Source organism: Furipterus horrens, unplaced genomic scaffold (assembly GCF_987537825.1).
Source record: "Furipterus horrens unplaced genomic scaffold, mFurHor1.1.pri manual_scaffold_3, whole genome shotgun sequence".
NCBI classification, from domain to species: domain Eukaryota; kingdom Metazoa; phylum Chordata; class Mammalia; order Chiroptera; family Furipteridae; genus Furipterus; species Furipterus horrens.
The window spans coordinates 42490855-42635033 of record NW_028327173.1 but is presented as its reverse complement, the minus strand read 5'-3'; the positions used below and the strand labels follow the sequence as shown (position 1 = coordinate 42635033).

The window sequence follows — 144179 nt, the reverse complement described above, 5'->3', positions numbered from 1 at the left end:
TCTTGGTCCTCTTTGGGAATAGCCTTTCTGCTTTAGAATATTTTAAGAAAGAAATGGGAACTATTCAATGCCTTGAGTCTTTCATACTCTGCCTCCTAGGTCTAATGGACCTTTAACAAGTGCCCAATCTGAGAGAGAATCAGAGTTACTAAGACACTTGCAAATTACTGAACTCAGTAATTAGTGCTTCTCAATCTTTTATTATTCTCACTATGGCTGACTGAATGGGAATCTTTCACATATACAATTACCCAATGGTTTTTCTTTCTTCCCACAGTCCCTAATATATAAAACATAGACATGAAGGGGTCCCTCAGGAAGTTTAACTCTTCCTATACTGGTGGAAAATGCTTCAGTGTTGGTGAAAAACCAACTTCTAGAGCCCTTTAAAACATTGCTTGAAGGAGAGAACTTATGTGATATCAGATGCTATAAACTCTCACCTCATGCCTACAACAGAATATGCTTTCATTTTCTCTTGCTATTATTATTAGTAGTAGTATAATTCTCAGAAACACTATTAATACTAGAGGATTGGTATTCTACTTGTTGTAACTTTTCCCCAGACAGCATCCTCACCAAAATTCTAAGGCTCGAACTGAAAACAAATGATGTGTTAGATATCACCTGTTTCTCCTCCAGATCTGTTTCACTCCTCTGCACCATGTGATCTGTATTAATATATAAGTGGATTACACTGTTCTGATTCAATTCGGTCAATGGGGAATGCCAACAGGACATCAGAGGGTGAGGGCAAAGTAAGGTTGAGTATGTATTGCCCCACTCCCTCCCACCGTGATTGGTCAGTTGACATCAACAAAGGGTCTCACCTCCTATCAGGCACTTCTCTTAACCCAGCTATCTCTGGCTTCAGGTTAGTAACCACTGCTTCCCCTTGCCCACCAAGCTAGTGCTTTCCTGTTACTAACCAGAAAATACTACATGACTTGTGGTTTACTTGTCCCCGACCATATCTTAACAAATAGTCTATTTACTAGATTTTCTTCAGATTATCCAGTTTAAGTATGGCATGCTTTTCCTGGCAGGACCCTGCCAATATACATGGTCTCTAGAATCTTAGGTCTGTGAGGAGAGGGATCTCTGTTTTGAATTGTTCAATGCTGTCTCCTCAGCCCCTGGTACAGTGACTGGCCTGTATTAGACACTCAAGAAATATTTGTTCAATGAATGACTGTTTTCTACATAGGGAGTTGACACAGGTTGTGAAGACAAAGACTTTTGCAATTTTGGAGGCTCTCTTTAAGAAAATGAATGTACAAATACCTCAGTGTTGCAAAAACATGGGACCTTATTGCTAAGGCCCCTCCCAAGAACTTGAATGGGTTCCATGCAAAGGTAAGGCCCTGAAATATAAGCTTCTCTAGATTCAACCTGTCACTTCTTGAATCTCAATTCAGAGTTTCAAGGAATCTGCCAGTTGCCTTCACAGAAATGTGAAGAAAGTAGCATTGGTGTAATGTAAAATGCATAGAATTGTGAAGCAGATACAGATGGGTGGGGGTTCCAACTCCTCTGCTTATTGGTTATAAACTTGGATAGATGATTTAAGCTCCAGGAGACTTGGTCTACTTCATCTATAACAGAGACAATTACCTGAAATATCTATGTAAAGGTCCTGGCATAAAACAGGTGCTTCGTGATTGCTTAGTTTTGCCTTGGCAGCCTCCCTGCAAGCATCCCCCAGGCCTGCTTCCTACCTGTTATGATCAAATTGGATGTTCACCTGAGTCCTCTGAGAGGCCATCCAAGCAGATGCTCCTTCAGGATGAGACCATGGCCCTGTTCACACCAAGTTCTGCAGTCAGTATTTGCACAATGAATAGTTCAGCATGTAGCACAATTTGCCTACAGTCAAAGATCCAACCCTGTTTGCCAGGGATTCCTTTATGTCACCAGCCATAACTCAGCCAGATCTCTGAGGAACCATTTAGAGGCTCTAAGCAATTTTTTTCACTGCTTTCTCAGAGAAAGAAATTCTCCCCATATTTCATTTTCTAAGTGATCCTCAAAGGTATGTCAGTTGCCTTCTACATAAACATTTTATTATAGGGTTGAGGAAGCCACATTTAGAGCTTTGGTTGTAGCTTTTTTAATCCTATGTACCCTCTTATTAATATTTTCCTCTTCCAGTTAAATATGAATTATATCTAAGTCCTTGTATAAACAATGTAAAATTCATGAAGACAGGAATGATATGTGCTTTTTTACATCATTGTACTCTCAGAATAGAACATATAGCCTGGCATGTAATAAATACTCAATAAATATGTTTGAATGAACAAAGAAATGGTTATCCTAAGAAATATGAGTTATAAGGATAAATTAAGAAATCAAATATTGGCAATAATTTTTTCATTATATATATATATATGTTAAATATCATGTGAGGAACAGAGTTCTTCATGACTAGAGGTACTAAAGTAGAAACTGATGAACATCTGTCAAGAATTCTATAGGAAAAAATATTGCATCAAATTGGAGGTAGTAATTTATTGACTCTAATTTAATTTGAACTCCTAGAATATTTCATTTCATAAATTCATACTGCCTCATTGTCATGTGGTGGTTTGCAGCAATTTGGGAACCAAATTGACCTCGGAGCTAATTCCAGTTCCAATACATGAGCTTTGGTACTCTGACTAATTTAGCTTCTCTTGGCCTAATTTTCTGCATCTGTAAATTGAGCATAATACGGACTTCCCAGGACTATTGTGGATTAAATGAGATGTTTACTATAAGAGCCCTCAAGAGCCACTCTAAGTATCTATTAACTATTTAACAAATAGTAGATTTCCTTGTCTATCCCACCCCTCAAGTATTTGTTCTTAATAAAGGCAGAATGGTTAAGTAATTCCTCATGAATATAATGTAAGAAAGGACGGTAATGCAATTCAGAAGACCCGGTATCCCATTTTGTCACAAGCCCTAACCACCTCTGTGACTTTATAACATGAGGACCCTAGATTAACTACCTCCTTAGATTCTCTCAAGTTCTGAAGAAAAGGTATTTCTGCACCTACATTTTGGAACTAAGAACAATGTTAGATAGACAACTCTGCACTCACTTATTGATGGTCTGACCATTTGAGGTAGGATCCTAGCATGCAGCTGGATCTGACTTGGTTTCATGAGCATACTATTATTGTGCATTTTGGGCTTTGTGAAATACAATAAGCCACAATCAGCTATCATGACTAAGATGCAGGTGTCCTCTCAGAAGCAGGCCTCTTCCACAATAACTTCATTTCTTCCTGGAATGAGACTGAAGAATTAATACACCGCAGCTATTAGGATAATATTTCAAATTTTCTAAAGGGAATGTTCTTAACATAGGCCTGGTATCCTTCCTGCTGTTACATAGTGGGATCCTCCAGCTCTTTCTATGAGCCCTCCCTACAAAGCCCAGAAAACTTATTCTCTGCTAAATGTGCACTTCCATAACCGTAGAGAAAAACAGATCATTTAAGCATCCTGCCCAAAAACCTGAAAAGGCACTGGTGTGCCTTCCTAAAATCTGATTAGTTCTTCACGTGAGAAGTCTGATACCTTTTCATTATATTCTTCCTCATCCGGAGATAATTTTCCAAAAGTTAATATGAATAATAAAGCATGATATTAATGTGGGGTGAGCTACTCAGTGGATATTAAGAGCTAGGGATCTAAAAAAAGACTCTTCTGCCTTTAACTGGGAAACTAAACTGTCCTCTCAGATCTTGTTATAAAGGGAAGTAAAAGATCTTACTCAACTGCAAGGGCAAAAGATTCAATTGATAGAGTTGTTATTTTTGGTTACCTCTATAATGACTTAGTTTGGATAAGTTGATTTTGAGAAAAATCTATTTCAAAATATGCTTCTACCTCGGTATTTAAGTCTCAACCACCCTTCCTCCACTCCCATAGCACTCTCTCATAGCACTTTCATCATTAATGGGTAGCATCCAGGTTCCACATGATTTCAGGCCCCGATTGCAGATGCACTGGCAGATCCTGGCTGTAAGCTTTGAAATGTTCTGATCCAGAGCTTTCAACGACAACCACATGTTTCTGCCACTTGCTCTAATTCCAGGAATTCATAAGGTCTGCTTTACTGAGGCTTTTCAGGAACTCTCTCTAGTCCCAAGTAGCCCCAACTCAAAAGATCCATTTGGATACAACTGGATCTTGAGTCCACAAGGCACAGGGATACTGTGGACTAAAAGAAGGAGAAGAGAGGGCCATACTATAAACACCATCCTCCAATGAAGGCTGCCAGAAAACACCTCCAATGTAGAAATCAGAGTGCTTGAGTTTCTGAATCCACCAATACTGACTAAAGCATCCATTGTCAGCTGAGGCTGTTCACATTACTTCAACATAAAATCTGTATTTTAAGGCTGTTACTGTTAACTTTATTTTATAACAAGGGCACTGAAGCTCATAAAGGTTATGTGACTTTCTGAAGGCCACAAACTTGCTCCAAAGTTGAAATTTGAACTCATATCTCCTAATTCACATTCTGTTCTTTCCATCAGACTACAGAGGCTCCTTGATAAGGTTGGAATCCTGCTGCTGCTATTTGGTAGCTGTCCCTCTCCTTCTTTTAGTCCACAGTATCCCTGTGCCTTATGGACTCAAGATCCAGTTGTATCAAAATGGATCTTTTGAGTTGGGGCAACTTGGGTCTAGAGAGAGTTCCTGAAAAGTCTCAGTAAAGCAGACCTTGTGAATTCCTGGAATTAGAGCAAGTGGCCACTTACTCTCTCTGAGCATTTTCTTTTCTATAAAAGTTTTGAGGATGGACTAGAGTACCGTTCTAGTCCCATAATGCATCAAAGAGGAAGAATTCTCTGCCTATTTGGCATGAAAAGAATTACTGATTGCCTCTCAAAACCAAAGAAACAAAATTAAAACTTTCTCTGACCAAGGTTAAAATCACTAATTAAGAGTCTTGTAATCACTAAAATCCCATTTTCCAACGATTATGGCTGCCCATAGCTTTCAGGATAAAGTTCAAAGTTTGTACTTAAATCCACAAAGCCCTTCCCTCATCACCTTTCTTACTCTCTTTAATCCACAGAAGCAGGTCTCCACCCCAGCCAGTAATTGGAATTTCCCAGCCTGCATGCCACACTTCCACCTACAGTGCTTTCTTCCCTTTGTTCATCCAGATACTCAAACATTTCTTTAAAAATAAACTCCATGGTGTCCCCTTTTGGCAAGCCTACTCAGACTCCAGCTTAATTTGGATGCCTCTCCTCTGTGTCCCTCCATGCACCATGGGGTACTTAGAGCAAATCTCCGTAATAGGCAACTGACTTGCTTGTCTCCTTTACCTCATTCAAACTCCCTAAGGACAGGGCTAGGTTGAATTTATTTTTGTATCCTTAGCATCTATCACAACAACTGAGGCATGAGGTGATTAATAAATGATTTTGAATGAGTAAATGGTTAAAACAAAATCAATCAAAAAATGACTAAAAAGACAAATGGAAAATAATCTCTATTGATGAGAAGCCAAATTCTTACAGCCAGAGTAGGGTTTTACCTACCTGTACAACTTTACCTATCACTCCCTGATGCCCCCTTTAGCCTTCTTCTATTTTATTCTAGAATGGCTGTTTTCTAAACCCATTCATGATTTAACATGTTAAACTTTAGCATATGTTCTCAACTTTTACTGACAATTACTATAAAAACTCATCCTAAAAACTCATTAATGCTTCTTATGAATTTCTACATTGGAAAGTTTTTATAGAGTTTAGCCCTAGGGAAGCTTAATATTCCCTTAATGAATTGGTATCGTTGCTCCTCTTTGACAATATTAGCGATATAATGAAGTATAATTTCATTTTCACTTTAGCTTCTAGGAACTTCAGAGTCAAATTACTTATCCAATCATAGCAACTATATAAACTCTCTAGTTTGCATATTTATATTTTTATTGTATTTCCTAGTCTCTAGCAACATTTATGGAGAGCTCACTGTATATAGAATCTGTTCTGGAAGCTTGGTGTATATCAATTAACAACATAGAATTAAAATTCTATCCTCATGAAACTTACCCCATTTAGAGGTATCTAACTTTCATGTACATTATACAAATCAATTTAAAATTAATGCTGCACATGTGATATAAAGTTGATACTTATATTCATTGAATACCTGGGTGCTTCTTTTATAATGCATTTATTTAAATATACCTCTCATCTAAATTCTGTAAATGCTGACATTCAGAGATTTGAAACCTATAAGAAAAACATAAAATGCTGATGGAATTAGCATCGACTCATTTCAGACATTCTTAAGTAATGGTAATAGCAAGTTTACAGGCAGCCTCAGTAATCCCTAATCAGCATTTTCTAACACATTAGCAGTTGGTGTCTGGAGTCTGACATTTGCTGTGAATGAGTCCCTGACAGCTTTTGTTGTAAGTTTGGGCTTCTTTTGCCTAGTAATTTACTCCCTGCTGTCTGGGGGGAGGAAACTTTACTTTCCAAGATGCCCTACAAAGTGTCAATGTCAATCTCCCAACCCACCCCAAGAGCTTAGCACTCCCCAGGAACACCAACTGTCCTGACCTGAAGGTTTCCTAGCCATGGCTCAGATATGATTTGTCTTGTGATTGTGAGGGCTTCTGAGATGCACTGGCCTGTCTTCAGAGGGTTTTTTGCTTTATTTTATTTTGTTTGTTTGTTCAACTCAGGACCTTATAAAGACAGCTGAAGAATCAGTTGAGAGCTGAACCTACTTCATGGACTAAGCATAATACAGTGTAATATGGTTAACAAAAGCATAATTTCCATTCTTTTGCACATACAATACAATGGGAATCTGATACTTAAGTCCTATTCAACTTCCCTAAATGGTCAGAAAAAAATCTTTAGAGTGAAATGGTTAAGTCTATGAGATGTACTGTATCTCCTTTCTCCCCGTCATTGTTCAAACTTTTCTTATGGGACTCATGCTGCTCTTGTCCCACACTATCCACTCTATTAGAGCATCTGACTAATGGAGTCCTGAGCTGAAAATGTATCTCTCACAGGGGAGAGAAACAGAAATCCAGTCACTAAGTCTGACCACACCTACCCTCTCTATATTTAACTATTTCACTCTTCATACCATATAGATTACATACAAAGCAAAGCTAGCTAATCTGCCTTAATTCACAAAACAATAAATTAGTGACTTACTACTGGGTATGCAAAATAGGCAGACAGTGACTAGAGAATATGAATAGCAATAATGACAAGGACTTGCACCTGGTACATGGTTGCTCCTGATTCTGTGATATAAGGATACTGTCACCTGTTGACACAAAGAGTTTCACAGTTTTTGTTTTCTGCATATTGAAAAAATGTGACTTTTGTACTACAGCAAAGCACATAATAAGCTCTCCTCTTCATCACCTATCTATTTGGTTCCATTTTCTTTTGATATATATACCACATTCTCAACTGGTTTTTTTTTTTCTTTCCTTTTAGAAAGTTTAAAGGAAACTGTGCTCTCAAGCTATTGATATATGAAACATCAACAAATCTTAAATTTATTTTACTAGAAGAAGCTCTTCCCAAAAGACTACGTGAATCTGTGCATACAGTATTGAGAAAAAGGCAAAACCATAAGGATTGAGAACAAATCAGCGGTTGCCACGGTTGGGAGGGTGCGTTGGGCTTGCCTAGAAAGAAATTACATAAAGGAATGTTGGCAGGAAGAGAGATATTGAATCTATGTGATGATTTTAGGAGTATTTACATGACCCTATGTGTTTATCAAAACCCACAGATTTGTACAGTCAGGAATTAATTTTATTTTATGTAAAATAACAAATATATGTTAAAGTGTATGTATTTTGTTTGCATGATGTAATAAGAACTCAGCTCTGCATTTAATAATTATAGATTTGCTATGCTACTGAAGATATATGTTTATATCATCATTAGTTATTAGCCTTTAGATTTATGATGTCCAAAGCAACATTAGAATTTCAATAACTTATAATTAAAGAAATAAAGGCTCTAAAGTTTGTAAAGGATCTTGAATATAATTCATCATTAGATGAAAAGATTAACAAGAAAAAACATAATTATTTCAATAGATTCAGAAAAATTATTTGACAATATCTGACATCCAATCCCAATGAAGAAAAAAAAAGCCTTTCAGTACACAAGACATAGAAGGGAACCTCCTCAATCTGATAAACTACATTTACAAACAACAACAACAATACCCTAAAACTAAAATTCTACTTAATAGTAAATGATTGAATGTCTTCCCCTAAATGAGGAACAGTCAAGGGACGGACCACTTTGGACCAACTTCTCTGCAACTTTTTGCTGGATGTTCTACCCAGGGTCATGAGGAAACTGAAGGGAGTTATGGAATGACAGATATCTTATTTTCTTGATTGTAGTAATCCTTTCACAGATATTTACCAAATATACACTTCAGGTATATGTGGGTTTTTGTGTATCAGCTCTATCTCAATAACGCTTTTAAAAAGTATGCAATTTAAACACAGTGACTTTATCCACTAGTAACAAAAGCCTAATCAAGATCTTGGACTCTCCACAATCAGTCTGACAGTATCTCATCTTAGAAATGAACAGGAAGTCAGAAAGTCATCGCGTAGAGACAGGCCTGGCATTTGAGAAATGGCTAAATATTTTCTTCTGACAAAATAGAGTTCAAAAAATCAGACTTCCAGAAAGCCTAGTCACTGGGAGCACTAACTGTGAATTCCTATATATCACTGAGAAGTAGGAAAGAATAGTATACATGACTATGGTTTTGAAATCATACAGATTTTGGATCAAATTCTGAATTCACCAATTCTTGATTGTGTGATTTTGATCACTTATTATATTTCCTAAGCTTCAGTTCCTGTTCTGTCAAATGAAAACAATAATACTTTTTTTAAATTTTTCTGAAGGTTCCTATGAGGGACACTTAAATTCATCTTTTTTAAAAAAAAAGATTTTATCTACTTATTTTTCAAAAGAAGGGGAGGGAGGGAGAAAGAGAGGGAAGAAACATTACTGTGTGGTTGCCTCTTGCACACCTCCATCTGGGGACCTGGCCCACAACCCAGACATGTATGCTGACTGGAAATCAAACTAGCAACCCTTTGGTTCACAGGCTGGCACTCAATCCACCAAACCACATCAGCCAGGGCTTAAATTATTCTGTTAGGTGATAGATATATTAGACATTTAATAAACATTGTTTAAATTCCCCTTCTTTTCTTGAAAGTCTTTTAAGCCTTCTCTGCTTTAATTTTTTCCCAAAGATTAGAAGTTTATTATTTATTCAGCTCTTTATTAACTACTTTCTCTAAATCATAGACAAACAAGCATGACATTTATCTAGAAAGAACTCACAGTACGGTAGGGAAGAAGACCAATGTATAAAGAAATGCTATATGGCCATCACAACCAAAGTAATCACTACAAAGAGTAGAACCACAAGTAATTTTGCTTAACAGGCTCAGGCAAGATTTTTCAGGAAAGGAATAAACCAGTAGGCCTCAAAAGATGGATGAGAGTTAACAGGGTTTTTATAGTTTTAAATGTGAAGGGAACACATTTCAAACTAAAATAACAAAAAGTTCTACATTATATTTGCAAGCATTACTAACAAAGTGTTTTTTGTAGCTCATGCTTCTTAATACAGTTCTTCATCCACACACTTTAAAAACTGCCTAGACCTCTATAGCAAGAGTTGTTACCACATAGCAGTCTGCTCAGAATCTCCATGACCCACTCAATAGGGCCTGACCATTCTACATGATCTTCATGTCCTTGATCTTTCCCAGGCTCTGGGAAAGTAATTACAAGAGGACCAGACCCTCAGTAATCTAATCTTGGAGAAAGAGGTTGTTCCCTCTAGAGAGAAGTTTCATACCAAGTTTGTGTTTATCACAAGATTAACGTCACTTATAGGCCTCTCCCATCTTTGGCTACAAGAAGCAGAGAAATTATAAGCCCTATGTGCATGTCAGATATGAAGATGAATATTGAACATCATTTTTTCTGAACTATTTTCAGAGGAAATGAAACAAGTTATTTGCCTCTAAGGAAACTGCTGAGCACCTTAGAGAAAAGTACCAAATGTGCATAATCATACCACAACCAGCAAATCCGAAACATCTAGAATCAGATATTTTGAAATACACATCAGGAGCTATGCATTGAATAGATCAATGAAGTATCCTTCTCCTAAGCTAGATAAGTTAATTTGATTTAGAGTCACAGACAGCAAACTGTTCTATTTCTATTGCATTTCCTTTCATGGAAAGCCAATGTTCTAATGTACTCACTTGATTTGAAGTCAGCTGGATAGGAGAGGCAGTCATGAAAATCTGCAAGTACCAAATTCTTTATTTCAAGACGTGTGCTCATTTTACTGCAATATAATGCTTTTGAAAGAATGAGTATGCCTTTTAGAAGGACCTTGAGTAAACAAAATCCAGGATTGTTACATTTTGGTGGGAAAAAAAAAAAAAGGTGGGAGTAGGAACATGAGTCCAAGGCTATTCAAGGATGGAAGGCCCTACAAAGAAGACACTATAACTAGAAAGAGCTAAGAAGAAGCAAAGAAAAGAAAACTGTGGGCTTGTTACTGTGCTAAGTGCTTAAACAAAGCCAATGATAGCCATTGACATCTCTATTATAAAGATAAACTGAGACTTCAGGTAGTGAAGTGTCTGGTTAAAGAATACTATTAATAAAGGGAAGGTAGGGATTGAAATTAAAATAAATCTGATTCCAAAGCAAATGCTCTTGACCACTCTTCTATTCTAAAAAGAATGCAGGTAACCAAGTTATTTATATAGCACACTTCACAGAACATACAGTGTGTGCCACACGCTACACAGAGACTAGTCAAGACTGAGCAAGTTATTCTAACTTGCTCCTCTAACCACTTGGACACCATCTTGAATGAGGAGTGGAGGAGGCATTTGGAACAACTGAGCATTTAAACTAGGAGTTGCTATATATGGCCAGATACTTCACACTGGCAGCAACTAATACATTATGATTAATCAATTAAAGTTGAGTATTCCTGCTAAGCCCCCAGGGTTGCCACTTCTTGGATGGATCAGATCTATTGTAGAAAATGAAGTAACTACATTATCTCTGATATGAACGTACTATGAGGACACTTTTCCCCTCATAAGCTACAAATGTCACTGTAATAAATACAGTGAAGTACACACATATGGAGTCATATAATCCATGACAGAGAAACCTCAACTAACCGTGGTGGTGATATTTGAGCTGAAATCAGAAGAAGAAAGAATTAACTAGGTAGCAGAGTTAAAGAAATATCCTAAATAAAATGCCAACCTATAGAAGATCCACCAGTGGTAGAATGAAGCAAAGGAAAATGCTTGAACAAGACCCCATCACTATATTACAGCCACCTATCACAGCCAAAAGGGCTCTCTACAAACGTGTTGCATAAAAAGAAAAAGAAAACAGAATTGTCTCAACTTTTGGTCAGCCAGTTGGTTAAAAGCATTCTGCCCAGTGTTCTCTGCACAGTCTTACAAAGTGACCTGATTTCTCTTTCCAACACTAGCTCGTTGTCCAGCAAAATCTGCTTGGCTGACTTTCCATAAGACCCTCATTCTGGTTATTTTAATGTCTCAACATAGTTGGAAGTTACAAAGTTTCATTCGAGTCCTGTCACTATGTCCCCCATTACTACTGACATAAAAAGGCCATTTGGTGGGGATACTGCATACTGAAAAGGCCATGGTGCTATAGGAGAAGATTATTAAGACATGTGAGTAATTAAAATCCTACAAAAGCATTTATAAAGAATTTAACCTGTTCACTCTCCCTTTGTGGGGTGCAGTCTTTGTATCTCCCTTGAAAGACCGTTTCAAGATTTTCATAAAGCCATCAGCCTTTTACAATCATCATAAAAAACTTTATTTAAATAGCACTTGGTAGTTTACAATATGTTATCAATCCATTCTTCTATTTGCCCCTCCCACTTCCATCTATATGAAGACAACAAGAGAGAATACTCTGAATGTTATTTTCTACATGATCAAACTGGGGCACAGGGCTTTAACTACTCTAAGTTCTTACTGAAAAACCCCACTACCAAAGCATAACACAAAAACAATTTTATCACAGCAGGTAAGTATCTGAGCAGAGCTCAGCTGAATACATTTTTTCTTCCCACACAGCATTGAGATCTCTCAGTGGACTTCACCTGAATGCCACTGGCTTGGAATATCAAAATGGCTTCCCTCATGTGTCTTGTGCTTTGGCAGAGATAGCCGAAGGGCTGAACTCAGCTGGGAATACTTTTTAATTTTACTAAAGAGTAATTGACAACTAAAAATTATGTATATTTAAAGTGTACACTGTGATGATTTGATATACATAAGCATTGTGGAATGACTACTGAGATCAAGAAGGCTTTTGGCCATAGTGTCTTATACATATCCTCTCTAGCATGATGGCCCCAGGCTAGTTCCGGAAGAGAGTGATCCAGTGAACAAGGTTGAAACTACATGACATTTATAACCCTACTTTGAAAGTTGCATAGTTACTTCTAGATTCTATTGGCCAGAGCAATCAAAAGCTCACATAAATTCAAGGGGAAAAAGTAAAAATTCCATCTCCAATTAGGAGGAAATGTCAAAGGACCTGTGGTGATGTTTCAAGACTGACAGAGGCTCACAGATAATATTGAAACTGTAATTTAAATCCATGGCTTTGACTCCAAACCCCACTCCCCTAATTCACTAACAAGCTACCAGCACCTCGCAATCCTGCAGAGCTGAGCAGGTGCATGAGGAAAGAGGCTGGCAGGGAACTGTGGTAAACCAGAAAGCATGGACTCAGGCTAGACCAAGAAGCCAACTTTGTCAATCTAGCATGAAAATCTAGACATGTTTATGTGAAATATTCCAATTTTTAATTATTAGTAAATGATTCAAAATTTTCATACACATTCTACAACCTCCACCTTATATCATACAATTTAAATGTTTCTGTTTTATTTTTGTGTTTTGAGCTAATTACTTGTTTCCTTCAAAGCAAGAAGTCTAGGTTGCAAATTCAGGTTAGGCATCAGACAGCCTCAGGTTCCAATCCCAGCTTTGCCACTTATTAACTCTGTGCCTGATGCTAAATCACTTTGACTCTGAGAGCCTGTCCTTTTCTGTAATATGAGAATAATAAGAGTAGTTAACTCATAGGATTGCTGGGAGAAAAATAAAATCCGACAATGTACAAAAGAAGCCTAGAATAGTTTATGACACAGAGTAGGTACTCAGTCAATATTACTTACCCTTATGGAGGAAAAATATCCTACCACACTTTGATAGGAAAGCTTGTGAGGAACTTTTACCAGGAGTCAAAAGACCTGAGTTTTATTCTGGGCTCCATTTCTGGAATAGAAATATCAGCCCTACCTACCTCAGAGTGCTGGAAGGAATCAACACATCTATGATAAACTGCTCCCAATATTTAAGGCACAATCACAAATACCACATTGGACATCTGATATTTTGGCCTTCAATTAGTTGTCAGAATAAGAAAATCAAAAGGCGCATTAGTTAGGAGTGAATCCAGGCTGTGGGTCAGCAATCAGGTAAGCTAGATTGAAAGAGACACCTACAAATCTGAGGTCTATTTCCGGCTGTGAATCAGAGTCCATGAAAACAGCCACAGTCTATACAGAAGCGGAAGAACAAGCAAGTAGCATGGTGAGCACTGGACTTAAAGAGTTCAGGCCATTACTTAAATGATTGTGCAGATAGAAGTAGGTAAATGGGATCAGGTAACTAGTAAGAGAAGATGCACTCTGCAATGGAAGAGGAGATGGGGGAAAATAGAGGCCGCCAGAAAACATAACAAAAATGGATCGTGCGTCACTCTGTGCGTGGGTTTATGTGTGTTTCAGAGCATGGAGGGAAAATCTTAGATGGCACATTTGGCTTTCATGCAGATTGGTGATCGTCTTCTTGTTTGTGCAATCCACAGAAAGGTTAATTGTGCTAGTGACTGTGGTTGGGAAACAATTCTTGGAAAATGCTTTGGTAACAATAGGTTGGCAGTATATGGAAACCATCTGCTTCCCACAAATGTTAAGGTAAACTTTCAAACTTGTGGGGTTAGCAATTACAGATTGTATAGTAGTTTAGTGGAGGGAAAATACATGCTGCGTTGCTGTAGATTTTCTGGATCTTCTTGACACCCATCCTAAAAGGAACACCATGTTATAAGAAGGATGGTCTTTGGGCATATCAAAACTTTGAATAAGTCATCTTTGTTTGCACGTATTAAGGCTAACGGAACAAGAACATCACACAAGGGAATATAGTATTTATACTGAATGTCTCCTAAGTAAATTAAGCCTCTCTGGTTTGCTCTTGCCTTGACCCACTAATGGGAACAGGATCATAGATGGAAGATTTGTTTCTTATAAAAATATTCAGTTTATTCTACAAAGGAACATAAAATGCTGCTCCTCTGACCCCGTGGTGTGAGGTACTCTCAAGGGCTGCAATTGTGGTTGTTCCAGCTGCTTTGTCATGAAGTGGTCTATTCCCCAATTCTTCTGACAGCAGAGCTTCTTGGCTCCCCACCTCCACTCTGGAGGAGAGAAATGGAAATGGCTAATGTGCTCCCAACTTAGCAAACACCGTCAGGGCTGTTAATCCATCACTCTAAGAGTACTTCCCAAAGAGACAGATTCTTGTGAAAATCATTCAGCTGAAGCTGAGAGAGAACATTTTAAGTAGAGTGGAATTCAAAATTATGAATGGCACTGGGGAGTGGACACAAATCATATTTGCTAATGGAAGTGAAAAATTTAATTGTCCCCTAGTGGTTTCAGCTTGAATAGCAACACCTTATAATACTTAGGCCCTAGGTGGCTTATGTCCATTTCTTATTGAGGAATGGCCACATAAATATATGAATTAAAGTTTGAGGCTATCAAAGCTCTATAGGTGATTAACACTCTTCATACAGCATTCTCATCCTGATTGACCATTTGTGATGTTTCTGCTAAGGTCCAGAAAAATAGTGTTATCTACCTCAGTTTGTACATGTGAACATCTTGCAGAAATAGTTACAAAAATGGAAACATAAAATCCAATCAGAGGATTTCAGGGCATTTAAAAGGGCACAGAATTTGGAATTAGCACATGTTTGTTTGAATAGAGACTCTGCCACTAAATAATTAACTTTGTGCTGGGGATTGTGCTGGGGATTTAAAGTCTCTGAATCACAGAATTCTCATTATTAAAACTAGATGGATAACAACAGTATGCCTCTCATAGGATTGCTGGACATGACAGACAGTCGCCTCTTCATGTGACCGATTATCTATTATTCCCTTCTTCCTTGTTAATCAGGTCTCAGTTTTGCTTAAGCATTCATATACTTGCTGGCTATATGCTCAGAGAAAAGACCCTTCTCCAGGCCAAGTGGTTTATCTTTCAAACATGGCCATTCCATGCCTTTGATAAAATCTTGTTTAGGCTTAGGCATGTGACCAAATTCTGGCCAAAGAGACATGTGAGAGGAAGAAGGCCTCTAGAAAATAACTTACGTACTTTTACATGGAACCCAATCCCATGAAGACAAACTTCACTTTCCTACCTCAGGATAGTGTTAGCTACATGTGACACTTGCAACTGCAGCAGCCATATAAGGACCATGAGAACAAAGCCAAGAGAATTTCAGAGAAGACCAATGACAGAACAAGTTCATGAATTAACAGCCAAAGAGCCATCTTATCTCTGGGGTTCTTGTTATGTAAGATGATAAACTTACTGTGTTTCAGCTACTATTTTTATTTGCAGCAGCCAAAGAAATCCTACCTAATGCAAAGAGGAATCAAATAAGTAATGCCTCTGGAGAATTACACTCAAGATAGGAATGAACCAGAAGCAAGCTTCAAGTCACCTCAGTCTCACTCACAGTATTAACTTGATCCATCCTTTACCATCTTAAGCATGAGCTCACTCTCAAGGAAAATGACATTACTGAGAGCTTCTGTAAGTTCATACATACAATGCCTGGCATTCAATTCAACATCCCAGTCATATAAGAAAGCAGGACTAAGAGAAAAACACAGAGGTGACCTGGCTTGGAGCGTCATCAGGCATGATCTTTAAAATAACTGTTAGTAACATGTTTAGAAAAATAGATGACAAGATAGAGAATGTAATCAGAGAATTGGAACCTATAAAAAGTAGATTAAAATTCTGGAACTAAAAAATATAATGATCCAAATTAAGAATTTAACATGGGTATAACAATGATCCAGAAGTAAGCTATTTAAGCTAATGCAAGGAGAGCAAAAGTAGATGAAAACTTTGGAAAATATCATGAGAGATATACCAGAAATGATCCAAAGGTCTATTATAGATATATATTTGGAATCACAGAAAAAGGAAACACAGAGGAATAATCTAAGGCAACACAGGTTTCCCTCACTATTTGAAAGTAGAGCATTTCTATGAAACCTTTTGTAAGCTGCAATTGTATAAATTGAAAAAGCAGTTATAATTAATTTATAAGGGAAAAATGTTGAGTATTTCCAGACCCAAAAGCAATCTACTAAATCATAACAAATGCCACATAAAACCTGAAATAACACTAACATACTGTAAAATCAGGAAAGCACAAAATAAAGCAAGTTAAAACATAGATGCTCACAGATATGACGGCTTGATGTTGAGATGCTTACTGTTGTTCCCTGGGAAAAAGCTTGGCGGGGCCATGCTCACTGCTCAGGAGATGTGCTGCCTCTTTAATAGCTCACTGCAAAACAAAACACTTGAATGCTATTTTCACTTTTTGCCTTTTTTTGTAAGAGTGAAAATCTTCAGATTTCCCTTGGTTAGTGGAAACAGGCACTAATGTAGGTCTTTCATGAAAGTGAAGGGGTGTAACTAAATATTTCAGAAAGTTGGGGGATACTTGTATTTGAGAGCTAACAGCTGAAAATGATCACAAATTGACAAGAGACACAAAGTTCACAGATTAAAGCAGGAAATATGCCAAGAAAATCACACCATATCATAATAAAACTACAAAAAATAAATAAATAAAACCACTTAAAAAGCCAGAGGAAACATTTACCTTCAAAAGAGCAACAATAGGACTTAATGGCTGGTTTTTCAGTAGAAATTTTAAAAGCTATAAAACTATAAAAACTCTATTTGAAGTGCTTAAAAAAATAATTATCAACCCCCAAAACTAAAAACCAATCAAAAATATACCAAGCAGAAATAAGTGTTTATGTTACAAAAGGAAAATATGTATAATTATACTTATCACAGCTTTGCTATTAATAGTTAAAAATGAAAAACAACCCAAGTGTTTATCAATAATGGAATGAATAAATAAATTATGGCATATTCATATAATGAGATACTACATGGTAGTAAAGAAAGCGAATTACTGCACATAAAAGATGGGTGATTTCACAGATCTAACATTGATTGAAAGAAGCAGAAAAAATATATATATTGTGATTCCATTTATATGAAGACAAGACTAACTTGTAGTTAGAGAACACAGAATTGTGGGAAGGAATACAAGAGTTTTCTGGAATGTTCTATGTGCTCAAAACCTTGATTTGGATTGTGTGCATAGAAAATTTCATCAAGCTGCACACTTCAAATTTGTGCTTTTGAATGTATGTAAGTTATCCCTCAATAAAAAATGTTATATAAAAAGAAAAAAAGCAAAGTTTAAATAAAAATATATCTACAGAAGCTAGCAAACAAAAAACCCTGTCAATAGAATCACACTAAAAGAAATGTTAAATGTAGGTCTTCAGACAGTAAGAAAATTATCCTAGACAACAAAATCAAAATGCAGGAAAGAATTAAGGGCAATTAGTAAAGGTTCATAAGTAGAGAAACATAAATGAAGACTGCCTATACAAAATAATAATAATGTCCTGTGAACATTACAACGTATATAATACTTTTATTGACATCAATAACACAAAATCAGGAAGAGAATTAAGAGAGTAGAAATATTCTAAATCCTAGCAATGTCTGGGAAGTTGTAAAAGAGCTAGTTTATATTAAATTGTAATTAGTTAAGAATGGTTATTGTAATTTCTAGGGTACCCATTAAAATTATGATAAAATAATATGTAACTGACAAGCTAATTGATGGGGAAATAATAAAATGATCGACACGGTAGAGAAAATAGAATCCCAAAATTACCAGTAAATACATTAAGTGTGAATGGACTGAATAAAACAAAACACAGCAATGTGCTCCTTATAATAGATATTATTTAAATATAAAGACATCGACAAGTTATAAATAAAAGGATAGCTTTTTAGGCTGGATTTCCACAAATGCAAACCCTGACACAAGAATTTGAGTGCAAGTAGTTTGGTATGAGGTAATGCCAGGATTATATGTAGGGGAGTAAAAAATAAGATAGGAAAAGAAAAGAATACTGCATTAATGAACAGTTTAATTCTTGGGGCAACTATAACTGAATCCTGCTATGCATTGCTGAGAGATGGTATGGAATGTATATATAATACTTGCCTCAAATGAGGGGTGAGGAGGCTGAGGGATTGATCCCTAAGCTCCCATACTTTGTTGGTGAAAAGCTGAGCCTGGAGGACGACCCATTCTGCCTCCCTTACAAGTAAATTAAAATAAAATGCTCAGGCAGAGAATAGAAGGTGCCTTCAAAAGGATTCAGCAGTATGCTTAGGCATGTCTGAGAACAGTAAATGCTGAGGAGATGTGAGCAAGACATCAATAGCCTTGCCACAAATGGAAGAATATACTAAGAAATTCTTAATTAAAAAAACAAGTATAGCCATACAAACATCAGAAAATGTAGGCTTTACGGCAAGACACATTAGTATAAATTTTAAAAAGAATATTTTATAAGCTAAAAGGAAGATATAGTACTTATCAAATAATATGAAAACAATTGCATAGTATCACAATATATAAAATATAAATTAACATAAGTAAAAGGCAAAATAAACCTATATCATGGCAGGAAATATTAACACGTCTTTCTCAAGAACTGATATATACACTAACAAAGATACCAGTAAGAAAAGAGATATAAAAAACAAAATGACACTCTAGAATGAATTAATGATATAGAAAACAGCAAGTGAAAGCAATAGTAACAGAACACATAATTATTTTCAAGTGTACATAGAACATTTATCAAAATTGACCATAGGCTAGGCCATAAAGTAAGTCTCAACAACTTGCAAAAAATTGAAGTCATATGGAATATACCCATGAACACAATGCTTTACAGCTATAAATTAATAATGGAAAGCTAAATAGGAGATCCCTAAAACTAAAGATTATGCAAATTATTTCTAAGTGGCCCTTAAATAAAAGAATAAATCACAATGCATATTGGAAATATTTTTAATAAATTATAATAAAAGTGGAACATATCAAAACCTCCAGAATTCTGCTGACAAGATAATGTGTAGCCTTAAATGCATATACTAGAAAATAAATTTTTAAAGACCAAAATCCAATGTTTTAAATAACACTGGGGAACACAATTTTTGTTGAGTTAGATCTGACACTTGTTTTGACTAATTTTTGGCATCTGAATCCAAAAATAACGTCAGTTTTTCTCTATCACGTCAACTCTTAAAGGTACAGGAATACCCTCTCTTTATCCCAAAAATCATATAAAACGTACATACAAAGGAAAATAAAGAAAAAATTACCTGAATGTACTGTTTATTTGGCCCTGGCTGGTTTAGCTCAGTGGATTGAGCGTCGGCCTGCGAGCTAAGTGTCGCTGGTTCGATCTTCCAGTCAGGGTACATCAGAGAAGGAAAACTCTGACTCCAAAAAACCTCCGCTGCCTTGCGGCATACCTCTTCAGGGGAAAGGCTAAGGGAGTAAACCCTGACAGAAAATCCGGAGCCGGAGTCCCTAAGGCGGTTTGACGTTGTAGTCAACACCGGCAACTCCTGCGGCGCACCTGAAGCCAAGCTGTATTGACTCCGTCTTTCCCTTGGACCCTTCAGCTGTGAAGAGAGGCGGGGTCTGCTGCATGGGCAACAGCAGACCCTCCATATCACCCTGCCCAGGCTCTGTAGCTTCAGCGTCATCGCAAGATGTCGATTCAACACGGGAGGAGACAGATACGATGTCACTCCCGAGTCGGACTGCACAGCCATTCTCGGCAGTGCAGATAGACTCTTAAGAAGCTACACCATCGTCTCTCGAGACGGACGGCTGCCGACGACGACTGTTTATTTAAAGTTATATTATTCATATAAGGGCTATATTGTTAATGTAAGTCAAATTGTGTACAAGTAGTATAGTTCTTCTACCAAACATACATATTAAGGTATTTTATCTTTTCAAAATACAGGCTAGGAAATGCCAAAATGAGATACTTGAAACAGTCTCCTTTAGTTGGCAAAGCTTTAACAAATTGCTTCATGAGACCCAGTTTTATGTGAAGAGGTGGGAATATAATATTCTTTCTGTCAACAAGTGGCTCATGTAGAATGTTTGAGTCACCAGGTTTGAGGTCAGATCTTGGAGGCCAATTCGACTCCACCCAATGCTTCTCATGAGCTCTGCTGTCCCACATACACAGAAAACAGGGATACTTGGTGTATCCGTGTTGCTGACCAAGAAGAAAGCAAACCATTTTAAGGTCAACACAGATGATCCAATTGTGCTTGTGATATTGCAACAGATCAATGACTCTCTTTATGCTTCATATTCTTCATGAAAACAAACTGAATGGTCAGTTGGAACTGCACCAAATAAATTGCCATTGTGAAGGAGGACACACCTCAAGCTCCACTTTGAACTATGGATGAACAGTCACCATTCAGTTGCGTTCTAGATTGGAATTCCCAATTCCCCCATTAAACCACGTATATTATGGCAATACACAAAGCCACCATCACCTCGAAAGTACTTCGGAAATGCACTTTTTCTTTATCAAAAGTAGGATGCCTTTGCTCCTTTTTCAAGCAAGTTTTTCTCATGCACTCTTCATGCTAGGAGTTCTGAAGCCTTTTTGGATAGTCCTAAATCTCATGCCAAGTCATTCAACTCATGCTGATCAAATCCCGTATGAACTGAGTCCTCTTCAATTCAAAATCTTTATCGTTGCTGTCACTTAGTTCTTCACCATACTCCTGTTTTTCGAAAGAGGGTAGTTCAATGAAAACTGGCACTGGGATTTCAGCTGTATGAGGCACTGGGTGTATTGCTGATGGTTGAGTAGGACACTCTATTTTACATTTTATTTTCTTGTTATATCCTGACATTTTCACTATACAAAAGTAACAGTCACTTAAATGATCTCTGGGCTCTCGCCAAACCATAGGTATAACAAATGATAATTTATCACGTGTTTCCATCGTCCACGTCCATAAACTCTCAACACGTTGCTTTCATACCTTATGAGGGGTGCAAGACTTATTTTGATCACCAAGTTTTACTTTAAAATATGCAAAATAGGCTTGCCTGACAAATGGGCTGATGTTTGTCCTTTGACTGGGAATGGTGAAACTGGCACAGATCAGGGTTGTCTAGGCCCTTGCGATGAGAAATATCAGAGGCAGACATGACTTGAAGGAAAGTAAATAAGTACATATGTAAATAATAAAATAAATTCTGCTAGCTCCTTGTATGCAGACAAGAACTCGGACTACACTTTGGAATACGATTCACTATATAGAGTGGCACACAATCTCTCACCACACTGTCTCATGAATAACTGAGTAGTCTAGACAAGTATGAACCTGTTGCTGGTCTCCAAGGTCATCCCCAACCCTTCCCCACTCAAGGGAGGTTTGCTCTCAGCCAATAGGAGAGCCCTAGTTCTTCCCTTGATCCAGGCTCGATCCAGCCTAGAGTGGTTGCATTAAGATAAGCTGTAGAGAAAAACTTGATGTGATAGAAGAAAACTAACTACAGTTTTGAAATCAGCATGCCTATTTAAGTCTAAAACAGCTGAAAAATAAAACTCAACAGGAATTATGTTAAAAATTGTTCCCCTGTGTAATCTACTCAAAAGGTGGAAAGAAGAAAATTAAAGAGCAGAAAATAATAAAATTAAAATAATATAATAGAGAACATAAATGAATAAAAGCAATTATTTAGATAACAAAATGAACAAATGCCTAGCAAGACTGAGTAAGGTGAAGGAAGAAGAGAGGAAGAAAGAAGGGGAGGTAGGAAGAGAGAGAGAGAGAGAGAGAGAGAGAGAGAGAGAGAGAGAGAGAGAGAGAGAGAGAGAGAGAGAGAGAAGGGAGAGGAGGGGAGGAGGGAGAGGTAAAAATTGTTATTGTAAAAAGTGTTATAAAAAAAGGATATCACCACATAGTCTACATATTATTTTAAACAGAGAATAATGAGATGATATTATAAATAACTTTGTAGCCATAAATTTTAAATTTTAAAATAAAATTGCCAAATCGCTTTAAAAGATAATAAAAGTTATCTAAATTGACACAAAATAAATAGAAAACCTGACTGATCTACTGCTATTCAAAAGATAAGTGTCCAATTAAAAAACATTACACCAAATGTAGAACTCTCCTTTAAGCTCAGACAGCCTCACCTGTTAATTCTTAAATATATTTAAGAAGGAAATATCACCAATCTTACACAAATTTTTCCAGATAATAGAAAAGTAAAGACATCTTTATGAGACCAGCATAACATTGATTCAACAACCTGGAAAGGATTTTACAAAATAGGAAAATGTCATAGAAATCTTTCTCAAGAAGCTATAAAAATCCTAAATAAAATATTAATACGTGCAATCAAGTATTATGTAAAAATGATAGTTCCCAAGGCCAATTAACGTTTTTTTTTTTTAACTCCTGCTTGATTTGGCTCTCAAAATTCAACCTCTGTAACTCAGCACAAATGGAATAAAGAACAAAGTAATATAATAACTTCAGTAGATTAAAAAATTTAATAAAATCTAACACCCTTTACTCTAAAATCCCTAGTAAACTTGAAATAGAGTAAACTTCTTAACTGGATAAATACTATCTATTAAAAACTTATATCAAGTATCATACTGACTGAAATATTGAATACTTTCTCCCTGAAATTAGGAATAAGAAAATAATGTCTGCTACTACTATTTCTATTCAACATTGTATTGAGTACTTGGCTGGTACAACAAAGAAAGAAAGAAGTTAAAAGTAAAATAACTGGAATGGAAGAAATTAAAATGCCTTTATTCAATGATGATACGATTGTATGCAATCAGCAATTTAAAACATATACAATTAGAATAAATAAGTGAAATTAGAAAGGTTAACATAAAAATTATATTTTTATATAGTAACAATATGGATAATAATATGGGACATTACTAAAAAAAATGAAAGAAAATGAAAATAAATGAATGGAGGCTAAATGAGGGGCATATACCATGCTTACGTACTAGAAAACTCATACTGTAAAAATATCAATTTTCTTTAAAATGATTCAGTGGGATCATTTTGATTCAATAGTATTCCAGTCAACATCTCCAGCAGGATCAGTTAGTATTGTTTTTGTGAAAAATGATCAGCTGTTCCTAAAAATCATGTAAATGAAATATAAAAAGCAAAGAATAGCAAAAAAAAAAAAATCTTGAAAAATATTACTGAAAAATTTAATCCCCAATGAAATATAGATGGAAATGTGAAAAGTAGATGATTAAGGCTCATAGATGAAAACAAAGAAAATATCTCTATGACCTTAGGGTAAGCAAAGATTTATTAAACAGAATACAAAAATCACCAATATAAAAGAAAAAATATAAATCAGACCATATAAAAATTAAGAACTTTTATATGCCAAGACAGCATTTAGAGAGTAAAAAGTCAAACCACAGACTAGGAGAATATATTGCCATACATATATATAGCAAAGAATTTATAGGCAGAATTTTTTTTTTAAAGCCTATAAATCAAGAAGGAAAAGAAATACTTAACAGGCATTTCACATTAGAACATATCCAAATGGCCAGTAAGCATATAAAAAGGTACTCAACTTTATTAGGCATTAGACAAATGTCAATTAAAATAAAAAATAATATCACTAAATACCCAACAGGATGGATTAATCAACAAAAGTTCACTGACATCAATCCAATTCTAACAGAAGTCCCCAACACAAATGCAGTAAAAGCAGGGCTTATGCTAGTGAACAGTTTGCAAACTGAGAAAAGCAGCCTCCAGAAGAAACCAGAAGTGTACTCCCCCAAGACAAAGGAGAGGCCTGCTTATAAAGAGAAAGTGTCTGCTCTTGTCCCTGATTGGTCCATTTCTATACAAATGAGGAAACCAAATTTGCACAGTTTAATTGGTCCACATAGCACTGTCATGATTGGTTGGAACCACGTGTCCTGATTAGTCATTATGGAGGTACTCTGCCTGGGTAAGATGTAAATGTGGATATAGTTGCATGGTTCCAATTGGACAGAAATGGTCTCAGCTCATGGATTGAAATACAAATTTAGGAACTCCTTTATAAGGTTTAGCTCAGAAGGCAGGAATGCAGTGCGAGAGGCTTGACAGCACAGTCTGTAGCTTTTCCTTGAAATGCAGAGTAGTGAAAGGCCTCTGTAAACAGTGACTGCTAGACTGATTATAAATTTGAGCCTAGTTAACCATAATGAGTCCTTTTAGACAGGTATATTCCTTCCCAGGGACAACAATATAAATAAAATTTCTGACAATACCTATTGTTGGTGAGTATGTAAAGCTACCAGAATGCTCATTCTCTGATGGTGAAAGAATAATTGACTGGATTAGAGGGAGGTCCAAGATGGTGGAGGAGTAAGTGGAAGCTACACTAACCTCCTCCCACGACAAATCTGAAATTACAACTAAATTGTGGAGAAATCATCTGAGATAACCAACTGAAAACTAACTGGAGAGAAACCTTATAGCCATGGGCAGATAGGAAAGGAAGTGCAGAGATGTGAGAAGGCTGGCTGGGCTCCCACAGGTGGCAACTAAAGGGATGGAGGAACATCTCAGCAGCCAGGGATTCCCCTTGGGAAAGGTGGAGTCTAAACCTCCAGCTGGGCTCCCCAGCCTATAGCAACAGAGCTGAGAGTAAAATAGCATCCGGCTGTGAAAAGTGAAAAGTTGTGGATTTTTTTGCCAACCTGAGAGAGATGGCTGGAAACACAAAGAGTTCTTAAAGGGACCACGTATGAAAATACATTGGTACCCACTTACCCTGAGCTCCAGCAGAGGGAGGGCAGAGTGGACTAGAGACACTTAAGGAGATTTTGGGTAGTGGCTTTGAGGAGAGAACTGAGGGAGCAGCTGACAGGGTCCCAGTGCTGATTTATCTCCCATACTGCAGGCAGACCACTCCCCTCCAAGTGGTGTCAGCCTGAAGGGAAGCAATAGTCTCACCTGCAGGAATTAATCTGCCTCATTCACAGTGCTTAAACCTGATGGCTGATCACAGATTGAATAAATTAACAACTAAAAGAGACAGACAAAGACAGTATATCTCTGGTAGTCTCAAACAGGCTGCCATGGTCCAGACTGGGACATGATCTGACATCACCAGGGGTGGATCCAGAAAGTAAAGAAAGTGCACCTCTACAACAGTATACAAGTCATGGTCAGAGGACTGACTCTCAGTCAGCTAGCCAGAGGGAAGGACCCCACCAAAGAGCAACACAACAACAACCAAAACCCAAGTACAACCAGACAGCCCACACAAATGGCACAAAGGACAACCCAAGAGCATCAAGCTCAAGAGATCAAAGAGACTGCACCACTGAATCCCACAGGTCTCTTACCACAGAAGGTCACAACATGAAGATAAGAAGTCAAAGGAGATTAATCTAAGAAGCAGAAAGAAACAAGAAGGGTCACAAAAATGGTGAGACAAAGAAACAACACCCCATTGAAAAGAAAGGAGGAATCCCCAGAAAGAGTGCTAAGTGAAATAGAGGCAAGCAAACTATCAGACATGGAATTCAAAATAATTATTATAGGGAAGCTCAATGAGCTCAGCTAGGTCAAAGAAAACTACAAAGAACTCCAGGGGAACTATGAATAACTACAGGGAAGCTACAAAGAACTTACTGAGAACTACACAAGCATTAAAAAGGACATAGAAACTATCAATAAGAGCCAGGAGGAAATGAAGAATATAATTTCTGAACTGAAGAATACAGTAAAAGGAATCAAATGCAGGCTAGATGAAGCAGATGACTGAATCAGTGAGCTGGAGGACAATGTAGAAATAAATTCCCAGACAGTGCAACAAAACAGGAAAAGACTGAAAAAGAATGAAGAGGTTTTAAGAGTGATGCAGGACAACACAAAATGTAATTAAATCCATAACATAGGGATACCAGAAGGAGATGAAGAATAGAAAGCCTGTTTGAAAAAGTAATGACAAAAAATCTTCCCTAAGTTGATGAGAGAAACAGTCACACAAGTCCAGGAAGCACAGAGGGTGCCAATGAAAATGAACCCAAACAGGCCCAACCAAAACACATCATAATTAAAATAGCAAAATTCAAAGAGAGAATCCTAAAAGCAGTAAGAGAGAAACAACTAATAACATACAAGGGAGTTCCAATAAGGCTATCATCTGATCTGTCAACAGAAACACTACAAGCCAGAAGAGAATGGCAAAAATATCCCAAGCAATGAAAAACAAAGGCCTACAACCAAGACTACTCTACCCAGCAAGGCTTTCATTCAAAATGAAAGGTGAAATAAGGAGTTTCCCAGACAAAAGAAGGCTAAAAGAATTCATCTTCATCAAACCAGCATTGAAAGAGTTGCTAAAGGGTCTGCTTTAAGAAGATGAAGAAACAGAGGGAAACAGAGAGGAACACAGGTACAAAGGGGGAAAATGACAATGAATAAGTACCTATCGATAATAACGTTAAATGTAAATGGATTAAATGCATCAATTAAAAGACACAGGGTAGCTGAATGGATAAGAAAACATGACCCACATATATGTTGTCTACAGGAGATCCACCTCAGAACAAAAGATCTATACAGAGTGAAAGTGAAGGGGTGAAAAAAAATATTTTAATGGACATTTTAAAAAAACAAGCTGGGGTAGCAATACTTATATTATACAAAATAGATTTCATAACAAAGGCCATAAAAAGAGACAAAGAAGGACATTTCATGATACTTAAGGGGACAATCCATCAAGAAGATATAACCCTTGTAAACGTATATGCACCCAACATAGGAGCACCCAAATATATAAGGAAAATCTTGGAGGACTTCAAGAAGGATATCAAGAGCAACACACTTATAGTATGGGATTTTAACACCCTTTAGTCAACAATGGACAGATCTTCCAAGCAGAGAAACAACAAGGAAATTGTGGCACTGAACAACACTCTAGGTCAAGTGGACTTAACTGATATATACAGAAACTTTTAGCCCAAAGAAGAAAAATACACATTTTTTTCAAATGCACATGGAACATTTTCAAGGTATACCACATGGTAGGACACAAAACAAGCCTCAACAAATTCAAGAAAATTGAAATTACATCAAGCATCTTTTCAGATCACATCAGCTTGAAAATATAAACCAACCACAAGGAAAAAGCCCCAAATCATTCAAATTAATGGAGACTGAATAATGTGATATTAAACAATGAATGGGTTAACAATAAGATCAAGAAAGAAATCAAAATGTTTCTGGAAACAAATGAAAATAAACATGCAACAGCCCAAAACCCACAGTATACAGCAAAGGCTGTCCTGAGAGGGAAGTTAATAGGAAGACAGGCCTACCTAAAAAGGATAAAAAAATTTTATATAAACAAGCTAACCCTACATCTACAAGAACTAGAGAAACAACAATAAACAAAGCCCAGATTGAATAGAAGGAAGGAAATAATCAAGATCAGAGCAGAATTAAATGACATAGAGACTAAAATAATAATTCAAAGGCCCAATAAATCCAGGAGCTGGTTCGTTGAAAAAAGTAAACAAAATTGACAAGCCTTTAACCAGATTTATCAAGAAAAAAAGAGAGGACCCACATAAATAAAATCAGAAATGAAAGAGGAGAAATCACAACCAATATCATAAAAATACAAAGAATTGTAAGAAATTACTATAACAGCTATATGACAAGAAATTAGACAACCTGGATGAAAAGCACACATTTATGAAAACACATATTCTTCCAAAAGTGAATCAAAAAGAATCAGAAAACCTGAACAGACTGATAACAACTAGAGAAATTGAAGCAGTGGTTAAAACACTCCCGGCACAAAAAAGCCCAGATCACAGTGCTTCACAGGTGATTTTACCAAAACATTTAGGGAAGAACAAACTCCTATACTTCTCAAACTATTCCAAAATAGCCAAGAAGAGGAAAGACTCCCAAACTCTTTTTATGAAGCCAGTATTATTCTAATTTCACAACCAGGTCAAAACACAACAAAGAAAGAAAACTATAGACCAGTATCGCTGATGAACATAGATGCTAAAATTCTCAACAAAGTATTGCAAACTGGATCCAGCAATACATTGAAATGATCATACACCATGATCAAGTGGGATTCACCCTAGGTATGCAAGGATGGTATAAAATATTCACAAGTCAATAAATGTGAATTAAATGACATAAGCAAAATGAAAGAAAAAAATCAAATGACCATATCAATAAACACTGAAAAGCATTTGATAAAGTACAGTACCTATTTATGATAAAAAAAACACTCAGCAAAGTGGCAATAGAGGGAGCATACCTCAATATAATAAAGGCTACATACAAGAAGCTGCAGCTGACATCATACTCAATGGGCAAAAACTGAAAATTATCCCCCTAAGATCAGGAATAAAACAAGGATGTCTACTCTCTCCACTTCTATTCAACATAGCATTGGAACTTCTAGCCACAGCAATCAGGCAAGAAAAAGAAATAAAAGGCATCCAAATTGGAAAAGAAGAAGTAAAATTGTCATTATTTGCAAACGACATGATAGTGTGCATAGAAAACCCTATAGGATCCACAAAAAACTGCTCAATCTAATAACTGAAATTGGGAAAATAGTGGGATACAAAGTCAATACTCAGAAGTTGAAGGCATTTTTGTACACCAACAATAAAATATCAGAGATAGAAACTAGGAAAAAAATTCCCATCTACTATAGCAAAAAGAAAAATGAAGTACTTAGGAATAAATTTAATCAAGGAGGTAAAAGACCTGTACTCAGAGAACTACAGAACACTGAAGAAAGAAATTAAGGAAGATACAAATAAATGGAAGCATATACCATGTTCATGGATGGGAAGAATTAACATCATTAAAATGACCATACTCCCAAAGCAATTTAGAGATTCAACACAGTTTCTATTAAAATACCAATGACATATTTCACAGAGCTAGAACAAATGCTTCAAAAATTTAGATGGAGCCAAAAATGACCCCAAATATCCTCAGAAATCTTGAGAAAGAAGAACACAGTAGAAGGAATCACAATACTTGATATCAGACTATACTACAAGCCACTGTAATCAAAACAGTCTGGTACTAGCTTAAGAACAGACAAACAGGCCCTGGCTGCTGTGGCTCAGTGGATTGAGCATCGGCCTGCGAACCAAGTGTCACTGGTTTGATTCCCAGTCAGGGAACATGACTAGGTTGCACGTAAGGTCCCCAGTTGGGGGCGTGAGTGAGAGGCAACCACACAGTGAAATTTCTCTCTCTCTCTTTCTCCTTTCCCCTCTCTCTAAGAATAAAAATAAATAGACAAACAAATAAATAACTTTTAAAAATATTAAAAAAAAAAAAAAAGACCTAGGACATGGCATTAAAAAAAAAAGAACAGACAAACAGATCAGTGGAACAGAATAGAGAGCCCAGAAATAAACCCAGGTCTCTATGGTCAACTAACATTTAACAAATGGGGAAGGAACATAAAATGGAGTAAAAATAGCCTCTTTAATAAATGGTATTAGGAGAACTGGACAGGGACATGGAAAAAAATGAAACTAGACCACCAACTTACACCACACACCAGAATAAACTCAACATGGGTAAAAGACTTAAATGTAAGCTGTGACACCATATAAGTCCTAGAGAAAAACATTGTCAGGAAAATTTCAGATACCCCATACAGCAATATTTTCACTGATATGACTCTTAGGGGAAGGAAAATAAAGGAAAGAATAAACAAATAAAAAGAATTAAACTAAAAAGTTTCTGCTCTGCTAAAGAAAACATCAGCAAAATGAAAAGGGAGTCAACTATATGGGAAAACATATTTGCCAATGATACCTCATTGGGTTTGATCTCCAAAATACATGAAGAACTTATATAATTCAACACCAGGAAGACAGACAATCCAATTAAAAAATTGGCAAAGGATCTGAACAGACACTTCTTCAAGGAGGATATACAGAGGGCACATAGGTGTATGAAAGGATGCTCAACATCACTAGCCGTCAAAGAGATGCAAATTAAAACCACAATGAGATACCACCTCACACTGGTCAGAATGCCCATCATCAACAAATCAACAAACAACAAGTGCTGGTGAGGATGCAGAGAAAAGGGAATGCTAAATGCACTGCTGGGGGGTATACAAACTAGTGCAGCCACTGAGGAAAACAATACGGAATTTCCTCAAAAAACTGAAAATGGAACTACCTTTGGATTCAGTGATTCCACTGCTGGGGATTATACCCTAAGAATCCTGAAACCCCAATTCAAAAGAATTTATGCACCCCTATGCTCACAACAGCATTGTTTACAATAGCCAAGTGCTGAAAACAGCCTAAGAGCCCATCAGTGGATGAGTGGATCAAAAAGCTGTGGTATATTTACACAGTGGATTATTATGCAGCAGAAAGAAAGAAGGAACTCCGACCTTTCACAACAACATGGATGGAACTGGAGAGTATTATCCTAAGTGAAATAAGCCAGTGGCAAAAGTACCATATAATATCACCTAGTGAACAAAACAAACAAATGAGCAAAATAGAACCAAAGGCATGGAAACACCGGACAGACTGATGGTGACCAGATGGGAGGAGTAGGGGCTAGTCAAAAAACTAGTATAAATCCCCAAGGACATGTACAACAGGGCAGGGATTGACTGTGGGAGAAGGGAGGGTGCACGGGACAGGGGAGAGCAACAGGGGGAAAAATGGGACAACTGCAATAGAACAACAATTTTAAAAATTAATTAATTAATTAATTTAAAAAAAAGAAACATTAAGAAAAACTGACTGAACTATTGTAAAAAACCTGCAGTCAGTATCTAATAAAGCTAAAGATTCATACCCTACGACCTAGCAATTCAGTTCCCAGGTATATAGGCAACAGAAATATGTTTCTGTTTTACCTATGTATCAAAAGACAAACACAAGTATTCATAGCATCTCCAAACTGGAAACAAGTCAAATATCCATTAATAGCAGAATGAATCAAAACAAATACTATATACAGCAAACAAAAAAGAATAAATTATTGCTACATTCAACATGGATGAATCTCACACACATAATTGAAAGAAATAACCCCTACATAAAAGAGAATATATGATTCTATTTAATAAAGTTCAGAAACAGGCAAAACTAATCTAGATATTGGAAATCAGAGCAGTGGTTACCTTTGATTAGGAAGACGCACTAGGGGACTTTGGAGGTACAAGAAATGTTCTTTTCCTTGATCTCAGTTCTGGCTACACAGGAGCATGTACTTGATAAAAATCAATTGATCACTTGTGATTTGTGCATATTAGGTAAATAAAATGTATTGAACTAAAACACATGCATATTAATACACTTTGTAAAAGGAAAATTATGTAAAAGCAAAATGAATATACATGAAAATTCTCTGCAGATGAGTTCTGATTACTAAGTTGTAGAAACATGGTAAATGATCGAGAGATGTTTGGTAAAGACCAATAAGAAGTAAGAAAGAAATGTACAAGCTAGACAAAGACTCGTAGAAAGGAAAAGAGAGAGGGAGGGAGAGGCCGCCACTGCAATAGACAGAAAAGTTACACCTTGGGTGACCCCTGTCCTGCTAGATATCTGATTCACTGACATAACCTGTACTTGCACAAAAACTTCCCAATTGCAGTATCCAATTTACTCCTAAGTACCAAGCTCTGAGTTTTTCTTCGAGTATGCCAACCAGATATTTTATTCCCACAATATAGCTGAGTGTAATGAGACTTCAGAGAGGTTCGACAACTATCCAAAGTCATAAAACTAATAAAGACAGTAGCAAACATTTGAATCCCTAAGTGACTTCCAGACCATATTCATAACTGCCACTGTGTCCCACTAACACAGTAGTCAGTAGTTGCCTATTTAGATATATGTCTGAAAGCCTAACTAAATCACAAGGCCTAAGGATCTCCCATTTCCCACAGTCTTCTTAATACTTATTTTCCTTTATCTTTGACAAACGGTGAAGATGTTACTCAGGAAAGGAAAGGTGATGAGACATAGCAACAACTTGATTTCTACAAAGCTGTCTGAAATTGAGTCGCCTGAAGTGTTTGCGTGGTTTGCACTGGCAGATGAAGACAGTGAGGCTCTAAAGCAGTGTTACACATGTGCACTGACTTCATGAATCATGAAAAAAAATATTCCTTTGCTCTGGAAGTGAACTGTATTCCTTCCATCCTGCAGAATGACTTCCTTACTCTCAACCTGGCCTTGGCCTCAGATTGATCTGACACCTATAGTGTCAAGACCATACTGAAAACCCTTCTGTGTGACATCTTTGTCTCTTCTGCACCTCTCTCATGGAGGGAGATGCTCCAGTTTTCACTGGCCTTGTTTAACACTTGGTCATTTTGTTTCCTACTCTTCTGAAAATCTCATTAAAATCATGTTTGTTGTTCACCTACTGGGTGATTTTAAGGCCTCATCTCAATTAATCCTCACCACACACACCTTTGGGGTAGTTTATTGCATTCCCACTTAGCAGAGCAGGAGAGTGAAGGTCAGAGCTGTGAAGGGGTGTATGCAAGGTCACACAAATATTAAGGGACAAAGCCAGGATCTATCAGATACGAGAGACCTATCTTCTTTTTCTACACACTGCCTCTATAAGGCCCACAGTTATAGGCTGGTACAAACAGTAAAAAACCTTGAAAAAGAGGAAGGAATATGAAAAGACCAAAAAGCAGACAGAAACACAAGACAGTTAGTGATCTGGGACTAAGTGAAGGGCTAATCCTGTGTATTTCAGTAACCTCTAAAACAGTAATGGAATTGCATTATAATTACTCAGGTTCATTTTACAATTATTTAGCTATACTCTTACATGCATTTGTTAGTCAGACGTTTAGATAACATTAGATGCCAGGTACTGGGCTAAAAACTGGACACTCGGATGGAATTATTATTATGACATCATGCTACCTACCCTCATTGACCTTACCATCTAACTGAAAAGATTAACAATTAAATTAGCAACATGATAAAGGCTGTTGTCTGTTATGACAGGGGAAACTATGACCAAGATCATCAAGCAGAAAGCAAAATCATGATGCTAAGAAGGCATGAAATAAAGTATAAAATATAGAAATCTTATATTTAAATCAAGATATTGTTAAATTAAGCTTGGGCTTTTCATAGGTAGGTGCCTTGATAACTAGAAAAATTAAACTTTTGGATGACACAAAATAAATAAAAGATTGTTTTAACATGATTGATTATCATCTTTGTTCTACAGTAAAATCAAAGCTCATTAGCATGTCTAGTTCCACCTTCTGTATCTAGCATGGTGTTTTGGAAACAGAAAAGTCTTTAAAGGCACAAACACTGAGTATAAATATCAAATGTGTCATTAGTTTTCCTAGTTTTTTATTTTGTTTCTATTAGAAAAAGCCACTCAAGAATAGTGGGCACAAGGTTGTAAGAACTGGGAAAGACAACAGATGTATATCAAGGTACTTTGTTATTCATTCTATTAATCAGAACTTTTTGGTGGCAAGTGCCAAAAATCTAATTGAAATTAGCTTTAAAATTGTATTTATTGAAAACTATGTCCATACAAAACCTGCACACAGTTATTCTAGCAGTTTTATTCTTAATTGCCAAAGCTAGAAGCAACCAGGGTATCCTTCAGTAGGTGAATGAATTAGTAAACTGTAGTATAAGCAGGCAATAAAATATTATTCATCTCTAAAAAGAAATAAGCTACTAAGAAATTAAAAACATGGAGGAAACTTAAATGCATATTGCTAAGTGAAAGAAGCCAATCTAAAAAGGCTACATACTATATGATTCTAACTATATGACATTCTGGAAAAAGCAAAACTATGAAAACAGTAAAAGATCAGTGGTTGCCATAAGTTGGGGGAGAGAGGCAGGTATATAGGTGGGACACAGAGGACTTTTAGGGCTGTGAATACTCTGTATCATGCTGTAATGGTGGAAGCATGTCATTATAAATTTGTCCAAACCCATAGAATGTACAGCACTGAGAGTGAACTGTAATGTGAACTATGGACTTTGGGTCATTATGATATGTCAATGTAGATTTCATCAATTGTAACCAATGTACCACTCTGGTGGGGGATATCAGGGGAGGCAGTGTGTGTGTGGGAATAGGAGGATATGAGAAATTTCTGTACTTTCCACTGAAATGTTTTTGAATTTAAAACTGCTTAAAAAAAAAAAAAATGCTGCCCTGACTGGTGTGGCTCAGAGGACTGAGCGCTGGGCTACAAACCAAGGGGTCGCTGGTTTGATTCTCCATCAGGGCACATGACTGGGTTGAGAGCTAGGTCTTGTGAGAGGCAAACAGTTGATATTTCTCTCTTTTCCCTTCTTTCTCCCTTCCCCTCTCTCTGAAAATTAATAAAACATTTAAACAATTTTTTGAATGTCTATTTTATGATATTTACCAACTCCAATGACTAGAGTGGATGGGGTGAATCTCACCTCATGCACTGCTGGATCTAGGGGCTTAAATGATACAATCTGCTCTCCATCTCTTGCCTGTGACACTCTGCTGGCTTCATTATTTTTTACTGTAAAACAGTCTTCTTAAGTCTTCTTAAGTCTTCTTACCTTAATCTTACTGACAACTCTACAAGAGAAAAATCTCCCTGTCCACTTTTATATATATAAATTCCAGGGATTCTGACTTACAAGGCTTTCATCCTGTACCAACCCCCTGAGTCAATTAATAGGCCTAGAGTGAGAGGATTATTGGATTAACTAGACCTGATCACACTTCTAAATTGTGGTGACATGGAAGGGTACATGAAATTAGCAGCCCTATGAGATGTACATGGAAGGGTACCCAGAATACATTTTGGTGAGGGACAATTCTCAGAGGAAAGCACACTGGAGAATCAAGTCTACACAATCCACTACACACAGTACACTTATGATTTGTAGCTTTCTACAGACACCTATAGATCTAAGCCTAGATACTTCATTTTTTAATTTTCCACATCTATAAAATAAGGCACTAGATAGGGCTGTTTGTAAGCAGTAAATGAAATAATAAACTCAAGATGTTTTGTTCCCTGAATATAGAATTGCTTTGTAGATGGTAGCCATTAGTAATAACATTAATCCTCGTCTCAAAGACATGGGAACAAAGGCCCAGAAAGGTTGTGACTTGCCCTTGGCCACATCCATTGAACACTGATGAGGAGATCACAAGGAGAGGAGTCTGGAGCCCTGCAAATATCCTTTGTGCTCTGGGAATTATACAAATGATTTATCAATGATGACATCTGGCCCCAAGGGAGAAAAGGCCCACTTTTAGCTGTGCTTAAGGCCAATCGTATAATAATCATAATGTCTTGTGCTGCATGATGCTTTTATTTTTCAAAGTGTTTCCCATCAATTACATCATTTTACTTTTAAATATTCCTATGAGTCAGGGAAGACATTATCACCATTAGCTGTTGTTCTTATTATTGATTTTTTTTAATGCTCTGCTTGTTATAGACCAAATACAGCCATTCCCATTTTTAAACTGTTTGTAATATATTTTTTCATGATCTCTGACTTAATTGTTGTCTTCAAATTGAAAACGGAAAATTTCCTTGACAAACAGCAAGATGGCTTAGGAAGAGAATGACTAAGGAGGGAGAGAGCTGGAAAAAGCATTTTTACTATACACAAATGAATTACAAAATCTGCGTTTCCCAATCCTGAATTTTGCAGAAGTTCAAGCCAGGAAAACCGAAGAATCTGTGAACTAGCTAACACCACAAGTTAGCAGCTGTTCACAGGAGTCCCAGGCAGTTGCCAAATGAATGCATTTCTCAATTTAAACAGAACCAATGGAAAGTCTGGGCCTCATAAAATCTTGAAATCTTCCAAATTACTCCAGCCACATGAAAATGAGTTATCTTCTTTTTTCATTATACACAGCAGAGCGTTTAACACAGAAAGGAGAGTTCTTATCTAGGTAAAGGTCAGGAGTCCCAGATTCTAACCTTAGTTCTGCCATTGACTAGCTGTCTGATGTTAGAGAAGTGACAAAGGGTTGTTCCTCCTGGGGAGAGTACCTAGGGAGACTACCTAGAGGGCACCTCAAAGGGTCACCATACTAATCCTCAACAGAATTTAGCCTGGTGAAATCTGAGGCAGAAGATTCTATAGAGAGCAAAAGGCATGCATGTATTAGCTTTGAGGAAGATGCTAAAAGACTTTCCTTAAGGCAGAATCTGTGGGAACTGATTGGCCAAAAACAATATCCTTATTTTAATAATATAAGATAAGCAGTTACCATATAATGAAGATGGATCTTTCTAGGGAATTTCACTCTTTTTCATAAAACCACCAGTGTGCACATCTACAAAAACAAAGCAGAAAGAGGCTCAGCTACTCAACTTGCTTTGGTAGCCAAATATTCTTGAGTGGGTCTCTCAAGGTAAACAGTTATGCAGCCCATCCAACGTCTTACAGAAAATATGATTTCACAGTCTGGCCAAATCACTTCTAGTCATATGTCTTTGAGCAAATCATTTAACACTTAGGCTTCAGTTTCCCCAGTGTTAAATGTTGACAGCCACAAACCAGTTCACTCTTCTTTTCCACATACCACATGAAACCAACACTTCAATGAAAGGAGAGTTTTGATCTCACCTCTTGCCCTACGATTTTATGCTTTTATCATAATGCTTGATTTTATCATCAGCCAGTTACCACTTATTAAAAAATGGAAACATCCCTACATAATAAGATTGTTGTGGGAATGGTAAGGGACTTGGGACCCACTTATAAAAATCAAGTAGCAAAATGATTTAGTCATTGGTTCAGTACGGCCCGGGCTGTGCTTTGCGTGAGAAATTAGCTCATCTCTGAATGTAGTGGACTCTGCTTGTTTGGATAGTGCTTCTAATTGAGGCACATATATTTTCCCTCAATCACAGGAAAACAAATTGTCAATGACATATTGCTTTGATATTTCAACCATTTGTTGAATTTCCAGCTCTCCAAAATGTCTTAAACAGAAACATGAAGCATGAATAGGCCAAACTAAAGAACCTAGTATTTATGAGCCTATTTGAAGCTTGTAAAGATTTGATCAGCAAATATGCCAATTGATACATCATAATGTTTTACAACTGCAGTTGTCTTGGTCTATAAAACCTATTATAATTCTGAAGGAATTTCTGCTTTCCTTGCAGACATTTCTGTTGTACTGCCACCTAGTGGTATATATTAGAACTGGCAGTTTTGCTGCCGGAGTTCCAGGAGGCAGATTTTTTTTAAGTGTAAGACACGAATGATTCTGACAGACATCTTTCTCCCCTACCTCACTCATCTCACTTTTCCCACCCAAATAACCCCATACACACACACACACACACACACACACACACACACACACACTATTCCATCCAGAATCTGTAAGGACCTAGTATGGATTATGCCCTATGAGGTACAATAGGTCCCAAATCTTTTCATGCCAAAGAGCACTGATTTTTAATATCTACCAGAACGTTAACAATGCTAATACTTATACCCCCACTTTTTTCCCTCTTTCCAAAATCTCTGTCAATTGGAATGCAATCAGAGAAGCTTCTAGTCTCCTAACAATAGAGATACAGAGTTGGTGATATTGAAATGCCAGGATTGGTTCCTCAAGGAGAATAGTTGGCCAGGTAACTCAGTTGGTTGAAGTGTTGTTCTGCTACATCAAGGTTGTGGGTTCAATCCTGGACCAAGACACTTGCATGAATCAACCAGTGAATGCGTGGTTAAGTGGAATAACAAATTGATCTCTCTCTCTCTCTCTCTCTCTCTCTCTCATCATTTTCTTAAAAAGCTTTTTAAAAAGCAAGAAAAAGCCCCAGTTACAATGTACTGAGCATATGAAGAAGAAAGTTTTCACTCTACAGACACTATGGGTCCCCACAGAATTATTGGTTCTAAAGCTGCACAGTAATTTTGAATCCCATTAGATCAATGATTTTCAATCTCAGGAAGTAGCATCCCCACAATGAGCATTTGCAGTAGAGGTGGGATATATGAGGTCTGTCTGGAAAAAGTCCAGTCATTGTTAATATAATGAGAATGCTTTGTGTGACATCAGTGTAACCTGGCAACCAAGGAGAGTGGACTGGAATGTACATGTGTGAACAAAGACAACTTCACTGTACTGGTCAGTGGGGGGGGGGTACATGTCGTTGAGTGAGCATGTGTACTGAGTGACCATGACAAGGCCATAGCTATGGGCACCTGGTGATTGGCAGCTTCATCAAAACAATACACCCACTGATGCATCATGTCTTATGCAGAGATTTTTGGCAAAACATCAAATCACCCAGGTGACTCAGCCCCCATATAGCCCAGATTTGGCACCCTGCAACTTCTGGCTTTTCCCAAAATTAAAATCACCTTTGAAATGGAAGAGATTTCAGATTTCACACTATCAATGAGATTCAGGAAAATATGATGGGGCAACTGATGGAGATTGGAAAAACTATGTGAAGTCCCAAGGTGCCTACTTGGAAGAGGACTGAGGCACTGTTGGCCTATGTAGAATGTTTCTTGTATCTTCTTCAATAAATGTCTCTGTTTTTCATAGTACATGGCAGGATACTTTCTGGACAGACCTTGCATATTTTGAGTGCCACAATAAATGGAGTAGACGCCTGGAATCTAGTGCTAAGGGGTTAGGGTTGCTAAATGTCCTTCAATCATCTGGACAGTCCTACACAATGAAGCATGTTCCATCCAGAATGCCAATAGTGTCCCCACAGAGAAATTTAACTTTCACTTAAGGATTGGATAATTCTTATTCCTTCCTTAATCCTTAATTCTTATTCTTTCCTTTATCCTTAATAGAGAATTTTCATGTCAGACCTTGGATTAGAATCTAGGAATCTGATAATAAAGACACAGCCTCCCATTAATTTCAAAGGATCCCAGTGGGTATTCTGTGTACCCTGACCAACATACCAACACTGTTCTTTTGTTGATTTTCCTTATTTTTTTCCCCTTGAGGATATGATAACTGGCCAGGAAGACACTTAAATATAACACAGTCTTGCCACAGTTGCAGATGAGGGCACCCTCCAGGAGGATGTTGATTGCCAACCAAGGATGCTGTGGTACAGAACACTCAAAGCGTCATGCCCTCAAGAGACTCTAGCAGTGTGGCATTCTGATTCTCGTGGTGTTCAGCTCAAGCAGGGGGCAATAAAATACCCTCTGTTTTCTCTTTTGGGTTACACTCTGCCACCTGTTCACCAAACAAGTGCTGCTCATGTCTCTGTGTCTCAGAGTCTCCCCCACATCATCTCCTTTCTAATCTACTTCTGGTTGCGTACATGTTACAGAAACAGGGGAGTCCAAAAACAAACCCCAGAGTTTGCTGCTGGGAGATAGGGAAAAGGAAGCAGCTTTCAGGATGCCTTTGAGTGCCTGGGGCTAGTGGCTGGAAACATTGTTGCACAAAGATCCTCTTTGAAACTTCCAAGGCTCAGGAAGATGGGAGGGGCCTTGGACTCTGGGATAATACAGAAGGAGCCTACAGAGCCTGCATAGGGTTCTGTGAATGGTCAGAACTGCTTGCAACACCCACTGCGTCAGAGGAGGCAGTCAGGGATATATAAGCAACTGCGGACATTTTAGCTCTCTCTCTCGCTTTCATGTGCTCCCTCCATGTGGCTTGGAGAAGGGGTCTCCAGGCTGCTTTAAGAGGCTCTCGCCATGCAGTTTTGAGAAGGAGAGGAGATCCATGTGGTTTGCAGGAAGAAGGCAGTTTACAAGGAGGCTGAGATTTCAGGCGGTTCTGCATTGAGAGCTGAAGGGCACCACAGCACAGAAAGGGCCTCCCCAATCAGAACTTAGTGATTGGCAGCTGCTGGTAAAGCTGAACTGTGTTTGGAAAGTAGGGAAACGGTGTTTTCTGACCTTCCTAAGACTGGCCAGGTTTGGTAGGGGGGAGGCAAGGAGATGTGTTTATAGGTGTTTTAAAGAACATAAGACTTAACAGCAGAAATCCGCAAATAATCTAAATCTATATAACTGTTAAATAAACAATTCTTTTTCTTTTCACTAAACTCTGGTATCGAGAGTTATAATTCTGGTGGCGGGCAATCAGGCCCCTAACTAAAGAGCCCGTGGGTTCTGTTTCAATTGGAGCAGCCCAGGGGTTCTGTTACATACAGACTTGGGTAATGGGTGGGATACCTAAATTTCTGACAAACGCTATAATGTCCATTTTATTTCAGGCTCAGTCCCAGACATCAACATGAAACCATTTTATTATTTTCCTTCAGCAACCCTTCTCCACCCCTGGAAAACCCTCATATAATCCCACTACTGAGGTCTTACTCACCAGTTCAGTTCATCAGATACTTCTAAATACCAGTTTAGACTCAATTTGTTAACACCCCTTCCACTACATATAAACTGAATTAGTGTTCTCACATATGTTGACTAGAGATATACAAATATGATAGATAGATGATAGATAGATATGATAGAATATCACATATAAAATATTTGACACACATCAGGCTCTCAATTAATTTTAGCTATTATCATGAATACATTTTTGACAACTCTGTTGTTATCAATGTCATTTTAAAAGTGAAGAAACTGAGTCTTAAAAGTCACAGAGCAATTAATTCATACAGTCAGGAACTTATTTCTTTCTGATTTCAAAGATCAGGCACTCTATTTGATTAAATCATACTAGCTCTACATTACACTCTCTGTAAAAGAGATTTTGACACCAGCTAACATGTTAATATCACATATAGGTGACTCTGTATAAATACACTATGAAGGTGTTCTACATTCCTTAGGCACAGGTTTCTCTGTCATCACATCCTGACCAGAAGGTGTGTCTTCTGGAAGCTGTGGTTTATAATGGTTAGACTGCAGCTTGTAACTGAAGTCAAATGAGGTGTCAGCTGTGTGTCAGCAAAGCCTATGTCACATGTAATGTACACCCACTTAAGCTCCTCTGGAGATAACAAGAGGCAGATTACGGAAATAAGTGCATGTATTTCTTTCATTATGTGCTGTGGTGGATAAGCCATAAACATTTCCTTCATTTGAAAGTAGTAAATGCAACAGATTGGAAATTTTCTATTAATAGTATATTAGAAATCTTACATATCTCTATTTTGTTTGTAAATACAATCTTGTTCTAAATCACAGTGCTTTTTCTACAAATGTGGGTGTGGTAGCTATTACTACAGCTCATCAGTATCTACTCTTCCTCTCTTCCCAGGCTCACAAAGACCATACTTCTCAGCCCCCTTTTGCATTAAGTAGAGCCATGTTACTTATCTGGCCAATGGGCTATTAGCAGAAACTGTTCATGTGTGGCTTCTAGAACAAAATACCAAGTTCAAGGTGGATAATCTTCCAGAACTCTCTTCTCTTGCCATAGTCATCATGGAGGAATGTGTTGAAATGGAGGTGCCATAGGATCCACAGAGACCAGATAGCTGAGGCAACACATAGAAGATAATCATCCAGGAGAATCACCCAATTCCACAGCAGAATTTGCATGAATGAAAATAAACTTTTGTTTTCTTGAACCACTGAGATTTAGGTGTTGCCTATTACCATACTATAACTTGGACTCTCCTCATTGACACTGTGAGTAAGGTAATTTCATTCATACTGTAAAACAGCATACACAACTCTCTCAAAAATAATACATTTAATATGAATAATATTAATAATAGAATAAATAAAATAATAAAATAATAATAATAATAATATGAATAATGCATTTAATATGAAACTCAAGGTCTTCTATTATCTGGCCCAAAACTACCTTCTCAATGTTGTCTTCTACCACTCTCCAAATGGAACTAGACACTATTCCTTGACCACATCTCACAATTTCTTGCTGCTTTTTTTTTTTACCTCCATTTATGTTATTCCCTCTGAATAATATATTATCTCTTCCCTTTTCACATGTCAAATTACTACATATTTTTAAAGGCCAAATTTATATGCTAACTCTTCCATGAAATCTTCTCCAATCCCACTTATTTGAAATAATATTTTTTCTTCAAATTTTTATGTTTACTTCTTGTTAATCCTTTTTACTTTATATCTTGTATCATGGTTATTTATGAGCATGTTTTATCTCTCCTATTGGTAATCTTGAGAAGGACATTTAAATCTGACTCATCATTTTATCCTCAGCAAGTCAACCCAGTACCTCAAAATTATGCTCAATAATATTCAATAGGGATATATCAGATATATAGTAAGTTTTATCATAAAATCAGTTTAGACCCTTGAGGATGCTATCAAGAAGCATACCTTTTCTCAGACACTTTCTTTTGCTCTCCCCACCCCCACCCCCAAAGAGAGAGCATTACCCTAACCAGATCATTTGTAGTAGTGGGGGCGGCAGATATTGGACATTGAAAAGTCCTACATCTGCAATTCATGAAGTCCCTCTTCTAGGCCATGAAGCTCTGTTAGGAAGTGGCACTGGCTTTCTTCTTTTCCCAGAAGCACTCAGGAACTAAGGGGCTTATGGCACCTGGGCTTATTAGCTGGTAGTGAGAAGATTGGAACTGGGAGGAGAGCGTAGCAGCATTGATATATATTGAGAACATAGGGTGTACCAGGGCCTGTGCTAAGTGCTTTATGTATGTTTATTACTTGTTCTTCCCAAGAACAGCAGGGAGAGTGTATATAACACAGCGACTGCTGCATAAGCTCTGTAACCACACTACATTGCATGCGTTTAAATTGCAGCCTTACCACTAACTGTGCAATCTAAGACAAGGATTTAACTTCCCTCTGCCTCAGTTTCCTTAATTGAGAATAATACGCCCTATCTCATAGAAGCGTGATGATGACTAATGTGTTAAGTAAGTATAAAACACTTAGGTCCCACATATGGTAAGTGCATAATAGATATTGCTTTGAAAAAAAAAGGGTGATATAGTTATTATGACCCTCCCTTTACAAATTAGGATACTAAGAACAAAGGATATTAAAGTAATAAATGATGCAGTTGAGTTTTATACCCAGGCCTCTGGCCTCAGAATCAGTGTTCTTAATCCTACTACCCTGCAGCCTCTTTGGGACCCTCAGAATCGCTGAGCAAGAATGTTACAAAGAAAATCCATTCTCCATCTGGCTGGGTAGAGGAATGGTTAGACAAGAAAACTTGTGAGGCTCCTCTCAACGTTGAAATTTTGTGATTTATAGATGTTAAAACTTAAAAGCAAGTAAGGTGCCTAACACTCCATGGATCCAGGGCAGAGGTGACCAGCATGGTCTTTTTTTGCTTTAGAACTTCTACTCTGAAGGGGCTCTCTAGAACCTTTCATTGTAACTACATTTTTTTCAGGCCTCTTTTACTACAAAGGTTAAAATCATACTCCAAGGAAAAAATGCTATGCTTTAGAGTCAGACGGATGTGTGAACTTGAATCATTGCTCCATTCATTTGCTGCAAGACCTTAGGCAAGTTATTCAACCTCTTATCAAATAAACCTCTACCAGGTTCCGCACCTTATAATTTTCTGGGTTCTGTCCTTCCCCATAGCTTAAGGGAATTTGTAAAAATCAAATTTGTACATGATTCTGCTGTTATCTCCTTTTCCTCAGTGCAACAATTCATTGTTTCAGATTTTTCCTAACCAAAACTAGGCCAAACATAATTTTTTCTCCTAGTGAATGAGATTAATACAGCCTGGGTTTAGTAGTCTCTTAAATGAAATGATACTAAATCATGAATTGTGATGGGTGGCTTTCTTTCCCATGGTCTGGAGAATCAGAAAACACAAATATGTATCAAAGAAAAGAAAACAAAAAGGGGACCGATTCACAAAGAGCAGCAGAGACAAGGGTTAGTCAAAGAAAATTTTCCATATCCCAGAGAGTTCCAGAGGCCTGGGTTCATTTTTAACCTTGGGTTCCATGAGAAATGTCCTTTTTGCTAGAGTTGGCTTTAGAGGATTTTATGCTATTTACCACCAAGAGTTCTGTCTAATCCAACACTCTGAGGCCAGATTTCTCAACAGTAAGACAAAGAAAATAACATACTTCTACAGAATCATTACTGAAATTAAATAAAACACTACACCAAGGAACTGGTACATAGTAAGCCTTAAATAAATAGTAGATGCTATCCTTCGCTAAATTGTGCTTATCATAATTACTATTATTATATTATTACAAATTATCCAACATATGTTTGTTTTTTTTTCATGTACTGAACATGTATTGGTGCTCTATACTATGTGCCAGAACTGTGCTTAGAATTGGCTATATGAGAAATAAGACACAGTATTTACTATCAATGGGACCAACTGAGCAAAGGGGAGAAATATATTAAATTAGTAATTACAATTGAGAGTAGTGGGTGTTAAGACTGCTGGTTTAATGAAGAGAGAAGACCATCTGTTAAGGCACTCTGAAAACAGGTAGCTTTGTGGAGTTGGTCACACTTGGCCTTGAAAGTTAGAAACAGGGCCATAAGGAAGGCATTTCAAGCAAAAACGGTAACTATTTCAAAGGAATGATGGATAAAACTCCATAGATGGTTTAAGAAACTGCAGGTAATTTGGTGCAGGGTCAGTTAACTAGCTGGGAGAGAAAGAGTGGGAGATGAGGTCGTAGAAGTGAGCAAGAGGCCAACCAAGGAGGCAAAATAAAAAACATGTGTGTGTGTTCTCCTAAGGAGGTAAGGCTGACGGCAGCAAACCCTTAACATACACCAAACACTGTTCTAAATATTTTTTAACTCATTTTATCCTTACATGGTGGTAGGTATTGGTATTATCCTAAAAAAAATGAAGTTCCGGAAAGGCAAAGTACCTAGCCTAAATAACACCATACTAAGTGCAGAGCCAGGTTTTATACTAAGACACCATTGGAATGTGTCTTAGTTTGGCTGCTATAAAAAAATAATGAAATTTTTCAAATATATATAGATTAAATGTCTTGAACTACAAACATTTTTTCTCACAGTTCTGAAGCTTGGGGAGGTCCAAAATAAGGTACCAGCCAATCTGGCTCCTGGAGAGAGCTGTCTTTCTAGTTTCCAGAGGTATACCTTCTTGCTATATCTTTACAGAGTGGAGAGAGGAAGCTCTTGTCCCTTCATTACCTTGTCAGGACACTAATCCAATCATGAGGGCTTCACCCTCATGACCATCTAACCCTCATCCAATCACCTCCAAAAGGCTCCACATTGGGTTGGGAGTAAAAGTAGCAGCTTCAACATCTGAATGAATGGGGCGGGGGGGCATGTGCAGAAGTGAGGAGGACACAAGCATTCAGTGGATAGCAAACTGTGCTCCAGAAAATTCATATGTTGAAGTCCTAACCTTCTGTATTTGAGAACATAACCTTTTATGGAAATAAGGTGATTACAGATGTAATTGGTTAAGATGAAGCCATACAAGAGTAGAGTATTCCCCTAACTCAATCTGACTTGTACCCTGATAAAAAGGGGAAATTTGGACATGGATCCACACACAAGGAGAATGCTATATGAAAAGGAAGGCAAAGATCTGCAAATCAAAAAATGCCAAAAATGGTCAGTGAATCACCAGAATCGAGGACACAGGCATGGAACTATCTCCAAAGGCACCAATCCTAGTGACACCTTCTCAGACTTCTAGCCTATAAACTGTGAAACAAAAAATATGTTGTTTAATCCACCTCCTTTACAATACTTTGTTTTGGCAACTCTAGGTAAACTAAACATAGGGCCTCAAATTGGCTTATCTAATCAGCATGCTACACAGTCCTGTTTTTCCAGAGCTATGATAGCATTTTAAAGAGGAAAGAAACTTGGTCATGTTTACATTCTATTCTAAAATCAGTCTACCCTTGCTCATCTTTTTACTGGAAGTCCCCCGCTAACCATAAAGACCATTGGCATGTGTCCTGTATGTTTCTTGGTGGTGGTGGTGGGGGGGGTTTAATGACCCCTATTCTTTTCAGTACAGCTCAATTTAATGTCAGTATTTGCTCCTTCTCTTTTTGGACAGAGACTTCACTGCAAAATGTCTCATTTTTATAGATCTATGATTAAACTGTTCAAAATCAGTGCTTTATTGTTTCCTGTTTATAAACTCATTCTATCTTGACTTATATGAGCAAAAACAAAGCATTAGAGTCAATTTTTTTTTCTCTTCCTTACTCTATTCGATGGTAAGTATAAAATCATGAAGTTTTAGGAGAGGGCATTCTTTGGTTCCCTTATTACAGCTATTCATCTTTCTTTCTGGAAAAAAAAGAGAGAGAGAGAGCGCTTACACTATTGGATGGAGATGTTTCTCTGGAATCTTCCTCTGGTGACTCGTAATCTAAAGCTGTTGAACTCAAGGAAGGCAGTTTTAACCATAGTATTTAATCTTATGGAGACATTTATTGCACAGCTTTTTGTTTTGCCTTGTTTAATATAAACCACTGGAGAGATGTTTCCTGGTTATATCATTTCATAAAGCAGAATGTGAAAAAGAAAATCCCAGATAAGAAAAGTCCACTCTTCCTTAAGAATCCTATCACAAGATTTGCATCCTCCAAGGGATTTACAGCCTTAAAGCAGTGCCACTGACAATATTAAGAGCAATAATAACAACAGTGGTTAAGTAACATCCACAAAGGAGGTGAGGAGTAGTGACTAAAAAGGCTACGTCTACAGTCAGACACACCTGGATTTTTATTGCAGCCCTGGCTCTCCTAACTATCTTCCTTTGAGAAAGTTATTTATGTTCTCTCAGCCTCAGGCTCCTCATCTCTAAAATGGGGATATTAATTTTCTTATTTCATAAAATTTTTGGGAAAATTAAATGATATATTGAATGAAAAGCTTTTAGCGGAGCATCTGGCACATAATAAATATTCACTAAATGTTAGTTGCTATTTTTATAAACATGAACACAATTTATTGGAAGCTTATTGTGTGCCCTGGCTCCATGAATATTATCTCTAATCCTGATAGCACTCTTCAGGATAATTACTGTTTGTTCCCACCTTAAAGATAAAAGCGTTATATTGCTTTTTCAGAGTCACTTGGTTGGGAAATGGCAAAGAAGATTCCCTTGGGTCTGAAAAAATTTATCAAATTTCATCTGCATATCTCCAAACTGATGGAGGTGCTGCACAATGGAAGGCTCACTCCAATGTCATCATGTTTCAAGTTAACAGTTAAAAAATTTTAAGTCAAGACAAAGTCAAAAGATAGTCTTTAGTAGCAGAATATCTGATTTGATCAAAATCAATTTACCCCTTCAAACTTTATCACAGAATCTACAGTAAAACTTGAAAGGCCATTTAATTAACTACATCTTATAAATAAGTCTTAGCAACATAAAGTGTAAGAATGTCATAACTCTTTGGGTGAAGATTAATGAAGCCCATTTCAAAGTAACTTAAGTGATGGGAAAAATCATTTCTCCTCTGGGAATTCTAGAAAGTAGCTTCAAGCATTGTTGGATCCAGGTTCTTTTCTCTCCTCTCCTTCAGCACAGGAGCTCCATTTTCAGCTCTGATCTGGTTTCCTCTGCTTCTACTGAATAAAGGGCAATGTGTGGATATAGATATCTGCCAGCAGCCTCAGCACCTCACAGTTTAGTAACCCCAATGGATAGAAGACTTCTTTTTCCTTCAATATTTGTACACCCTCATTGATAAGAACTTTGGCCTATTTAAGGAATACAGTGTGATCAGTTCTATGATGAGGTGGATTTTTCAATAGCATTGAATTAATTTCCTATGAGTGCCATAATAAATTACCACAAAGTTGATGGTTTATAACAACAAAAATTTATTCTCTTATAGCTTTGGAGGCCAGATGCCCAAAATCAGCCTCAATGGGCTAAAATCAAGGGGTCAACAGGGTCTGGTTCTTTCTGGAGACTCTAGAGGAAAATCAATTTCCTTACTTTTTCTAACTTCTGGAGGCGACCTGCATTCCTTGGCTCAGTATCCCTTCTTTAAACCACTCCTAACCTCTTGCATCCATGGTCACATCTCCTGCTTCCTCTTTGCAGTCAAATCTCCTTGTCTCCCGCCTTTTGAAAAAATATTTGTGATTATATTTAGGACTCACTTGGATAATCCAGGATAAGCTCCCCATCTCAAGATCATCAACCTAATCACATCAACAAAATCCCTTTTTCCACAAAAGGTAACATTAATAGGGTCCAGGGATCAAGAAGTGGACATCTGGCGGGGGGGGGGGGGCATTATTCAGCCTACCACAAGCATAGTCCAAGAAGATATGAAAATGGATGCAAATATATAGTCATACTTTCAGGCAAAGAAAGACATATTTTATAAGATAAATCACAAATTATACAAAGAATGGAGAAACTATTTTCAGCTTCTGGGATCTGGTTTGGCTTCTTGACAGATAATTATAATGATTATAGCAAACACTGACATTGCTATTATGTAGCAGGCATTGTTTTAAGTGCCTTATTTATATAACTCAATTAATCTTCACCAAAAAAAAAGCATCCACACTTTATAGAAGATGAAACTAAGGTACAAAGGTGTTAACTGATTTGCCCCAAATCACAATGAAGTAGCAGAGCTAGAATTTGAATCCAAGGTGAATATTCTTGATCATTTGAAATGGAACTTAATGAATGGATAGCAGTGAAGCAAATGGACAAGAAGATGGAGATTAAGAGGTACAAATTTCCAGTTATAAAATAAATAAGTCACAGGGATGTATGCAAGCCTGGGAGAAGTAGTGGAAGATTAAGCGAGAGATTAAGGTTGAGGTCAGGGCATAGAAGACTTTGAAACCATAGGCAAGCTCCATGGCTGGTGGGAGCCCTTTGAGACATTGGACGAGAGAAAGGGGCTCCCAGAGTAGAGACTTGTGCAGTCTGGTGACAATGTGAAGGCTGAGCTGGAGACAGCGCGTGTGGATGCTGAGGCTGCTGCTGCTGATGGGAAAAAAATAACATCATTTTGGAGTCAATTTGAAGTGCCTTTATCCACATTTGCTGAAGCCTTTGGCATACTACAAAGTACATGGATATTTGTAATGTGGGTCTATGCTCAAATCTTGGTTCTGTCACTTGTCTCTGTAGTCCTCTGTGGGATCTTGGGAAATTTTCAACATCCTAAGACTTATTTTTCTTAATCTTTAAAATAGAAATAAAATTATTTTATTAGAAATTAGGTAATAGTTATCTGATTCAAATGAGGGATCCAACATATCAATACAATTCAAAATTATTGTTTTGCATTCTTGCTTAATGTTATCACCAACTTAACTTCAGGTCCATGTTATTCTTTTTCTCTGTTTTAAAGATGCAAAAACTGAATCTCCGGGGACAGCCAGAATTTATTCAAAGCCGTACAATGGAGTAGCCTGGATTTGAACCGATAAATGTAGAATTTCCAACTATGTGAAAATCTCATAAAGGGAAATGAAGCTTAAGGGAAAGAGAGGGACAAGCGTGACTACAACAGGTGAGCTACGTGGGCTTCAAGAAAGGCGCTCACAGATCCTCGAAGAAGCCCCAAAACGCAGACTTGAGAACACCTAAGCCTTTCACAGCTGCACGCCCTGGGCACCTGTGGAGGAGGGACTCTGCCTGCCACAGGTGGATAGAAACTTGGTCCCCGCCCAGCAACAGCCCTGTGCGTCCTTAGCGATCTGAGCAGGAGCAGCCTCCACCCTGAGCTAGGCCCCTTCATTGGCCAGAGTCCTGGGCTCCAATCCCCAGTCCCGCCCCGCCCCGCTTCCCGGGCCTTGGTGTGGGATTCTCGGGGAGAGTGTTTGCCGCAGGTCCCTGAGCTGCCGGCTCCCTGAGCTGCCTGAGTCGGGAGACGCAGCCTCAGTGGTAAGGATGCCCCCTCTGTTCTCTCCTGGGAAAGCACTCAGGACTGATGCGCAAATGCGGGGAAGAGAGGGAACCCCACAATCATAAATTCTGGTCCTTGAAGTTTCCAGACAGTTTCAAAGGTTGCAGATCCCACGGGATGGGGCTACCCTTACAGAGCGGGCCCTAGGGCTGACACACACCGAATGAAGCTGAGGTCTTGGGAAGAACGCTGTTTGAGTTATCTGACCCCAGTACAGGAAACAGATGTGCTCTCACTCTCCGTGGGACCTTGGTCAAATAACACCCTCTCCGGGCCTCGGTTTCTAGTCTGCAATGTAAGCATTTGGATTAGAACTATTTCTAAAGGACTTTTAATCTCTGAGAGGCTCTGAAAGAGGGAGCAGTCAGCCTGGGGCAGGGTTTACAGAACCTTAAGTTCCCCTTGGCATCCGACCTGTTTAAACACCCAGTGCATATCTAGAGCAGGATCTCAACTTCAAATTCATTGGCTTGTTGGAAAAGCGGATCACATAACAACAAACAAACAAACAAAAACCCTCCTTCCTGTGTATGGTGCTCCTTCAGATGCATTATCTCACTGGATTCACCCTGCTCCCCTGTATTCTATAAAGGGGGAAACTGAGCAACAGAGCTGAATGTAAGATCTTCCTGTGTCCCACTGAAGTCCTGGTTACCACTCTAACCTCACAAAAACGCCATGTGATGATAACAGGATGGTAGAGTCACAAAGTGGCTCAGTAGGCCAACTGTGAAGACCTCTTAGGTGGGAGTCCCAGCTCTGCTAATTACTGGTTATGTGATACTGAGTTATTACATAACTGCATTATACCTATTCCCTCAACTGTAGAAGGAAAATGGTGATAGTAATTAAGAGTATTTTACTCATGTTTTTATTGGTAGTGTTGTGAGAAAATATAGATAAAGCACTTGATCCACTATTATTGTTGTTGTTGACAAGGATGCTACAGTTGCCTACTGGAAAGTCAAGAGGAAAGATTTACTTATTTTCCACCTAAAAGGATTTGAGGGGTTTTGAGAAGAATCATGTCTTCAGTGTGGAAGACACCCCGTGGATCAGATGCAATGCCAGAGATGATGGTGAAAATCATCGGAAGTAAACATTTTCAGTACCTTGTGGAAAGGCCCAAGATGTAAGTTTACTGTTTGAAAAATATCTGTTTTGCCTGGATGATAATGAGGTTTGGGTTTTTTTTAATCTAGAAATTTACATTTTAACAATGCCGTTCATGGAAAATTAAGTCATTAAGATGTAACAATAGAAGTAGTGTTGATAACTTCTGTGCACACTGTTTTCCTGATATTTTTCATCTTTATAATTCCCCATACTCCTTAATTACTTGGACTGATTTTCTAAATAGATGGAAAATATAAGCACTGAGACATTTATAAATATTAATGGAGTATTGCTGCTTCTCTTCATCAGGTTTGTAATCTACCACATGTAGTAATTTGGGGGGGAGGGGGAAAAGTCATTAGTCAATTTGTTATGAATTAAAGGAGTGCAATTAATAATAAATTATAAATTGAAAGATTTTCACTTTTTCTTATTCGATACTCCTCCAAGCAGGAGCTTCTCAGAGCATAACTAAGAGGTCTTTCTTCCCTTCTGAGTTCATCACAGTCACATCTAAGAGAGTACGCTCATATATCTCTAAAATTAACTAGATGTTTGGCACAGAGCAGCATGACTAGCTCTTCTTTCCAGAGTTGTGGTGGTTCACAAGAGAAAAAGAAGGTACCAGACCCATCTTTCATCTTACAGTCATTCCATAAACAGTAGCTAATCAATAACTGCCTTTTCCTCCTAAGATGATTCCCTTAGTTCTTTCCTCTATTGCGAAACCCATAGACCAAACAAATAGACAAGCAGAAAAAAGATCTAACCTCACTAAACATAGTTGTAGAAAACAGTGTATGCCAAGTCTGGCTATCGTCAGAATCACCTGGGGAGTCCTTCAAAATAAAGATTTGGGGTCCAACCCAAGATCTAATGAATCAGGATCTCTGAAGATGGACCCCTGTTATGGGGCTTTAGAAGGGTAAATTGGTTTTATCTCCTCATGATCAGTATTGTCAGCCCTGAGAGATTGCAAAGTGAGGCTATAATCAATTAGTAATAACTGTCATTGCCCAGGAAGTGAGTTTTGCAGCACCTGAGTTTGGGATCCCTGCAGAGCTGAAAGATGAGAGTGAATCTCGACTGTGTGTCTTCCTGGCCTTTGACATTGAGAAAGTTAATTAATATCTCTGGCCTCAGATTCTACATCTATCAAGTGGGGATAAAACATATCTATAGATAGATCTAATAGGGTTGTCGTGAGGAGCTGATGAGAAAAATATGCAAAACACCTTTCCAGTGCCTAATAGTATATTTAACATGCTTAATAAATGGTGCTATTATTATTGAAGCAAATATTTTCATGGATACAGATGTTTAATGAAAAAATCAAGTCTCTTTCTATGAAATGTTTCCATCCCTCTTATACTCTATGCCTGGGAGGAAGATTACCTCTGTTTTATAGATGAGGAATCTGAGACACTGTGATTATTGTAAGATCTGTCCTATGGCAGTTTTTGTCAAGGAAAGTAAATAAGATTAGTTTGCATGCCCTGCTGAGTTCTCCTGCCAAGAAAGCAACATTACTACTCTACTAATTCCATCCTTCTCTGAGGATGCTTAGCCTCTTTCACCCTAAGCCCCTTCCTTTTTACAGGAGTCTAATGTGTTCCTGAAAAGGTGAGTAGGGGAAGGATACTTGTCCTTTTAAATAGGGAAATTTTCCCTTTGCCTTTTATTTTTCCTATTTATTCTTTAAATTCAGAATCCAAGAAATAAAAGAGTACATTAAATCAGCTGTGTTATTTGTAAAATAAAAGACATAGTTCTGTTTTTTCTAAGACAACTAAAAATTATTTTTCATAATAAGACAGGTATTTTTGTTTTCTATGGGTTTGATGTTACTGTTGCTGGAATCACTTAGGACAATGCTTTGCTAAAATATTCCTGTGTGGTTCAGAAATCTATAATTCTCAAAAGGCTTCTTCCTGCTGAGGTAAGGGCAGGCCCACTACAGTCATTTCATGCATGTCCCAAAATCTGTCTTCAAAACATTTTAGTTATGCTACATCTGTAACTTTCAGCAGTGGGCCCAAGAGGGTGTTTTCTTTGGATTGAATTAGTTAAGCTTATTAATAAAAACCTACATAAGAAACATAACTAAAAGCCAAAAAAGGAAGAACTCTCTAAAAGGAGAATCTGAATTTAAATAAAAAGTCACAAATTTATAATGGATGGAAAAACAGAAACCTTCCTGTATAACCACATTTAATTCAGATTTCCATTAGTATATTTAGAGAAGATTGCATAGTATGTTACTCCTGAAAGTTATCTTAAATACATATATCAGTGTATTAATTTGCTAGGGCTGTTGTATCATAGCACCACAAACTGATTGGCTTAAACCAACAAAAATGTATTGTCTCACAGTTCTGGAGGCCAGAAGTGCTCCCTCTGACGGTGCCCAGTAAGGGTCTACCTGTTCTAGGTTTCTCTCCTTGCTTTGGTTATTTTTTGTTTTGTTTTGTGGCAGCATAACTCTAAGCTTCACATGGCATATGTGGTGTCTGTGTACAAATTTCCTTTTTATGAGGACACCAGTCAATTGGATTAGGGGCCCACTCTACTCTAGCATGACATCATCTTAACTAATTACATCTGCAATCACCCCATTTCCAAATAAGGTCACATTCTGAGGTGCTGAGAGTTAGGACTTCAACATATAAATTTGGGGGAGGACATGACTCAGCCTATAACAACCAATCTTTGATGTTATAGATGAGAGGAGACAACTGAGATCTTGATGGGTTTAAAGTGAGGCCAGTTATTAAGAACTACTAAGACTGGAATTGAGCACTTGCCCTCTTTCCATAACTTAGCCAATACAATTATTGACAGATAAAAAGGGAACTACTCAATACCTACTTACATATTTTCTACAAAGGAGACCAATCTATAGGCTTCAAAGAGTGAAACAAGTGTCCCCTAGTTGGTGGCATCATTATCTCATCAATTTCCTCCTGGATCACTGCGCCAGTATTCTAACCCAACCCTTTGCCTCCACTCTTCTCATTATCTAATCCACCCACTAAAGCCTTGCTTCTCAAAGTGTAGTCCATCAACCACTTCCTCACCTGGGACCTAATTAGAAATGCAGACTCTCAGGCTCCACTCCAGACATACTGAGTCAGAATGTTCATTTTTGTCAATGCCCAGGTGACTCCTATGCAACATCACAGTGAAGCCCAGTTCTCAAGTACTGGCAGTATCATCCTTCTAAAATACAAATCCAATCAGATGTCACCACCACCAGCCCCAGATTCACCTGCCCCCTCTCCCTATAGACTCCCATAATCCTCTTAGGGATTATGACACTGACAACTTCCTATGCATTTCTGTCTCCCCCATTTAACTGTAAACTCTATGTGCACAACTGTCCCCTTAGTATTGAGTAGAAAGTCTTGTACATCTTGAAAGCCCAATAAACAAATAGAGCACAGTGGACACCAAGAAAAGTAAATATTTAGAAAGATAAAACTTAGTAGCTTTAAATCCAAGTCTTAAGACCCATTTTGCTAAAATAACATGCAGATGTTGCTATGGAATCTTGGATATCTCATCGAGAAGATATGCCAGGTGACAGGAGAATAATATTGTCATCTTCTAAAAGGAGATGAAAGTAGATAATAAAACCACAGAACCTGAGGCTTGTGGACAATCCCTGGCAAAATTTTAGGCCAAAGAATTAAATATATTAGTTATGAGAACAAAACACAAAGGTGATGGTCCCTAGAAGCTGGTACATGTTGACTAAAAATTGACCATGTCAAACGGGTCCCATTCCCTTTATTGATGAGGTTACTGCAGTCCAAATGAAGGGGACGATGAGGACATAGTATTTAATTTCATTGAGTCATTAGGTACCTCTCTCTCACAAAGATTTGCAATAAGGCAGATAATTCTGGACTGCATAGTGTTAAGAAAGGTGACAGCATAGTGGAGACTGAACAATTGATGTAAACACTTTGTGTTGGAGTTAAGAAGGTGGAGAGGATTTGTGTGTGACCCTGTTCTTTGTCAACATTCTTTAATCCACAACTGAAGGGAGACAAACAAATCACTTCAGTAAACATGTAGGTAGTGGAATGCTGGGAATGTTGATTTCATCTAGGCGACAGAGATATATGCAGTCTGTCTTTAAGTAAGATTACATGTGAATGATCAAATGAAACAAACAAAAAAATGATTATATGGAACTGCTTCCAGTACCTGGCATAAAGCTCCTAAAACCTTTGCAATTTCCTAAGAGATTAAGAGTACTAGGAGCATTTTTTTGTTTTTGTTTTAATACCTGGTCTTGACCCTGGTTCCTGGTCCAGAGCTCCTAAATTCCTTGGAATTTCCTGGATAATGAGTGTCTTTTGCTTGAATGAGGATACTCTCAATGGGTTCCTCATATAGCTTCAAGATGGTGGCTGGTCACCAGAAAGACTAGGCCATGATTAAAAGCTTAAAACTTATAGCCTAACCCAGAAGAGAAGAGGGGCTAGAGAATGAGTTAATGATTGATCTTAACTGTGTAATAGAGCCTCCATAAAAATCCTGAAAGAATAGGGTTCAGAGGGCTTCGGGCTGCTGAACATCTCTGTGTGCTGGGATGGTAGCACAACTGAAGAGGTCATGGGAGTTCCATGGCCCTTCCCCACACCTAGCCCCATGCCTCTCTTTCATCTGACTGTTCCTGAGTTGTAGCCTTCTAAAATAAACCAGTGATCTGGTAAAATGGCTTTCCCAAGTTCTATGAGCCGCTCTAGAGAATTAATCAAACTGGAGGAGAGGGTTAAGGGAACCCTGATTTACAGCCCATCTGTCAGAAAACACAGAATTGAATTGAATTGTAGGACACTTAGCTGGTGTGGGAGAATTGCTTGCTCAGTGTAGAGAAAACCCTACTCATCTGTTGACAGAAATGTGTGGTGGTAATAGAATGTAGAGGATAAAATGCACTGTTTCCCCTTTATGCTTGTGTTTGAGCTCATTGTGAGCCGAACGTATCCAGGTAGAGGGGTGTGGGAGTCCCACTGTACTCAGAACTAGACATGTCACCTGTGGGGTAGTGTGCTTCATCCTGGATGTCACATTTTAGAAGGGACCTTGGCACCCTAAAGGTGTGGATATTAAAGGTGTGGCATTATAGATGATCCAGGGTATGAAATGTGGCCCAGGGGAACATTTATAGAATCTGAAAATTGAGTTGTTAACTAAAACAGGAATTGGGTTCAGTTCAAGAAACTCCCGTGAGCAGAGATACTTCCAGTGAATAAGTTGGCCTCTATAGTTCCTTCCAATGCCAAGAATCAATGACCCAAAACACTACATTCCATAGTTACTAGATAGCTGTTGGTACAGCATGTTAAGCACAGGGGAAGCTGACTGCAAATTTTATGGGAAAAAGTAGCAAGTGTTTGTAATTAATATTTATAGCCAAGAAATATAAAGTTCTTATATTTTCCTAGAGCCCATATCTTATTATTTTAATCCCTCAAAGCCCTTCATATTAATACATTACTCTTTACTTTCTTGAACTTTTTTTAAAGTGTTAACATTAACAGATGTAGAAATCAAAGCATCTATGGACTTCCATCAACATTCTTTCCACAAACAGTAATTAAGCACTTACTGAGTGCCAAGCCATGGGGATACAGCAGTGTACCTAAATTCTAGTGATGACACACACATAACGAACAGATAAACAATGACCATTCAAGTAAGGATAGTGCAATGAGCAAAAGTAAAGGAGGATCATAAAAGCATATCAGATCACAGGAGGTGTTCCCAGAAGGCCTCTCTTCAATAAGTGACTTTTCATCTGAGACTGTGTGGAGGTAAGAGTCAAAATTATCCAACGAGAATTATCCATAGTTCGCTAGCAGTGAGCTGGCTAAGACTGGCTCAATTTTATCCCAGTGGGCATGGCTCATTAGATTCCAGCTTTCCATAAAACAAGTAGTTTCTTCTCTCTTCTGCCTCAGAAGAGACTACAACTTTCCATAAGTCCCATGTTGTGCAGTTATTGGACATCTGACTTTACTAGCAACTGCTACAAATAGCACCTATGTCGACCAACTGGAACCCAAGCAGATTTTTTTTTTTTCCCCTGCACAAGGCTGCCTTATGCTTGTTTTGTAAAAAGTGGGACAGCATTTACTTCTGGGAGCACAATGCCCAGAGATCAGGACACCCATGTAGCTGCTGCTTTCCTGCCCATGAGCTCCAGCCTGTCCCAAATAACCCCACAGGCGTTCACCACCATCCTCATGTATCCATGGATTACACAGAGAGTAGACCATGCAAATATCTGAGGAAAGAACATTGTGGGCTAAGGGAATAGACCAAAACAAAACAGAACAAACAAAACAAAACAAAACACACACACAAGAAAACGCCTCTTGGTATGCTTAAGGAGGAACAAGGAAGTCAATGTTGGTAGAGCAGAATGAACAAGGAAATGAAATCAGTAAGCACATCATGTGGACCATGGTAGAAACTTTGGATTTGTTTTATGTAGAATGGGATGTTCTTTATAGAACAGAGAGCAGTGGAGGATACAGTGGAATTTATGCTCTCCAAAGGATGTTTCTTGGTGCTGTGTGGAGGATAAACAGGAAAAGGAATGATTAAAAAGAGAAACCATTTAGGGAATCATTATGATAATCCAGTCAGGAGGTGGTAGCAATAACTAATTATAGTCCCTATATAAAACCTGGATAAACTTTGTAATTTAAGAAGTCAAGTCTCCTACTTATTCATTTTTAAAGAAATAACTGATCATGATGCCTTATTTTTGTTTATTATTTTTCTTGATATTTAATCTACCAAACCCTAATATCCATGAACTCAATCTCTCCTTAAAATAGAATATCAGAGCACACACTATTATCTCCATTTCACAAGTTCAAAGTAGTGAAGTAGTATGTTTAAATCCTGTTTTTCTTGCCCTGGCTAGGTAGCTCAGTTGTTTAGAGCATTGTCCCAGTATGTTGAGGTTGCAGATTCGATCCCCAGTCAGGACACATACATGAAGCAACCAATGAATGCATAAATATGTGGAACAACGAAAGTCAATGTGTGTGTCCGTCTCTCTCTCTCTCTCTCTCCCCCTTCCCTCCCTCTCTAGTCAAGAAAAAAAAAAGTTTAATCATACTTCTCTTACACCCTTTTCACTGCATTAAACTATTTATTAATTCTTCTACAATGAGTTTATTATTGTTATCATCCTAGGCACTGTCAGGAGTATACTGTTCTGGACATATGCCTCTAGCACAAGACATAGGCATAAAATTATAAGAGAATATAGCATTATATGAATGAACACCTAATCAATGTTATAAAAAATAGGTACCCATTAATCCTAAATATTAAGACTGTGAAGTAGCAGTTGTTACTTTACCATTTAAAATTCTTTATTTCAATAATCATAATAAAAATAAAAGGCAAAAACCAAACACTTTGATGATATGTATGACAATTTTTAAAATACTCAATGTATAAAGAACTCTTACAAATCAATAGAAAAAATAAGCAACATTGTCTTAAAATTTTTACAAAGGTCTAGACACACAAATTACAAAAAAAGAAATAAAAATGAAAGTTGGAAGTGTTTTTATAATGGAAGTATTCAGGGTTGACAAGAGCTTAGAAAAGAAGTACTCATATGCTACTGGTTTTTAAGTATACTTATCAAAAGCCTTTAAAGTACATATACTTTGGCATAAAATCTCCATATGCAAATCAATACTGTGGAAACAGTTATAAATGGATTAATGGTTTGGCTTCAAAAATTTATACAAGAATGTATAATAAGTCTGGGTTCAGGAGGAAACAGAGTACATAACTCAAGTAAGGATGTTTCAAGGAAGGTTTGATTACAAGAGGAAAAGAATAGAATGGTAAGTTAGCTCTGGCCAGGTGGTTCAGTTGGTTGGAGCATCATCCAGGACACCAGAAAGGTTGTGGGTTTGATTCTCTTTCAGGGCACATACCTAGGTTGCAGGTTCAACCCCCCAGTTAGGGAGCATATGGGAGGCAACAGGCAACAGATCAATGTCTCTCTCTCTCTCTCTCTCTCTCTCTCTCTCTCTCTCTCTCTCTCTCTCTCTCTCTCTCTCTCTCTCTCAAATCAATAAACATATCCTTGGGTGAGGATTTTTTTTAAAGGGAATAAAGGGAATGGTAATGTATAGTGCAGGAACCATGGGCTAGCAGCTAGCTGCAAGGTTGTTACCAACCCTAGGTCTACAGAATTGAGAGGAGAGAAATATTGAGAAGGGAGCACTTTGTAGCTCAGGCCACCTTGAGAAAAGTAGTGAACTTTGGGGAAGAGACACAAATATCCTGAGGGACTCTTGCAGGGAGAAAGCCATCTCCTGTCTGGATTACTCATTCGCCTAAACTAGCCATAGGTAACCAGTAAGTTATAGAGATACCACATACACACCTCTCCCTACACATGCACACCCTCCCTCATTATCAACATCCCCCACCAGAATGGTATATTCGTTAAAATTGATGAACCTACATTGACACAATGTAACCACTCAAAGTCTATGATTTTCCTTCAGCTTTACTCTTGTTGTTGCGTAGTCTATGGGTTTGGGAAAATGTATAACGATGTGTATCCATCATTATAATACCATGCAGAGTAGTTTCACCGCCCTAAACTTCCTGTGCTCCGCCTACTTATTCCTCTCCTCCTTCCCTATAGTACACTTTAAAATCCATGATCTCTTTACATACCTCTGATTTAGTTCAACCTAATTAAAGAAAATAACATAGCAATAATTATTGCTCCCCATTCCCATAGACCATGTGTATCCAGAGGGTGGCACAGAGAGAACTATTTGTGCCGCATCCTTTCACAGTATGGAGAGAAGACTTGGCTCAGAAACTGAGCCTTAAAGCGCCGACATAATTGGTGAAGAGGCCAGGCAGTTGCACGGTCATTTTGCTTAGACTCGCGAAAGCAAAACAGGGGAGAACACAAGTGCAAAAGACATTGAATTTCACGCTGAAAAAGATTGGTTCAAAGATTTTTCAAGCAGCACAGTCTGCAAAGCTGCTCGGTCTAATCCCCCTGAGGGCATTGTGATGATCCTTTTCTTTCCCGGTAAACTTAACAATTCTGAGGTATTGTGCTTTATTATATCAGATTTTTAACCTTAACTACTCTGCTTTGTTTTTTGAAAGTGAGTAATTTCTAGAACTGGTATTTAATGTTATTACATAGATTACATTATATACCTTTTTTTCTATATAAATAATTTTCCTCAGTTCCTACGTACTATAAAACTTTGATCTTTTGAACTTCAGTTTTGTCTGTTAATAAAGTTTTAGAGGTCCAAAGGAAAAAGCATCCTTTCTGTACCTGGGTGATGGGGAGGTTTTGATAAAGGAGTTAGCACTTCAGCTGACTAATGTAAAATTACCACTTCTCAAGGGCTGAGCAAGCATAAGTATCATTTTTTTAATCTCACAAATAAGAGACTGAAAATCAGAGATGAGAAGTAATTTGCCAAAAGTTATGCAAGTTATGTTTAGGGCTAGGATTCAACATCAGTACTCTGTTGCCTGAAATTATGGGTGAATTTTGCATGATTATAGGAAAAATCCTTCCCTTTTCATTCTCTATGCTATTATTTCTCAAACTTTAGTGTATATAGGAATCATCTGAGATGTTTGCTAGGAATACACATTTTATTGTCCTGTTTAATTCCTATTTAATAATTTCGGGATGATCCAATATCTGTTTTATTATCCAGAACCCTGTATGATTATGACCCACCTCAGGTGGTCTGAGGTTCAATGGTTAGGAATTACTGTCATTTTTCTCCAAGAACAAGCCATTCACCCCACCTGAAATGTATTTCCATCTCTTATTTTCTCTTTCAACTGCTATTTTATATGTTAATTTCTTCATGGGGTTTTTTCATCCCCCTTAAGCAGATTTGGTTTGAAACTCCTCTATGGGCCAAGCTATCTTTTTACATATATATTTTTTCAGTTATCACCTATTTTTATAAATTTTAAGACAACACAGTCTGAAGCCAGTGAGTGCATTGGATGCCCACTAAAACCTCAACTAAAAACGCAGTAACGTGTAGCTCAAAGAGAAGTCAAACAGCAGCAAACATTCATGGCGTAAACATATCTAATGGTGTAGAACTGCATGTAAGTGAAGAAAGAAGGTTGCAGAAGAGTGGGATTGTTGGAATATCATTTTCTATGGGTTAAAAGTGCATTATACCAAGGAACAATTGCAGATTGAATTGCTTGCTAATTTTGCAACCAAAATAATCTTAATTTGAGAAATCATTTTTATTCTCTGAAATAGTGTAGTGCAAATGCCACTTAAAATCATTTTATTTTTATTGATGTCAGATTGTTACTCAATGATATAAAGAAAGAAATGGGATATTTTGTGACCAACTCTGAGAATGTATTGACTTCTTCGTCCCTGGGAAAGTTACAAACTGAAGCTGAATGACAGACAACCACTGAGATGTTCTGTAGACGGACTTTAGGTCTAGCTGGGAAGATAACCTAGATCCCTTTATATATGTTACTTTTGTATTAATATTTTAAAAGAGAAGCAAAATCCTTTTGTTTAAAACAGGGAGTTTGTGTATTATGGGTGTAAAATTGAAGAGTAATGTAGAGGAAGAAGGATATTCTTTGGAGCCTAGATCTTGTTGGCAGCTGTCCGTCTCGAGAGACGATGGTGTAGCTTCTTAAGAGTCTATCTGCACCGCCGAGAATGGTTGTGCAGTCCGACTCGGGAGTGACATCGTATCTGTCTCCTCCCGTGTTGAATCAATGCTGGAGTGTCCTCTCCAGTGAAGCTGAAGCTACAGAGCCTGGGCAGGGTGATATGGAGGGTCTGCTGTTGCCCATGCAGCAGACCCCCCCTCTCTTCGCAGCTGAAGGGTCCAAGGGAAAGACGGAGTCAATACAGCTTGGCTTCAGGTGCGCCGCAGGAGTTGCCGGTGTTGACTACAACGTCAAACCGCCTTAGGGACTCCAGCTCCGGATTTTCTGTCGGGGTTTACTCCCTTAGCCTTTCCCCTGAAGAGGTATGCCGCAAGGCAGAGGAGGTTTTTTGGAGTCAGAGTTTTCCTTCTCTGATGTGCCCTGACTGGAAGATCGAACCAGCGACACTTAGCTCGCGGGCCGACGCTCAATCCACTGAGCCAAACCAGCCAGGGCAAGCCTAGATCTAGATCTGTACTTACTAACAAGGTGACCTTGGGCAGTTAATCTCTCCATTCATCTGTTCTCTCACCTGTACAATGGAAATAGAAATTCCTACTTTTCAGGATTATTAGTATAACATGAAAGAATTTATGTAAATTTATATGCGAGAGTTGACACATAAGCATTTAGAAATGTTGGTTTGTATAATTACAATGATGAAGAAATAAAGGATTCGTGCATAAGCTTAGGAATTTGAAGTTCTCTCTGCAGAATAAATTTCTATGATAATAATACACAATGTGGCTTCATGGAATTAAAAGAAGAACCCCTCACACCTGATCACGATAACATTTGCTACGTTAGCACAGGCTTCAGGTTAGAGCTTCGCCGTGGAGTTTGGAGAGATCTTGCACTCCCTCCCAAATCCCTTTTTCTTTTTTTTTTATTTTGTTGTCTTTTTAAAAAAAGAAAAGTCAGGATGTGTTGATTATCTGTTATTACTTCCAAATAAGAACACGCTTTCATTTACTGAAATTAGATCCCCATTTACTGCCTTGGCACACTCTGGGCCGTCTTCTCTAGAGGGTTTGGGGCCTGTTAGGTAGCACACAGTTGGAAACTGGTAGCGTTGAGTGGCTGCCAAGGCTGGCAGACCTTTAAGATGGCATCTGGTGACCTTTTGCTGAGCCCCTTGGGTCCTCCGTTTGAGATTTGATGTTCTTGGCAGGGGTATAATCCAAATCAAATGTGAGGTCTAGGGAGTTGGAGTTACATGGGAGGTCCACCCAGTAGGGGAATCACTCTACATTGCCTTGGGCAAGGGATGCTGCTAGTCGCCTTTGCAATGTTTCTTTCTAACCCCGAGACTCCAAGCTGTAGTAGAGAGTGGCTCTAAAGGGCTGGTTTGCAGTGTGAGGGAGGGAACAGTTGGGTAGTTTTCTCCACATTTATTTATCGTTCAGCAACACAATAATCCTCCCTAATGGCTGCAGTTGCCAGATGACACTAAACTCTGCTCTGCGTCCCTAAGAGCAGCAGCTGAGGTCAGAAGTACATATGAGGGAATTAGCTGTGTCCTTCTTCCAAGATAGTATTGATGGCATTTTTTTTTTTTTTTTTTTTTTTTTTTTTTTTAGTCAATTGAAATGGCAGATTTCTATTTTCAGTACTGCAGGTAGATAGCACACAAGCATAGAAGAACTGTGAGTTTGTGAATAGCAGAACAACCAATGTGTGTTGACAAAATGTTTGCGCTAACAACAGACACATGCTGTTTCTCAGGTGGGGAGTCATTTTCATGATAATTTTAAATGCTATGTATATATTTTAAAAAACAGCTTTTACTTTGAACAGATTTAACAGGTTATTTTTGGTTTTACATCTATTATGGCTCTTTTAACAGAGAGACAGATGCATTTCACATTTCTCAGTCAATTCTGTCCTGAGACTGCCCACAAAAAGATTTTGAAGATGATTAAAGCAAAGATGATTTATCTCCCTTGACCCCTGGAAGAGCTGACTCTCTGCCCCTGTGCGCAGTTTTGCCTATAAATCCTGCATTACCTGCTCTGGTTGCCTCCTGCTCTATTTCCTGATCCTCACGTAGTTTCAAACCTCCAGGGATCCTCTCTGGACTCTTCTACGGGCAGTAGGAACTTAGGTGCTTCCAGGTAGACTTAGGTTTAAATTCTGGCTCCACTACTGAAAAGTCATGTAGAATCGAACAAATCAAGCAAACTTCCTAACCCTTAATTTCTTCATCCTAAAATGAGAGTAATATTAACACCTAGCTATAGGCCTGATCTGAAGATTAAATAAACCAGTGTATGTAACTGGTTATACTGTGATTGTCATGTGGTTGAATGCTCAGTAGCATCATTATTTTTGCAACTACTGCAAACCATAGCTATTTCTCATTAAGTTTTTTTGTGGTAAAACTGGTGTACAAGACTACATATATATTAATTTTTCAACATTACAGTTCGACATCTGTATACACTACATAGTCTTCACCACTTTAAGTCTAGTTGCCCTCCTTCACCATATACTCTGTCCCCTGTGCATCCTCCCCTCGCATAATCACCAGTCCAGTCTTTGTTTCTATGAGTTTGTTTTTGTTTTGTTTGTTTGTTTCTTAGATTCCACAGATAAGTGAAATTACATGCTATTTATCTTTCTCAATCTGACTTATTTCAGTAATTTCTCTTATGAATTTCAAATAGCACTAATTCTTTGTAACATGTGCTTAACATTTATCTCTATGCTAATTAGGTATGTTTCGTATTATTTATATCAATTTCCTTACATATTTTATAGAAATATATTTCTATGCATATATATAAAAGCGCATGTCATAAGTATATTCTCACTGAATTTTCACAAACATGATACTCCCATGCAACAAACATTCAGATCAAAAAACCAATATCCCAGAAGCCCCCCTGGTATTCCTTTCTGGGCTCTACAACTCTCCCCAAGAAAACCACTATCTAGAAGCTAAATAACTTCTAGAAGGAAGTGATACCAGCCGCTAACTTGATTATTTGTGTTATTTTTGGACAACCATATGAAATTGTTTTTTGAGGTCAGGGACCATATGTTATACATCTCTCTTCACTGCAAGAACTATTTGCTAAATATACATTTTTTTCTTCTATATTCCCGTCTTGCTCTGTTGTTATTCTACAACACCTGTCTGGCAAAGCCCCAGCCCTGAATGTGCACCACTGCCTATCCTCTTTGCATCTCCACGAAGACTACTGAGCAGCACTAGAGGAGAGCATTCACCCTCTCAGACTGATGCCACAAAATCACCCTCTCGAGCCTTCACTGACCAGTTACTTTTGCCCAGGCCACCTTTCTGCTTTTTCTGGTCAGCTGTCTTCTACCCTTCAGAGCAGTTATTTCAAGCCACCTACCCTTAATCAGACTTCCTACCCCAGTACTTCCTTCTTGAGAGCCAACAGGTAATCATATAGTATATAGCAAAAAGAAAATTCAAGCTGTTAAATTTAATCAACATCCTGTCACCAAATGTACAAATAAATGACCTGTGTTCTCACCTATCTCACTATTACCCAAACCTGAGGTTTCATTTCTGCCTCTGATCCCTCAGTGACACACCATTTCACTTTGTCAGGGTTCATCTTACTTTATCGATGATATCCTCTCCTTTTCTCTGGCTCTGGTGGCTCTTCACCATTGGGATTTAAATGTGTTCAGGTCCCCATATCTTTCAACAATATACTAACAAAGCCCTATCTGAAACCCACATTGCTCCCCAATCACCACCCCATCTTTCTCCCCTCTTGCAACCAAACTTCTTCATAGAGGTCTTTATACTTCTTATCTTCAGTTTGTTGTCCCTGCTCTTTTCTCAGACCACTTTAGTCTAGCATCTACCTCCAGTATCTCACTGAAGCTCCTTTATCGAGGTTCCTGATGAAGTCCTTGTGGCTTAGTACAATGGACACTTTTCAGAGATTACGATTCTCTGGAGTAGCTGACACTGTTGCTTATGCCTTCTGTCTAGGACCCACACTCCTGGTTCCCCACTACCTTACTGAGAATTTCTTCTAAATAATCTTTACGGCTCCTCTTCCCTCTATAAATCTAGGTGGTCCTCAGAGTTCTTGCCTAGGCCTTCATTCCTTCTCATGCTGCCACGACCAATAGGATTACTGTAAAAAATAGACACACATATATATATAAATCATTGTCTATGGTATGGTTTTATTCAAATCAACAGATATCGGGGCAATTGTTTTATGCTTAGATACCATTACATGCTTTAAAATAAACCCTTTCTACCCTGGTTGGTGTGGCTCAGTGGATTGAGCATCGGCCTGCAAACCAAGTGTCGCTGGTTCGATTCCCAGTCAGAGCACATAACTAGGTTGCACGTCAGGTCCCCAGTTGGGGGCGCGAGTGAGAGGCAACCACACAGTGATGTTTCTCTCACTCTCTTTCTCCTTTCCCCTCCCTCTATAAATAAATAAATAAACAAACAAACGAATTGTTTTTAAAAAAATAGACCCGTTCTACTGTACCAATAATATCTAGAATTATAGAAACCCTTTCAGATATGAGGCACAACTATTTTGAAATTTATTTTTCCTGATTATAAAATATTTTTTTCTCATTAGAAAATGTAGGGAGCAATGGGGGAAAAATGGGACAACTGTAATTGAAAAACCAAAAATAAAAAAAAATTAAAAAGAAAATGTAGAATAGTTTTATAAGATATAATGTGATATAACAGAGTATAATGGAATATACTGAGCTTTACTACCCAGAGATAATTACTGTATACTTCTGGCATACATATATCCTTCTAGATCTATTATATATATAAATACATATATATACGCTTTGTACAGAGTTAAGATAATTGTATTTTTTTCATTTATTTGTGTAATTGGAAGTTTTTGTGTCATTAAACTATTCCTAACTATTTTAATGGCTCTATAGAGTCCATCGTATGAATACAGAAAAAAAATTCAACATACACACCTATTACTAAATATTCAGTTTTTAATTTTTTTTGTTTTTCTTTTTTATAGCCCCTCTTCCCCATCATCCCCACACTGTTGTCTGTGCCCATGAGGACATGGTTAAAGAGTTACAACTTTCTGACTATTAAAACATTTTGTTGAGTCACCCACTATATTAATTATATTTATTTGTTATGCCATTAGCATTTTTTATTTTGAAAAAGGTTTTCTATATTTAAAATGGTGCCTTGTAATTGTTTTGACTTATAAGTCTTAGTAATTAAACAAGGTTGAATAATTTTTAAATTTTGTTTATTATTTGCATTTCTTTGAATCATTCCTATGGGTTTTTTCATTTTCTTTTCTTTATGTACTGTAATATTAAACTTAAACGGAGGACTAATGAAAGGAAAAGAAGCCTCAAGGTGAGGAATTGAGGAGAGACAGAGAGTAGAACTGAAGCTGGCAAACTGCCTTGACTTTCTTCCTTCTCTAGTTACAAACACTAAAAATACCTTTGAGACTTATAAGCAAGATACATGATAATCTATAGGGTTCATTTTTGACACTGCCATTACTTTTAGTAAGAGTTTTGGAGCAGATGGATAGATTATCTTTATGATTATGAGAAAGAGGGAAGGGGAAAATAAAGCCTAAGGAAATGACATGGTCTCTCCATGGTAAATGATCCATAGACAAATAACCAACATTTACTTCTTCATTCCACTGTGCCTGGTTACTACTCTCACACCAACAGCCTAGTGCATGTGAATCTGCCCTGTAAGTAACAAAGTGCAAAACCATTTCTTCACAGCAAGGACAATGAAAACTTGAAGGCGGAAACTCAAAGAGTGTTCCAGAAATCTGTGCCTGGTAATACAAAGCAGATGAGCACACACCCTCCAGCTCCAATTAAGTCCACTACTCTTCAAATCAATAATGACCCAGATGATGTGGAAGAGAGCAAGCACCCAGAGGACAACCAGAAATTCCTAACAGGAGCACTCAGTAGCAGATTTCTGGATGGCAGAGTGAGTGACAAATACCTGAATTTTTCTTGATAATTGGGTAGTCAGGAAATTCAGAGTTAGAATAGAAACATAGATCCATACTAACATAAGTGTGTACTAATGGTAATTAATATGTTTTGCATAATATACAATCAGAATGAAATTTTTCACTCTGAAAATGATTTTTGAGGTTGTTGTGTATATTTCATCTTTCTTGGTCACCAGTTGAGTCGGTCAACCTGCTCCATCTGTGGTTCATTCAATGATGGTCATGCAGTGGTAATTATCACTGTACATACAAATCTGGGGTAGGTTGGTGGGGTTTGATGGGAGAGCGTCTGTCTTCTTTATCATTACAGGGAGAGATCATTTGCTTTCAAAATCCAGTGCAACCCTATGCAGATATCAAAAAATCATCAGCCCAAAACTATCTGGATAGAAATCTAGATCACTGCACTTTGTTAAGAATCAACCAAATTATCATCCACAACAAACTAACTTGCTAATGATGAATCTAAATGATTAGTAATTTGTAATTAAAAAACAAGAATAGCAGCAATTTAAAACAGGGTCCAAATCAAGACAAAACTAACAATTCATTGATAACAAAGCACCATTTCCAAAAATTGCTGAAATGGCAATTAAATGGATATGTAGAGTAGGAGTTCTGCAGTGCTGCCCAGCATTAAGTGCCAGCCAGATATTTTAGTAGAATACTGAATTAGGACCTGCAGGACACACGAACATAACTATTTTTTAGTTTTTAACTTTAATAGCCCGTACTAAATCACTCAGGCACAAGCTAGTTTTAGTTATATGAAAAAATAAAATTCTATGATTTGTGACTTTTGTTCCTAAGAATTCTGAAAAAAAAAAAAATTGCAATTTAGAATGGTTAACAACCCACCAATGGACCTTAGACCATACTCTGAAAGGTTTCCTTGAACACTGGGCTCCAAAAATAAGAGTGACTTGCCCAAAGTATTAGTGGCACAGCTTATGCCAGAATTCAGGCTTCCTAATCTATAATGTGTTCTTTTGCTTTCTCATTATGAGTCCTTGAATTTAGGACTTGATTGGAGCAGAATACACTGCATTTGCAGAAGTATAATAACCTACAGCAGTCCCTCTCTACATCGCAGTTCACTTATCGCAGCCTGACTGTATCACAGGATTTTTAAAAATATTGTATTTAATTATTTATTGCGGATTTTTCACTATATTGTGGGATTTTGCGGTACTGTATACGTATGTTGTTAAAGTTACGTAGGTTTAAGAGAGTAGAATAAATGTAAGGCTCCTACCTCGCAGGGGGGTCTAGAATGCAATACCCATGATAAGTGAGGGAATACTGTATTGTGAAATTCTAAAGACCTCTAAGTTTGTACCTAATTTTGACTCTGGCATTAATATATTTGTTGTTGTTGCTCCCCAAGGATGACTTTGGTAAGAATATTATACATAGTTATAAAACATTTTACTTTCAGGTAATTTTTATCATTTGGTCCTTGCATTTAACCTGTGAGGTTATTTCTATTACTATGGTATAGATGATAAAACTTGAGTCTCAGAAAAGTTCAAGTGCAGCTGTTTACCCAGATATTCTTTTCTGTTTTTAAAATTTTTATTGATCTTTCTAATTACAAAATATTACATACTCATGTAGAAATTTTGGAAAGTAGAAGGAGAATATAATTAAGAAGAAAATAAAACTCAACTAAAGAAAACCAGTGGTATATTTCTTTCTTTTTCAACCATGCACAGATATAGAATGAGAATCATAATGTATATACTCTTTGTTATCCTATTTGATTCACTCACTAGCAAAAATTCTGCCCCAGCTTCAAAAAATCCATCCTAAGTATCCTATTTAATGGCTCTATGAGAGTCATACTCAGAGTTAACACTTAAATAGCATTTACTATGTGCAGGAGCTATATTCTAAGCTCTTTACTTATATTAACTAACTTACTACTCTCAAGCACCCAGTGAGGTAGGATCACATTATCTTTAGTTCATAGGTACAGCAACTAAAAAACAGAGAGTTCAAGTGCCTTGTCCATATCATAAGACTGAGAAGTGGCAGAGCCTCAGGTGAAGCCCAGGTTTTAGGTCCAAACTGTATTCATTCCTTTATAGAAATATAACTTGGCTCATTTAACTGATCCCTTATTATTGGGAATTTAAGGCATTTTTTGTTTTTCTCTTATAAATAGAAATTTGTTTCTTGACACACCCCCTACCACAATGGGCTGTCCATTTCTGCTATAGACTCTGCATTAGCCATTATAATGGACAGCGTGTTCATTGGGTAAACTGTAATCTGGATTCTTTACTAGCTCTATAGTGCCAGAGGGAGATGAGGTACCCCCCCACACTCCCCCCTAAAAAAAACTCAATGAGGTTTCTTGTGAGAGGCTCAGCAGGGCTAACACTCAACCACCAAACACAGCAAAACCTCGTGGGAGGTGTGGGCCTAATTGGTTCTGTCTGCCGGGTGTGTGGCACTGGCCTGCCAGATGGCAGCCACAGTTGCCTGGTACAGAGACCCTCATTACCACCTTGACAAGTGGAAAATGAAATCATGCCTCAGTGGAAAACAAAAAAAACAATCAGAACTCCTTCCAGATCTTCATCCCTCACACATAGACGAAAATGAGCTTTCCTCCATGTATGTAACAGACAGTCTGGACTGGCTGAATTTGCTCCAAAAGAGAAGTTGCTGATAAAGATTGAGCTAACATGGGTGAGGATGGGCAAGTGTGAAACTCTTTTCTAAATTAGAGATCCAGTTTGAAGAGTATCATTAATAGGATATAAGTACAACAGAAAATGTTAAACAAATCCCATTATTTCAGGTATGTGAGAACAGTAAGATATCTTGCAAAGGAAAAAGTACAAACCTTCATTTCACAAAAGAAGAATGAGAGGCCCAGAGAGCTTAGTGATTTTGTTCAAGGTCTCACAAGTGAAGAGCCTGGCTCTTCTCACCACCAGCCCTAGGATCTTTGTGTCTACAAATTCTGCTCCTTATGTGTCTTGGAAAAAATGTATGTTGTTTACATTGTTTCTCAGACTTATCAGCTCTGCCTTCTCAGAACATAAAAAAGAATGTGTGACTAGCATCTTACTCAGTAGCATGGTTTCAAAAATAAAATTAGAGTTTCCTTTTTGTATCTGGCAGCATGGAAATTAGTTTTAATACTTATCACAGTTGATTGGTGGTGGTTTTTTTTCAAACCCCTTTTGTGTGCTTTATTGTGCTTGTTCTGCACAATAGCCCTGTGAGGTAGGTAGACGCACAGGATGTTATTCTTGTTTAATAGATGAATAGACACATGTCAAGGACATTTCCAGGTGGCTGTGCTTTGGTGGCTCAGATTCAACACAATCAAAGCAGAACCTTTGATCCCGCTCTTCTTCTTGTGCTATGAGTCTTACAGCTCTCCCAGTTGTACCAGCAAGAAACCTGGGCATGCCTTCTCCTCTCCCTCACCCTAACTCCGATATCCAGCTAGTCACTGAGCCCTTAATTTCTACCTCTTTTATGCCTCTCAAAACTGCCCTCAATATGTTTCCTCTGTATCATCCTAGTCAGACCACCATTATACCTCAGTAGGGAGTTTTATGTAATCTTAAAATTGACTTTCCTTTTCTATGTTTCCCTCTCTGTATGGGTCAGCTATTATAATACTTCTGTGTAACAAATTATCCCAGTACTCAGTGGTTTATAATAATATTGTAATTTATGCTCACATCTGCAGTTGTGAGCTAACACAGCACTTACTTATTTCACGTGCACTTTCCTAGGCTTGACTCCAGAATGCAAATTTGATTCAGGTCTTCTCTATGTTTTCCTTATTGGTCTGAATCAGTGGGCTCTTCAAGGTGAGCTCTTCTCATGATAATGAAGACATTTCAAGAGGACAAACTCAACCACAAGTACATTTTAAGTCTCTGCTTGTGTCGTGTCCACTAACCTTCCACTGGCCAAAGCGAGCCTCATGGGTGGGTCAGAGACATAAATGCTACCTCTTTTAGAAGAAACTTTAAAACCACATATCAAGTATAATCCTTACTTAAAACATTTAAAACCAACATTTAATTCTCATCGCCCTGGTATAAATTCAAATTCTTTGACTTACCATTTTAATTCATCTTTGTCTACTCTGTACTTCCCTCCCATCTCCACCTTTCACTAAACTGATCTTCAGTTTCCCAAATAGAGTTCTGTCCTCTTTTCTGAATCTCCTATCTTCCCCCCACCCCCATTCTATTCCTTTTATGTGAAAATTCTCTTCCCTCCTTCTTTATTTAACCCTAATTACATCAGTGTCTCAACTTAGGTATAGACTCTATCAAGAAGCATCAGTGTCTGATCACCAAGACTAAGGTAAGTGCCTTTCCTAATGTACTTCTAAATTAATCTATGCATTACCCTATAGCAGATGTCATTGCACTATTTAAATAAGTTGTTTCCTGTCTATGTCCTCTAATGAGTCTGTAAATCCCCTGAGAATAAGATTTTGTCTTATTCATTTTTGTTTCCAAAATTCTCTCTCTATGTAGTAACCCAAAGCCAAACCTTATTTAGTAGAGAAATACTAGAGGCTTTCACATTAGTGTCTGGAAGAAGTCAACGTATATATTATTTCCATTGGTTCTTAATATTATATTGGAGGTATTTAGCCAATGTAATTAAACAAGAGAAAGCATAATTACAAGCACAATTAGGAAAGAAGAGGGAAAACTGTCTTCAAATAATATTATACACATAAAATCTCAAAATAGCTAATAAAGAAACTACTAAATCAGTAAGATAATTTGACAAAATAGTGTTATAACATCATATACACAAATCAATGGACTTCATATATATAAACAAAAACTAGTTAGAAGATAAAATGCAGGACACCATTTACAATAGCAAATAAATGAATAACTGAATTAGCTAACTAGATAAATCAAACTTAACAAGAAATGTCTAAACCTCTATGAGAAAAAACATAAAGCACTCTTGAGAGACACAAGAGTAGATTTGAACAATGCAAAGGCATGCTATATTCTTGTACAGAAAATGTTAATATCATCAATATCTATCAAAATCCCAGTGATTTTTTTGCATTAATATAAAAGCCTATCCTAAAATTCATATGGAATCTCAAGAACAAAGCTGGGGAACTTACACTTTCTGATTTCAAAACTAACTATAAAGGTACAATAAACAAAACAGTATGGTACTGCCAAAAAGATAGAAATATAGATCAATGAAACAGAATAGGTAGTCTTAAATTAAACTCTCACATAAACAGCCAAATTATTTTGTACAGGGGTACTAAGATGATTTAAAGAGGAAAATATGGTCTTTTCAGCATATGATATTGGGAAAATTGAATCTGCATGTGTGAAAGTATGCAGTTAGATCCTTACCTAACACCATATACAAAAATTAACTCAAAATGGACCTAAGACTTAAGTATAACATCTAAAACTATAAAACTCTCAGAAGAAAATAATAAGGCAAAATCTTTATATTGGGTCTGACAGTGATTTCTAGACATGACTCCAAAGGCACAGGAATCAAAACACAAGATCGACAAATCAGATTTGTAAAAATGTTTAAATGTTATTCATCAAAAGACACTATCAACAGAGTAAAACTGAAGACCACAGAATGGAAGGAAATCATATATCCAATAAGAGAATAATATCCAGAATATATGAAGAACTCCTAAAGCTCACAACAAGAAAACAAACAACAGGATTCAAAAATGAGCAAAGGAATTGAATAGACATTTCTCCAAAGAAGATAGAGAAATGGCCAGTAAGGACATGAAAAGGCAATAAACATAATTAATCATTGGGAAAATATAAATTAAAACTATAATGAGATACCACCTTATACACATTAAAATAGAATTACTATAAAAAAGAAGATGAAACAAGAAAAATAAAAAATAACCAATGTTAGTGAGGATGTGAAGAAAATTTCTTGGTAGGAAAGCAAAATGGTTATAACCACTGTGGAAAATGGTATGGTGGTTTCTCAAAAATTAAAAGTAGAACTACCATTAAAATTAAAACTAGAGACCACTATTCCACTTCTGGGTATATAACCAAAAGGACTGAAAGAAGTGTTTCAGGGAGATATTTCTCTATACCCATGTTCATAGCAGCATTATTCACAGTAACTAAAATAGGGGAGCAACCCAAATGTTCATCAACAAATGAAAGGATAAACAACACTTGTATACATACAATGGAATATTATTCGTTGTAAAAGGAATAGGACTTTTCAAATATGCATTTGATGTTGTCTGCAAATTTTCATAACCTCTGTTGGGTTGGCCAAAAAGTTCATTTAGTTTTTTTTGTATGATGACTCTAGTAGCACTTAGTTGTCTTCAACTTCATTCAAAACAATTCTGTTAGATTGTATTGTGACAGCTGTCATATCAGTGTGTATTAAAAAACATCAAAATTGGTGTATTTTTGTGCAGCCATTTTAATATTGAAGATGGAAGAAAATATGTAACATTTTTGGCATATTGTGCTTTATTGCTTCAAGGAAGGTAAAAACACAACTGAAACACATACAAAAAATTATGTGTACAGTGTGTGGAGAAGGTGCTGTGACTGATCAAATGTGTCAAAAGTGGTTTGAGAAGTTTCTTGGTACTATTGACATTTTGGTGAAATAATGCTTTGCTCTGAGACTATCTTATGTATTGGAAGATGTTTAGCAGCACCCCTGGCCTCTACCCACTAGAAGCTAATAGCAGGAGATAGCCTGCATGCTCAAAAAAATATCCAAATCAAAACAGTTATTGGTGAAAATAAAAAATGTGTCTTATATTTTAAGGAAAAAACTAAACAGACTTTTTGGCCAACTCAATACAACTACTTTTAAATAGTTTTATTTAAAAGCAATTTTTAAAAAAAGAAACTTGTTTACACTTCCAACTCTTTAAGTTCCAACACCCCAAGAAGAGTTACTAAATCTGTGTTAAATTTCTGTGCTTCATTTTTTCCAATTCTTCTAGGGAAACATCATAAAAATCAGCATTGCTCAGTAGTCAGGCTATTGTGTTATCTCCAAGTAGTATTTTGTGATTCAAAGTAAAGCAAATAAGAAAAGCCTATAGCATCAGAGATTTTATAGATACTCTGGGAACTTGAAACATGGTGATTCTTGATGAGAATTTCCCATTTTATTTTCACTGATATTTTGGGGACACTCTTTGCTTTTAAAAAATGATAGCCAAGATGATTTATATCAATGAAGGGACAAATATGAAACCCCACATGCACTTAGCCTGAATAAGACATCATCAACATTCTGATACTCTGTTTCTCTATTTGTTTTTCAAATTTGGTGGTACTGTTCTTAACGCTGGAAGTCAGCAACACAGATAGTCTTGGCCCACACAGAGTCTACAGCCTGTTGGAAGGAGGTACAGAAGTAACAAATAAATACACAGTATTTCTTTAGAATTTACAAAATATTTAAAATACATTATAACACATTATTTATAACAGTCTAGGGAGAAATATTTTCCCCTTTCATAGATGAGATCGTAAAATTTAGTCAGTGATGTCTAGGCCAACAGATTTTGAGAGCAAGAATTATACCTGCCTTGTTCACTTGAACCTATAGTGATGAAAATAAAGATACTCAATAAATTTTGGTGTTTAAATGAGAGGGGCTAGAGAACACCTTGACCCCATTGGAATGACAAAGTATTGATAAATGCTTCTTCAGAGTATTATAAAAGTATATATAATTCTCAGAGGAAAAAATATATGTGGCAAAAATGGGAATATTTTATATTATAAGTATTTTCAAAGAAACATATTGTTCTGAACAATATGTCTGAAATACCTAACCAAATATTTTACAGTGTGAAACTGCTCTGTGGACTGAATGTGGAATCTCTCTCATCATAGGGTAGTGGTGAAATGCAGTGTTCAAACCTCATCTGCACAATTTGCTACGGAGTAAACAGGACAAGCTTGACTTAAACTATGCTCTGAAAGCATCCTTCTCTCTCTGTTATGTGCCTGTGTGCACCTATGAGATTTTCAATATTTAGTTTCCTTTTCTTGTGCTCTTCCTTCTTCTGTTCTCCTCCCTCACCACTCAGCCTGTTCAAATCCATATGTAACTCGCCATTCAAGCCTAGACTTAAATGTCATTATTTCTGGACCTGGACCACCAAGTACACGTTAGGTGGCCCCAGGGACTGTTCCGACAATGGCCCTTGCTCCATGTTTTGCTGTCACATTTGCTTGTGGTCCCTCTCACTATCTGCAGGCTCTGTGAGAGCAGTGGCTGGATCTGTTTTGTTCACTGTAGGGCCTATGACAGTGCCTGGCTCAGACTAGGCAAACCATAAATATTTCTTAAATGAAGAAATAAAGTTACTTAATTTCTGCAAGCCTCAGCTTTCAAAATATAGAAGGGTGCTATAGTATCTACCTTATAGGATTGCTGTAAGGAACTACATTGGTGTCTATACAGAGTATGTGCCCAATAAATGTTTTGTTACTTTATTCTAGAACCCTCTGCTGCTCCTGCTCACTGTGCCCACTCTAGAAACATTATTATTTTTCTTTGAAATGTTCCATGACTATAAAGCAACTATACTTAGGTTGTTATCCATACTGATAGGTTATTTAAACGTGATTATCAATTGAGCACAGACAGTTTTCAGTGAATCCTCCTGAAAATGTCTCCTTTCAATTACCTGATATTAAAAATTACCATGTACCTTGATTTGCACCTGAGATTTTATTTTAATCAGCTATGGCAAGGTGACAGATATAGAGACAACTGCCTTTGAAAGGACAGTTTATTATTTATGTTTTCCACTCAGGGCCACCTAGGGAAACAACAAGGTCAGTCAGGAGGTAGGAGAAGATGAGGGGAAAGTACAGGCCACAGCATTTATTGGGGTTTCCATGAAAAAGACAAGGTAAACAGATTAGGACTGGCTAGTTTAAATAAGCCCAGGGGGCTTTGGGTATAGGTCCCTAGTTGTCTGGTATCTGGACGTGGGTTGATTTCAGGCAGGGAAAACATTGGCTTTGTGTCTGAGGGTTAATTAGCTAAAGGAGGTGGTTGGGGATATGAACTCAGACCTGGTTGGTTTGCATATGTGTGCGTTAGCTGGCAGCCTTTCACTCTATCTAGAAATTAGCCTCCTCCAGCCAGCCATGCCCTCTAAGATGTCAAACCATCATAAAATATAGAAAATAAAAAACATGATTAATACGCCATACTCCACGGCAGGATGGAATGAGATTTTTATCATTGACCCTTGTTTCATTTTTTATTCTATTGTAACCTTTAATAACATCTCTCTTGGGATGTAATTATCCAGGCTTTTTAATCCCTTCTAGTCCATTCTTAACAAAGCTCTCAATTGCCTTTGCTGTCCTTCCTAAATTTGCTAGTTAAAAAAACCTAAAGATACCCTTATCTCTAATAAGAACCCTACTTTGCCTGTAAACACGTTATAGTCTACCTAACTTTTTCTGTCTGTATAGATACCTTCTTTCTTACACAAATGAAATAGTATCTAGTTATTAATATGTTATCAAATGCTTGTTAATTACATAATGCTGAAATTAATATTGAGGCAAACTTTCTTCTCTGGAACTCAATGACCCAATAGTCATTTGGAACTGGGAATATATTTTAAGGAACTGGTGTGCTCACTCATATTCTCTCTTCTTTCCTCTTTCTCTTCCCCTCTTCCCTTCTAAGACTTACTACCACTTGTCTTTGTTTCTTTAACACTCCCAACCAGGCGAATGTCCATTGCAGCTCCGTACCAACTGGAGACCAGTCCCTGTCCTATATCCACAGCCTCCCCAGGAGAAAACTTAGAGACTGGTCCTTGGAACAGATGGCAAGGGGAGGCACTGACCAACCTGAGGTGTGTATATTGAGAGCTGGTGAGTTGTTTTCTATTGTGGGTGAAGGGATGTTATTTGTTGACTATATATGTTGATGTGGAGCAGATAATAAGACAGTCTGAGAATAGAGTGGTGAACACCAGATTCCATCTGTCTAATTGCCTTTCCAGGAAGCTTTCCTGGGGAGTTCACAGGAAAACCTCAAATGTCTCAGCTGAACTTTTCATCTTCCTCCCACTTTCCTTCTCCCAAATCCAATGGGTCTCTAAAATATTTTATTCTGAATTCTCATGTAATCAAAAAGTTCTTTTGTAAAAGACCAATGATATACCTTAATGAGCCTTCTAACAGAGAATGCACTGTGAACTGATTTGCTTCTTTTCTCCTGAAGGAGAAGGTCCTGAGGCACTGTAAACTGATCAATACACCCAGATGGAACACTTTCCTTCAGGTTTTACTAACTCATCCTATTCTAGGCTAGACCTGAGAGAGGATATCCTGATGCCAGCCCTGCTGGGCTTCTGCTCCCTCACCTTGGCCTTCAGCCATCTCATTTCAGAGCTGCGTTAATGCTTTGTTGTTATTGTGGTATCAGGATATTGACCGAAGGCCAAGTGGAACAACAAAAGAAGACACTTTTCTTCTCACCCTGATCAGAAGAGAACTCAAGTCACGCCCTTTGAGTTCTAGCTTCCTAGACAAGCTTCAAGAAGAGCTGAAAATCTTGGATCCTATCTCTTCAGGATTTCTTCTTCAATCTCAGCTGAGTCGCCTCTTCTTGAGGCATGAAGTCCCTCTCCAGTTACCAACAGTCAAGATCCTCTGCCAGAGATTTTCCAGGGGGGACTCTTCCGAAATGGTATGGCTATTTCACGATTTTGAGTGCAGATTCCTTTTGTTTATTTTACTTAAACCCACAAGAGTAACAGAATTAAAAGGCTAGTTCTTTTCTTGAAAAATAACCTTAATTGTTGACCCCTAAAATACAAAGCTTATTTATATTCATATGTAAGAATCTCTAGTTAGAACAGATCTGAATAGAAAATAGATTTAGGTCTTTTAGTCCTGTTTAATTTCTCTTTAAAAGGGCTTTCCTGCACTAACTTCCATTGTCTACTCCTAACACAACTGAGATAGTTACAGATTCAAGATAATGGGTGCACTTAAGCCCATTTACAAGCTGAGCAGTCTGTGAACACCAAGATAGGAATGGAGAACCTGACTAAAATGTATAGTAGCAGTTCCTTGAGAGTTGGAGTGGGAGGTACCTTTGAAATATAACTCACCACCACTAATTTACTGGTTAGGAAACTGAGGCCCAGAGGGGTTAAGGAACTTCTTCAGGTCACCCAGAGAATTAATGGTAGGCCCAGGGCTGAGATAAAGGTTCCCCAATATGAATTCAGGGTTCTTTCTCTGCTTGCACTTCCCAAATTCACACCTGTGAGTGAATACAGAATATGGCCCAAGTGTAACCAAATACAGCTCAGTAGAGGAAAATACCCTAAAATAGGAAGAAGTAATAGCAATAGAAAATCATTCGTGAGCCTGTGTTGATTGAAAACCAGACCAAACCCAACTTCATAAGTAGAGTTTGAGGATTTAGTAATATGATAAAAGCATATTACCTGGTTTCTTTCTTAGCAGTTAGTAGATACACAGATAAATGTAAGTTCTCTCTCCTATCTTTAATCTGAAAAAATAAAATTAGTTGTATATTTATGGGAGGGATAGCAATACCATGACAAGTTATTAGTACAGCCTCTATGAATCTTTAGTTCAATCAAGTTTTCTGGTCTGAAACATAGTTTATATCAGGGGCCCTATCTACCTTCCTTGTCCTGGCTGGTTTGGCTCAGTGGATTGAGCGTCGGCCTGCGAGCTAAGTGTCGCTGGTTCGATCTTCCAGTCAGGGCACATCAGAGAAGGAAAACTCTGACTCCAAAAAACCTCCGCTGCCTTGCGGCATACCTCTTCAGGGGAAAGGCTAAGGGAGTAAACCCCGACAGAAAATCCGGAGCCGGAGTCCCTAAGGCGGTTTGACGTTGTAGTCAACACCGGAAACTCCTGCGGCGCACCTGAAGCCAAGCTGTATTGACTCCGTCTTTCCCTTGGACCCTTCGGCTGCGAAGAGAGGGGGGGTCTGCTGCATGGGCAACAGCAGACCCTCCATATCACCCTGCCCAGGCTCTGTAGCTTCAGCTTCACTGGAGAGGACACTCCAGCGTCATCGCAAGATGTCGATTCAACACGGGAGGAGACAGATACCGTGTCACTCCCGAGTCGGACTGCACAGCCATTCTCGGCAGTGCAGATAGACTCTTAAGAAGCTACACCATCGTCTCTCGAGATGGACGGCTGCCGACGATCTACCTTCCAGCTTTTTTTCTCCCACTGCTACCCCTTCAACTGCCCTGGAGTTGTTTGCCAACCATAGTCCCTAGGATGTCATCCAGCCCAGCAATGGGGGATTGACAATTCCTCAGTCCTGTCCTATGTTAAAAAAAAAAAAAAAACCTTTGAGATTTTTGTCGCTTAGCTTAGTAAGGTCTTGTCCTCAAATAATCTGAACATATCTGTTGAATGTATCTCAATATAAGCAAATATATAAGAGATGTGAAAGAGAGAGAGAGAGATAAAGAGAGAGGCTAAGGACTAGGTTATGATGTAGTAACAAATAGCCCCAAAAGCTCAGTTGCTTAAAACAACAAAGCTTATTTTTCACTGCTGTAATGAGTTAGCCACAGACTCTTCTCAGTACTGTCATTATCTTAACTCCAAAACCCAGGCTGGGGAAGCAGACATTCTGGAATATTTTTGGACATATGGAAGAAGGGAAAAAAAGAGTTCTGGATGTCTCATGTCAGCAGTTTAATCTTCAACCCAGAAGTAACACATGTTCCGTCTGCTTGTATCTCATTTGGCCAGAACTGGTCACATGGTCCTATCCAAACACAAGGCAACCAGGAAGTACAGTTTTACCATTTGTCCAGCAGGGACAATAATAGGAATATTTGGGGAAAAGCACTAATAATTATTATATTTTTAAAGCTGTTTTAAATACTTTTAATGGTAAGAGGTTTCAAACATATTTGATTTCAGCAGGTCTCTTTTCCTTCCATGTAAATTAAATGAGGGTGTTTTGTTTCATATTTAATTTTCAGGTGAACTATGTAAAGCTACTCCATTTTTTAAAAGCTGCAGCTTCAGATGATCCACAGCAAAGCAAAGGAGTTGTGGACAGCAAGCTGAGGAAAGCTGAGGATGGTAACCATCACAGTGAAAGGTGCTTCCTCCCTTGCTGTATGTGTGTTATTCCTACCTAGACCTGCAGAGCTGGTGGGGCTCTTGAAGGCTATTCGCTCTGAAAGCTCACTTCATGCAGACACACTTGCTGTTCGTCAACCCTTGGCGTGTGCTTACAGTTTTCGCTCTCTGAGTTGTCCATAGGTCAGTAAATTATTTGCAACGATTGCATATGCTTCTTAACACCGAGGATGCCATGTAAAAGTGAGAAACCTCGTTATGAAATAAGAAATGATTTTGTACTCATGCAGAACTCATCGAGAGTGTGATTCCAGAAATATGTTCAGTCAGTGAACTCCTGGGCTACAGCTACTATAGGACAGAAAAGTTTGGAGTACAGGCATCAATACTCCCTTCACATAACCTCAAGGGAAAGAAATGATTAGAAATAAAAATAGGATGTGAGGAATATCATTAGAGATGAGACACAGTGGAGCATGATAGTTTCTGCATTCTCCAAGAAAAAATGACAAAGTGCAGTGGTTAGGAGCATAACCCCATTGCCAGGAGCCTGGCTCAATCCCTGTGTCTGCTGCAAAGTGGTTCTGTAACCTTGGGCTGGTCACTTAACCTCTGTGCTTCCATTCCCTAACTGTTAAATGGGAATGATCATAGACTTCACTTAACTCCAGAGATTTGTAACAGTGACTGAGTTAACTAATGCAAAGTTCTGAAGAACAGTCCCTGAAACAAAGTAAGTGCTATATAAGTGTCTATTACTGTTTTCCAACTATTCTTCCAAAAGATACTCTTTTCAGTTACAAATAATGTGAAGTCTTGACTAAGAGCCACAGGAGAGGGATTTACCTCTATACTTTAAGAAAAAGGTAGGGTGTTCTGTCCAAATGTCCCTGGGCCAAGTGCTAGACTTAGTTCCTTTCTACAGTGTGCTCTTTTTGACTCTGATACTTCATTCAACAGATATTCATTGAATACAGGCAAACTTTGCTGGGCACAATGAATTCAGAGGTAGGCAAGGCCCAGTTGCTCCTTCAAGGGCTCACAGTCCAAGGAAAGTGATTCTGCCATGCAGCTATGCCAGACAAACATCCCTCTGGGAGTAACTATCCTACTGAGAGCCATAAAGCCCTATACATTTTTAATAATCAGCAACCACATTCGTATAACACCGATTATGAAATCTGGACCCTGAAAGGTAATAGACTATGTATCTGAAAACATGGCCACTCATTGACAGATACGGGTCTTATAAGTCCTAGACAGGAAGCCTCTCCTGAGCCCTAGACTAGGTTATATCTCCTGACTGTGTGGTCCCACAGATTTTACCCTTCATTACAGACATGGAATTTCTAATTACTTATTTGACATTTGAGGTTAGGAATTGTGTCTGTCCTGGCCAACTCAGTGTCTAACACAGTTCTAGCATAGTTCCTGGCACATGGGAGATGCTCAATAAATACTTGTTGAATGTAATTGGAACCTCCAATTATCCAAAGAGCTTGCATCGCTTCACATGCGGGGACATCTGGAGAGCTACCCTATAAAAAAGGCGCATAACAAGATCAGTTTGAACTCATCAGAGAAGGTGCTGCTTTACACAAACCAGACAGTCTGTGTGCAGAAGTACCGGACTAATGGCCTGTGATGAATCCAGGCTCTTTGTTAATTAATGTGCAGTTCACGAAAATGCCCTCTCGTGTTCTGTCAGGTAGAGCCTTTAATGAAGTAGCTCTGTGGTGTTTTAAAAGCCTCCAGCATCACTGGTGGGAGCAGGAGTGGCAACAACTCTCACCACTTAAGTTGGACGAGATGAAATCAACTCCTACAGCCGGTTTTCTAAGAAACCCCACCAGCTGCAGTAAATGGGCTCCATACAACAGCTGCCCATTCAGTAATCGGTGTATAGAGATGGGGGCCAGGCCTCATGAATTCCTACCCCCAGAAACTGGCATTGCAAGAAAAGAAAAGAGGAAGAAAAACTTCTGATTCAAATCTGGGACAGATACATTTGACTGACAAGGCCTGAGTCACGTGACCCAAGCAGCAAAGAGAGGCTGGCAAAGCAGTAGCTGGCCTTTTCCTCTGCTGAAGTGAGAGGCAGACTCCTGAGCTGGGGAACTCCCTGAACAAGGGGGGCGGGGTGCAGGCTAGGTGACCAGACCAAAGACACATAACCACTTCTCCTTTCCTGTACCAAACTTTTGGAAAGTATTAGCTATTATTAAGTAATTCAGATAGTTTGGTGCCAAAGCTCAAGGAAGAGTTACAGAGCAAAAGGAAAATGCAGTATGGCCTTTAGGGAAGTTAAATTACATCTAAAAATGATCAAGTGTGGGTACTGTACAGCATCTCCAAGAAATAGTAAGGAATGCACACACACTCCACCCACATCTCTGGAGCAATCAGCTAAGGAAGTCAGACATAAAACAAGGACTAAGAAAATAACGATGAGACTGCTATATGAGGGAGATTCAGTAAGGGAAAGAACAAGGAAATATAAAAGAGTTTATCAAGCAAGAAGCGCATCCTGAGGTCCTACTGCGTGCATCAGTTCCCAACTCTTCATTGAGTGACAACATATTGGTAGCTTTAAATCAGCCATGGGTGGGAGTATTCACACCCTAAAAATCAGTAATGCTCCAAATTAGGGATTTAGCTTGAGGAGCTGGTGGTTAAAGATTTACCAGCACACCACTGAAAGGAAGCCAATCTACGTGAGTAGGGGTTGGGGGATGTCACAGAATGTCTCTCTAGGGAAGTGGCACTGAAGCTGAGACCATGGCAATCAGGAACAACTTCACTGCAGAGAAAACTGGTTGGCCAGATCTGTATGGACACAACCCTTTGAACATTAAATAAGTAAACATCTCAGACTACTTTCATAAAATAAATGACGTGATATCACTCTGCTATTTTTTATCTGTTATGTAAAATTACAAAGTCAGTTAGATAAGCCATCTGGATAACTACATACATTTTCATGCCATCTCCTAAATAAATAATTACTCCCAAACATTTCTGGGTTTTCCAGATACAAATAGCAGAGTCAAGGATAATGCAGGAAGTTCACTGGTTCAAGATTTCTTCCTATATAGGCTCCCCAGGATTTGCTTTGCTCTGCTTGTGACAATGCACAGCTTGGAAATTTGATTATCTGTGCTCAAAAAACGTAAGATCCAGCAGGTAAATTAAACTACTATGAACTCTTCTAATTTCTTCTCTCTACCTGGCAAAAAGAGAGAATAGAACACAAATTTTGGTCTATATTCTAATCGAATTGGTTTGCTTCCTCCTGGAGAAGAGACTGTTATGCTCACTAGAATGGAACAGATTTGAGTTAATCTATGAAATCACCACATGCAGGCCCATGGCCAGGATACCAAGCTTGAGAAGGCCATAATCAGTGGGTTCTCTGGTCCTCGGTGGATAACAGAGGTGAGAGACATAGTATGAAAACACATAGCAGCTTCAAGTGGATCATCTTTTCACAGACTTTCCCCCACCCCTCTAAGCAGTACTGCCCCTCAAGACTCCAGCTCACAGGCAGAAGTGAACAAGAGCCTGCTGGAGATCTTAAAGATGCTTCTGAGGACAACCCATGGCAACCTCGACATCGACAGACTTAATCTGAGTTTTCGAAAAGAAGATCACTCATTCTCGGGCTACCTGCCCCCACCCAAGGTAACCAAAATTAGACTTCAGATTTATTCATCTCTAAAAGTCTACCTTGGAGCATTGAGTCTATAGTAAGGAGCCAAAGTTATGATCTGTGTTTAGCCTGTGGATTGTATCACACAGGGTGTTTTGTTGCTGTTTCTGTGCCAGAGAGGAGAGAAACAAAATAGAAAAGTAATTGTTAAATGTGCAGAATTGCTCTAGGAATTACTTACATTGAACTGTGTTTTATGTTAACAATATAGAATATGAAAATACTCAAATAATATTACACAATGAAAAACAAGTATTTTTGCCAAGGCCAGATGTTCATTTCTCACATCTTCTACCAGCTTCCATGAGGTCAGTATGTGGTGTTCCATTTTTTAGGCACATCGAATTGTGGGTACTGATGTGATATATTGCTGACAGAAATGAGCGTGCTCTTTTGGAGCATTAATTAACAGTGCTGATGTGTTTCATGGAAGAAGATCCAGAACCATAAACTCCAGTCATGAAGCTACTTAGGTACAGGCAAAATAATACTTACCACTAATACTACAATTGTACTAACAACAACCCGTTGCCACCAAACTTTCCTGAGGTTTCAGTAAGTGCCAAGTACTGCGCTAAATGCTTTACTTACATCATCTCACCTAACACAAAATAACTACAAAATCTAAGTAGTTGTTATAAATCCACTTTTAAATTTTAAAAACTGAGTCTCAGAGAGCCCAGTTGAGTCACCCAAGGGCCTCTGCTAGCAAGTGTCAAAGGAAGATTTAAAGTACAGAAACAAACTGGAAATTAAGGGCCAGAAATGGAACTCTACGCAGCAGAAGATATCTAGAAGAATCCACTGAGCTCAGGACACAAAAGTTAGAATTCCAGAGGAGTAGAAAGAATTGAAAATAAAGGGGAAGGGTGAGTCTCATTGGAAAGACTGAAAAATACCTTTCATCTAGGTAAATAGGGGTTAGAATTCAGAATCAGAATTTAAAAGAACAAATGATATTTACTAAGGCAGCAAGGACATGATAGGCTAAAAATGGATTCTTATTCTAGTACAGAAGTAGTTTTCTCTATACTTTTATTTTACAGTCAGCTAAGCATGTAAAAACAAAGCTCATGACAGTGTGTGTGCGTGTGTGTGTGAACATTATACCTGCAATCATGTTTCACTAGAAAGAGAGAGAGACACTACAGGAAATCCCATGCATCCTAAATAGATGTTTTTATGTTCAGGAGTGGATCAGTAGGAATAGATTAAGAAGCATCAGTTGTTTGTTATTACAAACTACATAACAGTGAAGCCTGACTGTTCTCAGATAATACTCATAGAATGGACCATAAATGACTTGAAAAATCAAAGTCAATTTGCTTAAACTCTTTGAGTCTCAGATTTATCATCTGGAAAAACTGGGTTCTAAATATCTTCCTCCTGTCTGTTGTTAAACAACGTAAGTATGTGAAGACACTTAGCACACTGTGTGATATCTGAGCACTGGCTATCGGAGCAATCCTTGACCTTCTCCCCCCACAGCTGGCCCTGAAAGCTTAAATGTGTGGTTCATATCCAAGGAAATGGGACATAGTTTCCTTCAATCTGGTTTGCCTCTCGCGAGCCATCTGGCATCTCTTAAGACATCTGGAGCTCACTCAAAGTATATAACAGTTCTGAGAGGCATGTAAAATACAGTTCTGTTTCTCCAGAATGTGAGACAAATTGAGGCCCAAGGGACAGTGAATACGGGAAGCAGCGGTTCCAGCCCAGCATCCTTGCTCTTGGACACAGGACTTCCGAGTGACCTGGGCAGAGCCATCTGAGTTAGAAGGGGTTTTCTTTTTGACAAGTACTAAATCCCTTTGGGGTGCAGTACAGAGACTCACAGGTCTCCTTCATTTTCTTGTAAAATCTATGGACCCTGTGCTGGACAGAAGTGAGGGCTGAGGCACATACTCCCAACCAATCTTTCAGAGGGTTCACAAATGATCTACAGCTTCTCAGACAAATAAATGCAGTCTTGAAGGATAATCTATGGGTCTTGTCACTCAAATCAATGGAAAAGAACAGCATGAAAATGTATCAAATATCTGTCATTCTCATTCTATGAACTCACTCATCCTGTTCTTCTAGCATATCTTTGATGCGAAGACGGCCTCTGGAAGGGCTGCTGAGGCAGCGTGGATCCACATACACTTATTAACACCCCCTGACCATTACCCAAGTAGATTCAATAGAGCTACAGAACCTAAGAAGCTCCCAAGCACACAGGCTCAGTTTAACCTTCTTTATACATAATCTGTATTCTTCATCTCTTGAACTTATTCTCCTTCCACTTTATATCCCAAACTATTCCCAGATCTTTCTCCCAGAAGGAGCCAGCTAGAACACAAGGGGTGTACTCCTAATCTCTCTGTTTCATTTTCATGTACCTTCTTCCTTGATGAACAGGGAGTCCCATTACTGAGGGAACCTGGGGTTTGTGAATGTGAAGTTTGTTCCAAGACTCCAGCTATGACCCTAGTTTACCTAGTGACCAGGAATGTAAGACAGTCTCCTGCCGTTTGTCAGCTCCTCTTTTGTATTTGGTTGTTTCTGTGTCAATATACTCTGCCCTAAAACCATAAAATTGTTTCTGCTAACTTCAATTCCTTCCCTTTTTCCAGTTCAACAGCCATCTTTCTGATCAATATGGCATGTTTATTCTATCCCTGCGTTCAACATGTTTTTCACTCAATGTTTTCTGGGAACTGTGATATGGCTGAGGGCAACAGACTATTACAATTTCAGGATCTCGGGGGAAAGGTGGCATTTTAACATGTTGTCACAATTCTGTATAAGAAATGAAGTGATGGCAGTAATTCTGAACACAGACAAGAAACACCAACTTAGCCTAGCCCAAAAATTCTTCAGAGGAGAAGATGCAAATACTGAATCTTACAGGATAGGTGAACTTGGCAAAGAACTGGGGGAAGGAGCAGAGGAAAGAATCAGAGAGGTGTTCTAGGTAAAAGGAGCAATGAGAAATGGCCCTTAATGAGAGAGAGCAGGGTTAAGTCAGGGAACTGGAAGTCATTCAGAGAGACAAAACATATGGAGCTGGGGATGGTGGGAGATGCTGCTCAAGTTAACACTAGAATGGCAAGTAGGAGCTAATTTATGAAGTTCCTAAGGAGTGTGAATTTTATCCTGAAGGCAGAGAGGAATCATCAAAGGATACTAAACAAGTGAATGATAGATCAAATTTGGAATTTGAAAAGAGCACTCTAATAGAATATGGAGAATTCAAGGCAGAGAGACCCTTTAGAGGGCTGGGCCAGTAATTCAAGCAAGAAATTAAGATGGTTTAAACCAGGGCAGTAACAGTAGGGATGGAGAAACTAAGGGAGTACAAAAGTAGGTCTTGATGACTAATTGGATGTGGACCCTGAATTAGGAAAAATCAAAAATGACTCCTGAAGTTCTGACTTTGGCAACTTGGTGGACAGTGGTACTGTTCTCTGAGACAGGAGACAGAAAAGTTTGAAGGGGTACAGGAAGCAATGATGAGTTCAGTTTTGAACATGTTGATCTAGGTTGAAAGATGAAAACTAAATAATGATTTAAGAATCTCCAATACAGAGTCGAAGCCATCAGAGTAGTTAGGGTTACTAAGGACATAATGAAGTGAGAATGGAAGGCTGAGGAAGACGCTCCTTGTTGAGGACTAGGTAGACAAAAAGATGCCAAGAGGAAGACTAAAAATAATCAAAAGAGACATGGGAGTGGTCAAGAAAGCCAAGAGATCAGCCATGCCTCATGCTGTGAAGAGACCATGTATAATTAGGACTGAAAAGTATCCATTAAATTTGAAACCATGGAAGTACTAGTGACTTCATAAACACAGTTTAAATACAGTGATGGGGTAAAATGCAAATGAAGCTGTAAATGGGAAGAAAGAAAGTTGAGAGAGCATCTGTGCACCGCTCTTTCAAGAAACATTTTGGGGAATAAATATTTATTTCACATGTCATTTTCTAAATAAGATAAATAACGTATTTACATCTGATTTTTAAAAATTCCTTATTAAACAGGACAAACCTTACATAATCACTTCCTTACTGAACAAAAGGGTCATTGTTATAATATTCATCCTTTAAATAATAACCCTAAATAACAAAACTAAATAGCCGGGATTTTCTGGTAGATATTTCTATTACTTCTCTACAACTGTCAGCAGTCAGTTCTTAGCAGCTATCAATCAATCTGCTTCTGGGAACCCTGATGTACGATTTCTAATCTGCTGCTCATTTTAGCCTAGAGCAAAACTCAATATTGCCAGAAGTAAATAAACTGCTTTTAGAATAACATTTTAATATTGTTATTTAAAAATACATTAATATGCTGTAATCATGATGATAAATCAGTTCTCATTTATGGAGTAAAATGATATAATGTGACCAATTTCTACCTCTCAAATTTTATTTTCGCTAACCTCTGTCCATACACACTCCACTCTTCAGTGTCTTTAACTCATTCATTCTTTTCCTCATTCATCTTTGTATTCATTTATTCAATAACTATTGACCTTTTATTTTTTAACAATGTGCTAGGCAGTAATGATAGGAAAATGAAACACAGTTCTAATCCTCAGTAAGCCACTGCCTTGTAGAGAAGCTCTAATAAACAGATAATTACTGCCCAGCATGGAAAGGGATATAAAACTATAGTAGAGTAAATAATATCAAAATACATGTAGTTTCGAAAAAGCACCATGTTCTTTCTCAAGCGTTATTTACAAAGCTTTTCTTCTGCCTAGAATTCTCCCCAACCCTTCAACTTCTGGCAAACTCTTAGCCATTTTTTTTATGTTTCACATTGATCTTTTTTTCTGTTAAGCTTCCCTGACACAACTCCTCTATACCTAGTAAGTAATATTTGCAAGTTTCAAACACAGATTTGTTGTTTGTTCCCTTCCATACAGGTAAATGAAAATTGTCTCTTTGTCACTGTTTTAAAATCTAGGTTTTATTATTATTCATGTACGGTCAGACCAACAGATCAGGAGATGATTTCCATTGAAAAAAATAGTATGTTACTCATAGTGCCCAAGAGGAGGGGGCACAGCACACCACACAGGCCACGTGGGGAAGCACCGGGGTCTGTCAGGAGGAAGAGATGATACAGGGCAAAAGTGGGCAAGAGCCTTCATTGTGGAATGGGAAAGGCAGGGTAACCAGGTTTAAGATCAATTAGATTGAATAATTTGGGCCCTGGGGCATAGGGTCTGTCCCAATTCACATGGTACTTGGCCCCAGGGCGACAAGGGCAGGGAAACAGTGGCTCAAGTGTGAGAGCCCCAGTAAAGGAGGTGGTTAGTTTGCACATGAAAAGCACACTTTCAAGCCAGTCCTTTACTATATTTAGGAATTGGCTAGCCCTGGGAGGAGCAATCTCTCCAAGAGTGAGCAAAGCCCCATGATGTCAAAGCATCAGATCAGAATAGAAAGATATGCTTGATGCAGCTGTTATACTGAAATTGCTCTCAAAATAATAATAGTAGCTACTATTCAGCCCAAACACTAAATTAGACATTTCTTTTTCCTCCCTTCCTCCCTTCCTTCCTTCCTCCCTTCCTGTCTCCCTTCCTCTCTCCCTCTTTCTTTGTTTTCTCTTTCTACTTTCCTCTCCTCTCCTCTCCTCTCTCCTCTCTTTTTCTTCATCTTCACTCCCTTCCTTCTTTTCTTTACTTCTCAGCTATTAACCCAATGTCTACTAAAAGCTGGGCACTAGTCTAACTGCTTATGCTCTCACATAATCTCCACAGAATCCTAGGAAGCAGAAAGTATTAGTCATATTTAATAGATAAAGTAACTGAACAAAGAAAGGTTAAGTAACTTCCTGAGATCACACAGATCACAGGCACGAGATCTGGAGTTCAGAATAAGTCCTGTTTTATTTCCAAGTCTATATGCTTAAACATTATGCTAAGCATACAGCATATGCTATCATGCCCCTAAAAGTCTAACATGTTTGAATCTAAGTATTACCCACACACCAACTTGAGAACTGAACTGGTTTGTCAGCTAGGCTCAGAAAATAGGGACTGCTGGCCTAGTGGTCACTGTGAGGCCTCCTGGGACCTGGAGGTCTGGGTTCAAATCCTCAATATGTCTGGTTTTAGGTAAACTATACAAACTCTTGGTGGCTTAGTTTCGTCATCTGTAAAAGAGGGTAACAATAAAACTAATCCACACACACACACACACACACACACACAGAAAATATTAAGTACATGGGAAACTGCAGTGACCATTAATTGACCATCTGGGTTCTAAACTAAGTTTCATGATTTATTAACTATGTGACATTGAGGAAGTCACTTAAATCTCTCTATATCTTGGTTTCCTCAAATATAAAATGTAGACAGTAATATTAACCATGCTAACACAGCAAGATTGTTTTATAAATCAAAGTAGATGTACAAAAACATTTTGCAATTCATCTATATAACAAGTATCTGTAATATCTAGGCCCTGACCACCAATTCTGTGGTTGACAAAAATGTAAGATGAGAATTTTAAAGTTCAGTGACTTCAGGGCAATGAACCATACCTCTGTGTCAACCAAGTAAAAATGTGCTGTTGCTGAGCATTCAGTTGGACATTCTTGTCTTAAATGATAGCCTAATAGTATTAATACAATGCACTTCAGGGTATTAATTCCTTATCAAAATCATGTAGATTCTAATTATGGGAGGGAAATTCTAATTTTAATTTCATTACACTGATACTTCAAATTCTTTCTTATTTACAGGTCAGGGTTATATGTGGGAAACATGGATTATATGTGACTTTGAGCCTCCTGGAAACATTGCTCAACCATCAAGATTTGGCTTATCAAAATGAAATAAAGTAAGTTGGGTTTTTATTCACAGAGTCCTCTAAAAGGATACCACACAGAGAGGTGTCTTTAATCGAGAAGTTTTATGTATGAAACAATCAATTTCATCACCTAAAGACAGAGTTAAGAAATGTTTGGTTATATTAAGACCAAACAGTCTTCTTAGCCATAGAAAAACAAAAGCAATGAACTTCCATTTCCAGCCATTATAGATGATCAATAATCAGATTTACTGTTCTACCTCAAACAACTAAAAAATAGGACAAAGTAGATGAAACAATGGTTTTCAGATATTGGACAAGAGACAGCACAGAGCAGTGATACATGAGAGAAAACAAACAAACAAACAAGGTAAGCTCAGCTTATTGAGCAAGAAGGGGAGAATCCAAACTCAGCCCAGCATTCTCCATGAGCTAAAGAGATAAGAATATGGAGTTCAGGAAGGCCAAGGAGGCTAGAATACACAGTACAGAGTAGCAGAGAGGAGAGATCCCCTAAGAGTTCTTTCTGGAATTTTTCGAAGCGTTGCCCTAGAGTCTTCATGTGAGTACTGGCTAATGTATGCATTTGAGGAATCTACCCAAATCCAGAGAAAGAAAAATCAGAAGAAAGAGGTAGAAAAATGCTTAGATCTCATATAGCATTGGGAATAGTTCATATTTTTACAAATCAGAGAGGAACACATGTGGCATTGAGTCAAGTCCTCAGAAGGATATTGTGCTCTGGTGAGGCCAAATTACCCTAGACAAATTAACAAATTTTACAAGCCCTAATAAAGTTTAAAATTAACAAACTGCTTCCAATTTACTTAACCACATCCAAGAACAAAGCCCCAAAACTTCCAAACAAATAAGAAAAGAATCAAAAATATAAAATTCACAATTTCTGGCATTCATACAAAAATTAGCAGGCATGAAAAGATGGAAAAGCATAATCTATTATTAGGAGAAAAACCAATTAAGAGAAGCAAATTCATAAGCAGAAATAGTAGAAATAGTGATAAGGGCACTAAAAGAGCAATTATAAACACATTTTACATGCTCATAAAAGCATGAGCATAATAAGAGATATAGAAGATATAAAAAGAGAGCCAAAACCAATAACCTCAGTCTAATTTCACACTTTTAAATAACCTATGGTCAAAGAATAAATCACAAGGGAAATTATAAAATATATTAAACTGAATTAAAATGAAAACACAACATACCAGTAATTGTTGGCTCTTCTCTTTTCTCACATTTCATTTCCAATTCATCAGTAATTCACTAGTAAATCAAGTCTTTGTTCAGAATATGTCCAGACCTGGTCACTTCTCATCACTTCTCTTGTTAGTTAACTACACCCCACCCAAGCTACCATCACATTACTCCTGGATTACTATAATAATCTTTTAACTGAACACTTCTTTCCCTGTCCCCAGTTTATCCTCAATACAGCAGCTACAGTGACCTATTAAAACCTAAAATAGTTCATGTCATGGTTTTGTTCAAACACTGAAAGAGCATATCATTTCACTAAGTGGTAAAAAAAAAAAAAAAAAAGAAAAGAAAAAAAATCAAAGTCCTTATAAAGTATTCTTATCTGGATCCATCTACAACTCTCTTCGCTCACTATATTTCAGTCACACCATCCTCCTTGTCTTCCTCTAATATACCAGGCACACATCCACCTGTCCTCCAAGTGTTTCCTCTACCTAAAATGTTCTTTCTCCAGATACCTCCATGCTAATTCCTTCACTGGTTAAGTTTTGCTCAAATGTCACCATTATCAATGAAGCCTACGCTAACTACCCTATTTAAAGTTGTAGTCCCCACCCTTTCTTACCCTTAACCTGCTTTCCATTTGCACTATTCTATACACTTACCAAGTTCTAATGGATTTGGTGATTTGCTGATGTGTGATGTTTATTGTTTTCTGTTGATTTCTGATAGACTATAGTGTTATAGGGCAGGCAAGATCTTTGTTTTATTCACCAATGTATCCCAAGGGCCTAGAGCACATAGTAGGTATTCAATAAATATGGTATTTAACTGTATCCTCTTAAGGATACAGATACATGAATTTTGCTTTGTTCTTAGCTCATGGTCAAATTAAAGAAGGCCTTCTCTAACTACCTCATCAAAATCCGGTCCCTTATTAATATATTTCCTAGCACTTATCACTATTTGTAATTATGTATTTATTTGTACAATTTGCTAGTTTAATGACTATATAGTGATCTCCACGCCAGCAAAGACCATGACTGCTTCCGACATATTTTAGTCTCAACATCTTGTAGGCTGGTATCCAGCACATGGTAGGTACACAGTAAATATCAATTAGTTCTTTAATTTATGTCTTTAACAAACATTTATTGAGTGCCTGCTGTACACTAATCACTATTTTAGTCATTGGAAATATAGATAGGATGAAACAAAGCCCTTTCCCTCAGGAAGCTTGTATTCTAATGAGGAAGAACAAGCTAGAGTAGGTAACCTATCACATGGTGATAAGAGCAATACAGGAAAACGAAGAAGGCTAATGGTAATGGGAAACATCAATTGATAAGTAAATGATGATAGAATGTTGAGCTTAATCAAAGAATTTCTGCCAGACTAGCTTTAGACCTGGAAGTTTCCCTTCTCTGAAACCTTGTGGCATGGTTGGGTGAGGATGGAAGGAGGTGGTAAGACAGCCCAAGCAAAGAAGTGAACTAAGAGCCAAGGAGAAAACCAATAAGCTAAAATTGGGAGGTTCCAAAAGGCAACAATTTGAAAGGAGAAAATGCAACTATCGAAGCTCGCATTGTAGAATGTATTAAACATATTTGATTAAAAGTTGGTGTTTAGAATCAAGATTCCAAGAATCAGAGATATTAGAGTAAGAGTGAATGGGGAACAAATCAGATTAGGCTACTTATATCAATATTTTCACTTTCCCACTGTTTAATGTGCACATCAGAGAAGCATACTGATTTCTTTATTCACCTGTCTTTGACCTTTGAATGTTCAAGGACATTAAAACCATGAAACCACTGAAGAATTGCATGTATAAGTGATAAACCTGTTTCATCCTTAAACAGACATTGGTTAAAGCTTCTTCTGGTGAATGAAATCCATTTCGTTAAGGGCTTTGTATGCAAACCTATATCCTTAAGAGATTAAAGATGCAATTTAGACACACATTTTAGCAGCTGAATGCACGAATCATTATTTTAGTACATATTGTCCATTAATCTGCTGTTCAATTGGGAACCCATTTGGAATGTGGTTGCTGCTAATTAGCAGGATTGTAGTGCTGAGCTGCGCTGCTTCCTGATTAAATGTCCTTTAGAATCAATAAAACATCAGGAGGGATTATGGTGATGTGGGATTAGCCCCATCTAACCAAATAAAATGAGTTGTATTCTCTTCTTAAACTGTCACATTGTAAGAGCTGACGAGAGGAGCAATTTCATGAATGTTGTTGCAAAGTTGTTGTTTTTTTGTGTATGCTTCTTTTGTAACACTAAGATTTTGGTTTTTGCAATTTGCCTACCAATTAGCAGAGACATTACTGTATGACTGCCAGGGTAAGGCGATTTTGAGAAAGACTTGATTACAATTTCAAATCTCTACTCTGAATCACCCTTATGTAAAATGAGTTCAGGTTGGGTTGGATGGAAATTATTATCCCTGTTCTTGGCCAGGAACATGTAAGTCAGAATTAGCATTTCATGTTTCTGTGTGACTTTGCAATAAGTGGTAATTAAGGAGGGCAGAGAGAGAACAGGAGGCAAACTAATACTCTAAAATTGTATTGGCAAGATTAAATGCTTCAAACCCAGTTTAAAACACAGGCACACAAGCCAAATTGTGTTGGGGCAGGGGATAAATAATGAAGCTGTGATGGAAGCTGCGTCAATAGAGTGGAGCAATTGACACAGCCACGGGCAGGACTTATCATACACATCTGGCCCATTATTGAAAGTGCAATTACGTTGAAAAAGACTGGTTTGATAATCCCAGGAACAACCAGAGGATTTTAGGAGATAAAGGAAACATGAGGTGTCTGATTCAACAATTTCTTTTTAACGAGAATAGGAAAATTGTTAGGCAGCAAGCTATTAGAGATGTGGTTTGGACCTACCCATTGATTCAGTCTTGGAAATTGGACCTGGCTTTTAAGAGTTTATTAATTCCAGTCTTCTCTTCCAGAAGACTGTAATTCATATGCGGTGAAGATAATAATAAACTTATTGTTATTATTAATAGCCAACATTTATATAGCGCTTACTATATTCCAGGCAATATTCAGTTACATATTGACACTTTTAACCTTTGCAAATGCCCCATGAGGTAAGTACTGTTGTTTTTCAGATGAGGTACAGAGGGACTAAAATAAGCATGTCACTGATAAATGAATTCATCAAGGATAAATCAAATGTAGGTCTCTAACTTTAGGGTCTTGGCTCTTAGTACACCATACTGACTCTCCTACAAGTCCTGTGAAACTCATCAGTTTATAGCACTGTGGCTAAGCACAGGGGCCTCCTCCACCTTTGGGCTTAATACTGAACACAGTTCTGAAATGAGGAGCTGAGCGTCTCCTGTCCTGCCCTCTAGGACCCAGGAGAAATGTAGGATACAGAACAAAAGCAGGAAGGCTTTTAAGTTCCAGGAGTGGATAGGACCCAGAGTAGCCCAGGGCTTGCAGGTAACTTCTTCTCAATGGTTTCAAACTGCCACCATCCCTGCAGCCCCCATGCAGAAAGGCAGCAGAAACTCTGGAAATCCTGGCCCAGAAATGCATTGGCTTTGGGAACATGGGCAAATAAATAATTTCTCTTAACCTTTATCTTTCATCTGTCAAATGGAAAAAGAATCCTTTTGACTGAATTTGAGTTCATTGCCTGCATATTGGGGAAGGGCTCTGCTTGGCAGAACTAACTGCAAGGGGAGAAGACAACTTAGGCTACATGACCATGAAGGGGAAAGCGAAGGGAGACAGTGCAGTGAAATGAGCACCCCAGCAAGTGAATTAAATAACATGACCAAATAGCCTCCTGAACTGAGGGTGAAAGAGATTAGTGAAGGACACCTGGCATGACCTAGGCATGGGGCTAGACACTTTACATGGGTTATTTCGTTTCATACCCCCAACAGCCCCATGAGTTATATTTTTCATACCCACTTCACAGATGAGTAAACTGAAGTTTAGAAATCTTAAGTGAATTGTTCTCAAAGCTGAGTATCTTTGAATCTTTGTTCCTGTTACGGGCTGAAATATATCCCCACCCCCAATTCATATATTGAAATCACTACCCCAGGGACCCCAGACTATGACTATATTTGGAGATAAGGCCTTTAAAGGAGTGATTACATTAAAATGAGTTCATTAGAGTAGGTCCTAATTCAATCTAACTGGTGTCCTTATAATAAGAAGAAATTCAAACCCCTAGAGAAAAGATCATGTGAAAACACAGCAAGATTTCTGCCATCTATAAGCCTTCAGAAGAAGCCAAACCTGCTGACACCTTGATCTTGAACTTCTAATCTCCAGAACTGTGAGAAAATAAATTTCTGTTGTTTAATCCACCCATCTGTGATATTTGGTACGGCAGCCTGAGCAAACTATACAGCCTCTAAAGGATAACCATCTCCTCCACAGTCTCCTTCCTTTCTACCACCTCCTCCTAGCATATTTGGTACCCTCTCAGCTGGAGCAGATTACAGGTTCTCAAAGGAATGGCTAGAATGACTAAGCTCTTTGAATCATTGCTTTCACTCTAGCAATCTGAACAGACCTTCTCTTCAGCACTGTTCTATCATGCGTCTCAGCTGAGCTCGGTGGGACTTGTGGGGACTAACTGAATGGATGAGAGGTGGGGAAGAGTGTTTCAGGGAGAAGAGGAGCAGTATGTACCAAGACAGAAAAGCAAGCAAAAGCATAGCAAGTTTGGACAACTACTCTGTTGTTATGACCGGAGCGTACATTTTGCATGGGAAGAAAAGTAAAGGGCTTGGGAAGGAGGCACGGGCACACCTTTGATTGAAGCCTGTATGAAGCTCAGAGCAACATGCCACCTATAATTAATTGCATCAAGATTACAAGGGCGTTTCTATGAAATAGCTCAGATTTTGTGTGCTTGGTGTATTTAGGCTTTTGTTTTGTTTCAAAATATAAGACAGTTTGTATAAAATGTCATCTGCTTCACAACCCCTGATTAAAATTCCAATGAACAAATAAAGAGACAAAACACAAAAGAAGCAAAAACTAATAGTGCTATAATCTACAAGAACTCTCTACCACCCATAAATGAATAGAATCTGGAAAAATTCAGTGAGTTGGTTCCCCAAGCTTTACCATGCCTACCTAAAACAAATGCATTAAACATGAGATATTTTGTGCCTTCTCCTTGGTTTGGAGGCCCCAAGTCTTAACCAACCAGAAAATAACAAATGCTGCATTCCGTAGTAGCCTGAGTACTTACTGTTCCCGCCCCTCTGTCCCAACCCAAAGAAACACAAACATACACTTACCTGTTATCAACAAAAGATAACTGCCACCAATTTAATGCCAACAAGAGTTCCAAGTTTGTGGTTCATAACAGGAAAAACTTTATTCAGGTAAACAGTTTGCAAACCAGGGAGACACAGCCTCCAAAGGAAATCAACAGTCATACGGGGGTGGGGGCGGGGGGGGTCGAGGAAAGGCCTGCTTACATAAACAAACTTTCCACCACCACCCCCTCTCTGATTGGTCAGAATCACACACTCTTGATTGGTATATTGGGATCAGAGGGAGAAATCCCTGGTAATTGTAATTGTATATGCTGAGGAGTATATCGATTATGGCACGCTACACCAATTTAGGGTCTGATATTCAACAGGTGGGTTGAGAAGATCCCACCTCTGAGATAGGCCCAACTGAGGGGCGCCAGACATGCAGGCCTTGGGGGCAGTGGTCACCCCCCTGTCGAGTCGGCAGCCATCCGTCTCGAGAGACGATGGTGTAGCTTCTTAAGAGTCTATCTGCACCGCCAAGAATGGCTGTGCAGTCCGACTCGGGAGTAACACGGTATCTGTCTCCTCCCATGTTGAATCGACATCTTGCGATGACGCTGGAGTGTCCTCTCCAGTGAAGCTGAAGCTACAGAGCCTGGGCAGGGTGATATGGAGGGTCTGCTGTTGCCCATGCAGCAGACCCCCCCTCTCTTCGCAGCTGAAGGATCCAAGGGAAAGACGGAGTCGATACAGCTTGGCTTCAGGTGCGCCGCAGGAGTTGCCGGTGTTGACTACAACGTCAAACCGCCTTAGGGACTCCGGCTCCGGATTTTCTGTCGGGGTTTACTCCCTTAGCCTTTCCCCTGAAGAGGTATGCCGCAAGGCAGCGGAGGTTTTTTGGAGTCAGAGTTTTCCTTCTCTGATGTGCCCTGACTGGAAGATCGAACCAGCGACACTTAGCTCGCAGGCCGACGCTCAATCCACTGAGCCAAACCAGCCAGGGACATCACCCCCCTGTAACTGCAGGATTAAATGTGCAGTGGGTGGGCCAAGGGAAATGGACACAGCTCAGTGTTGTGCTGAATAGAAACAGTTCCTCATTTGACCCTGAATAAAGAGAAAACCCAACATGTAAGGCCTAATGTTTAAAAATACTGCAGACATAAAGAGGGAATCACAATCCTGCAAACTCCAAGTAACAACACGTTTTTGAAAATGATTTATTCTAGAAACTAGAAAACATTTAGAGAACCACTTGTATTCTTCATAATATATAAGCCATATCCTCTATTAAAATGAATTGGAAAGTAATAAGCATAATGAGATTAAAAGACTATAAAAATGAGATGTAAAAAGCACAAAAGTAAATAGAAGAAATCAGAAAAACCTTGAGGAAACCGAAACAGTTTCAAGAAAACAAAAGCTTCTATAGCAGAATTAAGAGTTAACAAGGACTAACTATGTGTGGTGGTGGATGTTAACGAGACTTATTGTGCTCATCATTTCACAATATATACATATATCAAATCATTTTATTGTACACCTGAAACTAATATAATGTTACGTAAATTATATCTCAATAAAAAATATGAAATAATCAAGGAAATCTGAACACTGCTAGATATTTGAGGATATGATGGCATTTATTTTAAATGTTTACAGAGTCAAACCTTGTCTATAAAAGGCCAGATAGTAAATATTTTAGGTTTTGTGGCTCTACAATCTGTTATAACTACTCAATTATGCCACTGTAGCCTAACACCACGTAAATAACGGCTATGGCTGTGTTCCAATAAAATATTATTTACCAACAAAAGAGGTAACCAGGACTCAGTAAAAAAAAAAAAAAAAAAAAAAAAAGCTAAATTAACACTAAACATATCTAAAACATAATATCAATTTTGAGAGGTTTCCACAAAATTTAAAGAACAAAGAAGGAAAAATTTTAAATAGTAGATAGAAAAGGATAAGACTAGAAATTGAACCCCCAAAGCCTTGGTATTGTAGAATAAGAAGATATTTGGATGGCCAAAAGGTCCATATGGTTTCTTCTGTAAAATAAGACACATTTTTCATTTTCACCAGTAACTTTATTGATTTGAATATTTTGAGTAAGTTGGCTATCTCCCACTATTGGCTTCTAGTGGTTGGAGGCCTGAGTACTGCTTAACATCTTCCAAGGCGTAAGACAGCACCAAGCAAATAATTACTTGGCCAAAATGTTGAGTACCAAGAAACTTTGCAAACCACTTTTGACATGTTTGATCAATCACAGCACCTTCTCTGTACACTGCACAATTTTGTTTTTGCATTTCAGCTGCATTTTTACTCTTCTTGAAATTAATAAAGTATAATATGACAAAAATGTTGCCATATCTTTCCATCTTCAATATTAAAATGGCTGCACAAAAATTCACCAGTTTTGGTAAGTTCTTTCTTAAATGCACGTCGATACGACAGCTGTCACAATACAATCTAACAAAACTGTTTTGAATGAAGTTAAAGACAACTAAGCACTACTAGAGCCATCGTACAGAAAAAAATAAATGAACTTTTTGGCCAACCCAATAGAAAAATAGGACAAGAACCAAAAGCAAAAGTTACAAGTGAAGAAATTTTGCAAAAGTGGGGGAAAAATTATCTGTGTACAGGTTAAAAGTATTCACTATGCTCTAAATTAAATTAAGAAAAAAATGGATCCATGTCAATCCTGACAAAACTTTTGTATTTAGAAAGAAAAGTATTTAAAGTTCCCAGCCAAAAACAAAATAACACTAAACCAAAGCAAATAAAGGGAAAAAATTAATTATAAATGAACAAAAATAAGACTAACCTCAAACTTCTGCAATAATGAATGTCAGAAGACAGTGGAGCTGTGTTCATGGAATTCCATCGGGGAAAAATGTAACTGAAGCCAGGTTATATTTCATTCATGTGTAAGGCCACATAATACAATGGTCATGGGCACAGGATTTGGACTCAAACATCCACGGTTTAAATCCTGGCTGCTCCATTGATCCATGTCCTTGGGCAAGTTATTTACATGTCTCATAAATTGGTTGTTTCAATTAAATGAGAAATGCACATTAAGTACTCAGAGTGCTCACTGAAGGCCATTTTTAACTTAATAAATTAAAGTTAGAATTCAAACTCAGATCTGTCTGAATTTAGGATCAGGTTCATGCACTTTTGTCCTCCAGTCCCAATTTCTTTGGCTTGATATTGGGAGTTTGGCACTTGCTTCTGGAATTAGAATTATAGTGCCTATTGTGGCAACCAGAGCCTATTCTCATGTTTAAGTTGTCAGTGTTTTTTTGAAGGCCTTAAGGTCAAATAAAGAATGTAGAAGATTTGACCCTCGCTGGTGTGGCTTAGCAGATTGAGCACCAGCCTGCGAACCAAAGGGTTGCCAGTTCGATTCCCAGTCAAGGCACATACCTGGGTTGTGGGCCAGGTCCCCAGTTAGAGGGGCACAACAGGTGCACAATAGGCAACCACATTGATGTTTCTCTCCCTCTTTTTCTCCCTTCCTTTGCCTCCCTCTAAAAATAAATAAAATCTTTAAAAATAAAATTGAGTTGTGTACTTAAAAAAAAAAAAAAGAATATTGACAAAACCCTGGATGGACTCACTAAGGAAAAAAGAGAAAAGACTCAGATAAACAAAATCAGAAGTAAAAGAGGAGAAATTACCACAGATATCACAGAAATACAAAGGATTATATTAGAAAATTATGATCTCAGTTATTTTATAACCCAGTTGTGTTTAGGAAATTAGTGTTATAGAGAATGATAAAAACAAAGTTAACTTCTGTAAATCTACGAAATTTTACTTTATGAATTTCAGAAATAGCTAATATTTTAGTTATCTTCATTGTTAAATTTGTTTATTCTAGGACTTATTGACTTATTTGATGTTTTTACAAAAGAAAAAATATTTTTTCACATAAAAAAAGAATATTCAAGACTTGACTTTGGGTGGTGGGCACAGAATGCAACATACAGATGATATATCATAAAGTTGTACACTTGAAACCTACATAATTTTATTAACCAGTATCACTCTAATAAATTTAATTTAGAAAGAATATGGAAGAAAGAAAACACTTTATTGGAAGGATCTTAAGAATTATATTGGTCGTATCCGTTCTATACACTGTTTAAATCAGCCAATGTCTACATTCAATTCTTAGAAAATTCTCTCACAGTCTCCTTCCTCTGCTCACAGCACATAATAAAGAAAGGGCATCTCTGACTTCTGTGGATCAGTGGATTGAGCGTCAGCCTATGAGCCAAGTGTTGCTGGTTCGATTCCCAGTCAGGGCACATGACTAGGTTGCACGTCAGGTCCCCAGTTGGGGGCGCAAGTGAGAGGCCACCACACAGTGATGTTTCTCTCCCTCTCTTTCTCCTTTGCCCTCTCTCTAAAAATAAAATAAACAAACAAATAACAAATAAATAAATAATTTGCAAATAAAAAATAAAAAAGAAAGGGCAAGAGAACTTCCAGTGCTATTTTGTCTAGAGACCTTATCTCATAGTTGATAACTCCTAACCATCCTGAAAAATAAATGATAGGCAAGGTGGAAATATCAATGGAGCTGGGGTCTGGTTGTCACACTTATTTTTCAACAGGTCAAAAGATGCTCTAGGCATAAGCCTGGCCCTCTGAAGAGGGCCTAGAAATAAACTGCAGCAAGTAGAGAAGACAGGAGCTACTTCCATTGCAGTTCATGTCCAGATCTGCGCCAGTATCACATCCTTGAGAGGGCTATTTCACCTTCCTTCCTGCCTAGACTTCAGCAGAGGATATAGCCATCAGCTTATCTGGCTTGCAGTTCCATATACCAATGCCTTATCTTGTCATGTGCCCCCAAATAAACGAGGCTCTGGGGGCCATATTTTCTCTACTGATCTAAGAACTTTGCTGACCTGTGATATCAAGTGCAGGAAAAGTTTTATGAAATATAAGCAAAACAAACTACTTACATATCTAATGAATTATTTTTATTTAAAGAGAATAAAATCACATGACACTAACATTCTTCTAGAAAACCTAAGACGTATATCTCACAACTTGGTCTTTATTTTTGCTTAACTTCTGATGGGCAAGAAGAAGATAAAAATTCTTATCAGTAGCAGTTTGTTTGCTGGCAACAGAAACTGCCTTTTGCTAACAGAAGCAAAACAAACATTTTGAATGGATGTGGAATAGCATACAAAATTAAGGAAAAATAAAACTTCAGGGTGTACCAAAACAAAAATTATGAGAGACACAGAGACAGAGAGTGGAAGAGAGGGAGGAAAAGAGGGAGGGGGAACAGAGAAAGTGACAGATATTAATTAGACAAATCGGGTTACAACATTGTCTAGGGAAGGGTATGGGACTTTGACTGTGGTCCATCACCCCAGAGAAGAACATATTTATATATAAATGGAGGATGGATGGATGCTGGGGAAGCAAATATAATTTTTTTTTTTACTACTGAAGCATTTCTAAAGTACTTGTAAGCTTTAAATGATTCCCTCATTGTCATGTGCAGATATATTGCTCAATGCAGTTTCTGCCTGGGGAACTTCACTAAATATTGTCTGTTTGTACTCAGCATTTGTTTCTACTCCCTTCTATGCTCTTTCCTGTGTTGCAATACTTCCCATTCTTAAGAAGGCTAAAAAGACCATTTTCAAAACTTCCTTGACACCAAAGTTCTGGAGTTGATTTAAGTTCTATCAGAGAGACGCAAGTTCATGAGATTTGAAAGATAGAAGGGGGTGGAAGGAGGACAAAGATATTTTAAGTATGTATTTATTTTCCTGCAGAAGTAGGAACCCCAGATCCTGGCAGGCATCATTTTTTCCAGTGGCCAAATACAGTTTATACTGCCCAGTCACCAAATAAATTCATGGTCAGGGGCAAATGAGACACAAGCCAGAATTTCCTGCAAACCCCTGGTTTCTAGGTTGTAGCTGCTGAGACCTGACCCTGAGGCTAGCAGCAGACATCAACCTCCATTCCTCTGGCCCTTGCAGTCACTTTGTGGGTACCTAACTCCTTATAGTAAAGCTCTTTCTTGTAGAGGTATTTTAAAAAGCTTGTTTCCTGCATTGCACTCTCAATGATACAAGTATCAAAAAGCTCCTTCAAAACTATCAATATAAATTTTGAACTTTATTGCACATTCTTCCAGAACAATGACTGATATTGATCACCAATATTTTGTCTCCTTTACTTGCACAGATGGCAGAATTTTGTTGAGTTGTTGAGCAGAGCTTCCTCTGATTTGTCATCCGATTTGCCTACAGGTGAGTTCAGTAATCTTGTCCCTGGAGGGGCCTCCTATTGCCCAGAGCTGTCATTGACTTAAATACTTGGTTCCAGCTGTTTGCTTGTTGGGTTTGATCTTATTGCTCTCGAAAATCTAAATGACTCACTAGTGCAAAAAAATAAAAAATAAAATAAAAAGTGAGAATTACCTTAATGACTATTCTTTTAGGCCAGTTGGATCATAAAATACATAATCTCCAGCTTTTATTATTATCATGAAGCATTCTGTAGTGATAGCCCTTTATGGTGAATGCAGCACACTTATAGAAGTTGGTATTATTTATTGGAGCGTTAGTCACCCAATCCCTTAGATCTAGGAGTCCAACAGCTGAGTACCTATCCAACTGATATGTCACACAAAAAATAAATAAATCAACTCTAAGATTTGTATATGTATGTTTATTGCAGCACTTTCTAATGTTTTAATGAATGGAAGCAATAAAAACATCCTTTAGGGACCATTTACTTAAATTACAGTATATCCAACTGATAAAACTATGCAGCTGTACTAATGTGGCTGGTCTGATACAGAAAGATTTCCAGGACATATTATTAAGTGAAATTATAAGGATGAATTGTGCAAAATATTTAGCAACTGGCAAATTTTAAACATGACGGGTGAAAGAATATGCACCGATACTAATCTGCTGTTGCAATTTCTCTATTTACTATATCCATCAACCATTTATTGATTACCTTTGGATCAAAATGCAAAGTACTGAGAGTTTGGGGGTGGGGGAGTACATCCATTTATATTCCAGCAGAAAAACAGAAGCCTTACTAGGTATGTCAAACAGAGGGACTTCACAATAGAAAACTGGGGGATTGGCTATAGGAATATTGAGAAAGCAAAAGGAGGATGGCGAGTATGTATATTCATTTCCTTAGGACTGCTGTAATTAATTACTACAAACTGAGTGGCTTAAAATAATAGCAGTGTACTCTCTCATAGTTGCAGAAATCTGAAATCAATCTTGTCAGTAGTGACATGTTCCCTCCTTGCCCTCTCCAGGTTTGGGTGGCCCCAGGCATTCCTCGTCTTGTGTCTGCGAAACTCCAAACCCTACCTCTGTCTTCGCCATGGCTCTCCTCCCTCTGTGACTCTTCAGTGTCTCTGTTTCTAAATTCTCTCTTTTTTCTTATAACAACACCACTCTTCATTGGATTTCAGACCCACCACCCTAGTCTTCAGCTATTTGAGACAAAGCATGGATCAGAAACATTCCTACCAGACCACAGCCCTGGGGTGGGGAAGGTGTGGTCCATGCAAAGCAAAATACAGTTGCTATCACTGTAAGGGGGTAATGAAGGGAATAATACCAGAGAAGGAATGAATGCTGGGAAGCGAAAGAAAAAAATTAAAAATCAACTCCAGTCACATGGATGGCCCATGAGGCCCTTTAGTTCTGTGAATACTTAACCCATTTCTCTTTCCTTTTCATCCTGGGTCAGCTAGACTCTTCTCAGCTATTGCTTGAATGCATTAAACACGCCGTCTTCAAGATCTTTGCTCTGGCTATAGCTTTTTTTCTGGAGTGCTCTTTCCCCAGACATTTTCATGGCTTTCTCCCTTGTTTCATCACTCATGACTCTATTTATATGTCACTTCAGAAAGGACTTTGGCAAGTTCCCTATCCAAGATAGTAACTGCCACTACTTTCTATGCCCATAATTGGTTTTAGTTGTATTTATAGCACTTATCACTACTTGACGTTATTTTAGGTATCTGTTTGCTCCCACCCCTGGAATGCACACTCTGTGAAAAGATTGTGTCTTACTCATTGTTGTATCAGCCTGCCTAGAACAGTGCCTAGCATATAGTAAGCACTGTTCAAATCCCAGACCTACCCCTACCTCTGTTGTCATAAGCAGGTAACTAAAACCTTCATTGCCTCCGTTTCTTCATCTATCAAATGGAGATGGTTTCTACCTCACAGGGTTATTCTTTAGCTAAGTAAGAAAACATGAGGGAAGTGTCTGGCACATATAGATAATTGACCGACGAGATCTGTCCAGAAAAAATCTGGCCATTGTTAATATAATGAGAATGATTTGCACAACATCTATGTAACCTGGCAGCCAAGGAGAGTGGGCTGGAATGTGCACATGTGTGAACAATGACGACTTCACGGTACTAGTCAGTGGGGGCTGTAGTCGCCATTGAGTAAGCATGTGTACTGTGTGGCCGTCACATTCAAAATGACTTACTTAGTAAGTAGAGTCATGAATCTGCATCAAATTTTGCATTAAGCTTGAACATTTCTCCACGGAGATCATTCATTTGGATGATTCAGAAGGCCGCAGCAGTGGGCAACTGGTGATTGGCAGCTTCATCATGACAATGCACCCACTCACACATCACGTCTTGTGCAGGTTTTTGGCAAAATATCAAATCACCCAAATGACTCAGCCCCCTACAGCCCAGATTTGGTGCCCTGTGACTTCTGCCTTTTCCCAAAACTAAAATCACCTTTGAAAAGGAAGAGATCTCAGACTATCAATGAGATTCAGAAAAATATGATGGGCGAACTGTGTGAGATCCCAAGGTGCCTACTTTGAAGGGGTCTCAGGCATCATTGTCTTATGTACAATGTTTCTTGTATCTTGTATCTTCTTCAATAAATGTCTGTTTTTCATATTATCTGGCTGGACACCTTCTGGACAGACCTCGTATATTAGTTTTCTCACAAAAATTTCATTCAGTAAGTCCAATAAGGCCTGAAGCTGTTATTTAAATCAGTTGTTATCTACCCTGGCTTAGCTTTTGACTTACCTAGGGAATTCTTTAGGAGTCCTGATCTGGTTCTCACCCTAGAAATTCTGATTTAATTGGTCTGGTGTGATGGCTAGGCATTGGTAATTTTAAAGCTCCCTAGGTATGAGCATATTAGCAGGCAGCACTGAAGACTGCCGATTTAAAGTCATTATTGGAAGGAGGGGCCAGGAGCACTGGCTGGGTAACTATCAGCATCCACTGGAAGCCCTGTAAAAACCTGGCCCTTACAACACCTGGAAATCTCTAGAAGCCAGCTTGGTTTATTTCCTCCAGCACAAATCTTCAACTGGCAGACTAGACAGATGGTTATTATTTATCTTTCCTGCTGTGTTAGGAAAAAAATAAAAAAGCTCTGTGTTGGCTTTCTCAAACAATTTTTACATGTGCAAATCATTACCTTTTTATATGCAGATAGGTATTAGGGGAGAGACAGGGAACCTGAAAAGAAACCAGGAATACTAGCCTGCATTTTCTCCTAATAGTACTTCTAAAAGTGTAGACAGTAAAGAGAAACAAGACTAGGACTAAGTCTATAGGTTCTAGATTTTATACTACAAGAGATAATGTATGTGTATAGTGCCCAGAAAAATTTCTGGCATATCGTTGTTAATGTTAAGTCCTCTTCCCTGGGGAACCTAGATTTGCTTAAGGTCATAAAGTTATAATAACACAGCAACAAATAATAAATCCTGTATTGAACATCTTCCCTGTGTCAATGTAATTTTAAAAAATCCCCACATAACTGCAAATTGCTGGTATCATTTCCTTTTCACAATGACAAAACTAAAGTCTGAAAGCTTGTAAAGGAAAAAAACAGGATTAGCATTCATGTCTGACACCTAAATGCATCTTGCTGCCCTTAGGTTATATACTGCTTCTAGAATCTCTTTAACTCTCCAACCCTATGATTCAGAGTAATTTGAACCTTTTTTTTCACTTACAGGAAACAGAAGGCTTTCTTTTACATTCTGGGTGAAATAAGCAGGGGCCACTGCTACTAGGTGATGATGGGTTCCCATGACAACTTAAATTTTCTGCAGATTAAATTAGACCTGCCTGGGAGGGACTGCCCTAACTGGCTGTCATCATAATCCTCATTAAGCATCTATTAAATTTTACTCTGTATAGCATTTGGGTTAGGTGTGAAAGAATAAAGAACTTCAGAGAAAAATCCTTCTCTTCTAGGGCCTGAAAAGAAATTGGAGAAACAGAACTATATATTTAGTGATTTTATTTTCCAAACTCCAGATGAAGGCACATGGTTATTCATTTAGTCAACAAGCATGCATTGAGTCCTTATTCTAATGCTGAGTGCTGGGGCTTCAGAGAAGGTTATGAAATCACATTGTTTTCCCCATCAGGAAACTGAAGGAAAAGATTCATAATGACTTGCAGATGCAATGTTAGAAGTCTAACAAAAGGCATTTAATCTGATAGGTGAATTTATTTATATAAACATCATTACATTGGTAACTTTATTAGTTATCATCTTTTGATCACTTGCTATGCTAAAGGTATTTGCTTTGCATTTTCTAGTTAATTTAATCCTCACCATAACCTATAGGTGGCCTTTATACCCATTTTACAGAAGTGGAAACTGAGACACAGAGGACAAGTGACTTGCCCAAGGTCATGCAGCCAATAGAGAAAGGAGTTAGGGCTCAAACTTAAGGCATCTGGCTTCAGAGCCTCTACTCTTCACCACTATGGTACACTGCTGCCCTCTACCTTTGATTAAAATTGAACTGATTGAACCATTTTTTTTATTGAAAATAGTGAAACTCAACTCAGAAGCGATATGTATTTCTTAATGGCATATTTGAATCATGCATTAAATATTGAAACTAAAGTGCCCAGAAATCTGTGCTGTGTGGTCACCACACAGATTGTAAAATAAATGAATCACCAATTTAATGGAGGGTACTGAGTAATGAATGAGTGATACGCACAATAAGCTTTAGAGGACTTTAGTGAAAGGTCATGTTTTTTTCCTTCATCCCAAAGAAATTTCTTCTATTCATGAAGGCAGCCAACTGAGCAGCTTGTAGAATCCCTGTGTGAAGAATGCTAGTCAAACCTCCCCCTGCACAGGACCACTGAGCATTGAAAGGAGCAAGGAAGGGAGAAGTCAAAGGTTTTACCTGAAACTTCAGGCACACACCTGTGTGGAGAGAAAGGCAGACATGCCTGCTTCTCTGTTAAGAGACCAGATCTTGGAAGAGGTCCTTTCCCATTCCCCGGACTGTAAAAGCCCTTCTGATTCAGGGAGGTTCTACAGGCTATTGCCTGTGCTTACCTGGAACTCTCTGTTCCATGTGCATGGCCACCATCACCTTTGCCTGGAAACTCCTACTCACCCTTCACGTTCCCAGTTTAAGTGTCACTTCCTCCAAGAAGCCTTCTTTGATCCTCTACCACTCCCACACATACCCCAAAATAAGTTTAAATATCTTTACATTTTCCTTTGCTGTGTTTATGACAGTTTGTAATTAAATGATAAATTTGAGTAATTATTTAGCATCTGCATCCCTTTCGAGAGCTCCACCAGGACAAGAATCAGATATTTCTTATCCACCATGTATCCCCACCACCTAACACAGTGCTAACCATATAGCAGAGCCTCGACATCTTCTTTGCCTGAAGGTATGTGTGTAAATATAAGCCCTTCCGCTTTTTCTTTCTTGTCCAGGAAAAAAAGGAAAGGAAGCTTTGGCCACTTCAGTTCTGGCTGAAGTTTCAGAGACATCTCAAGGCAAAACTGAACATATGGTATGCACCTGGATATACAGAGAGTGGGGAAGGGCTTCCCCAATCCTTCACTTTCTATCCTCTGATGCTGGGGGCAAGGGATCCTGGTGTGGTTCTCCTTCTGGGTTTTTTATTTCTACCCAAAGCCTTGATGTCAGACTGTCTTTGACTGAGGCTTTCTTCTGGCAGAAAAGAGAGGCAGAAGAACTCCGCGAGTGTGGGCTGGTCCCTGTCCTAGCCAGTATGCATGCAGAGACCTCCATCGCCACTTGGTGACAGGCTTGCCATCTGCCCAAGAAATTGGACTTGTTGCATGTGTATAAATGTCCTTCCAAAGCCTGTGACCAATCCAACAACTGCCATCAAAATAAAGGGTGGCTAGGAGACCTATTTTAACATTGTCAGTCCAGCTTCCAGACACTGAGGGTGACCTTTTCACCACACATCACATTTTAAAATATAATGGGCTCTTTCTTTGCTTAAAAAAAATCTGGCAAACAGTTAAAATCTTTTAATATTCCCAGCACTTAGCAAGGAGAAGATGCAAACAGAATTGAAAACCAGCCTGAGTTTTTCTGTTGTTGTTTTTTAAATACCCAGATTAGAACATAATTCATCTTAAAATGATGGGAGGGCTCTTTATGCACTTCACACTTTGAAATATTTTAGAAAAATAGTATCCATTTTGGCAAGCCACTTGCCATGCAAGAAACAACAGCAAATGCTTTTCTCCTTGAGTGTTAATTCTGTTGTGAATAAGAATATAAAAAATATACTTTGCTCTTTTATTTTGCCTCTTGTTGGAGGGTTTTGCTGCATCTATGCAATAATTGATTCTTCTCACATTCTTGTATAAATGGCATTCATTGTCCCACTTTTCAGAAAGGGAAATTGAAGCAGAGGTTTGGTAAAGCAATTTTCTTTTTGCCCCAGAGAAAACCATTCAATCATTCACTTATTCACCCATTCATCTTGTCTTGAGAACCAAATATGTGTCAGCCACTAACCACACCTTGAAGACAAGCAAGGACTATGCCACACGCCCCATCTTCAGATCTCTGGTAGAGGAGAGGGGTACTCTAACAATTATTACAATAGCGCATGGTCAATGTTGGATAAAGGAGTTGCAAAGAATTGCCCCTCACGTAGCCAGGGGCTGTCAGAGAAGGCTTCGCACAAGAAGTGAAATATGACTTGGGCCTTAAAGGATAAGTAGGAAGAACCCAACAATCAATACATACATGACAAGAGGGAACAGCATGTATAAGGCATAAAACAGCCCTTTTTATCTTTCTGGTTGTATGTGACTAAAGAAAAATAAGTATAAGAAGGACTGAAAGAAGATAAACAAGAACAAGAATTTGAATGGTTTTATGTGTGAAACGAGAGATTTGGACTTCATTTGGATACAATGGGACCAAAACAGTATAAAGTGTGTGAGTGGGTGAATGAGTGAGTTCAACTTAATTCAGGTCCATACAAATTTCCCCTTGCCCTGTCTCTCATGGTCAAAAAGAATGTTGAACTATCTGAAGAAGTATAAAGTTATTTATAATCAGTTTCTCCCATCCAAGGACCTCTCTGAATTTTCTAAATATCCACTGAACTGTATGTGAATGTGCATTTACCTGGGTAGGTTATCTAAAGCTTCCTTTGGATTTCTAAAGTGGTCAACGCTGTAAGCATAAGACTCACCACTTGATTTCCTTTATGAAATTTTCAGATTTTTCCAAAGTCAGTTTTATCAAAGTGCAATATTTTTATTATAATCTCTTAAAATGTACTGGTTCCTGGTAATCCATATGGGTACAATTTCATATAGCATTCAATTACTTTAAATGAAGCAATTCTTCACGTCCTTAGCAGCAGCTTAACTCACATTTGTTAACAAACTCAAAACTTGGCTTCTTATTGCAATTACAATTCTTTAGAGCTATGGAATTTTAATATCTTATATTATGTGCAAAGTTTGAGGCAAGGGCACAAAATTGGAAAAACTCAGGTATTTGAAAGTGGGGGAAGCACAGATGGTATACAAAAGTTAGAGGCAAAATTCTATGGTGAATTAGTTAAGAAAACTAACTCTACCAACATAATTTATTAGAAAGACAGAGAAGCACATTATGCTACCTAAAGAAAGAAATATAACAATGAACTAAAAATCAGGTCCTCGGACATCATCATAACTTCCTATATCTTTTCTCTCCTCTCTGCTGGCAGCTTCAGATTTCTCTTTCCTTCCTTCTTTCCTTCCTCCCTTCCTTCCTTTCTTTATTCCTCCCTTCTTTCCTTCCTTCCTTCCTTCCTTCCTTCCTTCCTTTTCTTTCTTTCTTCCTTCTTTCCTTCCTTCCTTTTTTTCTTTCTTCTTTCTTTCTTTCTTTCTTTCTTTCTTTCTTTCTTTCTTTCTTTCTTTCTTCCTTTCTTTCCTTCTTTCTTTCTTTCTTTCTTCTTTCTTTCTTCCCACTCTTTCTTTCTTTTTTCTTCCTTTCTTTCTAATCTTTCTCAGCAAACCATTTCTGGTACATAGTGGAAAATGTGCTAGAGTACCCACCTCTCACACAGAATGATCTCCATTTGTCTATCACTCTGTTTTTACCTCTTACAAATACTTCCAAAATCATGGACCCATCTTACATTGTATGTCCAATCTTACACTAAGTACTGAGACACATGCTGGTTCTCTCTACAACAATGTAGAGAGCAGCAATTCCTGGAAAAATGGGGCTTGGCAGATCAAACCTTAGGAGCCCTCTCTCTCTACATGGTAGGTTACAGAATGTCTTACATGGGCCTACTGGGACATGTCTGTATATTTATTCTTTTTTTTTTAAATCTCTATTTGGTACTGAAAATGGGCTTACAATATCAAGATGAGCTAGACATAACCTCTACACCCTTGTTCTAGCTTTATGTCTACCATTCACTGTCTGATCTTAGTAAGTCTCTTCCATTCTCTGGACCTCAGCTTCCTTTGTTACATGACTAGGACAGAGAACACTAGAGACGCTTTAAGGTCTGATATAATGAGCCCAAATAACCTAAAGTAATATCACTACTGTGTCGATCACTCTTTGTCAAGAAACTCACATTCATGGTTCACAATCCAGAGGTTTTTCCACCAGGAAGTTATAAGCGTTTCCTGAAGCCCATGCCTTGTGGATGCCACTAATACGAAACAGAGTAGAACATTGTGAGAAGTCTCAGCCAGTTACAAAAACTTTGCTTTGTGTAAATCAGAAATGCAAACTGAATAAAATCATGATTTTATCCTCTCCCTAAAAAAAAAAGTAATAATAGTAACACTTAGCATAGTAGTTTATATCCAACCAGACCTGGCAGATATGGTCCTATGGCACTGAGGACTTGAAACTCGTCCCCCTAGCTTTACAAAGCCAGACCTTGCAATAAGTCTTCCTAGTTGTGCGACCTCATCTTTGGCCAGAAGACTGGAGGACCTCTGGGTGGTGAATATGTTGCCAGTGAGTTAATTGTGTTGTTTTGGTAGAAATCTCCAGAAGAGGAGCTGCAGCCAGAGAACCTTCCCACTGAGACGTCAGCCCTCAAAGATCCCCCAAGCTCTTGGATGATCAGGCCAGCCTCACAGCCTTCCGTGAGTCCATTGGTGAAGAATAAGTCTGAAGAATGTGAGACGTGGATCGACAGGTTCAGGAAGCTAGAAAATGCCCTCTACCTGTGTGATCTGAGTAATACAGGTAAAGTTGTGTGAAGTTTGCAGCTGATGGACATTTCTCTTCATGTTTTAGTCTGAAAGTGAACACATTTTCTTTCGCTTCTTAACACATACAATTTGTGTATGAATCGTGTGTCTGGCACAGTGCTGAGCACAATCAAAATGTGCAAAGATGAATCAGACATGAATGAATCCCCCACCAGGGTGCTTACAGTTTCTTTGATTCTGATTCTTCCTCTGCTCTACTACTTGAGTCTAACCCACAATTCAGTCTCATTCCCCTAAATGAAATACTTGAGTGTGCCTGCCAACAGGCTGAACTCCAAACTCCTTAGCAAGGCAAAATCTGGTCACTATCCGCCTGACAAGTCTCTTTCCTTCAACTGTCCTTCTTTCAGAATATCTTACTCCGTAATAGTGACTAACTTGCCTTCCTCAGACTTGCCTTGCTTTCTCTTTCTCCCGGAGCTTCCCTTCTGTAATCCTACACCCTCCATTTGAACCGTTTCCTTCTCTTTACCTACCCTACCCCTGATAATTCCCCTTCTTGTCCACCTGGCTAACTAATGCCTAAACATCATATATATTGGAACTCAGCTCCATTCCTCTGAGACTTGCCTGATTTCCCCAGATAGATTTAAGCAAACCTTTATCTGGCCTCTCAGAGTTCTTTAACATCCACTATCATATTTGATATATTGTTTTGTTTTTTTTTATCTCAGGGCTTAGTCCTATCTCACTAGCATACTACATTCCTTTTTCATCCCAGCACCTTGCACAATTCTGTTTAACATATTTTTGAGGCAACCAATAAATGAATAAATGTATATAAATAACTAAGTTCAATACGGAAGGTGGTAAATGTCATTAGAATGTGCTCTATGGGCATTCAGAGACAGGAGAATTCCTTCCTAGTTAGGTGATGAGGGAAGGGATCATAGTGTAAAATGGATCATTAAAGATAAAATGCAGTTTGTATACAAAGGAATGACATAGAGGTCCCTTTCTGGCAAAGGTGCAAGTGAGCCAAGCAAAGTGTTATTTGTAAAACTCAACACAAGGAGTTTGGTTTGGATAGAATACAGGGGCTATTAAGAAGAACATTAATTGAATGTCAACTATAATTTTAAAATAAAAATAAAATAATAAAAAATATTTAAAGAAGAATATTAAATGATAAAGGTAGAGACATGGGATGGGACCAGATCTAGGAAGCTCTTAGATGCTGAACCAGAGAATTTAGACTTAATTCAAAGACAGTGAATAGCACTGAGAGTTTCTAAGCAAGAGAGTATATAATAAAGTTGTATTTAATGGCTCTGAAAGAATCAAGGAGAAAATGAAAGCAGGAAAAGGAAAAAGGAGGTCCTTGCAATGTCCCAGTGAGGGAGAGTGAATTCCAGAACTCAGAGACTTGGGGAATAGAAAGGAGAGCACAGACATAAACGCACACAGACCGAAACTGTTGTATATGATCACACACTGTGGTTCATGAACAATCAGTGTTTTACATGCAGAATCTAAAAGCTCTGAACTCAAAAACGGAGAATAGAATTGTAGTTGCTAAAGAAAATGAGGAGATGTCAGTCAAAGGGTACAAGCTCTCAGTCATAAGATGAATAAGTTTCGAAGAGCTGATGTGCAGTATGGTGGCCGGTTAACAAGACTGCGTTGTATACTTGGAAACCGCTATGAGAGTAGAGCTTTAATGCTTCCACTGTAACAATAACAACAGCAACAAAAGGGCAATTACCTGAAGTAAAGGATGTTTTAACTAACCTTATCGTGGTAAACATCTAGCAATGTATACATGTATCAAATCATCACACTGTGCACCTTAAACTCATACACTGTTATATTTTAATAAAACTTTGAAAAGAGAGTTAGTTCACATGTTAGTACTCTCTAGAAGTAATTATATAAAATAACAATGACTGTCTTCTCATTCTTTCTGTGTGTTTTTTTTCTTTTGTTTTGTGTTTTCAAAGCAAATTATATATAGACCACATAAAGTATAACTACCCTACAATACCTGAAGACTTTTAATAATTATACCAAAGAGAGACAAAAATAAAAATTACAAATATAAATGTATTTAGCTGAATTAGAAAATCATTTATTAAACATCTCTTATGAGCCCAGTACTGTGCTAGAGTCTGGACCAGGAGGTAAACAAGAGAGACTGAGACATGGTCTTTGGCCTCAAAGAGCTTTTAGTTAAGAAGTAAAACACAGAAACTAGCAAGAGTTCAATACCAATTTTTTTTTATAAAGATAGTATATACTAAAGTGTTATAATTAAAGACACAACTAAGAGTTAAAGAGTCCAAAGGAAAGAGGGAGAGATGAAAAGAAGTTCACTGTCTAATGTGAGCCGGGGCACTCTGAGAGGGCTCCTTGCAAAAGAGAGCTTGAGATTAGCGTGAGGAGAGGTGGACTTAGACAGTTGGGGAGGGCATTCCAAGTCTGAAACCATCTTCTGCAAAGACTAGAGGGTGGGAATGAGTAAGAGAGGGAGGAAAGTGAACAGGACAGAACTGGAAGTTCACGTTGGATTAGATAGTGAAGTTGAGATCTTATTATGATTCATGAGGGCTAGGGTAGGGCTTCATTCTGTATCCAGGGTTCGCCAAAGGTTCAACCAGAGGAGATAGACAATTTAGGGAGGAGACTGGAGAAAAGGAGATTAAAAGGTTATTGAAATAATCATGAGTCTAGGTATTTATACTAGGACTGGGCGAGTGGTGGTGAGGTTACAAAGAATGAAACAAAATAAAACAAAAATACTGAGTAGAAATAAAAGACATTTTAAAGAAACAAATGCTGATTTACGATGATGGATGAAGGATTATAAACTAAGTTGCTGAGAGACTCCCCAAAGACCAGGACCTTTTTCATACTTCTGAACTGTTCAGAAGAAAAACGGAGTTTTGTTGGCTTTGGAGGCAGATCCCAGCAGATCTGAAATGCCTTTCTCATGGCCTCTTCACTGTTTATGCCTGTTTTCTCTGTTTCTATGAAATTCATTAGTTCCTCAACAGCCAAGGAATGTGTCAGCCAGGTCTGGGAACATCTGTAACTATCTTTAATAAGGAAAAAGGATTAACTGAAGTCATTTTTTTGGTTTATTAAGCACAGTATTTAGCAGACCACCATGGCCCCATTCTAGACACTGAGCGGGTGATACCTACTTTGCTCACTGATGAATCACTGCTCTTTATTATGTGCAAGGAAATATGTAGGCCAGGGTGTTCTTTATCCAGGATGAAGGCAGACTATCCATCATCAAATTAGTGTTTCTGTGCTTATTCTCTAATGGGGGTTGTCAAGAAAATATCCTTGAGAAGAAGGCATAAAGAATGACTGAATAACTGGTCATGTGTTCTAAAGAAAGAAGGGTAGTTGAGATAAATGTCTGAATAAATGGTAGGTCTGGAATTTTCCCAGTGAACTGAAGGCTAGAAAAAAAAAGGTATTTTAGAGTTCAAGGTGGCAGAATGTAATGAGAGCCCTTAAGGACATTCTCTGCGTGAGTCTGGCCTTTACATGCACTGCATCACTGACTCCTCACATCAACCACATGCTGAAGGGATTAGTGTCCTTTATTTACCAAAAGGAAAGCGAAGTTCAAAGTAGGAAGTTGAGCCCTAATTCAAATCCAGATCTATGGGACTTCCCACTCCACCAAACTCCCACGACATACCACAAAGAGCATGAGGTTTCACTTGTTTCTTTGTGTTTACCAAAAGACTGAGATTCAAGTCCAGATGTTCCCAGTTTCTGAATCCTGAAAGCCAGTCACTTATATTCTGTGAGCGTGTTTCCTCATTTATAATAGAGGACCGATTATAACAAAACATAACACCCAGATTTGAGAAAAGATCAAATGAGATATGAAAGTTCTTTGTGAACTATAAAATGAACTGGATGTTAAAGAGGTTCTTCTTATTAGTACTTTCATTTTTTTATTCTGGTAGGAGAAGGATGAGATTTCCATCACTAAGATGGATCATAAGAATTATTTTATTCAGCTGTCCTGGGCAGCCCCAAATGGCAGTAAACTAGACAAATTTTAGTTAATGGACTTTTGTTTGACAGTAGGGATCCCCTACCAATGGTAAAGTTTACAAAATAATAGAAAATGCCCCCCCTCCACACACACACCCCAGTGGGGATTTCTATCTAAATGTGTTTCTTTAACATTATTTAAAAATTTTAATCAAAATGTTATAAAATAAATTACATATATTTTAAATAATTTCTTCTTATTAAACTATATCCTTATATGTTTTAAATAATGTTGATGTTATAATAATTATCCTATAATAATACCTGCATTAATGAGTGCTTAATAGTTCTGGGCATTTTGCTAAGCACTTATTATTTCATTGATATTTTTTAATACAATTTCATTATTCCACTCTAAAAAAAAAAAAAAAAAAAAAAAAAAAAGCTGAGGCTCAAAAAGTTAATTTTCCCAGGCAGACACTTACTCCAAAAGAAGGGTGCAAGGAAGTGTCCTGACAGCAACCACCCAATCCAGAGATCTGCGAGATGCAACTGGCCAACATCAAAGAAAGAGATTTCTGCAGAGAAAAGGAGCAACATTCTAATAGAAGAGATAGACAGGAAACAAATCTGAATAGCATCGAAACAAACAAACTGGGATAGGGTAAGGCGAGATATAGAATAGGACTGGACAGGACAGAATAGAAGTGAAAAGAATAAGTCACATTAGGACCACCTGTCTGTAGCCCACTATTAAGAATACCTATTAGAGGAAAGTTCAGAGGGGAACATCTTACTCAACAGTCCTTGCACATTCAAATATAAACAGTACTTGGTAACTGAAACAAAGATGACAGGTATTCACTAGACCTAACTCTCATAAACAGGCAGTGACTTCCGATAAATGACCAGGGGACTGCCTCTGGATTCTTTGAGAAAGAAATTTACAATTATTGTTACAGTCTGCACAAGGACAGGAAAGTAGTAAAAAAAATGTGCAAGGGATGTATCTTTTATTCCTATAAAAGATATTTAAAATCTCATTGACACTGGTAGCATAGAGCTTCACAATCAAGGAACCTATCTGGTAAACAATATGAGCCTGACTAGAAACAATCTCTTCCCCCCAATTCTATAATCCAGTGGAGTGATTTAATACATGGACCTGAGCAATTTTGGGCAAGGAACTTAACCATCTCTGTGTCTCAGATTCTCACTCTGTAACACAGGTTCTCACAAGGATTAAATGAATTATTATTGGCAAAATGCTTGCAGGGGTGCCCGAAACATGAATTTTATATACACATATAAGTATTAGTCATTATTGTTATTGTTGTTGCACCTTAGTTAATTTTTTGCATATGGTTTTTGCTCCAAATTGTTGGGGAGTTTCCTGAGGTAATAGACCACTTTTCTAAATCCTCTACACTCCCACGCACTACTGTGACAGATGTAAATTCAGAATTAGAGGCATATGAATGAGTTGTTGGTCTTGGCTGATGCCATGTTGTACACTTAAACCCTTTGTAACTATTGAAATCTACCCAACCTTAACGTGAAAAATGCATATGTCCAAGATGTGGGTACCAGGGTACATCCTATAATGATAAACACCACCATCTCTACTAGACAGATTCAGACTTTAAGCCACAAAAAGTTACATGATTTACCTGCAGCAAGGTGGAGGGAGTCACAGTAAATACATTCTCAGAAATGCAGAAAAATACGCTGTTTGAATCCTTCATATTTAGGAATATGTTCGGATACTTCACAGATAAAAATAAACCAGAACAATTAAAAATTGTTTTTAGTAGGCACCCCATCTGTTTCAAAAACTGGCTTTTAAAGTTTTATGGCCACAAGAAACAAGCTTAAATTACTTTAGAATCTATCTACAGATTTTATTGGATCCCCATCTCCTCTCTCCAAAGTCACCCTCAAAATCCTCCTGACCTCCATGATGCATACCTGGCCTGGAAATATCTTTTTAGGGTGTCACTTGATTTTTAAGAAGTTTAAAGTTTCAAAATATTAACACTTCACATTTACTCCAAAGTCATTCAAGCTAATACATGTTTTTATACTTTTTTGTTTTCTCCGTCCTCTTTCAAAACCTTCCCACCAACACAACCTAATCACAGGAGTTCTGGAGAAGGATCGAGCCCGGCGCCTCATTCACAACTACAATCTCATTTACAACCTGTCCCTGAGCCCTCGGAAAATCGACCAGGCCTTGAGGAGATTTTGTTCGGGAGAAAATATGCTGTTGGAACCAGCACTCCAGTACTTAAAGGAGCTATGATAACAAGCCCATATTGTGAGAACAGATGTTTCCTTTATCTCCCTTTTTACCCAGACACGTGTTTATCCCCAGCCTGAGCGTAGTGGTGGAGGCAGGCACTGTCAGAGTTGAGGCCCATGCAGCTAATGTAGATGCTTTGGACTTGGACTTGGTTTCTGGCTGTGATGCTCACTCATATGCAGCTCAGAGTGATCCGAGAAAGCCAGGTTTTCTCCTCTGAGGTGGCAAGAACTCAAGTTCTTAAAATCCCCTTCTATTCTAATAAAGCTTATTATGAATATTGTATCCTCTTCTACATTGCTGATCAAACTGTGTTCTTGCAAACCCTGCAATTCCATATAGTTTTTAAAAAGTGCTACATGTTGTCAGCTCCCCCAAATGCCTGCCACAAAATAGACCTAAAAACATCGTTGTTGGATGAGTAAGTCAGCCCTTTTTCCAGTCACTAGTCTGAGAAGGTTTTCCACATTATAGGAAAAATAAAAGCATTAACAATATATTATCTTAACACTAAGACATAGAATTCCAAGTGAGGTTTTCTGAACAAGCCCAATATTTTCTCTAGTACAAAAGTAAAGAGTCTTATAGTGTCTCCAGGGATATTTTCCCAGAGTACTGGGTAGATGTTTTGAGGAGGGTCTCCTGGCACAAAGGATTTTAGAAACAGGTAGCAACTTCTTTCCTTCTTTAGACAAGAAAATCAAGCAAAACTCTCCAGCAGTTTCTATAGTCCTTCTCTCCTTAACATGCCCCCCAATTTTGCACCTAGCACACAACACACACTTACACATGCATCCTACTATGCAGGAGGCTTGAGCTTATGGCTGGATGCTAGTCCAGGGCTTTGGATAGAAACGTGGCCCCAGTACCATCATTAATGCTGAGTGACCCGGATCCTGGTTTTCTCCTCTGTGTGGGAGACAGCATGAGGGAGTTAGGTTCAAGGGAAAAAGCAAACAGGAAGTTCTCTGAACATCTTCTTTTATCCATTTTATATAGTAAAGTGTCTTATAAAATCTTTTGAACAAAACCTTAAGAGAAAAACAATTTGGATCCACTAACACGCATGATCTCTAAGGACCCAATGGTCTAACCTGCTTTAGTTTTTCTAATCCTGGAATTGCCCATAGAAATGCCTCTTGAGACAGACTGATCACCTCTAACATTCTAGAACTCTTAGGCTCACTAGCTACCTTTCAGGTTAGAGAAGTAAGTGAACAGATGTGACTTTCTCATGCTAAATATATACCAAATGAGGAAAATTAGAATGTTAGCTCAAACAATTTAATATTCATGGGGCAACTACTGTGTGCCAAGGACTTGGCATATTTTGGTTTATACAACTCTGACAATTCCATAGGCATTTTGTACTGGTCCATTTCACAGATAAGGAAACAGAGGGTCAGGGGAGTGAAAAGCAAGAAAGCTGCTGGGTTGTGCCTACTGATAATTGGCCAGACTGAGAGGGCATTTTGGCGAGTACCAGTTGTGTGATTCCTAAGAACGTACTGGTGTACCCCACATCTCTGTAGAGAAGTGGATTGGAAGAGGTAAAGGAAGGCCCTAAACATGAAGCTAGGGTTCTTAGGCTAAATCATAAGGCCTTGACGGTCAATGATGTTACTGTGCTCAATTCTTTATGTCCAGCATCTAGTGTGGATCCTGATAGATGAGAGATTGAACACAAAGTCAAACAGCTGGGGACAGGGAAGTTCCATTGACATAGCATGAAAGGTGTCCCCAGAGCTATGTGATTACAGGTTATGTGTACCCTGTACTTCTATAGTGTTGACTGAGTGAATACTGCTAATAATGGGGCAGCCATGGCCAGATCTGGACCTATAATCACTGCCCCCCAACACCACCCACACTTCAGTGGAGAGTGAAAAAGAATAGGCTTTAAAACTAGCCAAAACCCAGCTCTGGCAATTAGTAGGTGATAGCCTTGGCAAGTTGTTTAATCTCCCTGAGCTTCAGTCTTTTCATATATAAATCTTTACAGAGAGTGTTTTAAATGCTGAAAGCCATGTCATTTGGACAGTTTCTTGTACTTGTTTCCTTCCTTTAGCTGCTGAGCATCAGAAAGCTTAAACAATAGTCTGTGTGAGATGGCATATAAAGGTGAGGTTTCTACTACAGCAAAAAACAAATTTTGAGATATATCTGCCTTCTAGAACCAAGTAATCATTGCTCTGGGGTCATCTTGTGTCTCTGATTCTCCACTACTTTATCCAAGATCTGTGTGTGTGCACGCACTCACACAAGACTTACACTTTGCAGAAGTAAATGCTCATTAGCACTAGTTTTCCCTCTGTGTAAACACTAAACGAACCAAAAGTCAACTTCACTTGGAAACAAAAACTTAGATATCAAGTTGACAGTGTGGAGGCTAAATAAGGCCTGGCTATGAGACAAGTCGCTGGACACACACATGAAAATGCTACAAGGTCTTCACAATTCAGAATATTGTTATGCCAGGAGTTCTCCATGGTTTGCTGATTTAAAAGATCTGTTACTTCTCTCTTTTTTCTCAGATCAGTAGTGCTTTGCATACTCCCCACAGTTGGGTCATTGTGAACTTCCAATGAACACTCAGTAAAGAGTGTCTGGTGTCTGTGGTCTTGACCAACTCTCTGCAGCCAAACATTTCTCAATGAATGTCTGTGTGCAATGGACGGGTTAACTTCCAGGGTGCCCTGGAGAGACATGGTGTCAGCCATGTCTTTGCCAAGTGTTCAAAAGCCTCAGCCTCTGAAGATGGAAGGAGCATTGGAGTCAGAGGCTGGATCTTGCCAGTTTGGCAGACTCTTTCTCAGATGTGTGATGCTGAGCAATTCACTGCCTCCCCCAGAGAGTCCTTCATACTGAAGGAGATAATGCTTGCAAATTGCCCGGCACTGTACCTGGCACATAGACATGCTCCATAAGAGAAAACTGACTTAGTACTTTATTCTTATACAGGACTTAGCGTATTCAATGGGTCAAATTGTTCATTGTCTTTTTCAGTAAAGACATCTTCCAAACCAACAGTTGGCTCACTGATAGAGGGATCCTGGAGGGCAGAAACCATATCCTCCACATTCCCGCTCTTTATTCTCTCACCTGCACTTACTCTTCACTGTAACCCAGCCAGGTTGGCATTATGATGCCTATTGTACAGATGGAAAGCTGAGGCTCAAGGTGGTAAGTGTACTTGCCTAAGGACTTACAGCTCATGAGTGATTAAAACAGGATCAGAATGCAGCGCACACTTCAAATTCAACAGTGCTCTCTAGGTCACAGAAAGAGCGAACAACCCACAGAATTCTACTTAGTATGTGTGATCTGTCTCCCTGGTGAGTCTTGAGGTTCCTCCAAGCCAGGACCAAATCTTGCTCATTTTTGTCCCAAGCACAGAGCCCAGATTCACCAGCAAGGGGACACCTGGAAAACGTCTGTTGAGTGGAACTCTTACATAAACATTTTGAAAACTGAACAGCTTTTCCCCTCTTCTGGTTCCCCCAGCCTCGTGATGGCCTTCTGGGGACTGGAATAAAGGGTGTTTTCAGGACGCTTGGCATGGTCGGTTCACACAAGCAAAAACACGACTGTACAGATCACGCCATCCAAAAGGTTTGCTAAGTGCTCACTGACTCTTCAAAGGAATTTCCCAAGATCATTAAGAGAAACAATAACGGGGTTTGATATTCTAATTGGGATCAGAAATTGGACAGCTTTGGAGCTGGCCAGAGAACTGTGAAGCTCTGAAAACAAATGCTCCCCTTTCTTCTCTCTCTGTCTCCTCTCTCCCCTCTCTTGTTAGAGCCTTTCAGCTACAGTTCCAATGCTTCTTAGCAACAAAGGCGGGGTTCCCAGAGCCAGGGTGCCTCAGGAATGCCAGCCGTTCCCCTCATTAGCATTCAGGGCCCCTCATCTGCCTGCACAGTTGGCCCAGGGACTGTGCAAAAGGCAAAGTGGCTTGGGGGAGGCCCAGCATTTAGCGTGGCTTGTTGGGAAATGGGAAGCCTCCACAAAGAGTTTCCAAACAAAAGGCATCAATATTATTTATGGAGCCATCAGACTGCCTGGGGCACAATATGGCTCTGGCTCGGCCACATGCTCTCTCCCCGAGCTCTGTGTGAAGGCTTCGTTGGGCCTCCCCAGACACATCTTGGCCCTGAATGCCAATGTGTTGAAAGTTCTCCCTTCTCCTCCCCTCTCTCCTGCCCAGTCTCTCCTCAGACTCAGTTTATCTGGGTTGGAAATGGGTGGACTCTAACTGGCAGTGGGAGGTCCCGAGGGAGGGGTGTTGACAGAGGGTAAATGGTCAGATGGTAGGACAATTGTGAACAGATGGCTCTGCTAGAGATGGATTCCAGAATAACTCACAAGCAGATTGAGCCCTGACAAAGATTGATCTGATGGAAAGCAATTGGCGCCTTGTACCAAGCCCTTGCTCAAAACACACACCCCACTCTCCCACACAGTCTTCAACAGCTCCATGAGGGGATGGCTACCAAGGTTCTGTTTCACAGGAATTACAAAATACTGATCAGTAGGCCAATTCCTGGAAGATGCCAACCAGCAAAGCTATTTCTCAATAATCCCATAGAACCAATATTTAAGCAGAGCTTCCCTCAGCCTTCCTACATTTGAAGACATTCAGAGATATGGACATCACTACTTGTCATTTTTCCTCTCCAGTTTCAGCTCTAATTTGTTCTGCAAATATTGGTCTCTCTTTTCATTCACTTTCTACATTTCTTGTGGCCAAAAAGAATGTGAAGTTTAATCAGTAATTACAACAATGACTGTACTAACCCTGGACCTTCTAGGCATCAGGGATAAAAAACAAAAAGGAAGGAAGGAAGGAACAAAGGAAGGAAGGAAGGAAGATGGAAGGAAGGAAGGAAGGAAGGAAGGAAGGAAAGAGGGAAGGAAAGAGGGAAGGAAGGAAGGAAGGAAGGAAGGAAGGAAGGAAGGAAGGAAGGAAGGAGGGAAGGAAGGAGGGAAGGAAGATGGAGAGAGAAAAAAACCTTACTCTAGAACTGACTTGAATTAGGGAGCGGGCTCAGAAAGGGGAAGGACATTGGGGGAACAGATGTGTAATCAAGTGTACGATATTGCTAGGACTGCTGTAACCAAGTGCCACAAACTGAGTAGCTTCAACAACAGAAATGTACTGCCTCACAGTTCTGGAGGCTAGAAGCCCAAAATCAAGGCATCTCAATGATTAGCTCCTTGGACCGTGAGGAGAATCTCTTCCATGTCTCTCCCCTAGCTTCATGTGGTTTGCTGACAATCATCGGTATTTCTTTGCTTGTAGAAGTATCGCCCTGTTGTCTGCCTTCATCTTTGCATGGTGTTCTCCTGTGTGCATGTCTGTCTCTGTGTCCAAATCCCCCCATTTTGTAAGAACGTCACCATAATGAGATCATTCTAACTTTAGCTTGATTACCTTTGTAAAGACCTTAGTTGCAGAGAAGGCCACATTCTGAGGTTCTGGGGGTTAGGACTCCAACATATCTTTCACATGGGGATACAATTCAGCCCATAATAACAAGTATTAAATACATAAATAATTGTGTGTGGTAAGTATATGTTCTCAGATTTTCCCTGGAAATGAGGGCACAACCAGGAGTAACCGTCTTTACTTGAGTGGATTAGTGAGAGCTTCCTGGAGAAGACACTTGTGTTCACCCTGGGATGCTGAGACAATTTTTTCCAGGGGAGTGAAGAGAGATGGTGTTTCCAGGAAAGGAAAGAGCATAAGCAAGCCACATTTCATCTCTTTTCCACCTCACATTTCTTCCAGATTTGCTATCCTCTCTTCCCAACACACACAAACATACATACACACTATGTTGTACAGACTGATGTATTCATATATACATGTATAGACATGTTTATAAATATGTCCCTCCTAACAAGAGCTTAAGAAGATATTGTGTGGTTCTTCCATGTTCTCTTTTTCTTCAACCACAAGCCAGCAATATCTCAGAGAGCAGCCTGGGACCTGGAGTAAAGGCAACATGGAACAAAGTAGAAATCATCACATCATACATACACACACACAAATAAACCTTGAACACAAAAACTAAGCCCCTAAGGATTTGAGATTTTTTGTTACCATGGCAAAACTTGGTTAAGCTTACCAATACACTCTTGCAAATAAGAAGGAAGGAGGAATAATTTCCTATAATAGCCCTTAGAACTCTGCTGTGTGGGGGTGCATATCCAGACTCTTCTAGTTTTCTGTCTCCAGCTCAGTCATACAGTCTTTCTATTCTCTGCCTCATAATGGGGAGTTCAAAGTGGAAAATAGCCGTCTGGCAGAGACTACATTTTCCAGCGCTCCTGGTGTCTAGACACAGCTTTGTGATCTGTTCTCACCAGTGAGATAAAACTAAAGTCATACATGTTACTTTGTAGCCAGATATTTTAGGAAGAGCTGGGTCTTCTCCACTATCTTTTTGTTCCCCCCACTAGGCTCTTAATGATGAAAATTATTATTCGTTCTTCCTTCCTTTCTAATTCCTATAGGTCTGTGTTTCTCAGAATGTGTAGCAATCACACTTGTAATCAATCACCTCAATGTCTTCAGTTGGCTTGAGGTCTACAGGGCTCAGTCTAACCAGATCGCAGCTATTTCTCAGGAAAGTCCTGTGCACAGTGGGAATTTCCAGAGCCTGAGATCCAATCTATATTCTACCACTAAAAGGAGCATTTGTAGCTCATTATTTCCCCACCGCCCCAAAGGAATTCACTTCTTTCCAAGTCAACTGGGATGCATTGCCTAGGGCATGTTTACATGTATGCTCACCATCCTCAGAACAACTCACAAGAATAGCAGAGGTAGAGTGGGACATGGGAAACATGGCGACCATTCTGAAGATGAGGATACTGAGGCTCAGAGAAGGTACAGCTGGAGTTGGAGATAGAGATGAAGACCTGCCTACCCTCCATACAGTTCTTAGTGACCATTCCTTTCCAGACCTGCCACTTCTACTCTGTCCTCGCTGATTATCCAGCTGCCAGTAGTAGATCTGCCCTGTCCTGAGACCCAGGCTGGCAGGGTGCAAGGAACTGTGTTCTTACACATCAGTGCAGCTTGGAATTTGTTTCCTGCTGTCTTGTGCCAAGCTCACTGAACCAAAGGGAATGAGAAGAGAATGCTCATGACAGCCCTCAGAGGTGGGAATTATGAATGAAGAGCTGAGATTCACAGGCTTAGCAAAAGGGTGGTAGATAGAATAATAATCTAAACACAACCCTTCCCAGCTCTAACCCATCCTGGGTTGCCTGCACAAGCCAGGAAAGGACTGGGTTGCTTTTTCTAGAGCTTCTAATTACCCTGGGTCCCTTGTATCTAGGGAGGAAAGAAGGAACCTCAGTCCTGTTCTGTTCTCCTTTCTTTATTTAAAATTATTTACTGAGCACCTACTATTGCAAAGCCTCAGTAAATAGGTGGGATGGATTTCTTGAGGTTTTTCCAAACTTCCTAAATAACAATTTTGTCCAAATACCACTGACTAACTTAGACTTCCTTTCAACACTGCCCCCTGTCTGGAATTGGATTGTTGGTAGCTTTCCTCCCTGGAACTGATCAGGTCAGGAAATGCATGTCTACTCCCATCTACGTCTCTCCCAGTTCAGTCCTCCTCACTCTGAAAAGGCCACCCAACAAACACCATGACTTCCCTCAGTTTTCTCTGGGATCCTGATGAGGCACCAGTGACTTATTCCTACATGGATGACTTAGTTATTTGTTTTCCGAGGCCATGATGAATACCACAGGCATACCACGTGGGTGCTTTAGCAGAAAGCACTTGTCACTCTTACCCATCCAATCATTCATTTACTCACTCATCAGTTTAACAAACACAAACACCCTATTGTGCTTGGAGCTGTGCTGGGTACCAGGCATCCAGAGATGAGTCAAGCAGGACTCAGAATCAGTTAGTGAAGGCAGACACTAAAACTGTGGAGTACAACAGAGTTAAGTGCTATGTGAGAGAAAAGCCAAGAGTACATGGCCACAACACAGGGGCACACAGCTCAGCCTAGTGATAGGAGCCTCGCTGTTCTCAAGAAAGACTTCTAGAATATTTATAACTGAGTTGAATCTGACAGAGGAGAAGCAGTTGGTCAAAACGGGGATGGGAGTTGGGTATTTGGGTGGCAGAGCTGAGTTTTTCTGGAAGACCAAGAAAGATGAGCAAAGCCTCTGGGACAAGAACCCAGTCTTTGTTCTGGGTTTTGGGAGCTATGGTTATTTATACCAAAACATGCGAAGATGAAGGAAGGTCAAGGAAAGTCAAGGAAGGTGAAGAAAGGTGAAGGAAGCTGGAGAAGGTAGGGTCAGGTCTTGATGCCCTGTAAGATTCCATACAGAGGGCAAAGGGCTGTGATATAATTGCATGCATGTTTCGATTGCTGGCAGCCATTTAGGGGAGAGCTCTGAGATGCAAGAATAGAGGCAAGAGAAACTCTTACAGACTACTGTATCACTTGGGTAAGTCACTTAATTTCATCAAATTTTAGTTCTTCACCTGTAAGGGAAGCTTTAAGTACCTCCTTTGCAGGATCCCCATAAGGGCTGCATATGAGGTGTGGAAAACAGCACACACAATGTGTAACACTAAACCGGTCTCATAAGATGGTAGCTATGTATTTTATAATGCTCATATCCTATAATAACCTGGTCACAAATACAAAGACCTTGCATGAGAACAGCCTTTCTTAAAAAGGACATGAGGGATAACGCCATCAGCAGAACAGCTTCACAGGAGTCATTGACACTGACACACACACACACGAGTAAATAATTTATGTGTTTGGACCATTTTTTAAAAGCCCCATTATATTCCTACTCCATGCCTCACAGTGATGCTGGTAGGCACAGTGCATTAGTTAATTTCATGGCCCTGTTGTGAATCTTACAATATTTCATCCTTCTAATTCAAAATATTCATTCCAAGTGGCTCCAACTTCACAAATAAATAATTCCTGTTGGAAAATGGAGTTTTTCCATCTGTCCAGCCCATTTTCCATCTGTTCCTACAAACTCATAGTAGGAGGGAGCTGGGTCTTGAGGCCCCGTTGATTAGTCCTGATTTAGGAAGAAATGACTTTCTCCTAGATGAATTGTGCATTAGTGATAAAGATTAGTTTTCACTGTTATTAGTTACTAAGTTAGAAGACAGTTTTAGAGATCTGGAAGGGGATCAAAAAACACATGCTAGATAGAAAGAAGGAGAGAAAAGTCACATTGACTTAGTTCACATCATGCACATGACATCCCTCCAGGCACTGTACCATTGTAACAACCCAAAACATGATTTTGTCCATCTGACAGGTGAGGAAACTGAAGGTCAGAGGGGCTTAAAAACTTGCTTAAAATCCCATAATTTTTAAATATGGAAGCTAAGACTGATTTCAATATCCAGGCCCTTTCCACAACCCCAGAGATTCAAATGAGCACTTGTGTTTTTTGAATGAAAACTACATTGACCAAAGAATTGTAATTTTGTTTTTTTCAATATTTAATAGAAGAATATTCATGAAGTAAAAATAACCTGTTTTTAGGTCCTTATCCTGTCTCAGAAAAAAATAAAAATAAAAAAAAAAACAGTGGACTTGACTGTTCTAATGTTCTAATGGCAAGGACGAGTCACTGAATTGTCTGAGCCTTGGTCTCCTCAACTGGAAAGTGACTCCTACCTTATGCTGCCTCTTTGTAAACTCCCCAAGGTCTGGAAAGGAGCCTCTCTAAGAAGCATGTAAGAATACAGAAGGGAGTACAATTTTCCAATGGTGAAGTCCTGTGGAAATATTAGATGACATTTCCTTTCTGTGCCTGCTTGAGACAATATGCTTGCCTGCAACAAGATAAAGAGCTTGTGTCAGGGTATACACCTATGCAATGCTTCCTTCATTGAGAAAGTATCGCTACAAAACATATATATTAGCTAAACTAAACGGTTTGCTTAGTGGTGTAGTTAATTTACTTCAGCATGGACTATAAGCAGACAATCCATAGGCTGACACTGGTTTGTTACCCAGACATTGAGTCTTGCTATCTGGGCCATATTGAGAAAAGATGATGAAAGCATTGAAGTCTCATCTTACTGCTTATTAGCTTTGTGTGACCTTCATCAAGTATTTAATCTCTCTGTGCCTCAGTTTCCTCTTTCATAAAGTGAAGTTAACAATACCAAATTCATAAGATAGCTGTGAGGATAAAATGAGAATACGTTTGACTTTGTATAACAGGGCCCAGGACATAATAGTCAGTGAAAATGTTATTTATTATTATTATCATCATAATCATCATCATCAACCTAAAGCATCTGTCCTTCTGGTCTACCACAGTGTGTAAGTTCTCACCAGTAGAGGTTTAATCTTGGTTGTCATAAGTGAAGGAGGCTGCGGTGCTACTGGTACCTAGTGAGCTGAGGCCAGGGATACCACTAAACATTCTACAATTAACAAGACGGTTCCCCACAACAAGGAATTACCCAACCCCAAATGGTAATAGAACCTTGCCTTAGAGTCATTCCTTTGGGTTGAGGTCCTAAAAGCAAACCTTAGAGGAGCAAGGACTTACCTTCTCCCTGTCCAGTGGTGAAAATAATATTCCTGTTTCTCCTGTCTTTCAGCCCTGCCTCCTGAAAGTATACTTCTGCAGACTGAGTAGAGGGACACAGTGTCAAGGTCACTGAGCTGTCAAGTGAGAGTGCTGAAATTGCTCCCCATGTTTTCAGGTCCAGTGGCTGAGAGTCTCAAGTAGGGGAGAAGTCACTGTAGCCCAGGGCACCTGTAGCTCATAGACCAGGCTTTTCCATCTCTTGACCCCCTCCCCCTCACAGAGCCTGGTGCAGGGGAAGGAGGTGTGCAGGAAGCGGTGTGGTAGTGAAAAGCACTGGACTTGGAGTCAGACTTTGGACTGAGTCCTACTTTCATATGAGGCCTAGATTATTAGCACTGAAAATGTGTTTAGAACACTTCAGGACTAAATTTGTGAAATTTATTCTCCCTCAATCTCTCTTTTCCTTAGACTTACCACTAATAAAATCATGGTAATAAAATATACTTAGAACGATTTGCAAGGTCAAATTGGATCAAAAGTCCAAATATCATTATCAAGGCATTTTCCTAATAATGGTTAAGACTACAAACAATTGTTAGCTGTGTGACCTTGGGGAAGTTACTTCACGTCTCTGTACCTCAATTTCCTCATCTCCAAAATGGGCCTGGTAACATTGTTGCCTATCTTACACTGCTGTTGTGAGAACTTAATGGGTTAATATACATAAAGTACTTAGAACAGTGCCTGGCTCATAGCAAGTTTTATGCAGTGTTAGCCCTTTTGGTTCTTCCTAGTGAAGTCTAAGAGCCAACCAAATGTAATTTTCCTAAGTCAATCATGGAACCTTACAACAGCCAACAAGAAGAAACCAAGTTTCTTCCAAATTCCATGATAACGGCATTTTGGCCAAATCTGTTATTTCAGGGTTAGGAGACAACATCACCCTCTGCTGCTTAGAACTAAAATTGTACCATCATCCGCCCTGACAGCTTCATTAATATTCTGTCCTTTCTGCCCTGCCAATCTTGCCTCGAAAATGCGCTTCCCAAACTGATGAAATTGCTTCTACGTACTAATATCATCAGCAAAGCATTTTCCTAAGCAGCTGACTCATGACTTCTTTTTTCAATCAAAAGGAACCATCCTTCTAGACTCTAGTTAGAATTTGAATAGCTGCCTGTTCTCCAGTTGCCATTAGAAAGCAACACCCCAGAGCCTCGGTAACTGAGGAGGGGATTCTCCCCACTGGGAAGGAAGCAGTGAAATTGGAGCATTATAACAAATTGTTCCCATCCAGCAATCACTTTTTAATGTGACTGTTTTCAAGGTAAACTCATTCGTCTTGTTGAACAGATGGAAGGGGGGCGGGGGGGAACAACTCTGTCTGCATTTCTGACTCCCTTCAGAAAAAAACTATTCCAGATTCAGAGATGAGCAAACAGGCTTGTTACGCAGGTGGGTCTCATGGCTAGAGTAAAATGGGACAGGGTGTTCCTATTTCCTCAGAAAACTAGTGTTCATCGAAAACCTACTACATTAGACATTTTCAAGTATTATCTCATTGCACCTCACAACAGCCTCATGAGCTAAAATTTACTATGCCCTGTGATAGATGCAGGAACTGAGGCTCATAGAGATTCAGGGATGTGAGCCTGGGGTCATACGACTGATGTGTGCTAGAGCCAAGGATCTGAGCTTTTTTCACAGTAGCACGCTCTCTCCCAAAGCCTCAAAATCATCCTGGGAAAACTGACTGAGAAGTTGGTGGGATAACACCAGAAGTGACCAGGGAAGAGGAACCCTCCATGTGTGGTTTGGGGAAAAGGGGTTCCCCTATTCCTCTATTCATATAGGGAGCTTCTGAAGGACCTGAGGTGGGACACCCCTTCAAACATGCCCCAGGAAGGACCCTTAGGTATCCTGGGGGTGCCTAGGATATAAAAACCCTTCAAATACTTAATATTCTACACAAACTCTTCCAGAATCCAGAAGAGGAGGGACTACTGTCTAATTCGTTTTTGAGATTATCCAGATACCAAAACCAAAGATATTAGAAACAAATAAATTTACAGACCAATGTCCCTCATGAACATAAACTCAAAATCCTTAACAAAATTATAGGAAACCAAATCTAACAATACATTAAAAGTATAATACCTGAGAATGCAGGGTTGGTTCAACAATCAAAAACCAATCAATGCGACTCACCATATAAACAAACTAAAGAGAAGAAAAACCATGTGATCACCTGAATAGATGTAGAAAATGATGGGGTTCAACCCTGGTGTTCTCCAGATGAGAAGCTTGAAAATATGTTCTGAGTGTTAAAGGTTACTTACTAGCAAATCTGGATTTAGACTCCAGCTGTCCACACCTCAGAGCTGTGTGGTGTTATCATCCCATGCTGGGAGCCAGAATCCTCACAGTACAGGGGAACAGTAACCCCAAGACTTCAATCACAGTGCTCACATGACTAGCTGAAGTGAAGGAGTGAGAAAAAATCAACTCTAGACCACAGAACACTGGAAAATGCCTGAAGTTCATGTTCAGAAACACCAAAGGAAGCACTGGTGGGATTGTGTATCTGCTGGAACTTTTTGAAGAGCTGGAAATTGTAACTGTTGCAAATGTGATATAAAGAAATCTACTTTATAATTTGAGAAATATAAGTCACAGTTATATTTCTTTTGAAACAGGGTTTTTAAAAATCACAAATTTTCATTAAGAGGGAAAGAAAAGGCAATGAGCACTTTGGTAGAATTGAAATGACAGGGACACCTCAGTGCTATCATTCTCACCAGCTGGGGTCAGCTTAGCGATGCCACAAATGTTCACTTTTGTCATTACCTTTCATCAAACCACTTGGTAAAAAAATTCTTATTCTTATTCCTTTTTTAGAAACTTGATATCTTGGTCACAGTCACAAAACTGGTAGTTTCTTTACTATGAGTTGTGATTAATTGAAAACAATGTCAAAAACTAAGTTTCTTCTCTTTCTCTGGGCAAATTTTTAGTTGTTCTATCCTTGGAAACCCCTCTTCTCTGCCATTCCCCTCCCCAAAACACACACACACACACGCGCGCGCGCGAACACAGACACACACACACACACACACCTCTCTTCCTTCTCTGCCTCTTTCTCCACCTGGTTCAGACCTTGCAGGTGAGGCGAATATAAACAGTGTGTTACCAGGGCAGTAACCAGCTGCACACGAGCCTCAGCCCCAGCATCTGCAAAGTGAAGCAGAAATTGATCTGTCTTTGCTCCATGCATTTCCTCTCATGCTAGCACCTTTAAATCGACTCAACTTGTTTTTGAACAGTTTAAAAAATACTCAAAGTTGAATGCTCCAAATTATCTCATAACCCCAACTTACAGACAAGGCAGTGGAGCTCAGCAGGGAAGGTAAGTTTCCTTCACTCTCCCCATTGTCTATGACAGGAGCTGTGAGTTGGCACCACACTGTTGGGTATACACAGGCATTATGGCACCAATTTCAAGGAGGGCACAGTTTCCTTGGTGGCATCAGGAAAATATATAAATAGTGATGTAATAATAGCAACTGTTTAATGAGTTCTTAATGTGTTCCATGCACTGGGTTACATTTTTTTTTTCCTTCAGTACTTCATTTCATCCACACAGCTACCCAGTAGAATAAATGTGATTACACCCGTTTCAGTAATGGGTGAAATGAAGCTGAGGGGTCATTGAACATGTCCAAAGTTACACATAACAAGTAAATGGCAGACTCAGGACATGCATGAACTTGGGCCTGACGCCAAAGGCGGGGCTCTCTGCCTCTCTTTGCTGGGTCTCAAAAGAGATGTAAACAGTATACTGTGGGGGCAAGTGTGCAGTGGATGTGGGGGTGTTAGGGAAGGGGTTAGGGTTGCAAAGTGATCAAATTTGCTTGGGGGGTGGTCTAGCAGAGAAGGCTACAGGACAGCTAAGAGCTGCCTTGATTAATGAACAGAATTTGAAAAGACGGAGCTGAATGAGAGGACACCAGGTGTCTCCATGTAGGCGACGCTGTGAACAGAGGCTCGGAGGTAGGAACGTGGACCTTGTATACAGATAATCATCATTTTGTTGGGAGGGAGGTCATGGGCACTTGCTGTCCTGGCCAACTGTGAAGTGCTTTACAAGAAATGTGATACTAGTGATAAAGGGTGGACATTTTATTTTATGTGTTTTTTACGTAAATTATAGTCAAAATTACAACCTGTAAAAACGGTTCCTGCACTCAAGAAGTCCACTTTCTCTCAGGAAGATAAACAGTTCAACAAGCAATGACAGCACAAGAATAAATCCTGTGAAAGGGGAGGCAAAGCGTGGTTCTGCCATCTCGGACTTCATGGAGCCATGTGCAGAGTGAGGTCCAGCTGAGAGCGAGGCACGTGTGGGCATCCCCTGCACGAGGAAGGATGCGCTTCTGGGTAGAGGCCACAGCTGGCGAGAAGACCCGGACAGGAAACGGCCCGGTAGCCTGTGTGGGAGGCTGCAGGTGTGAAGCAGGCAGAAGCGGAGAGAGCAGGTGGGAACTGATAACACGCGAGGCCAGAGGTGCCTACAAGGGGTCCACTCATGAGGAGACCGTGTGCTGTGTTAGAGAGAGAATGTGATAAGGTGCCCTGGCCCAGCGCGGGCACGGGCTGGCTTCCCACTGCAGTCAGCAAATCAATTACGCCCTCCACCAACTTTCGCCTGGTGTATTTAGAATGCAAGGAGTTAGCCTGCCAAACATCTGCTCTCGCTATTAAGCATGCCATGGTAACCATTGCACTCCCGTGCGTCAGCGCCACCAGGATTGGTAATAATCACAAGTGTCAAAAACGAGAAAGAAGAGAGAAGGAAAGCTGTGCGAAACCCAGCGGCAAGATGCCGGGCTGGCGGCTCCGCTCTGGGGCCCCGCCAGCTGCACCTTCTGCTGCCCCCGTTGGAGGCAGGGGAATTGATGCGTCTCTGGCCTCCTCTTACCCCTTCTGTTGATCCCTCTCCCTGGATTATTCATCCACTGCTTCGACCCACATTGGAAAATGTGCCTTGCCTTTGCCAGAACACCATCTGTGCCCCTGCGTCATTGTGTGTGATAGATAAACCCGCCAACAGCTCACCAGCCCCCCGGGCCCTCTGGGTGAAGACCCCACGGTGACACAGGCAGGCAGCATGGTGTCCTGGCAGGGGTGCAGCTTGGAGGACAGACAGGCCCAGCTCAGGATCTCCACGGCCCGACTTCACAGGCTGAGACCCTGGGCAAATCTCTTCCCTTCCCTGAGCCCTGCCCGCCCCTGGTGTGAAATCACAGCTGGAACGCCCTCCTCACGGGGCTGTTGCGGGGGCTTAAGGATGATGGGAGGGAGGTGGCTGGACGCCTTTCACAGCACAAGCTTTCAAGGTTAACTACTACAGTCCTTTTTTTTTTTTTTTAATTGAGCTCTCAAAAAATATGCTAGGCACCGTGCTGAATACTTTATTCAGATTTTAAACTCTACACAACAACCTGTAAGGTTGATGTCATTATCCCCATTCTACAGATCAGAGGACAGAGGCTAGGAAACTTCTTCATACGTCTAGATGAAATCTCTGACTTGATTAATATTATTTATAGGTCGCACCTAGCTCTGCTGCTAGAGACACATAACATAAGCCTAGTCTCTCTTCCAGACAAAAGCCCGTGGTAAGTGCAGAGGCAGTTCCGATCACCCCCTCACCTTCTTCACTCCAGGCTAAGTGGTCCCGAGGCCCTGACTCGTTCTCGTACAGCAGCCTGGTTCCCACACAGTCTCCCTCTGCAGGACACCCTCCAAGCTGGCCCATGCTCCTCTCAACGGGGGGTCCGCACCCACCCTCCGGCAGCTGCTGCGCCCCCAAACGGAGTTTCTATCCTCCCTGCGAGCCCCTGCATCTGGGGGCACCTGCACCTGAAGCGGGCAGGGGTAGTGCCATCCTCTGGAACACACCCAGAGCGCTGGCTTTTCTGCCTTTCCCTGCATCCTGCTCTCCAAGCTGGGAGCGCACGGTAACGCGGGCTCTGGCGCCCTCTTGTGTGAAGGGAGAGAAATCTGAGGGAAATGAACACACCTTCAGGGTGAAAGCCAAAGAGGCTTTTTACAAGAAATGCCCTGCAGCTGCTCTGCATTCGTGTCTCTGTCTAGAATGTTCCACCAGGTTATTGTGAGGTGGCGAAGCCTAACTCTTCTGGTGTTGCCAGTCCCTCAGGAAAGAAGCAAGTGCGTCCCCCACCCTCCCGCGTTTAGTACAATCACATTCGAACACTTCCTTGCAGCGTTCTTTCAGCTATGCTAGGGCGTAAGGAGAAGGGACATGTGGCCATACCTGGGCCCACACATCTGAAGGGACTAGGGAGGTGACAGCAGCAAAGGACAAGGGAGTGAGGAAGGGTATGCTTGAGGCAGGAATCGGGAGCCATATGGGCAACCTGAGGTCAGGTAGCTCCTTGAACCGGCTCTCAGGGTTGCTGGAATAGCCACCCCTGGTCCCACTCTCCTGCTTTTTGTGGATATTACCTGGGAGCGTTCGTCTAGTAAATCAAGTAGCCATTTCTTTCTCTGCCAAAATCTCAATGGGGGTCCTTGGGTAGGTTACTTCTCACCCACTGGGCTAGGTGGTGTCAGAGGTCCTTTCAGTTCTAAAACTCCATGAGCTCTAACATAGAACTGTCACTAGATGAGTGGCAGCCATCTAGTGGACTCCTGAGAGATGGGTCCCAGGATTACTAGGCTTTTATACTGAGCCAAACAATATAAGACACATTTTCATAAAATGCAATGACCATCAAATGTTTGTTAAGCGTTTATAGTACTCAGCAGACAGAGTTGATGTTTTCTTCCTTCGTAACTGCTCAGTCTTCAATAAACTTCAATAAATGAAGAATAAATGAAGGGTGTTTTTATTGCCTTCACTTACCATCCTTACAACCCAGGGAGCACGAGTGTAGAAATCAGACTCAGAAATTACAGTTATCTTATCCCTCATACAGAGGGTTATAGAACATCAGTTTTCCCTGATTAAAACTTTTCAATGTTTTCAAAACTTTAAGAACACAGCACAAAGCATGGAGTTAGGCCTTGGATGGGACAGCTGGGAGAGGCCCATGACAGAGAGGGCACAGAACTGCTGTCTTAGGAATCTGCATGGTCTGGTCCCCTAGTCGTGCCCCTCATCCATGCCCCTTAGCCCTGCAGGTCCATTCTGACTGTTACTGTCCTTGGATGCCCACTCCTGGCCTTATCCACGCAGCCAGTGGCAAATAACTGAACTGGGTGCCCCATGGCTCTGCTGGGACTCTCCATGGAGAAGACCTCTGGAGCGAGGGCCAGAACCAGCTGCCCTGGTCAGGCTGTGACCCTCCCCCACCTTTCCTCCCAAGACTCCAGACCCTCCAAGCACTGCCCCCACCGCCTGACCTGGCCTCTTCTAGGAGGGTCTGGCTACTTTAATGCGGAAGGCAACTGGGACTAAGAGGAGAAAGGAGTGCAGTGGGGGTGGCAAGACAGGAAAGAGATGCAGAGAGGAGAGCAACATGGGAGGAGGAAAGGTTGTGGCATAAAACAATTCCAAATATTTTCGTCTGTCTTTACTTAAATAATTCCATCTCTTATTTGATAATTTTGAAGGTCTTAAACAAACTTTTTGGGGGAGGAAAGGAGCAGGCACCACAAGGTGGATATTGTGAGCTATAGTATTGGTTTCAAATAAGCCATTTCTGATTCATTTCCATTTACTTTAATGATACCACCTGCGGGTGGAATTCCCAATGAGCACAGACTTAACTGCATCACTGGGAGAGTAGATAATTATTCTTACTCTTATTCTTATTCTTCTCCTTCTCCTTCTCTTTCTCCTTCTTCTCTGAGGAGATGGAGAGAGACATTTGTTGTTCCACTTATTTATGCATTCATTGGTTGACTCTTGTATGAGCCTTAACCTAGAATCAAACCCACAACCCCACAACCTTGGCATATCAGGATGACATGCTAACCAAATATGCTACCTAGCCAGGACAGAGAAGAATTGTTCTTGCAATATAAGCTTTTTGATGCCATGACCTGGGGGGTTACTGGGAATGTGAGAATCACAGACCTGGCCAGGCTGGTAGATTGTCCAGCAATTTGTCTTTTCAAGTGTATTTAAAAAGTTGAGTCCTTGATCTTGAACTCAAGACATGAATGATTCAGATTTTAGATTTATGAAAATACTAATGAAACAGTTTTCTGCTGCAGTATAAGGCCAGTATTTCAGTACTTAAAATCAGCATGGTATGGCATAATCCCAGCCTGTCTACACCCACTGCAGCCCATTTCTTCTCCTGAGATGGGAGCATGAAATGAACTTTGCCCCATAACTTAGACACAGGTGGCAAAGGCTGTGTTGAATGTGTTTTCCCTCTCATTCAAAATTAAAGCTCAGCAAACCGAGCCTTGCTCACGGATACATGCACAGAGATGGCACATACACAGGCAGGTCTCATCTGTAGGAGGCAGATAACAAGGCAGGTGCAGGCAAGCAGAGGCCGCTGCAGGCAGGACAGGAAACACCAGCCCAGAGAACACACTGATAACAGAATCCCCATCTCTGCTGCTCGTGGTAGGCCATGTTAACACAGCTTAAGGATTATTTTCTCCTTCAAAGAATAGGTCGAGTTTTAAAACCTCATCTTCTTCCAGCTGACAGGCTCATGCTTTGCCAAGCTCTGTTAAACACAGACTCATTGGAAAGGAACAGCCCTTTCCAAAGAGGAAATTGGATGTATATTTGTGTAAACCACCTTTAAGAGGTTTGCATAAACCCCTGTGATTACATGGCCTGGAGATTTGTTTCCAGCTTTGTGGCTCCTCCAGCAAGAGCTTTCTTTAGTAGTTATCTCCACTCATTCTTAAAACTTGTGTAAGCTTTTGTATCTGGGGTTCTCAACCTGAGCCGTAAAACTACATCTGCTCAAAGACTGGCTGGTTCAGACGTGGAGGCCAAGGTCATATTTCAGTGGGAGAAAAAAAAGAGGGGAACTCAGAGATACAATGTAAATGCAAAATGATGGGGCTAGAGAGCAGTTTTGCCTGAAGAGATTCAATTTCCTTGATCCCTTTCAACCCCCTACCAACAACACTATCTGAGACACAAACACTGTGACTTCATGATGCATAAACAATCAACCCATAAAGTAAAAAATTCAATCATAGGTGTTTGGGTTGGTTATATGGATGAAAATTTGTACTGCCTGCCTTTCTCCTCCAAAGTGAATTCAGCCAAATTCATTGGTGTGAATGACAGTCACATCGGGAGCTTTCATCTGTTTTCATTGTCACTCACTTTTTTGCAGAGATATTTCTACAAAGCAATTCAGCTGTTGTTTGTTTGTTTGTTTGTTTGGTTTGGTTTTTCTGTTCGTTTTTTTGTTTTTGTTTTTTTATCTGCTCTACCTGCATTTTATCTAGTAAAACCTACTTAGCCTTCACCAGGAATCATCAGCTGTTTTGTTAAGTGTTTTCACTTAACATACAAAATATATTATTAGCAAAAAGCAGTATACGGGCTTTAGTCCTGTGTTTCTTTCTCAGTTTTGCTATTTACAAGCTGCGTGATCTACCAGAGCCTCAGTTTCCTCTCTGCAAACAGGGTATAGTAGGAATAAAAAATAAATCTATATCATAGGGATGCTTTAATCATCTCATTAAATGAAAAATAAATAAATATTTTAAAGATATCTAGCATATACCAAACTTTTCATAAATGTCTCCATGAAGACAGTCCAGGAAGGTCTTTGGACAGTAGTGAAGATGAGGAAGGAGAAGAATACTGTAATAAAAGTTTGAGGCATCATTCTCTGAAGAATGGACTGAGCTTACGTTATGCCAGCTGAGAGTTGAGCTTAATCAATATTACTTCTCTCTGCTACCATCTTGCTTCTGAGCCAACTAATGGCAGGACATGTGAAGATCCAAGATATACATCAAAAGGTAGCAACAGATCATTAACATCCCAACTCTTCAAAGCAAAGATATGGGAGCTTACCCATGATTTTATAACTTACCCAGCTAACACAAAATCGTAATACCTTGTGATCATCAGAATTCACATACACCCAAGGAACATTACAGTATCCAGCTCACCACAGCTCACTGCCATCATTTCACTGAGATGCTGATCCCAGGACAACCATATAGCAGACACAGGAATGGGATATTTGGGGAATCCATCCCGCCGAACAGATAGAAGCTAGGCCGCTCTGACAGTATCTCTTACACTCTGTGTCTTTTCTCACAAACATTATAAATCTCTTCTTCTATTAATAGCACAGAGAGTAGCCCAGAGCTCAGCCCTCTGAACTCTGCTCTTGTCCATCTATGCACACTCTCTAGTTGATTTAATTTCATCCATGGCTTTATGCACCAGTTACATCCAATGCGTCTCAATTTATATTTCCAGCCTGGACCTCTCCTCCGAAATACAGGCATCTGATGTCTCAGTGTCTTCAATGTCTGAGTTACCTTGAATTTAACAGTTCCAAAAATGAATCCTAATGCCCCACAATCACCACTCCAGACTTGCTCCACTCTCTTTCAGAAAAAATGACAGCAGAGTTGATCAAGCCAAAACCTAAGAATCATTCTTGGGTCCTCTGTTTTTCATATACTCAGTGTTCATGCTATCAGCAAATCTTATAAATTCTCATCTCAGAATGTATCCTCAATCTGACCTATTCTGTGACTTTGTAAATATCATATGAGCCCAAATTACCATCATCTTTCACCTAAACTATTAGAATAAACTCTGACTGATCCTATGCTTCCATTGTGTCCCCTCCTGATACAGATCTTCTTTCCACATCACGTGAAGAGTTATTCCTTAAAATGAAGGCCAAATCATGTAATTTCTCAGCTCAATACCCTCCTTTGGCTTCCCATGGCATTCAGAATGTAAGGTAATCCATCACTTTACAATCTTTACAATCACTCAAATTTTGCTGAATTAATCAGATGATAATTTTTTAAGTAAATTCATAATATAGAATATTTATCCACATTTTTCCAGAGGAAAGAATCCATGAACTTTGGATCTATTTCCTATATTTGGGGAACTCCCCATATTATGCATGCCATCCTCCCTGAATAGAAGCCAGAACTCTATTTTCTAATCTCCCTTGCAACTAGGATATAGGCACGAGACCTAGGCTCTGCCCATAGTTGCAGCCTTGGCAAGACTTTCATTCACAACATAAAATGTGAGGAAGCAGGCACTGGTTAGATCTACTCCTGGAGTGGGTGGAAGGCAAACAGTAGTAATGGTGAACTTCTATGGATATCAATGCCAGATGTCTTAGTAGTAGTATTTACATTCTCGATCCGCACTGCCAGAATCTGGTAGAGGTGAGGCTGCAATTAAAGGCATTCCAGAAGGTGACTGGGTATTGTTATGGCTGTGTAACCTCTAGGCATTATTCTCTATCTAACCTGGAGGTTCTTTTACCTATCTATATCTTCTCATACATTTTGATTAAACCATCTCAAATGGGTTTTGTTTCTTGCCATATCTCTCCGCACCTGGAAAAAATTAGGATGACAGTCTTGTGCTTTCAGAAGGAGACACATTAATGTGCCAAATAGATATAAAGTGTCATCAGTAGTCTATAATTTTATATATTGCATATCAAAATAGCAAACATTAGGGTCATTGTTTTGCATTATGAATTTGAATTTGTAAAATATGTTTGTACTAATAGAATACAACTTTCATCTATTTTTCATGTGAAATCTTATGTAAAATCTTGCCATCTAAAAGTATTCTAATAAAAATTGTAAACGCTATCTCATTTACAAATGAGAAAACTGAGCCCAAGAGAAAATTATTTGTTCTGGACTTTGTAGCTGTTCATGGACAGATCCAGGGCTAGACTTCAGGACCCTCCACTCCCAATTTCATGTATTTTGTATTTCAGGAAAGTGTCTCAATTGAAAAAAGGGACTCAAATAGATGCTTCCACATCAATGTTCATAGTAGCATTAAACACAATAGGCAAAAGGTATGAACAACCCAAATATCCATCTACAGATGAATATATAAATAAAATGTAGATAAACACAATAAAATATAATTTACTCTTATAAAGCAATGAAGTTTCAATACATGCTTCTACATGGATGAACCTTGAAATACTATGCTAAGTGAAAAAAGACAGACACAAAATGACAAATATGATATAATTCTCCTTATATAAAATATCTAGAACAGGCAAAATTTTAAAGATAGTAGGTAGATTAGAAGTTGCTAGGGACTAAGTACTAGGGGGAAGGATGATTATTACTTAGTGGATATGGAGTTTCTGTTTGGAGTAATGACTAAATTTTGGTATTAGTGGTTATGATTGCAGAACATTGTGACTGTAATTAATGTTACTGAACTGTATACTTAAAATTGAAAATTTTGTTATATACACTTTATGACAACTTAAAAATTTTAATAACATAATACCAAAACCATGAAATTGCATGCTTTAAATGGGTACATTGTAAGTTTCAGTGTGAGATTATACTTATATAGGTATGTGAATTATATCTCAAAAAAGCTGTTAAAAAACAAAATATCCTGAATAAAAATGGAACAATAACAAAAATGTTGGAACACCAAAAAAAAAAAAAAAAGTTAGTGTCTCATTAGTTTTTACTCCTTGGAGCCACTTTTCAATTCACTGGGGGAGAAAAAGCACAAAAGAGTATTCGAAAGCTGAATAGTTACAAAGACATGGAATAAAAATTTTCAGAGATTGATGGGATAATTCATGGGGTTAAACACTTTAGAGCAGAGCCAAGTTCACTTTTAAACTAATGAAGTACAGTGTCAATATGGCGTCCTGAGAGACGCTAAACTCAGAGACCCAAGTTTCAATTCCAGCTCTACCATTACTTGGTATGTTGTATTGTCTGTTGTCAGCTGGGCAACATCAATTGTATCAATAGTCAACTATAACATTAAGACTATGTAAGTGTTTTTATTTACTATTGAGCCTAGTAGTTTATACAGATTATATTTCTTATTTATTTATTTTTGTCTTTCCACAATTAATGATTTGCTCTTTTTCTATCTGTTTAATTTTCTATATTCTTCCTTAACTCTCCAAAAGTTAACTCTGAATAATATTTTCATAAGGTCAAATTCAAAATATGAACCATAATATCATTTTTTCTTTTTCTGGAGATATGCCCAGCTCTTGTTCAGAAGGCTGTTGTCAGATCTGACCATGGCTGCTATGCTGGTTTTTTTTTTTTCCTTTGCTGCTGTCTTATATAAAAGTTCCAGTATGGTGAGATGTGGAGATTATATAGGTTCCTATCATTAAAGGTTTATCGCATTAACTCAATGCAACATATCCCTCAGTAACTTTTTAAGTAGGGATTTTTATGAAGTAATTTTTTTATAATATATAATCCTAAAAAGTCTTCTTCATTCTCTATT

The 144179-nt window shown here is 38.8% G+C and overlaps 1 protein-coding gene across 1 annotated transcript; it reads left to right on the top strand.

Moving 5' to 3' along the window:
• The first annotated feature begins 51229 nt into the window (after nt 1–51229).
• CUNH1orf87 (chromosome unknown C1orf87 homolog) lies at nt 51230–120396 on the top strand. Its single transcript, XM_090271658.1, has 11 exons — nt 51230–51417; nt 67902–68118; nt 77910–78038; nt 78614–78877; nt 81183–81304; nt 84801–84966; nt 91739–91836; nt 104527–104591; nt 110079–110158; nt 113643–113850; nt 119978–120396. Exons 1-11 carry the CDS (start codon nt 51311–51313, stop codon nt 120136–120138), a joined length of 1617 nt encoding a protein of 538 aa, XP_090127784.1. The 5' UTR covers nt 51230–51310; the 3' UTR covers nt 120139–120396.
• The last annotated feature ends 23783 nt before the right edge of the window (nt 120397–144179 follow it).

Coding starts and splice junctions, on each gene's coding strand:
- CUNH1orf87 (XM_090271658.1), top strand. CDS start 51,311: ATGTCTTCAGTGTGGAAGACACCCCGTGGATCAGATGCAATGCCAGAG. Junction 51,418..67,901: donor CTTGTGGAAAGGCCCAAGAT/GTAAGTTTACTG, acceptor ATTTCTTCACAG/CAAGGACAATGAAAACTTGA. Junction 78,039..78,613: donor GAGGCACTGACCAACCTGAG/GTGTGTATATTG, acceptor TTGTGGTATCAG/GATATTGACCGAAGGCCAAG.